General features: G+C 40.5%; 4 protein-coding genes across 12 annotated transcripts; 2 read left to right on the top strand and 2 right to left on the bottom strand.

The window, feature by feature from the left end:
* Positions 1–2,516: 2,516 nt before the first annotated feature.
* Positions 2,517–25,424, top strand: LOC122648869 (methyl-CpG-binding domain protein 4-like protein). 7 transcript variants are annotated; one of them, XM_043842156.1, is made up of 4 exons: positions 2,518–3,086; positions 3,150–3,641; positions 24,838–25,034; positions 25,196–25,424. In XM_043842156.1, exons 1-4 carry the CDS (start codon positions 2,730–2,732, stop codon positions 25,308–25,310), a joined length of 1,161 nt encoding a protein of 386 aa, XP_043698091.1. In that variant the 5' UTR covers positions 2,518–2,729; the 3' UTR covers positions 25,311–25,424. The 7 variants fall into 7 exon arrangements, with proteins under 7 accessions (XP_043698094.1, XP_043698090.1, XP_043698095.1 ...); XM_043842159.1 differs by having other exon boundaries at positions 2,517–3,641; positions 24,843–25,034; positions 25,231–25,424; XM_043842155.1 differs by having other exon boundaries at positions 2,517–3,641; positions 24,843–25,030.
* A 15,890-nt stretch (positions 25,425–41,314) lies between these two features.
* Positions 41,315–46,860, top strand: LOC122640391 (scarecrow-like protein 1). Of its 2 annotated transcripts, XM_043833571.1 has the most exons (3): positions 41,315–41,392; positions 44,744–45,167; positions 45,240–46,860. In XM_043833571.1, the coding sequence occupies exons 2-3, from the start codon at positions 44,894–44,896 to the stop codon at positions 46,703–46,705; spliced, it is 1,740 nt and encodes a 579-aa protein (XP_043689506.1). In that variant the 5' UTR covers positions 41,315–41,392; positions 44,744–44,893; the 3' UTR covers positions 46,706–46,860. The 2 variants fall into 2 exon arrangements, with proteins under 2 accessions (XP_043689506.1, XP_043689500.1); XM_043833565.1 differs by having other exon boundaries at positions 44,744–46,860.
* A 1,793-nt stretch (positions 46,861–48,653) lies between these two features.
* Positions 48,654–102,068, bottom strand: LOC122649124 (small RNA degrading nuclease 5-like). Of its 2 annotated transcripts, XM_043842489.1 has the most exons (15): positions 101,911–102,068; positions 99,818–99,874; positions 99,664–99,729; positions 97,881–98,014; positions 97,221–97,321; positions 89,446–89,544; positions 89,269–89,339; positions 85,982–86,041; positions 80,790–80,845; positions 53,243–53,303; positions 52,776–53,043; positions 50,850–51,031; positions 50,457–50,752; positions 49,347–49,473; positions 48,654–48,697 (listed from the first exon to the last, which is right to left on the bottom strand). In XM_043842489.1, exons 1-14 carry the CDS (start codon positions 102,013–102,015, stop codon positions 49,350–49,352), a joined length of 1,680 nt encoding a protein of 559 aa, XP_043698424.1. In that variant the 5' UTR covers positions 102,016–102,068; the 3' UTR covers positions 48,654–48,697; positions 49,347–49,349. The 2 variants fall into 2 exon arrangements, with proteins under 2 accessions (XP_043698424.1, XP_043698425.1); XM_043842490.1 differs by lacking the exons at positions 48,654–48,697; positions 85,982–86,041 and having other exon boundaries at positions 49,278–49,473.
* Positions 102,069–104,756: 2,688 nt separating this feature from the next.
* On the bottom strand, positions 104,757–114,764 carry LOC122663765 (probable gamma-secretase subunit PEN-2). The gene is made up of 2 exons (XM_043859410.1): positions 114,447–114,764; positions 104,757–105,151 (listed from the first exon to the last, which is right to left on the bottom strand). Exons 1-2 carry the CDS (start codon positions 114,712–114,714, stop codon positions 104,991–104,993), a joined length of 429 nt encoding a protein of 142 aa, XP_043715345.1. The 5' UTR covers positions 114,715–114,764; the 3' UTR covers positions 104,757–104,990.
* Between the last annotated feature and the right edge of the window lie 4,845 nt (positions 114,765–119,609).

A 119,609-nucleotide genomic window follows, 5' to 3' on the forward strand; every position in this document is an offset into this window, starting at 1 on the left:
CCAATACATCTCTTTCTACCTGCAACTTGGGAGATTAGAAGAAGCCAGGAAGTTGGCAGAAAAGCTTTGTGATGGAAAACTTTCTGGGGCAGTAAAATTGTGGGTTTTAAGGGTTTCAACAGAGATGAGATGGATTACAAGGAAATCTGCTGCTCCGAGTAATGATGACTTGCGCTGTATCTTTGAACTCCTGAGAAATGTTTTGACAAAAAATTCCATTTCAGAAGCTGAGAGCTTGTGGATAATGGTATTCTGTCAATGCTTTTCTTTCTTTTTCTTTTAACAAAACTCTGATTGCAGCGACTGGAAAGTTACCATTCTCCTTTTCCTGGTATTTGCTAACTGAATCTTCTCCAGTTATGCGTTTCTCAATCCAGCTTTTTTATCCCTCTTTATTATTGTTAATTATTAATTATTGGATGTGTTACTTTGTCTAATGTATAGACTTGATCAAATCTGTACATTTATGCAATATTTATTTATTTCCCATCTACTGGAGAGATGTGCAACATCTTCAGTCATTTGCTTGTCTGAGGAGGATAATGTGGTTCTAGGACACATAAATGATAGGTTTCAGAAACCAACAAGAAATCAGTATCGCAAGCATAAAGAAATTCCAGAATTCAAGAGAAACCCAAGAAAGCAAAATCAGAAACTAAGATAAGGGTGAAATCCTGGTCGAAGGCTTGTTTCACTAGGGAGAACAGGTTATTGAAAATTCAGAGTAATCTGATGATCAAATTTTAAGATCGGGATTTGATTAAGGAAACTGAAAATTTACCGCAGACCCAAAATTCGATAACCAGAAATTAAGCCAAGAAGATTAGATTTTGAAATTGAGATATCCGTAAGGTCTAACCAGAAAACAGAAGCATGAAATCAGAATTCGATTCAGTTTCAATCCTAATTGATTTGGGGAAGATGAGGGCATTTTGGTCATTTTATTTTTTAATTTTGATGGATTATTATCAGAAGGGCATTTTGGTCATTAGATTCCTTAAAACTAACATCTAACTTCTCAAATTAACGGCAGAGATCAAAGTACTATAATGTTTTGAAAATAGGGAGGAATTTGAAATTAAAAAAATTGTAGGAAGCATTTGGACATATGGGCATTTTTAGGGGGGCATTTGTCAAAAACCTCGAAATTTATTTCCCCAAATTGGTCAGGGTTTGAACCCATTTGGAAATCAAGAGATCATAACGGATGAAGTTGGCTCTGTTGGTTCAGTTCTTGCCTATGTGGATTCTGTGATGTACGTGGTGGATTCTGGGTGAAGCTTAGGTGGATTCCTGACCTGTCATCTGCGTTTCTTTTATCTATTTTCCCATATGTCTTGCTAACAAAGTAAGGTCAGATCTACTCAATTTTATACCTAGCGATTACCCTGTTTTCAATTATTTTCTGATCTGATTACTGGTTGCAAATCCCTTTGATATGCTGCTTAGTTTACTCTAAGATTGCACATAACAATTCTTGTTGAGTGAATCGTTGAGATTCTGATCTTGTTTCTAAAACTTTTTGATTGACTAACTCCGTTCTTGTGTTGCTATCATTAATCTTAGTGATAGTAGGATTCTTCAGAAAGTTGATCATTTTGATTACAGATTGAAACTATATCTTGGAGACTTGTTCTTCCTACAGAACAGGTTCGTCGGTTGCAATTTTAGGTCTATCTGATTTTTTGATTGAAGATATAAAATTTCTCTTTTTATTTGATCTTGTTTCTAACCTGCGATACTTTTATTACTATTCTTTTAGATTTATTCTGTTAGAAGTTTTGAATCTCATTACTGATTCTCTTTGATGGTCTTAATTTTAGGGTTTGGTTTTCCAAATTCAAGGAAAATTTTTTATCAGTCCGTACTGATCTCTTGCTTTTTAGAAGGGTTCAGACCCTATTCAATTTGAGAAAAAAAATTTAGGTTCAAACTCTAAACGATTTGAAGAAAATGAGGGCAATTTGATCATTTTATTCTTTAATTTTCATGGGATTTTATCAGAGAGGCGTATTTTGATCATTAGATTCCCTAAAACTAACATCTAACGTCCCAAAAAACGGATTGGACCAAAGTGCTACACAGTTTTGAAAGTAGGGGAAGTTTGCAACTAGAAAAGTTATAGGGGGCATTTTGGGAGGGGGGGGGGATTTGTAAAATATCCTACAATTTATTCACCAAAATGTTAAAAAAAAGTTATAAAACCAAATAAGCAGGACCCATTTCCTTTTTCTTCTCTACCAAAAAAGAAAAATTTCCTTCTTCTTCTACCTCTAAGCCTTGCCAAGACCCTGAACCTGCAGGAAAAGATTGTTTCCCTTCCCCACCTCATCCCCTCTAGTAATTTCTATTGTAAAGGAAACGGTTCCCACGAAATTCCCTCGTCTGACAAGTATAATAATGGAAATTCTGAATCTCGGAAAGCTGTGATTGAATTATCGACGCCTCAGCAGCACCCGTAGAAGGAGAAGAAGAAGAGGAGGACTTGGGCTTGTATGATGGTGGGATTAGAAGCAAGACTAATAAGAAGAAGAAGACTAAGGCCCAGCAAACGACGACATCTTTGTTGGGGCCCCTCGATTTTGTGACCTCCACACCTCAGAAAGGAGAGAAGAGGCGAAGAAGAGGTAAGCCATTGGGTTATTTCTCTGACAGAGACGGAGGATCCTTCCTTTTCTGAGCCCACCAACGAAGCGGGAGCGCACCCACAGAAGGATGAGGAGGCGGCCATGGCCGCAGCCTCAGCGAAAAGGAGGACGACGAGCAGCGATGATAAACCGCCGTCAACGAGTAGGAGGAAGAAGAAGAAGAAGTCAAGAAAAAATAAGAGCCTGCAATTGCAATTGGTGTCCCCCTTCTTCCATAATAATAAGGCGACCTCCTCAACGGAAAATTTGACGCAGAATCCACCTTCACTGTCCAATTCCTTAATTAAGAAGAAAATCAGTCGGATTCTATGCAATTCTCCTTTCTCCAGGTCGTCTTCTTTGGCCGGAGAAGATGGGATAACTATTGTAGAAGAGGCAGATAACGATCCGTCGAAGAGCAAAGAAGTTTGTAATGGGGTACCCAATGAGGCGGAGAAAGCATCCCTCGTCTCATCTTATTCTCAATCTTATTCTTATGGGACTGCGAAAATAGAGGAGAAGCCCGATGCGGAAGACGCGGGCATTGACGCTTCTCCATCCAACAAGAAGCGAAGCAGTGAGCGGCAGAAGCTGCCTAAGGAAGCGCCAGAAAAAGTTCGTTTGGTTTCCTCTTACTTCCAGACCCCAACACAAACAGTGCAGCAGCAACAACTAAGGAGAAAGGACGACGCCACATCGCTAAAACCCAACAGCAAGACCAAGACCCGCCGTCCCACCAAGAAGAAGGTGGTGGTCGTTTCCCCTTACTTCTGCAATGTTGCCACTAAGGAAGAAGAAGAAGAGGAAGGGGAGAGTTACTGCAAGCGACGGTCCACTAATGCCCCTTCCCTTTCGGTTGCTCAGAAGCTGGATGAAGCTTACCAAAGAGTGACTCCAGATAACCAGTGGAAGCCTCCACGCTCGCATTTCCCACTTCTTCAAGAAGACCATGTCCACGATCCTTGGAAGGTCTTGGTTATTTGCATGCTTCTTAACCGCACCTCCGGTGCACAGGTATGATAACTCCATTACTTAGATCATCCTTCCATGATATATTTCTCTTCTGCGATTATTTATCACTCAAGCACTTTCATGGAAACAATTACGCTTATATTAGTCGTTTTCTTTCATTTATATTTAATGAGCTTTTGTTATTTTGGCATGTAGACCACCCTACAGCCTAGGCTCCCATGGAAACTTAGCAGGCTTGAATACCCGTATATCTTTCCATGTTTAATTTCCACACCTATGCTAAGTATACCCCCAAATTGTTCATGTAATGTACATCTTTCCATACACATTATTATCTATGGTTGTAACATGCCATGATTAACTGGTACTGTATAACATGTACAACTTATTGACGGTGAAAAGAAGTCATGATTAAGTTTGCTGGGCATTACCTGTAACTTGAGGATAATAATGTATTTACACCCTGAGTTTATAGACATGATTAGTTGTTTCTTGGCCTTCATACCATTACCCAATATTGTGTTTCTTGTCATTTACTTTCAGTTATCTCCTAATCTTTCAATGCTGAATATTTGTTATGTGTGTCTCGAATTTTTGTACTCGTTTTGAAGATTGACCCGCTCCGACATATTTTGGTGGCGACCCAAATGGGACTTTTTTTGAGATTTGTGATGATAGCAGAGGGCCTGGGCCGATTCAACCGGATCCGATGGATCGACCCAATGGATGAGTATTTATATGCCTTACCCGTCTTGTTGTAAAGTGAGTGAGATTTGGGGTTTTTTGACTTATAGTTTCTGGGTGAGAGCTTGCAACGCCGTTTTGGGTGTTCTGGAGAGATCTCCACTTTGTAATTTTCTTTCATTGCATAGTGAAATATCTTCAGTTTCACCCCTGGACGTAGCACATCATATTGGTGTGTGAACCATGTTAAATCTCTGTAACATATTGCTCTGTTTTTGTTTTCTGTTCGTGTTTGTTGGGTTTGTTTTAACAATATTCATCATAGAACTTCATGTTCTCAAGATCGTTTTAGTTCTGCATTAGGAAATGAGGTTATTAAATTATTAAATGGTTCCAGACCCTTCCTTCTCGTACATGGTTCTGACTTCTTAAACTTAGAATGAAATGGTTCAGGATTGTAAATTTAAATCTTTTCAGTTTTTGGAGGGATTTGCAGTCAACATGGTAGCTATTGATAGATTTTGGACAAGTACCAAAAGGTGAATTTATATGATTGGTGGTGGTCTACTTTTCTTCAATACAAAGGATGCATCTATGAAGGCCTGCAGACAAGAATTTGTGAGCCAAAAGGGATAGTGGAGCAGTACTGCCATAGCTTTTTAGTTGGATACCATGGGGTACAACTGCAGCTATGGGTTTCATAAGGTGCAGTACTTGTTGAGGGTTGATATCTTGTATTCTGTAGTTTGGGTTGTGGGCTGCCTCCGAAGGGCTGAACCACGTAGATCCTTGCATTGTGTCTGTTTGATTGCTTTTTCCATTTGTTTCATTTTGTTTTCTGCATTGTGTATAGGTTTCCATTTCTACAGTACTGAACACTTCTATATTAAAAATCTCGAGTTTGAATTATTGTTTTAGTGGTTCTCCAAAGATTTCATGTATCTATGTGAGATCTTATGGCACTCTTCTGCCATCATAGTTAGTTCTAGAATCCTTGGCGTTGTTTTATTGTTAGTACACTGTATCCATAATAGCCTTTTGAGTTCTCATAGAGATGGACAGCTGTAGGAGATTGCTGTAGTCTATTATGAATCAAGGTTTGATCATGGAGTACTTGTAAGATTCAAGCTTTGGCAGTTTTAAGCTTGGGATATTCCTGTTTGTAGAGATAAGTTAGATGTGATAAAGTAAATAGAAAATATAAATTGATAGAAAAACAGAGCCAATTGAGTAAGTGTTTTCCTTTACATACGAGAGTGTGTAGGTCCAGTTGTTAAAGGAGGGAAGTCAAGAGCTCCTATAAATGAAGGATTTTATATTACAATAACAACGACAACTCAGCCTTATTCCAATTAAATGGGGTCAGCTACATGGGTGCTTGTCCTCCAATCAGCTCTATTCGATATACATGATAGAAGGCCTAAGCTATGCATGTCTTTCCTCACCACTTCTCCTAGGGTAATTTTAGGCCTGCCCCTGGCTCTTTTAGATTGATGTAGATCGATATATGAAGAAAAAAAAGACCAAAACGTTGTTCACGTGAACAGTATCACAGCCCATATTTGCCTTGTGTGGGGATGTTTTTTAGAGAACTTGTGGGCCCAATCAAGTGAAGAAAGATCCTATCCTAATGCTGCCAAAGTTTAGTTTCTATGTTCAGTTTTAGAAAGTTTATTTATTTCTTTTAGGTAGCTTCTAACTTTAGTTAGTTTCTATTTTTGTTTCCTTGTTTGTTTTGAAGGCTGGATCCTATAAAGCCTTAGTAGTTTCTATTTTCTTACTTTTTATTTTGTAAGCTTGCCTAAGCTATAAAATTGGCACCCATTGTAAGAGTCACCAATTGATTAATGAAATTTACAAGCAACGCTTGCCTCCAATTCTAAGAAAGAATTTGCCTTTCAACAGCTGAGATAACTATGGGTGAGAGACCCAAGGCTGAGATAGCCTACCCCTCCTCCTATCCCTATTCTCCTTTATCTATCCTTTTATTTTCTTTTTTTGTTCTTCCAATCGACCCTTACTGTTGCTGCCATCTTGTGACTGCAATAAACTGCTACTGGAGAATTCTTTGAAGACTTGAATCAATCCACAATCATAACCAAGTACTCCTGCTGCTGGTTACACAATCAAGTGGAGGACTGCTGCACCTGCAATCTCAGTTTTGCCCAGAATCTGCTGCAAATTTCAGACTTGGTATGTTGCTCAGGGGGAGAATGCGTCCAAAGTATGCCGTCTTCACTAGGCTATTTATGGGCTGAAGCAGTCTCCATGTGCCAAGTTCAATAAGTGTAGTAAATTTATTGGTAGTTGTGGATTTACTTAGTCTTTTTCTGATCACTCTGTGCTTATCCATCATTGGGAGGATAAGATTGTTATCCGAGTTGTGTATGTTGATGATATTATAATTTTAGAAAATAACTCTTTTGGTATTCAAAAGGTCAAGGGGTGTCTCCATCGGCACTTTTAAATGAAGGATTTGGAGGTTCTTTGATATTTTTTGGAGATTGAAGTCATTCGCTACAAGAAAGATGTTAGCTTATCTCTGAGGAAATATGTTCTTGATCTTCTATCTGAGATTGACATGCTCGGCTGTAAGCCTATTGATAACCCTATAGACCCGAAGCTAAAGCTTGGGATGAGTGATGGTGACGATTCTAAGGATAAACATCAGTACAGAAGATTAGTTGGAAGCTCATTTATTTGATTGTCACTCGTCCATATATTTCCTCTGCTGATATTGTGGGTTATTCTGATGCTGATTGGGTTAGAGCTGCCAAAGACCGTCGATCGACTACTAGATATTGTACCTTTGTTGGAGGTAATCTTGTGTCTTGGAAGAACAAGAAGCAAACTACTATGGCTTGATCGAGTGCAGAGGTTGAGTATAGAGCTATGGCTTATACTACAGTCTACAGCAGAGTTGATGTGGTTGAAGTCTCTCCTACAAGAATTGGGATTCTCAATTCCCAAACCAAAGAAGATGTATTGAGACAATCAAGCCGCCATTTATATTGCTAGAAATTCAGTTTTTCATGAATTGAGGTTGATTTTTGTGAGAAATACTGTTATGCAAAAACAATTTTTGCTTTGTTCGTCAACTTTGTTGTCAACTTGGTGATATGTTCACAAAGGCGTTGTTTCAACCTGCGTTTCTTGATGGTTGTTCCAAGCTGGGTATGGGTGACATATATACATGATGCAGCCAAGAAACGTTGGAGAGGCCTCCCTATTTTGAGTAACTTTTTGAAATAAGGAGTGATTGGGGGGAGGATTGGAGTATTTTGAGTAACCTTTTAAATAAAGAGTGATTGGGGGAGGGTTGGAAAGTGATTGATAATAAAGAGAGATTCGAGGGGATTGATTGAAATTATGTTCTCAATTAGTAATTACTTAAAATAAATTTTAATCTTGGCCATAGGATTATAGGGGAACCACGATTGGGTTGAGGGAAATCATTTATATAAGCAAAGTCTTTTGTTTGTAAGGAGTAGAATTTTTGAAATGAAATGAACGGTTGAGTCTTGGACTCCATTAATGCAATCTTGAAGAATTGCAACTCGTTTTGGTTTTTGTAGCCTAGAAGAACAACTGAACCCAAGCACCCCCTGCATTATCTGGTATCAGAGCCAATAGCGCTGCATGCCGCCCATGCGTAGAGGAGGCTTGACAGCTCCTGTGGATGTCATTCACACTAGAGGAGAGATCCGGGAACTCCAGCAGCAAGTTGTCGCTCTTATTGTGGAGATTAATCACCTAAAACTTCGGCGGCAAGTGGTTGATCTTACTTTGGAGATTAGACGTTTGAGGAGTGCTTCCCATCGTCTTCACCTGGATAAGGTAATAACTGAAGCATGTTCTTTTTCTTTTCCATCGTTTGAGCATCTACAAGTTGATACGGAAGATCGACTTGCAGCGATTGTTGATTTAGAGTCACCACCGGTATTTGATGAATACCCGGATGAGGAGATCCTACTCAACTTTGCTTCAGATTTCGGGCCACGTGATGGTATGCTAGCATCACCTAAATCTAAAGGTATGAGTTGTGGAATGTCGCAACCGATAGGCCCTTGTCCTGATGTGAAGAGCCCCTATTGGAGTCGTTGTAATGACGTTGCATCTTGGCCAGTTCTATGCTGGCCTCCGATGGATTCATGCATCAAGCAAGAGGGTCAAATTGAGAATGGTTTTCACCCAGTGGCTAGTTACCACGCTCCCCACAACACTGCCCAATTTGCCTAGCTGTTGACCAAGGGAGTACAGCCGGTTCGATTTATCATCACTGGTATGGAAGTTCAATGGACTGGTTCTCCAATCTTTACAGTACTCTTGGAGACCATGGCAGCTAGAGGTACCAGTTTGTTGTGGGTCACCACTGGATTTGGTAAGAGGATGATTGGTGACGAAGACACGTTCCCTTGTAAATCAAGGTCGAATTCTTCTAAACCGGGAGGGAATGATGCAGCCCAGAAACGTTGGAGAGGCCTCCCTATTTTGAGTAACTTTTTGAAATAAGGAGTGATTGGGGGGAGGATTGGAGTATTTTGAGTAACCTTTAAAATAAAGAGTGATTTGGGGAGGATTGGAAAGTGATTGATAATAAAGAGAGATCGGAGGGGATTGATTGAAATTATGTTCTCAATTAGTAACTACTTAAAATAAATTGTAATCTTGGCCATAGGATTATAGGGGAACCAAGATTGGGTTGAGGGAAATCATTTATATAAGCAAAGTCTTTTGTTTGTAAGGAGTAGAATTTTTGAAATGAAATGAATGGTTGAGTCTTGGACTCCATTAATGCAATCTTGAAGAATTGCAACTCGTTTTGGTTTTCAGTAGCCTAGAAGAGCAACTGAACCCAAGCACCCCCTGCATTAATACACCAGCTTGAGGGGGAGTGTTAGAATGTTGATCTTGGTTGGGGGTCTATTGGTGTCCATAGGCATCAATACCGTGGGACTTGTTTACTAAGTAGTTGGTTTTAGTTGTTTCTTTACTTTCCTATTGTAACTAGGTTGTTAGGAACAGCTGAGTTACATAGTTTCCTTTTCCTCTTGTGCTTAGACTTTAGAGTACTATTTTGATTATTGTAATGTTATTATAAATAAATTGCTGGGTGATAGATCTGTTTAGTCTATCTATCTATCGCACAGCTCCTTCTTTCTCCCATCGATTCTCTCTCTCATTCTCTCTATTCCTCTTACTCATTCTGTTGGTTCTCTAAGGTTCTAGTGCTGTTACAACTCTGATACATGATAAGCTACGAGAATGTCGTTTGAAGTGGCGTGGTCATGTGCAACGGAGGTCTTGGGATGCCCCAATACGGAGGAGTGATTGATTCATATTGAAGTATCTAAAAGAGGCAGGGGCAGACCTAAAAGCATAGGTGAAGTGGTAAGGAAAGACATGCATAGCTTAGGCCTCGTATCATGTATGACTTCGAATAGAGCTGATTGGAGAGCAAGGATCCGTGTAGCCGGCCCTATTTAATTGGGATAAAGCTATGTTTTTGTTGTTGTTGTTGTTGTTGTTTACCTTTCTTCTAGAGTCTTGTCTATCAAGTAAAGTGTCTTAAGAGTGGGAAGCCATTGATGATTTTTGTGTCATTTGAAAGGGTAGTTAGTTGATTTTCCAACAGGACCAAGATCTTATGAATCCCAATGACCAATTTTTTATAGGGCATCAGGATTTGGGGGGTTTCTGTTTTGGGAATTTGTAGTTTGATTAGGAATCCTAAGTTTCTACTTTCATTGGTTTGAGAAAGGAGTCAAGCACTTACGGAGTTTCTGAAATTATACATTGGTTCAAACTTAGAAAGTAATAGGCAAGTTTGGTTTCTAATAAGTTGTTAACAGATGCTTTCTAAATTACACCTTTTTTAAAGCATTGAAAGGACTAGGGAGTCTACATGTAATTAGGACTTGGGAGTTACCACATCCCAAAGTATTGTAACCTATATGTAAGCCGGGGACGCAAGAGGCCACTTTGTTTTGGTGTCTTGAGATTGCTTCAGTGGAATTGTTGCTCTTCTTTGCTGTTCCGGTGGATGGGGCCCTTGCTTTTCTGGTACTACTTGTTGCTTGACAAAACCTTAGGTGAGTTGTGGTTCATTTTGTTGTCCCTCTTTTATCATCTTCTTTCTCTTTACTTTCTAATTTATTACTTTTTTGCTGCATCAATTCCCCTTTCTCTCTTATTTTCTCCATTAAGTCAACTCCGGTTTGAAACCCTTTGCATTTCCTGTTTTATTCCAGCCTAAACAATAGAATACATACCCTAGGAAAGTCAAGGTACTAAAACTCGGGTCTCGGTACCAACTCGGCCCTTGGAAAAACCGAGTCGAGTTGAGATCTCGCCGAGTTGGTGCATTTTTTTTTCCCGACTCGAAGCCTCAACTCGGTGTGTTTTAGACCTAGTTTGGGTCTGAAACTTGGTATTCAGCCTATTTTAGGCCATTTAAATACAGTGACACTATTAGATTTTGCAAAAGCAAAGTCCAAACATGAGTTTCAATTCGGACCAAGGCAATGACGTACTAAAATACCCTACTCTACACATAATTTAGTAATAGAAAGCAAGCAAAACATTCAATTAATAGCTAAACAACTTAAATAAAAATTAGAAATGTTAAAGTGATACATCAAATTGTTTAACAATGTTACAGCTATCATCACATAAAATGACTTTGAACTAAGTATTCAGTCCCTGCTAGTGTCACATAGTCTTCCCATGACATAATGTTGCTGTAATGTTGCATATAGTGCTCCACAACAAGCATATAAGAGTTCTGTTGAGTTAGGTAAGTAAACACATAATAGATGGGTCATTTCCATGGGTCCACTCGAGATCCGAGATCTCACTGAGATATGTCGAGTTCTGTTGAGTTAGGTAAGTAAATACATAGTAGATGGGTCATTTCCATGGGTGAACCCAAGAACTGGACCCGAGATCCGAGATCTCGCGAGTTCTTGAACTATGAGGACAGTTAGTTCTTATGAATGGAAAGATTTAAGCACTAGAACAAGAGTTACAACAAGGGGAAGAGGAAGAAGAGAAGAGAAGAGAAGAGAAGAGAAGAGAAGAAGGAGAGAGTTTAGGGAGAATCGATTGTGTTAGGAGAGATTTCTCCTAACATCTATTTACTTCATTGCTAACATCTATTTACTTCATTGCTAATCACTTTAGGAAATTACAAAGGCCTCCCTAGGTAGGTAAAAGGTAAAAAGAAATAAAAGATAAAAGGGTTTTTGTCAAATGCCCCCTTGAAAATGCCCATTTGTCCAAATGCCCCCTTACAACTTTTCTAATCCTAAACTCCCCCCTATTTTCAACAAATTGTAGCATTTTGGTCCAGTCCGTTAGTTTGGGACGTTAGACGTTAGTTTTAGGGAGTGTAATGACCAAAATGCCCCTCTAATAAAAACCCTTCAAAATTAAAGAATAAATGGACCAAATTGCCCTCATCTTCCCCAAATGGGTTTGAAACTGAAAATTTTTTCCCCAAATCAGATAGGGTTTGAACCCATCTAGAAAGCAAGGGATCAGAAGAAGAAATTGGATACGATACTGGGCGCTCAACGAAAATGAAGACAAAGTTTCAAAGTTTGATAAATGCAAATATCACAAGAGAGTTGGGATTTATAATATCAACACATGAAATTGGATACGATACTGGGCGCTTAAAATTGGGAACTTTTAAATCCATGGAGGCAACCAAGTAACCAACAGATGTCATCTAACAAAATTTGTAAGCTTTGTAGGTTCTGGCTCTCCTCCCAAATGCATAAAGATAAACCGTGAAAAATGAACAAATTTCACTGTAAATGGAGAAAGCACTTTCGTTTATGAAGCATATTTCACTCGACATTTCCCATTCAACTATAGCATGCTCAGAACAGAGTCTATTTTCAGAATTAAACTTGGAATTAAATACCACAGTATCAGTCAATGGATTAGGGAGGAAGTTACCATCAAATGGAAAGAATGATATGGTGAATCAGCTCTTCAAAAATCAGGTTCAATTGATGGCTGGAACTGCAGTTGCAAAACTTCCCTAATTTAGATCACTAAAGGAGAAATCTGGCATCAGCCCTCGCAGTGATCCAAAGACAACCTACTTCAGGTAGAGTGTTGGTTTCTATGTGAAGGTCCTAGGCTCCAAATATCACCCAATTCCAATAGGTGATTGCTAAGATATAGCTCTTCAAAGTTGCAGCAGAGGAAAACTTGGGGACAAGTCAGCCGCAGGCAGTGATGGGAGATTTTAATATCTCCCAGATCTGAGGTCAGATCTCTTTCAAATGCTGGTCGAGTGTGACTCCTTAGGGGGATATTTCAATCCCAAAATATCAGCAGCAAAGGCCTTCAGTTTGCAGAGATCAGTACACTCGGACTAGCAGCAGGAACAGAGAAAATAACCAGCTGCAAGGTCTGGTTTGATCTTCAAATCAACAATAACTTACAAGCAGTGGTGTGGTCTCGGAATCCACCATTTTGTTCTTCTGATCCCTTGCTTTCCAGATGGGTTCAAACCCTAACCGTTTTGGGATTCATCTTCCCCAAATGGTTTAGGGTTTGATTTTCAGTTTCAAACCCTAAACCATTTGGGGAAGATGAGGGCAATTTGGTCACTTTACTTTTTAATTTTTGTTGGTTTTGGTCACAAGGGCATTTTGGCCATTACACTCCCTAAAACTAACGTCCAACGTCCCAAATTAACGGACTGGACCAAAATGCTACAATTTGTTGAAAATAGGGGGGAGTTTAGGATTAGAAAAGTTGTAAGGGGGCATTTGACAAAAACCCAAGATAAAATTACAACTCTAGTGACTTATAATAAAGACATGGACTAAAGTTGTCACGCCCCCATTCCGACAAGGAATAAACTACAAGTAAAGGGATGACTAAGACGACACACGTCATCCCAATAAGATACCAGGATCACAGATACAGTGTCCCAATCCACAGTGCTAAACCAATATTAAAATATAATAATATCGGAGTGCGGAAGACAAAGGAATATTACAAATATTACATTCCAAGATAGATCAGAGTTGCGGAAGCGTAAATTAAATAATTACAAGATGTTCTTTAGCTAATGATAATAAGTACTGTAGTTCACAAATTCCTATGACCATCAAGTAACTACCAAAAAGGTAGTACATAAAATTTTAGACAAAGCACAAGGCTCTCAAAATATCAAAACGGGATTGAATCCCAAGTATCAGTAAGGCCCGTAGGCACAATTATCAAGGGGTAACCATCACCATGATCCTCGTCACGGCTTCTGGCTCTATAGTTCCAATAACCACATAGCTCGAAGGTTGAACCTCGAGTCCAACACAATATTCACCATCTGCATTAAAATCTAAAAAGTTGTGCACAAGGGGGTTAGCTCCACTGAGCTAGTGAGAGAGAAAAGGGGATGCACAATCACAAATAGTCCATGATGCATGTACATGTTAATTCATTTTCCACCTAGCACACAAAATTAAGTCAATAGGCATATGCTACTATGACAACTCAGGAGACACTGTGGGTCACTTATGTTATCTCCACAATGAAACCTCAATTGTCACCAGAGGGCCTATACCGGTCGAAGCCACCAAAACCGCCTAATGGCAGACCCCGATGATCAATGGTCATCCCTTGGCCTCTCTCCCCCACAGGCAACCGGAGCCTTGATCACCCAATTAAGTGAATCGATATGATTCCCTAAGCTCTTTATTTATAATGATAAGAGACAGAATTACATGGACATATATGCCCTTACATAGCCGACATAGTATGAACTAGGAAAAAGAAAGGGAAAAAACACAAGTAGGAAAGGTCCAGAATACCCCTACGGTATTCTGGCCCATATATTCTAACAGTAGCAATTCTTGTTCAAAACACTCATTCGCACACAACAATGCCTATAGAAGTGTGTAAAGTATGTTAGAGACGGTAGGGAAGAACCCCAAAATGCCTCCGGCCTTGCCTATGATGTTTACAGCACTGCGGATACATCGGACTCAAGCCTGTATGCACGCCCAGGCTTGGGTCCGGCCTTGCCTCCGATGTACACAGACACGAAATTTCTAGGTTTTCTGGCACCCAACTCGCTCCACTTGGTTTCTAAGCTTCAAGGCTTAGGGAGGGGTGTCCTAGGGTCCAATAGGGTCTTAGAAACACTAAGCATTTAAGGGTTTGGTGATTCAATAGATCAATCACCAAGAATCCAAGATCTGGGGGTTTTTTGGGGGTTAAACCCAAAGATCAAAAGGGGGTTTTCAAAAATAGGTACATTGATGGATGAAATTAGAAGGCAAGGCTTCAAACAAGAAGTCTCGTAGTAGACTAGGGCCATACCTTTGGGTTATAAGTGAACCCTAGGTCAAAATCACCATTAATGCTCCAAAATCCAAAAGCTAGGGTTTCTTTTGTATGGTTGAAACCCTAAGATCAAAGGATTCATCAGGGAGTCTTTAATGGGTGTAAAGACATAGTGCAACACCCTAATAATGGGGTCTCATACATAGATTAGGCTAGACATTTGGGTTCCAAGAGGAACCCTAAGCTCAAAACTGAAATCAAGAGCCATCTAAGCTCAAACCGAAAAAGAAAAAAGAGAAAAGAGAAAGGGAGAAATGAGGAAAGAGTGTTCTTGGCCTACCTATTTGAGGTACACGAAGGCTGCACCAAGTAGATCCAAACACAAGCAACCAATCCCATCTCCTTCTCCTTCTTCTCCTCCTTGCCGCCTCCTCTCTTCAAAGCTCTCCTCTCCTTTCACGATTAGGTTAGGAAAGAAATGAGAAAAGGCTAAGGGATAGCCCTAGCTATCCTATTTATAGAAAATGCCCTACTAAGGCTTGTTTGGCTAGGGCCTCTTAGTTGTAAACCTAGGGCATGTTTGGGTAGGGTAGCTTAAATGTCTCTAACAAAGAAGCACATCCTAACTCATTTAAACTCCATTATAAACATAACTTGGATCTTGTGGGCTTCATTTTAGAATATAGCTTGGGCCTTGTTTGGCTAAGGTCTTTTAATGTCTAAAGTAAATTAACCTATTTCAAGCATGACTTGGGTCCAAGGGCCCACTTAATAGGCAATCACAACAAGGGGAGTTAGGGTAGGTGTTAGCCATACCCGGGGGCATAGACATCACCCGAGACATGGGCATGTGGCCCCACACACAAAATCAAACATAAAAGCTTGAAAGCAGCATCGGATGCAAGAACGGATGCAACCAGTTACCTTGCATCCGACCTTGCCTCCGATGCCAAGAAAGAGGCTAATTAACACTCCAAAAGGTCCGGGCTTTGACCCGCATTCCAAGGACTTAGAGAGGGTAATAACAAGCAACAAATAGGGTCAGTAACTTACCCCTCTTCCATTACGGTGTGTGCCCTGTGATCCCGAAGAGCTTCCTAACAGCGATGCTAACCTCATTAGCGAATGAATTGTCGATATGGCACGACACAGGGTGTGCCTTTTGGTACGCCTCACTGTCAGGGCTTGTACTAGGAGGAAAGTCCTTGAAGTCATCGTCGATGAATTTTCCCCACTCTTGGTTGAGGAATCTGTCCTCTACAGTCAACCCCACGAACTGGTCAATGATCTTACGGGTTGGCTTGATGACTAGGGAGAACTGTTCACCGGCATAGACCTCTGCTCCATCTATGTGGCATAGAATGAGATTTAATATTAGTATTTGGGGTGCGGGTAGAACAAAAGTACCCCTAATACATAAACTCTAACTCTCCCCCTTAAGCTAGAGAATAAATGTCATACATTCCCAACTTGCACAATAAGTTACTAAATAGACCACGAATGAGACCCTTGGTGAAGATATCTGCTACTTGATCACCTGTCTTCACAAAGGGAGAACAACTGCAACTAGAATCCAGTTACTCGTCAACCTCAATGTGTTTGGTTCAATCATGTTGAACCGGATTATGGGCAATGCTTATAGTAGATTTGTTGACAATAAAGTCTCATCGGCCCTTCAGTGTCAAAACTCAAGTCTTGAAGTAGTTTCTTCAGCCATATAAGTTCACACACTCCATGAGCCTTGGCTCTAAACTCTACCTCCGCATTGGATCTGGCTACAACTGGCTGTTTCTTGCTCCTCCAGGTAACTAGATTACCACCCACAAGTACAGTACACAGAAGTAGATCTCCTGTCAGAGATTGAACCAGCCCAATCAGCATCTGTGTAGCCTTCAATCTGCAAATGGTCATGCCTGGCAAATAGAAGACCTTTTCTTGGGCAGGATTTCAAGTACCTAATGATGCGATACTCCCATAGTTCTAAAACTCGTCTCGACTCGGCAAGATCTCGGCGAGTTTCTCGGTTTTTTGAGAAACCGAGACGAGATGGCATACGGTACATAAAAGTGCAATATCTTGGCAAGATCTCGGATCTCGGGTTGACCCATGGAAATGACCCTTCTACTATGTATTTACTTACCTAACTCAACAGAACTCGACATATCTCGGTAAGATCTCGGATCTCGAGTTGACCCATGGAAATGACCCATCTACTATGTATTTACTTACCTAACTCGACAGAACTCTTATATGCTTGTTGTGGAGCACTATTTGCAACATTGCAGCAACACTATGTCATGGGAAGACTATGTGACACTAGTGGGGACTAAATACTTGATTCAAAGTCATTTTATGTGATGATAGTTGTAACACTATTAAACAGTTTGATGTATCACTCTAACATTTCTAATTCTTATTTAAGTTGTTTAGCTATTAATTGAATATTTTGCTTGCTTTCTATTACTAAATTATGTGTAGAGTAGAGTATTTTAGTACGTCATCACCTACCCCCTATGGTCCGAATTGAAACTCATATTTGGACTTTGTTTTTGCAAAGTCTGATAGTGTCATTGTGTTTAAATGGTCTAAAATAGGCTGAATACCAAGTTTCAGACCCAAACTAGGTTTTACTAAAACCCACCGAGTTGAGGCTTCGAGTCGAAAAAAAAATGCACCAACTCAGCGAGATCTCGACTCGACTCAGTTTTTCCAAGGGCCGAGTTGGTACCGAGACCCGAGTTTTAGTACCTTGACCGCATCCAGATGACCACTCCTTGGATCATACATGAACTGACTCACCACTCTAACTGCATAAGAGATGTCTGGTCGAGTCAACAAGAGATAGATTAGCTTCCCAACTAATCTTTGATACTTGCCTGCATCTATGAGAGGAGAACACCATTCATCACCAAGCTTATGATTCGGATCAATGGGAGAGGTTGTTGGTTACACCCCAACATTCCCGTCTCTTTCAGAAGATCCAAGACAAATTTCCTCTGGCAGATATTGATTCCTTTCCTTGATCTAGATACTTCATTCCCCAAGAAGTATTTCAAGAGTCTAAGGTCTTTGATCTCAAACCGTTTAGCCAGATAAGACTTCAATTTGTTTATCTCAGCAACATCGTTCCCAATGACTACAATGTCATCAACATAGACAATGAGAGCTGTGACTATGCCATCTCCTCTCCTGATAAACAAGGTGCGGTCAGCTTGACTCTGGGAATACCCATTCTTCAGGATGGCTTGTCTAAATCTCTCATAACAGGCTTTAGGAGACTACTTGAGGCCATAGAGAGCTTTCTTCAAGAGATACACTTTCCCTTCAGTTGAGGGACACTTAAAGGCAGGTGGGGGCTGCATTTACACTTCTTCTGCTAAGTCTCCATGAAGAAATGCATTCTTCACATCTAATTGGTACATTGGCCAATCTTTATTGGTTGCTACTGAAAGGAGCACCCTAATTGAGTTATGCTTGGCTACAGGGGCAAAAGTCTCTTGGTAGTCAATGCCATACACTTGACTATACCCTTTTGCAACTAGTCGAGCTTTATATCTTTCCACTGTACCATTTGGTCTATATTTGATGGTATAAACCCATCTGCACCCAATTGGAGTTCTCCCCTTGGAGGATCAACAAGTGTCCAAGTGCCATTCTTCTCCAGAGCCATCATTTCCTCAGACATTGCTTGTATCCATTTTCGATAAGCTAAGGCTTCAGTGACATTTTTGGGAATGGAGGAAGACTCAAGAGCAGTGGAGAAGGCAATACCTGTAGTGATCCTAATCCTGCCACAGGCTGATAACAGTGTTGTAGTAGTCAGAGATGCTTCTATCACCCTGTTTCATATTGATGACCTTTTGGTGGATTTGGTACACCTTTGCATAATCACCAACTCGGTCAAAGGTCCTGGTGATACTATCCCACATCTCCTTTGCAGTCTCCTTGTTCATAAATCTCCTACTAATCTCAGGTTTCATGGAGAAAACCAACCAAGCCATAATTGTGGAGTTCTCAGTCTCCCACTTCAGGTATCCTGGATCAGTAGTGGCAGACTCCTTAATAGAGCCAGTAATATACCCCAACTTTCCCCTACTTCGCAGGGACATCTTCACAGAACGGGACCAATCCAAGTAGTTGGTATGGTCCAACTTCACAACAGAAATTTGGGTGTTAGGGTTATCAAAAGATGCCATATTGGGGAAACCACCACTCAAACTGCTAGCTGGAGCTGGTCCACTGACCTCAGAAACATTCCCGAATGAGGTAGACATAGTCCCAAACAACTCAATAAAAAAACAGAATAGTGCCTTGCACAGATGGGTAGTAAACTCTACCCAAATACAAGTAAGCAATCCACCAAACAAGGAGCAAATACTCTGCCCCAAACAGTTGCAGCAACACACAACAGGGATTAAATCCTTGATAACTACCTTGCACACAAATTCAGCCAACAAAAGAGTACAAACCGACAAACAATGGCCCAACCAACAAGTGATCCGAGAGCACATTCTTGATGGAAAAACACAACCAACACTCAACATGAACTCTGATTCCATTCCACAATAACCAAAGGCACTCAAATAGGTGACATTAGCAAACAATAGGGGCCATTCCACTCATTACGGCTAACAAAACACTCAACAAGGGGAAGAACCAGAATCTGCCGATACCTGGAGAGCACCACTGATTGGAGTTATACTCCTCGATCAGCTCCTCTTAGAAACTGAGCTGTTGGGGGTCTGAAAGAGGACCCTCAGGCGATTCAAAGGCTGCAGTCCTCATCCCAATAGATGAAGAGATGAGAGAGAGATGAGCAGAAGACGCCGGCGGTAATGTTCTGTCCAGCTCCTAGGGCTTCAAATGTACTTCGTGAGCTGGGAATCTTCCTCTATTGCTATTGGTTTGAAAAGAACAGCTCCAAAGAATGAGTTATGTGAGGTATTTTACATAGTATATCCTCTAATGGAACCCTCTACCTTTCTAGGGTTCCAAGAAGAGGTGAAAAGAACAGCCAAGACTTAGTCGACTCTCAAACCAGTGAAGGAATGGCTCTGATGCCAAGTCTAGAACAAGAGTTTTTTTTGGGTGAATAAAGAATTTCATTACCAAAGAGAAAGAAACGACAGAGACCCCAAAAGGGGGGGGGAGAGAAACAAAGGACAAGCTAACACAGCCTCAAATAGAGGTGGAGGTCGGCTGGAGGGAGGAGAGGGGGAGATCCCAGGAGACAACAATATGCCTGTTCCTTGGGGAGTCAATACAAAGGGAAGTTACATTTGCGAGTTTTCCCTTGATGTCGAAAGAGATGGAGTTCCAAATCTAGCCAACAGTCCTGGAGTTGGAAGTCCATTTCCTAATGTTACGCTCCATCCAAATCTGGTTGATGGTAGCACAAAAAGCTAGTTTACCAACTGTGTCGCATAACAAAGAGCCCGAGAAAGTCATATCAATCCACAACCATTCCCTCGAGAAGGGAAGGATTCTTCGACTGCGAGATCAGCATTTGCCTAGGATTCCCTTCCAAATAGCCGAGGAAAACGGGCAATCAAAAAGAGGTGGGCTGCATCTTCCGTGGCATTCCAGCAAAGGCTACACGAAGGGGAAACTAGGATCTGACGGTGGCGAAGGAAGGACTGCGTTGGGAGGCAGTTGGTGAAGACGTGCCACACAGTGAAGCTATGCTGGGGAATGTGGCCTTTGAACCAGATAAGCTTTCTCCAAGGAGCTAGATCATTTCTAATCTAAACCAGGTTCCAAGCATCTTTTAATTTAAACACACCCGAGGAAGGAGTCCAAGAAACACAATCACACCTCCCTGAAGGTCTTCTACGGATAGAGGGCAAAGCATCCCAGACTTCAATAAGACCCGAGTGGATGGTGGTGGGACGGCTCCAGTCGCCATTGGATAAAATATCAGCAACCCTAGGCTGCCTACTTAGGCCACAATTGTAAATAGCTTTGTTGCTGATCGAGTGAATGAGAATACCCTTAGGGTGCCAATGATCCAACCAAAGAGCGGTAGAGGAACCATCTCCAATCTTGGAATGAATTACTTTGAGAGCCATCGATTTTAGAGAGCATTTTGCGCCAAACCCAAGAAGCATCTGATGATTAAGAGACTGTCCAAATAGAATCGGACCGAAGAACTCCAGAGTAGATCTAGTCAACCCAAATGCTGTTTTCTTTAGAGGCTATCTTCCAAATCAGCTTAGTGATGCCTGCAGAATTCACATCTTTTATACGGCAGAGACCCAAGCCCCCCTCTTCCTTGGGGAGGCAAACAGAAGCCCAACTGGTGGGGTGAAGGAATCTAGTGGTTTCAGCCCCTTTCCAAAGGAAGGAAGCCATGAGAGATTCTAAAGCTTTGATAGTTGAGGATGGAAGACCATAAATACCTGTCCAATAGATGTAAATAGATTGAAGCACTGACTTGATGAGAACCAACCGACCCGCATAAGAGAGTAACTTGCCCTTCCAGAGTTGAAGCTTTTTCCTGATGAGATCCAGCATAGGCGAGCAGTGATGGGCTGTGAGCTTGGCTGGAATCAACGGGAGCCCCAAATATTTGACCGGAAACTGACCAAGAGAGAAACCCGAAAGCTCCAGCAAAGAAGCTTTTTCGATATCAGACATCCCGCTAGAAAAAGAAGAGACTTTGTGTGGTTTATCTTCAAACCAGAGAGCTCTTCAAAATGCTGCAAACAATACATAATGTGTTTGAAGGATTCTAAGGAAGCCTTGGAGAAAATCATGAGATCATTTGCAAAAGCCAAATGCGTTAGCTTGAGGGCTTTGCATTTGGGGATAGGGACGATGAGCTGGCGATCAGTGCAAGATTGGATGCTTATAGAAAGAACCTCCTTGGCTAGAGTAAAGATGTATGGCGATAAAGGGCAGCCCTGACGAATGCCCACTGAAGAAATGAGGAACCCCGCTGGACTGCCATTAACAAGGACTGAAAATTTTGCCGAAGAAATACACTGGTGGATCCAATGAGAGAACACAGGGAGGAAGCCCAACTTGGAAAACAGTCTGTCTATAAAATCCCATCTGAGAGAGTCAAAAGCCTTGTGAATGTCTATCTTCAATAGAGCTGCCGGAGGGTGGGATTTTCTGTCAAATCCTCTAACAACTTCATTGCAAAGAATGATATTATCAGCTATGCTATCAAAAGCTTTTTTCTCAATCCTAGTCAAGTTAAAGGAGTGAATCACACATTTCTCTGTCTCATTCCTAAGAAGGAAGGCGCCTCGTCAATGACAGATTTCTGGCCAATAGCTCTCTGTAACTTGCTTTACAAATTCATAGCAAAGATCCTTGCTTTCAGGCTAAAATCTGCTGTAACTCTAGAACAAGAGTTACAGCAAGGGGAAGAGGAAGAAGAGAAGAGAAGAGGAGAAGAAGGAGAGAGTTTAGGGAGAATCGATTGTGTTCGGATAGATTTCTCCTAACACCTATTTACTTCAGTACTAACCACTTTAGGAAATTACAAAGGCATTCCTAGGCAGGTAAAAGGTCAAAAGAAATAAAAGATAAAATTACAACTCTAGTGACTTATAATAAAGACATGGACTAAAGTACTTCTAATACATAAACTCTAACAAGGACATCCTGGCTGATTGGGTGTTTTTTCTCTGTACTTCCTACTTTTTGTTATTCCATAAAAGGACCATTACAGCCACTTGAGCCAGCATTGAGCTTCATAATTTTTCTCTTTCATGAAACCTAACCTGTTCCGTTCATCTACCCTCAACACATTCAAACCCAAACTTTATATTCACCATTAAAGGCTGGTTTTCTCTCTTCTCTATTTAGACTTAAACACCAGTGGTTGTCTCTTAAAATATGCTAGCAGATTGCAGTTCGTGGGCTGTTTAGAGTTTGAATTCGTTCTTTACAGGCTCGACTGGTTGAGAACCCTGCTCTTACATTTAGCACCACCCAATCAAGCTCGGTAATCAACTGAATTGTCATAGCCAATGTATCCCTAGATTACATGTAGTTGATAATCTTAAGGTCACTTTTGACTTGTTACTTGTTTGAGTTCAACTTTTATTGATTTTTTTAGAAGTTTCTGCTAGCCTAAACAGTACACTATGGGGCCATAACCTGCTGGTTTGTTGTATATCTTGGATTCATACCACATCAATTAGTCAATTGCATATTACCATACATAGGTTCATTTCATGAAGCAATCACTAAAAGAAAAAATGGGGGAACTAGTTTTGGAAAATCACCTGTAAAAAATGGTTTTTGGTTTCGTACTTTTCAAAACTTGATTAATGAATGAGTTCGGTTTGGTCGATCAATTGACTTTTACCCTTTCAACCTCATGTACCTGACAGAAGAGCTCACTAATGAACCCATCACCCATGCATAGAATGGACTTGCAAAAACCACGTTGTGCTTGGCATGTTGAATTTGATTAGTGAATGGCCAGATTTTGGTTTGGCTACTAGTTGTTACTTTTAGGTCAATCTGCACGACCTGCCCCGCTCCCATCCCTGGATATGATTTCATAGATATGGGTTTGAGATGCGAAAGCTTACATGTAAATTGCACTGTTACATGGATAAGAGATTCCAATGGATGAGTCATTGCACTAAACTGTGGAGGAGAAAACATTATTACCTATTAAAAGCAGTTACCTCGTTATGGATAGAGAGGTGTAGTAGCATAGTCATTGAAAACAATGTAAATAGGAAAGAATAACAGTTGCCAACGTATAGGGTAATTTACAATCTCATTCAATTATGTTTTCAGGAGCACCCATCTTCTGAAACATCAGAATAAGGGTGTACCCAGTGTTTAAGGCTCCCGCCACTGCGGGGTCTGGGGATGGTCATAATTTACACAGCCTTACCCCTGCTTTCACAGAGAGGCTGTTTCCTGACTCAAACCTGTGACCATTTGGTCACAATGGAGCAACCTTATCGTTGCACCAAGGCCTGCGCTCCCATCTTCTGAAACATCATGATGTAAAAATACCCTGTTGATAAATTAGCAGGTGAGAAGTAAAATTATGATGGCATGTGCGGAGGAACACAAAGTTGCTGCAGCCAGAAAAGGGGGAAAATGGAAGACTAGGAGTGTAGAAGAAGAAGAAGTGGGAGTGAGAAATGAGAAGTTATACTTCCCCAATTGTTCCAAGCTTCCCTGTGATGTGTAAGAACCTTTAGTCATTAAATAAAAATAAAACTTGGCTGCATCCCTTTGTACTTGATGCTTTTGACTGGGGGGGGGGGGTTATGCAATGCCACTAATCTTCACTTACTCATCTAATAGCTCATTGTGGGTACTCAGATTGATCTATTTCCTGTTGCTTGAGTTAGCTGGGTACTAGCTGTGGTTGGACTCACGATTTTTTCCACAGTTGTACTCAGTAACATATTCTTGCATTATTTGGATGTTCGGTTCTATATGGGTGCTGGTGTACGGGGCATCACTTTTACTTTTATTTTGTTAAAAAAAATATTCTGTCAAAGAAAAAGTATAATGTGAGTATGTATCCACATGGAAAAGTTAAATGTTATATGGAAAACTTTTGATGCTGGCATTGGTTTAGGAGATCCGAAATCTTACTAATTAGCACTATTTTCATTCCTCCCAACAATAGTAATAAAAAGAAGGAAAAGAAAAAGTTGAATAGGGACAGTGGAACTTGGAGGGAAGGGTGACAGTTCTGATGGGTCTGGGCCTTGTCATCCTTCAAATAGAATCTTAATCTGCACTTAGGTTGAGCTAGAGACCGTCTTATGAACTCAGAAGCTGTTATACTTAGCAGGTATAACCAATCAATCTGCAAATCAAATGTTTGCTTTGCTACTATTCATGGCTGTGCTGAGAAACTCAACCAGAATAATATTGATGTTCGTCTATCTGTCTGTTGACAGATAAAGATTTTGCAACAACAAAAACAATGGATAACAGGAAAAAGTGTTATTTATATGCAGAAAGTAACTATATTTTACCCCTTTTTTTTTTTTTGGATTATTTATATTTTACCCTTGTTCAAGTATATTCATGAACTTTTTGGAGCTTTTGAACTTATCGAGGAATGTACTATGGTGGCTGAGGTCAGAAACGATTAACTGTTGGATTTCTATAACTGGTAGTATATTCATGACCTCGTTTTTTTTATAACTGTGTACGCAAATCGTAGGAATGGAAGTTGATGTCAAACCATCTTTCTTTTGCCACTTTATTTAGCATATTAATGAACAGAAAAATTATCTGTTAGGCCAGCAAAGTCATATCAGACCTCTTCACACTTTGTCCGGATGCCAAGACTGCAACAGAGGCTGCAAGAGAAGAGATAGAAAAGCTGATTCAGACTCTTGGATTGCAAAGGAAAAGAGCCATGATGATTCAGCGCTTCTCGAAGGAGTATTTGGAAGGTGGCTGGACACATGTTACCCAGCTGCATGGGGTTGGCAAGTAATGTCATCCTTCTCATCCCCCGATTTAATTTTCTTGATGGGTTATAGTTGTCTTCCACTGAAGGATTTTCATCGAGTCCCATGGCTACATTAAATCTCTTTGTCGTTCTATTTCATGATAAACTAACAAGTATACTTGACTTTTTCTTGTAATTACAGGTACGCAGCTGATGCATACGCTATATTCTGCACAGGGAAGTGGGACAGGGTGAGACCAACTGATCACATGCTAACTAAATATTGGGAGTTTCTCTCTAAGATTCAGAACTCTTGAACTATATATTTTGAGTATTGGGGTTCGCTGCCCTCTGTACCTTGAATTACTGAATTGATGAAGAACACACATTGTTTACATTTGAAATTACTGAGCTATTTAATATTTCTTTGTGTTCTTGTAATTCTAGACAAAATTTAATGGTTTATCTATGATGGCTGCATTCTGGGAATACTTGAAAGTTTGTTAGAAATTTATCCTCTCTTCCTTCCTATGATATGCATATATGTGCTGCCTTAGGGTCAAACATCCAAAGGGTATATATGATTTATTTAAGCTCATAGTTTTTGTTAATTCTAACTTAGTTTTCTCCCTTCCTGTCTTTTGGGGTGGATAGATGACCAGAACCTTTATTGAACAAGAAAGGATAAAGCAAAGTATGCCCTGCTTAACAGCCGATCGTGATCATCTATGGTGTGCTTCCCATAGTGGCCATAGCGGCCATAGTGGCTCAGACACATTGCCTCGTGCAATGTCCATCTTACCCTTGCCTGAGCGCCTTGCCCAAGCAGGGGTAAGGTGGACATTCCATGTGGCAATGTGTCTAAGCCGCTATGACCGCTATGGGCAACGCGCCGTAGAGGATCTGAATTGCTCAGCAACATAGTGAGACGAACAAAAAGAAAGGCTGACAAGTAGAAAACATGTTGCAAAGTACTCATTTATAAAGAAATTACTTTAAAAAAAGGAAATCTCCATTACTAGAAACACCAATAAATACAAAATTTCAAAATCCAAATCACCAACGTCAGGAAAACATAACTTCAGCTTTCTTTCTTGTCGGTGAGGTTTTCCGTTGTTGCCTTGTTGGGGTTGGGATTTTATAACACTTTTTTTTTTTTTTTCTTTTTTGTCTTTTTGCGGGCTATTAAGAGAAGTCAGCCAAGGAGCTAAAATCCTGCCAACAGAAGATGAAGAAGAAGAAGGTGAGTGAGTGAGGCAAAATCTAAAGTAGATTGACTACCCAATTACTTGATTACCTGATCGAGATTACGGGTCTTTCCAAATCTAGCATGCTAAAATTTGCCCATGTATTGATGAATATGAAATTCAACATTATTTAATGTCCTGGGACATCATATCCTTGATGACAAGAGAACCAGTCCTTAAAGTGAGGCACCAAGAATTCCGTTTAAAAGAGTCGAATCCAAAAGGTGATGAAGCGCGTCAACATTCCACTGCAAAGGGGGCAATGGAAGATCATTTGAATAAGGGTTCTCTGTCTGCATGCTTTGTTGCATAATGAAGGACAAAATTTTCACTGGTTTCAAGTTTTGTATTTGATGGTTAATGTGAACTCAAATTTCGAATAGCTTGCTGATCTTTAAGAGAAGATGTTGCTACCCTTCTAATATGGGGGGAAAAAAGTGCACAAACATTTCCCTCTAGCTTTTCCACCCTTTGATCTATAATCGGCTCTAATACGAAGTTGTTATGCATGGATAAACTAAAGAGAAATAAGGTGGAAATAATAGGAAAAGAGAGAAAATAGGATAAAATTGGCGACGTCTGAACCTATTAGAAGATAGCTGACATCTTTTCAAGATAATTTCAAGAGATTCAAAAGTCTCTCTTCCATCTAGAATCATCCAAATTTAATAGATTACAAGTAGTTATGGACTCCTATAACTTTTCTACTAAAACACTTATCCGTTACTAATAAACTATTCACTTTTCACTATTAATAAATTACTCATATTAATTACCCACAACTTACATTAATCACAAATTTTACCAAAAAAAAAAAAAAATCACACTAATTACAAGTATATCATACAAAAGTAAAAAATCATTATTCTACCACTTAAGCATGAACCGTTTGTGTAAGCTCCTAACATATGTTTGTTTTTTTTTTGGGGGGGGAGGGGGAATGTAGATGCTTAATTTATTTAAGAAGCAAAAGAAGAAGAGATTTCTTGGACCATTTTGTCGGGTTATGACTTTTTTGTCCAAGCAAAGCACCATTTGTGTACTGTGTTAGAGGTGGAGGTGGGCTTATTATTTTTCAATCCGCCGACCTTGAAAATGTTAATAGAAAAGGATCGTAGTACATTATATCATTTATTTATATATATATATATATATAATTAATTAATTAACAGAAAAGGGCAAAAAAAAAAAAAAAGCAACTGCAGAGACATGCTAATAAGACTACACTAGCACAGTATTAATAAGTCTCAAGACCCGGACCATAGGATCAGAATATCAGATCCATGAGATTATAGACTTTATTGCTTTTTCTTCCTTAATCAAATAATCTATTCATGCACATGTAGAAGTATTGAAAACTATACATTGGAGAGGGTATCCAATGGTTTGTTAAACTCGTTTAGTTCTTAATTAGACAGAAACTCGATCAGGAGACAAACTCAGGAGAGATCGTAATAGTAGGAGCCGGAATATGCGGTCTTGCTAGTTGCTACCGCCTTTGCCCTTCATAGGTCCGGTCTGTACTCTTCTCTCTCTCTTTCTATTTTTTTTATTTTTCTTCCTCTTCCCTTGTTTTCTCTAATATTGATTACAATAAGGTAAGCCTTAGAATAGAGTTTCACATAATAAAAGCCGAAGAAGAATGGAAAGGGAAGAAGTAGCCGAAGCAAAACTAGTACTTCAATTCTTCTTCTACTACTAATGTAAGGGTATTTATGTAATATCCTTTCATATGTTCTAATATAATCCTACTTGTATTAATACTCAGGTTGTGGGGGATAATCTAGTAATTAGTCCATCTGACCTAAACCCTAGTTTCCTATAAATACTAGTTGGAGGCAGCAATCTGGGTATTCCAAACTAGAAACTCAGGGTGTAATGCTTTAAGCAACCTTGTGCTTAAACCCTAAACCCTAATAACTACTACTAGGAAGAAGCGGCTAGCAGCAAAGGGCATGCAAAGTCAATTTGGCGAACGAGAGAAGCACACCGTTCACTCGGATTTTTTTCCTCTAAGGTTCCCTCACCCATACGGTTGTGAGGTTCTCTTTAGGGATGTTCGACATGTGTCAGAGAGAAATCCAACGGTTGGCTTTTCATGACATGTTTACTTTGGTAGTTTCCATTGAACGTGTGACTCTCTCTATCTCTCTCTCTCCTCTCTCCACTCTTTTCTCAAAACCACTCTCGCTTCTCTCTCCTCTCTCCACTCTTTCCTCAAAACCACTCTCTCTTCTCTCTCCTCTCTCCACGTAAGCAGTTTCATTGTGAAACTGCAACTCTCACGTCTCCTCTCTCTCCTCTCTCTATACTCTCTGGATTCACTCTCGACGCTCCATAAACCTCCCGAGAAGAGTGACGATCGATCAGTCTCGCTCCACTACAGGTACTCCAATATGTGTTTGTGTTTTTTTTTTTTTTAAAAAAAAAACTTTTCTGGTTGTTGGTTTTACTTGTATGTTCCCTGGTGTGCAATTGAGAGAAATCACTTGATCCAACTCCTTTCAAAATGAAATTTCACGCACTGATTTGTAACACCTAAACCTGACGAGGAATAATCAATAGTCGACCCCGGTTATCGAATATTTACTTAAAAATAAATGAATGAAACTGTGAAACTCACTGGCAGAGGTTGGAAAGACCAGGTCTGGTCTCACGTTGCTATCTCAAGAATCAGGATAGAGGATAGCTTACTTTTGGGATGATATTCAAGAGATTTAATCACCCTAAGGAAGCAAACTGTTACCCAGAATTCAGACCAAATGGCTGAAGACCGAGAAGTTCCAACATAATAATCTTCCAAGTCCAGAATACCATTAAAACAGATGGGATTAGCAGTAAGACAAAAAAGCAGAGACGAGAAACTTAACTTTCCATATCCTTGTTGATTTTCAAAGTGTATGTCCAGTAAAATTCATGTCGATATGCTTTCCTTTCCACATCCTTGTTGATTTTCATTGCTTACTTTGTTTGCAGCTTGTTTATGACAAGGATACATTCACACCAGATGATCGCATGGGAGAGGCTGAGATTGACATCCAACCCTTGGTCACTGCTACCAAAGTTCATGAGAATTTCACCATCCCTGAGTACATTGAGCTCAGAAAATGTATAGCTAACAAACACAATGGCTTGGTAAAGGACAGCATTATCAGCCTAGTATATGGAAGGGTAAAGCAAGACATCACAATCAAGCTGCAGCACGTTGAGCGTGGAGTGTTAGAGATTGAGCTTGAATGTGTTCCTCTTAGTCAATGAGGCTAGATTTATTATTATGTAAATTCAAATGCACAAAGAGACAACACACTAGAATTTGCATCACTGGAGAAAGGAGAGAGAGAGAGAGAGTGGTTTTGAGGAAAGAGTGGACAGAGGAGAGAGAGAGAGTCGCACGTTCAATGGAAACTACCAAAGTAAACATGTCATGAAAAGCAAGTCGTTGGATTTCTCTCTGACACATGTCGAACATCCCTAAAGAGAACCTCACAACCGTATGGGTGAGGGAACCTTAGAGGGAAAAAATCCCCGTTCACTTTGGTCTGGTTTGGATTATGCTATTAATTTGTCAAATCTTTACTAGGAATTAGGGATAGATGTAACTTAGGCCAGAAAAAGGCCAAGCCCGCCTGATAATTTTCAGGGTTTGGCTGGTTTTTCAACCTGGTTCTTAATCGGAACAAGAAATAGAAATCCCAAGTCCCAAGTCCCAACTCCCAACCCAAGGTCGGGCTAGGATTGGGTTGAGGTAATCCTACATTCCTATCCGACATCAGATCATGATGGGCCCAATGGAACCCTGGGCTGGTCTGGGTTTTCCAAAGACCGGGGCCTAGCCTGGCCCAGTTGCACTACAACTATACACTATTATTGTTATTATTATTATTGATTGCTTTTATATAGTTTGGATCCCCAATTACCCTACATTATTATGTAACACACACACACACACACACATTTGTAGTTCAATTCATAGTTCCCTGGCCGGCCTCCCCCGGCTAGATGGATATCGAATGATCTTAACTTCACCATTAATTGATCTCTAGCCTAGCCTAGCTATGACGCTCTTTCAACCAACTGCACGTGAAATAATTATTTTTATTTTTATTTTATTTTATTTATTTATTTTTTTTTGTGGACTATCCTACTCAAGGGCTCATAGGCCAACTACAAGCTAAGGGGAAGGCTAAGACAAGCCCATAATCTACAACTAGGGGGGAGGGGGGAGGGGGAGAAAGGTGCATTTTTTTGGCACAATAGGCAATCCAGGAGAATCGATCCCTTGACCTCCTGGGGGGGCATGCACCAACTTGCAATACCACCAACCAACTGAGCTAGCAGTTGTTTGAAAAATAATAATTATTATGTTGCTTAATTGAATGCATAAAATATGTCGTCGAACTATCCATCCTTGTTAGTTTGTGTAAGCTCAATTATATTTGTTTGTGATGGGTTATTCTATCTCCAAAGGTTTTTTTTTTTTAATCATGAATTTGTCTCTCTCTCTCGAAGAGGCAAATGATACAGTATGCATGGTTCCCCTCGATCAGAGTACATTGTAACTTCTAACCATATATTTTTTATGGATTTGAAATCCCAAACAGGAAAGTTCATCACTCTTTTTCTATAACATCGACGTACAGGAACTAGTTTCACATCCAACATTATGTTAGTCATTAATCTTCCCTGCGGGGCAAGAAGTGAATCTATACCATTCAAACATTATGTGGCATGATCTAACCACAAATGATGGCCACGTGTCATGAGCACCAACAATTAAAAAAAAAAAAAAAAAAACACATGCGCTATGAAAGAACAGTGGGGGAGGGAAAACCGGGGATAGCAGATCCGATTCCTCTTTTTCCAAAGCGGGCTGTACTTTCATGCGCCCCACATTGCCCCACATACAAGGCGTGAGGAAGGAGTGGTAGGAGGATACTTGCTATAACTATAATCTGGGTGGCTGGGTGGGGGGGGATCCCAAGCCCAACTGTGAGAGAGAGAGAGACGTCTACTTAGAAGACTAGTAGATGAAGGATTGGATTTTGAACTTCTTTGCTGATATGTAGTCTAAACTACCTGCTTTGTTAAAGTATGGTGGGTGAGCGTGAAGATTATTAGATTTATTGGAATGGTAGATAGCAGGTGGAGTCCGGTAATAATAACCGTTATAAATTATGCTAGCGTGACCCAAGGGAGGACAGAATCTCATCATCCTCGCTCTCTGTGGCGCAAAACATAATTATTAGATATTGCAATTCTATATAGACTTGTTAGACTGCTGGGCAGTCGCAGTGCCGCAATGTCGGTGGTTGATTATTGGTACGTGCTCAGGAGTCGACCGTGTCACGCTATCTGGTTTTCCATGAGATGGGTAATAGATTATAATATATATACATAATACATATCTACCACATGTATCTGGTATATAATGTATTTAATAATTATCTATAAATCAGCTGTTAGAGAGGGTATCCAAAGGTTACTTTCATTCAGCCCGCAGATGGTTGTTGTGTTTCTGAAATACATACTCAGAGAGAGAGAAGAGAGAGAGAGAGAGAGAGATGAGTTTTTCATCGGAAGAAAAGCCTATCGTTATAGTTGGAGCTGGAATTTGCGGCCTTGCTACCGCCCTTGCCCTGCATAGGCACCCTTCTACTTTTTATTTTTGTTCTTCTATCTTTCTTTCTTTTTTTTTTTCTTTTTTTTTTTTTTTTTTTTTTACAATTTTGCTTAGAATAAGATATAAAAAAAAAAAATTTCTCTGTGCCTACAACATATCCTAGGTTCATAAATATTAAATTATTTATTTATTTATTTTAAAGAGAAAAAAATAAAATAATCAATGTGTCTAGAAGTAGATAAAGCTGTAGGCACTTAGACTCTTAGAACCCCTCCCTTCCTTTAGAATAAATGAACACGGATCATGTCCTTGTACAAGTACCGTTCAAGACCCTCCAGGGTCACTTACATTGTATCATGATCCAGTCTCAAAATAAAAAATCTTAAAATGTAGATTTACATAAATGGAAGTAAGTTCTCTAAAAGGGGGAGTGTATCGCCCACACCCAGACACAGAGATGGGCACAATGACCAGTACCCCACCCCCATGAAAAATAGAAATCCCGCCATCATGATGCCAATGCATGCACATAGTGGCGACACTCCTCCATGGAGAACACCAACCTTGCATAAATAAAAGTAGAAAAAGAAAAAGAATAAGAGGGACGAAGTAGCCTGAGGAATACAATAATATATCTACCACCTATTGTGGGAGTAGAGGTTTTTTCTCCCTGGTTATTATTAAGTATCCTTAGCCTCAGGTTGCCCTTTCCCTTTTCCTTCATATGGTCGGTAATTAATTAATGGGCAAGAGATCGCTATGTAATCGTGAAGCATTTGCACCAATATGGAGACCAATAAGAACGCATGTACGTGGAGGGATCTACGTTGGCCTTTTTTTTCCTTTGATTATTCTAAGCTCATGGAAATAACAAATGACCCACAGGAAACCCGGAGGACTGGGCTTGGCTGAGGTAATCCCAGCCTCACATCGGGCCAAGCCAAGCCCAGGCCGGCTTTGTTAAGGCTAAGGTACCGTGGGCTGGATTGGATTTTCAAAGACCGGGGCCTAGCCTGGCCCAGTTGCACCCCAACTATCATTTTGTATTGCTTTTATTATTTAGTATCCAATTAATGGACATTATTGAAATTAATTTATGATTTCAGGAAGGGGTTTAGTAGTATGGTCTTAGAGAGATCAGAAACCCTACGAGCTACAGGAGCTGCGATGGGTGTCTATGCAAATGGGTGGCGTGCGCTTGATCAACTTGGAGTGGGGCAAGAGCTTAGATCAAAAGCTGTTCCATTACAAGCGTATGTTCCCAAACTTTGTCAAACTAACACCCTCGATCTCCCTGCAACTCCAATGCACTCGATACATTTTGAAGCTTTTAAAAACTTGGATTGGAATATTGGGCGATTCGACTCGGATTCCACCGATCCTGATTTCGGTTAACCTGAATTACTTATCCCATGCCAAGTTTTAAAGCATTGAATACCTCACATCATGTTGCCTTTGACGTCTGTAGCATGTTAATCAAGGTATTCTGGTATTCTTGTGATTGATCACCTTCAACTTTTGTGTTTTTTAAGTGGTTAACTTGAACATGACCCGTGGTTAATATAGGAAAAGTGTTCTCTGTGGGGGTGGGGGACGAAATGATCACCCTGCCCCCCATGAAAGGTGGAAATCCTATCCCCGAAATGTCAGCACGTATTTTCATTGGCTGCTGCGCGCATGTGGCCCCTGCGCTCCCTCCTCAGGGCTTGCTAAGTCAAGTTTAACCCAAATCCTGGTCTGTCACATGTCAAATTTTAGTCCTAATAAAACAGAAGGCTATATATCCATTCTCGCCAGTAACATGATCAAAGGTATCATCACAAATAAAAATTGGATCGATAATCCATAATAATTAGTCATTTATAGTCATCATGGGACAATGCCACGTACCCACAGAATCATTATTAGAAGATAAAATAGAAGAAGTAAAGGTACGCAACTGAGCCACCCATACCAATATTAATTATGAAAAACAACATTAGGATTAAGGGGCCGGGAGACTTGAGAAAAGCAATTTGATTCATTTCTCACGAACCAAAGAAAGTAACACGCTATATTTGTGGGCAATTTTAGAACTTTGGGTGTACAATATTCAATTTCTATATATAACAAACACAAAAGTTTAGACTTTAATGGAGTTGGAATTGGAATCTCTGACTTGTATGTCGAACTATCTATCTTTATTCAACAATAAAAAATAAAATAAAAATTGGTCGCAAGTTTAGTACTAAAGAAGTCTTGCACATGATTTTGAAAACTTGAAAATTACCTATCTACCTAGGTAGGTTAATCTTGGATCGTGATCATCTACGGTCTGCTGCCCGTAACAGTCATAGCAGCGCATTAATGAGGTGCGGTATAATGACCAACTTACTCCTACTCAGATAAGACACTTGGGCAAGCAAGCCGTAGACGATCTGGATTCGTTAATCTTAATCAATAGTGCTAGCATCTGTAATATCTTATCACATGGCGGCAATTAATTGAGGGAATTATTAAGTCGTTGAGGAAGAAGCCCTAGCCCTTCCTTCCTCCCTCAATCCTAAAAGTATGAGTACGTGTCAAAAGCTGGCCTGCAACAGAGAAAACCCCGATCGATTGGAATCAACTGATAATTAAAGCCTTTACCCACCTAGGATCGACTGGTCATTTGAAGATCCGAGTGCAATGCTACTGCTGGAGCTACCTTTTCCCACGTGGCTACGAGTGAAGAAGTGTCATTGGACCAAATTCGAGAGTTTTACTAAATCCATCCCAATGTTCATCAGCGAGTTTTCTCTCAGACAGGTGACCCCAAAGGGGGAGGCGGAGTCAAACTCAGGACTTCCAGTTTCTTTAGGGCTCGTCCCTTGCCAACTGCGTTGCCTCTTGGGGTTTATCCACTAAATCTTTTATTTAACTAAAGGGCAAGAGATCTCTACTTGGTCGCATGATCTGTACTGGGCCAATAGGTGAACACGTCTGGGTGTTTACCCAGGGGGCATTTACCCAAGGGGCAAAGGTGTCATCTCACGGTGTCTTGTGAGAGGGCGTAGAAAACACCACCAAATAGAGATCTTTTTCCCTTAACTAAATTAACCAAAAATCAAGATTGATATTACAAAACTAACCAAAATAATGTTTCACCTTCAACTACACCTTTTTTTATTTTTTATTAACCCCCTCTTCTTGATTGTAAGGAATACATAAAACCATCATGCATCCTGCATCCAGTAGATGTGTCTGTAAAATTCTCTATTTTCTATGTGTATTTATGTATGTATGTATGCAATGCAACACTTAAATGGGTCTCTTTACCTGTTCTGCCCAAGCTATTTCAACCCATCGTTTGTTTTACTCATTTATTTCATTCCCCCCCCCCCCCCCCGGGTCCTTGTATATGGTGGGGTTGTTCCTGGTGCTGCCTTCATATAAATGTTGCTTAATTATTTATTATGGTCACATGGGACGTCGGACCAATCATCCAACACATGCATTGTCATCATGTAAAGTAACCCCCTAAGAAATAAGAATTACCTTCTTATTAATTGGCTCTTTCTTCTTATTCATTCCCTGCTTATTTGAACTAACACTAATTAATTCCAATTAAAATATTTAACTTTCAATATAAGGGTCAAGAACTGTTGCGTAAGTGATTCTCACATATATATAGCTTAATAATTGAATTGCTGCCACAAGAAGATGATGATGATGTCTTAGCTACTCCTAATTAATTAACGTTTTTAATTAATGAATCATCGGTTGTGGTGGTGGTGTCGATTGTTGACAATTGGAAATTATATATCCAGATTGCTCCCGAATTTGCTTACAAATTCATCAACAAATTAGCTGATCAGGGAGGGAGAGTAGCTAGCTAGCTATCCTTATTAATTCTCAATCACATTTCCCGGTATTGGTCTGTATTTAATTAATAAATCTCTAAGGTTTTTTTTTTTTTTTTTGTTTTTGATGAAAATAAATCTCTCAGTTTTGATGTGTTATATTAATGAGCATGTGGTTTTGTAATTTGTTTCAGCCCACCTTAACGTCCCAACGAACATTATCAGTTCAGATGGCAGCTGGACCGCATCGAGAAATATATGTATAAAGAAGGTTCTCTGTGTCGCAGTGCAGCCTACGCCCAAGCACTTGGGCAGCCTGTGCAACCCTATCTATCTGGAATATCATACTCATCATGCATTGTGATCAATATCCCAATTGGATGGCTGGAACAATTAATATATATATATATATATATACCTACATGTGCATGTTGGCCAGTGGGATTCACACACACACACAAGCATTGATCTGGGTGGAAATTCCATCATTCTATGAGGGTAGGGCGGTATTTTCTATAGTGCAGGGCAGAACTATGTATAGACGCAGAAGTCACACGATAAGGTAGTACGATCTACCTAAACCAGGGTGGTTGTAGAATATTGTCAAATAGGTGAGCATACTTATCTACACACATGACACATCTGGTCAATGGGCCAACCAAATGATCAAAGTCGTCGTCCCGGACCAGCTCTTGGCAGTTGTGTATATGCTGCAGGTTGGAGATGTGATGAGCTGGGCCATGGATGGGCCTGACCAAGCTGATCAGCGTTGATCGAGATCCAGCCTTGCCCAGCATTTGTGCAAAAAAACTACATACAAGCCCTAAACTGCAGATCCAATAGTGAGATACGCATCAGCAAGTGGTCGATGCTCTCTCTGTATATGCAAAGGATTTGTTACCATGATCGAGCTGACAAGATGTTATAAACATACAGTAACTTACATGCACATCTTATTATATATGAATGCATGCTTAATTTCATGGACGATGATGGATGGGCTGATAGATAAAATTCTGTTTGAAGAAGGAAATTATAAACTGTTTTGAACGCGTATTCCTTGTCTTAAAGGAGATATTTGCCTCTACACGGTTGAAGCAAATTCACTTTCAGGATTCAACAAAGCATTGAAGAACTAACTTAGAATTCTAAAGAGATTCTGGTTGTGTGTGTGAGAGAGAGAGAGAGAGAACGAAAAATGTTGTGTTGAATGGCTGAATTGCCTTGGTTTATATAGAGACCCACTGATACCCATTCACTGAAATCTATTCACTAGAAACCCATTCAATTAATGGAACCCATTCAGTACTGGAACTCCATTCAATGGAAACCCATTCACGATCATGACTATTCCAATAATCATGACCGTACAATCTCTCTTCTTTATGCCCCTTTATTACAATATATCTAACATGGGCCATTACATACATTTAAGTATATGCACATCCTCTTCTATGAATTTATGTAAATAAATGCATGCAACCATGGATTAATTATGGACCTTTACATTTATTTCATTATTATAACAATCACAATATAGATAGGAGTTTTTTTTTTTGGTTTTGTTTGTCACCCAGGATGAATTGATGAGAGAATCTCTTCATTCGATTCATAAGTTTTGGCTTTCGGATTATATATGGGACTTGGATCTGAAATAATGGGGCCGGGGAAGATGGCTAGTTTGGATATTATTCGAATACGGGGATGTATAGGTCAATATTTATGAGATCCTAGTGGTGGTGGGATTCCTTCTACTTATATTATGGATTCAGATCCTCTACTGTTGAGCTAACTGGCAGCAGAGTGCTGTCAAGACATGGTGAGGCGTGCAATGTCTATCTTATCTTTGTTCGAACGCTTTATCCGAATGAAAATAAGATGAATATTGCACATCTCATTGTGTCTTGACAGCACGATCCTGTCAGGCAACTCGGCAGTGAAGGATCCAAATTGCTATATTATGTTGAAACAAAACTTCCACCATTTTAAGAAATATATATAGAGAGAGGGGGTTTTTACTTTTTACTCAAATAATGCTCAGAATATTATTAACTTTTCAATAATTCGAATTTGTATATTGTGGTGTGCATGGGATCATCATTTTGTGTTGAAATTTACTGTCACTTACATTATGGTGTGGCATTAGGTATCTGACATTGGATCCGCCATATCGGGAAGAATTCCTCAACCTACAACACCCTTTTCTAGCTACCAAGGCCTCACATGATAACAGTTCCTAGTTTCTAGTTTCTATTCTTTTTTTTTGTTCTTTTTTTTTTTTTCTTTTTTTTTTTTGGATTCTTAAAAACTAAAATAAAAAAATTTTGTTATCGTGGGTTCATTTTTTTTTCTTCAGAGAATGAACCAGATATTGAAAAACACACACAAAATTTTAAAAAAAAAATAATTTTGATATCGTGGGTTCATCGGAGCTTTGGTTCACCACTTCACCTGCACGGTCGGTAGGTGTTTGTTTCTTCAAGTCTTGTGCAAGACAAAGAAAAAGACAACGGTATTTATGTCAATAAATAGATTAACCGTCAGGCACGCACACACCGTACAATGCATCGTGCATATACAAATGTCTGGAGTCCGGAGTCTACTTAATAATAAAGACACTTACTATTATTATTATTATTATTATACTATTATACATGTATTTTCATACTTCCAAATGTCATAGTGGGAATGGGATTCCCTCAGTCACTCACATTGGTAGTGTAAAAAGTTTTTTGGTACAAGAATTATTGTTAATTCTGCAGACTTAGGAGTTGTTCTTTTTGAGATTCGCAAAGGTTGTGAATGAGCGGTGGACTTGGGGTTGCAAATCAAGGAGATCTGGGTGGACAACGACCTGATTCCAGATACTCTCGCTATTCCAATCCGGGGGCCTGGCCGTTAGTTTGGTTTAAACAGCTTATGTATTTGTCAAATCGTACTCAAGATGTAAAGTTTAGAAGGATAGATGATGACATGTGTAGGGTCCTAATTTAGAATCTGGCTCGTAACGCCTATTTAGACTATGATGTAGATAGTGTAAGCTATATTTTTGTTTTATCATAAAAAAAAAAGTTGATGATACTATTTGTTTTTTTATTTTTTTAATTTAAAAAAAAAATGATAGTCACGCTACCAGTATCAAGTTCCTTTTCACACTCTCTCTTTTTTTACACTATTTTCTTCGATAATGGATAATGGAATATTGGAATGGATACCCTCTTATGTACGAATCACTACTCCCATGCTCTCATTTGCTTCACCTGAGAGATTGTATTCCACGCATGCAGCTTGGTTTTCCCATCTCTTTGTTTTATTATTATTATTTAATTGAACATTAATAAAACTTTATTTAAAATTAAAGGAGAATATATGTTCTCTATGCCGGGGGCGCAGGCTACGCTCAGACACATGGGATGGACGTGATGACCACCCTGTCCCCCTAAGTGGCAAGCCCATGTGTCTAGGTGCACCCTCCACTACGGCACAAAGAACATGAGCCTAAAAATAAAATAAGAAAAATATTTTTTCCTTCTCATAATAATGCCTATCCCACTACCATAACCATTCATGGTCCAAAACTCATGAAGTTAGGAAGACAATTTTAGTTTTATAAATAAAAATAAATAAATAAATAAAAAAAGATGAACAAATACAAGCTTAAGGGACACAAAACTCATGAAACCAAAAACTGAAACAATAGAAAACAATTGAGAGAAAGTTCTTTGTTAAAGAGTGTGGTCTATGCCAATACTTCCATGAGTCTACCTCTCTCTTTTCTATTTAAAAGAACACTTCGGCTCTCTTGTTTTGAGGCAGAGAGATAGATCACACTCTTGGACAAAAAACTAATTCCCTACACAATTTTACATGTTATTGATTTCGTGATCAAGGAACTATCAATGTTTACCTCCTTTGGAACATATGAGAAGGACCAATTCTTGGTTTCAAGAATCTACATCAAATCGAGGCTATTCTCGATTCCAGCTGATTTGCGGATCCATAAATTAAAAATAATATTAATAATAATAAATTAAAAATAAAAATAAAAAATAAAAACATAGGTGCCAAGAATCTATCATTCTGAAATCCATTCAGAGGTCAGACCGATCCGGATTCTAATTCTGTGTTCTGAATCTTGGAGCAATCCGAAAAATAAGAGGTTAATAAATGCATAATATTTTTTTTATATTTTATTTTATAGCTAAAAAGAATTATCTTTGAGACCTCAACTACTAGGGGCGGGTCCATTGAATGAGTGGAGATTTATTTATGCAACACAACGCGTTGTAAGGGGGGGGGGGGATTCTTGGTTCACTCATTACCCTGGTGGAAAACCTTTGACTTTCCTCTCCTCCTTTCCTCTAAAGCAAAAAATAAAAAATGATAATAAGGGCAAGATGCCGAGAATAAGAAGAAACAGTCAAACTCTCTCTGTATGTAAGCCATACACGTGTCCTTTTTAATAATGTACTAATGAAACACGTACACATTAATAAGTAGAGTTTCACAACTCCACAATTTAGTCAGAAATCGTAACCATCCCTTGCCCTACGTTGAGTTGGGGCCCTGAATGCCTGAGTATGATCCCACTGATTCAACGGTTTAGATTTATTGGTTAGTGGAGGGCCCACTTTATGCCCTATGTTTTCTCACAGGGAGGACATCCTAAATTAAAAACTCTTTATTAAGATCATGATATGATATGATCCGATAAGATACGATACATTTACAGTCAAGACTTTCATCAAAGTATTTAAGACAAGTGGGTCTCTGTAGACAGGAACGAACTTCTGGAGAAGAAAGGAGGAAAAGTAAAGATGTTGAGAGGAAGAAGAGAAGTGATCGAAAAATCAAAAAAAGAAACACATTTAATTTTACAGTAAAAAAAGACGAAGAAGAGGAAGAGTAGTTGAAAACTAGCTAGAAAATTCTCTGAATCCAGGGTATGTTTATGTTTATTTTGGGTGAGTTGTTCTCTTTCAAAAAACAAAAAATTTTCTTCCAGACTCCACAGTCCAGAAGCTTGGATTTTCTTGGTGCGGTATATAATTATTTATTAAATTGACTGTTTTTTAAGAAGAAATATGAACCGTTCAGACTTCAGACCCAGATTCCTAAGTTTGGCAGCTGGGAGTGGGACCCTCTGGGAAAGAAACTTTGCTTCCTATGTCCTCTTTACATCTTTTGGATATTATTGTTTTCTTATTACAAACTTAAGACTTTGGGTTCTTTGGGTTTCTTCAACCCTTCTTCCTTTCCTCATTTGATGTATGCTCTCATCAGCTCTTTCTTGCTTTTCTGCTAATTAAAAATTCTGCTATTTTCAATATAGGGTTGCCATAAAAGTATAACCTTTGGTTTGTTTCCTTTCATTCATTCTGTGGTCAACACCCAAATTCTCTCTTCCTTCAATGCAAAGTCTTAGGTTTTTCTCCTTTTGAGTATCCCTTAAATTTCAGGCTATGACTGATGATATGATCTCTTTAATTGGCTTCCTCCTGACGCCTTCCTTCTTTATTAGGTGATCTTTCTCAATATAATTTTCCCTTTTTGGGAGTTTCTTTGCTGTTTTGTTTGCTTAATTAATCTTGTGACCGTGTTATATTTACATTCTTTTCTATTTGTTCGTTTCCTTTTTCCCCAGTTCTTCCTTTGGCTTGAATCTGTTAGTTTAACTTGACGCTTCTGGGTATTCCAACCTCAATTTTAAGGTAACTTTACATATTCCCCTACATAAATATGTTTCTGTTCTTATGCCTATATCACTATGTTGCAAATCAGCATATTACTGAAAGTTTTGTTTTCTACCCATCTGATTTATTTCCTCATACCAAGAAAACCCAGGCTTTTGTTCCTCAGAACTTGGCTAGTTTGGCTTTGCTAGAAAAGCAGGATTTTCTTTAATCTTCTTGTTCTGCCATTTTAATTCCTGTGGGTCTCATTTGTTGATTAAGGTATCGTTTGATAGAGCTTGTCTGATTCTCCGATTTGTGCTTAGATGAATCAGACAATTTTTTCTACTAGCTACTGCTTTGACTCATTCTCAGTTTGTTTTCATTTTCTTAAGTTCTTATTGTTTAGTTACATGGTTATGTGTTAAAGAACCTAACTCTTGGTTGATGAAATCTTCAAGGGGAAAGAAGAACTTTGCTTACCTATTAACTGGGTTTCAACTCAACTCAGCCTTATCCCAACTATGTGGTGTCAGCCTTATCAACTAGGTTTACCCACCAAAAGATTAAAATAATAATAATAATAAACCTTGTTGTTTCTCCACATATTTATTGAAAAACAAGAATATTCTGATGTCTACTGAATGAGAATTAATAATTGTTCTGTGTTTCTTCACATTGAATGAGTTTCTTACCATATGAAAAATAATTTGTGCTTAGTGACAAAAGGTGAACTGTCTTATCTTTCATGAATGAAAAGAAGAATAGGTCGAACAGATTGTCAAAAAAGGGTACCCCTTCCCTTCCATCCCCAACTTGACTCTAATACCTTGTAACATGAGAGAAAAGTAAAGTTTCTTGCCATCACCGGTTAACTTATTTCTTCCCATTTGAAGAAGACAATCCTATTCTATGATTTTCGTATAAAATCTCAGATGTTTTTGTCAGGCATCTTGCTATTTTGATATTGAGTGATGCACAATTTTCAGTGTGTTGGATTCATCGATTGTAAATAGATATGGTGATCTATCAAAAGGGGTAATGAAGTAGAAAAGTCCCCTATGCTATGAGAAGTCTGGTTATTACTGCCCTTATACCCTGGTTTTCCGTGTCTCGAGATTTTGATTAGTTACATAATTAAATGTCTTGTTTAAATCTTCCTGAAGGTGTCTGAATGTGAGATTCTTCCCTGTATCTTGACATTTTTTCATGCACACCCTTGCTAGTCCAAGCATTGGCATAAACCCTATCGGTAGTCCTAGATTTTTTTAATGCTTTATTTTTCCACTTGGTCAACTTCATGGATGCTTGACACTTGACATGTGAGTAGGGACCTTGGGGGTCTACCTGTCCTGAGAATTTCAGATCCATCTGACCAGTCACATGGCAGATATTTGAGCCGGTCCAGAGACCCTCTGGACTGTGAAGACCTGGAAAGTTTTCCCCTATTTTAAGACTTCATCATTCATCTGTTCATGCAGCACACCTCTCATCTGTTCATGCAGCACACCTCTCATCTGTCGCCATTTATGGTGTAAGCCTTGAATTTGGACTTGAACTGATTGAAGCAAATCATTCTATGATTATATTGAAAGACCAAACTAGTCTGCCAGAGATGTGAATGTTCAAACTTTGTGGGCTGCTCATCAAGATGGTTGATCAAGTGCATAAGTAATCAGATCAATGAGCTTTTCAGCTACTATTATTGTTGCTCTTTGGCTAAATAGCATTATTAAGAGCTATTCCATTCCCATGTTTCATTTTTGTATTTGCTGTCATATCATATATCCAGTGATCTAAGGACGAAAGAAATACCAAATGAAGGTCATATTCACTTTTTGTATTTGCATCATATGTTATATCATATATATGGTGATCATAGGGACAAAAGAAACCCAAATGAAGGTCATAATGACTTAATGGTGTGATACTAACATCTGATTCTCATTCAGGTTGAATTACTCTATTACTCGGAGTAATATGCGGTTTAAAATGATCTATTTGCATGGGGTAATGGGCATGATTCTGTGGTCTGATAAAAGTTTGGTTTGTGAACATGTGCTACAAGAAAATCCAGTTTCCTCATGGAAGAGTTTTTAATGCTATCAGATGTAGTAGCTTGTGACCAATAATTAAAATTGTGCATGTTGTAATATATATATTCATTATCAAGAATCCATCTTGACCACATTTATTCAGATAATTTGTAGTTTCTTGGGGCAGTTGGAGGTGGTCACACATCATCTGGGAAAAATGGCTTAAAGTAGGGTAAATGCTATAGTTGTGAATTCTTTGTGCGCGTAAATAAGAGAGATCTGTTAAAAAATTGTGTTTTCCAACTAATGTACTAACCACACAATTGACATATCTGAGAAAATGGACCTGCAAGATGCACATCAACATCCATAAACACTTACATTAGTACCAGTCCTTCTGATGAGAAGCCCGACTTCTTGTGTGTTTTTGAATGTTTAATTCAGCTAGGGGGGATAGATTTGGTAATCTCCTTGCAGATGAGCGCTCCAAGCAGAGAATGGTTAGGGACTCTCTGCTTTTGGTTTTCACTAAGTGCAGCCTAAGCTGTTACTACATGGGTTTCAATGATACTCCTTACTGGGCTAGTGAGCTGTTTTGTAGCCTTCAACCTCACCTTCTCTATATCTCATCTTCTTCTAAATCCTAACAAATTTATCAAAGAATGAAAAGTAATCTACTTATGCTTTGAATTCTCATTAGGCACATTTTTGGGATTGTTGACAATTAGTGTGTAAACAAATCTCAGGCATCATCACTTGCTCAACATGGCTCCTGTTTGTATTGGCTGCAGATGGTCATATTCCAGTCTGTATGAGGACGGAAACGAGGGCGGGCATTGGCGCAACAGTAAGGTTGCTCCATTGTGACCTATAGGTCGCGGGTTCCAGTCTGGAAACAGCCTCTCCGCGAAGCGGGAGTAAGGCTGCATACATTATGACCCCCCCCAGACCCCGCAATGACGGGAGCCTCGTGCACTGGGTATGCCCTTTTTTGAGGAGGGAATCACTGGCTAATTCTGTCATAGCTGGTGGTTGCACATGGGAAGGTGACGGGAGTTAGAAATGGAGGGGGACAGGAGAAATATAAATGAGTGTTCTAAATGTTATGAGTTTTCTATGAATTCTGGTCACAACCCGAGTAGGAATAGTATCGTACACATCTTAGCTGGAAAATAATATATATATATATATATATGTATGTATTACTTTGACTGCAGAATAATTCCAGCACACAGAGGCTATGAAAGTTAAGGATTTTCATTCAGCTTTGGTTAAAGTAGGAGATAAAATCCTATATTGTTTCATCATAGCAGTCTGCTAACTATCACTTTGTCCACCCTTTGGCTAAATCCAGGCATTTTGGCAGCTTCAGTGGTGTTTTCATCATTTTTTACCGCTGCTCTACTTGCTGAGAATCTCTTACATGACAAGATACAGAGACCATTCCAGGGATTTTCATAGTTAATTCTTTTTGAAGCTACTTCTGAGTGCCTTCAAGGATAAAATGTCCTTAGTTAAGCCTGCAGATCCATCTTCCACTTCATATGGCAAATCCCAACTCTACATGCTTAAAGGCAGCAGTGACAGCACCCGATTATCTTCTCAAGCCTTGAGTTCAGATAAACAAAAGTTCAAGTATGGACCTGAATCTTACTGTTGTGAGAACTACAACCAGCAGTACTTCTCTGAATCCCCTGGTGAAGATTTTCTTGCTTCACAGGATGAGTTTCGTCATCCATCGAGCACTGATGTTTCAAGAAGCATGTTTTCTCCACAAGGTGTATCATCCTATCAGCTAATGACTGGCTCAGGTTCTGCTACTGTACAGAACTCATTTGACTCTTTTGCAGCCATTGGACACCCTGATGGCTATCAATCTCAATCGTCATCCGAATACTACGGACAGAGCCCTGAAAATATAGTATTAGACTATGATGATGATGATGATGAAGATATCACATTTAAACTTAAGGAACTGGAGAGGGAGCTCCTTAATGACAACGATGACGATGAACGATTTGTTCTGGACCATAGCATGGACATTGATGGTGAATGGGCTGGCCCCATCAAGGATCTACTACTGCCCAACTCACCAAAGGAATCATCATCCTCAGACTCTAATCTTAGTAGCATCAGTAGCAACAAAGAGACATCCCCATTGAATCATGTCTCAAGCCCAAACTCATCTAGAACCCCAACTGCTAAGCAGTTGCTTTTTGAATGTGCTGCTGCAATTTCAGAAGGCAACATGGAAGAAGCATTAGCCCTTATTGCTGAGCTGAGACAGATGGTTTCCATCCAAGGAGATCCTGCACAGAGGATAGCAGCCTACATGGTTGAAGGCCTTGCAGCCCGCATGGCTGCATCTGGCAAATTCCTATACAAGGCTCTGAAATGCAAGGAGCCACCCACTTTGGACCGTCTTGCAGCAATGCAGATCCTCTTTGAAATTTGCCCATGTTTCAAGTTTGGGTTCATGGCTGCCAATGGTGCAATAGCAGAGGCATTCAAAGATGAAGAAAGAGTCCATATTATAGACTTTGACATAAACCAGGGGAGCCAGTACATCACGCTGATACAAGCTTTTGCAGCTCGGCCAGGTAAGCTGCCCAATGTAAGGATAACTGGAGTGGATGACCCAGAGTCAGTGCAACGTACAGTCGGTGGCCTAAACATTATTGGTCAGCGACTCGAGAAGTTTGCTGAGGCATTTGGGGTGCCATTTAAGTTCCGAGCTGTACCAGCCAAGACTGAAGATGTCACCCCAGCAATGCTGGACTGCAGACCCAGTGAAGCACTTGTTGTCAACTTTGCCTTCCAGCTCCACCACATGCCTGATGAGAGTGTCTCAACATTAAACCAGAGGGACCAGCTCCTACGCATGGTGAAGAGCTTGAATCCAAAACTAGTGACAGTGGTCGAGCAAGATGTTAACACCAACACTGCCCCATTTTTCCCAAGGTTTGTTGAGGCCTACAATTATTATTCAGCTGTGTTTGAATCACTCGATGCAACACTACCGAGGGAGAGTCCAGACAGGATAAATGTGGAAAGGCAGTGCCTTGCACGAGACATTGTCAATATCGTGGCATGTGAAGGTGAAGAAAGGATAGAGAGGTATGAGGTCGCAGGGAAATGGAGGGCAAGGATGATGATGGCTGGATTCCAGTCGTATCCACTGAGTGCATATGTGAACGAGGCCATCCGAAAACTTCTGAAGCAATACTGTGACAGGTATAAGATTAAGGAGGAGGGCGGTGCCCTCCACTTTGGATGGGAGGAGAAAATACTGGTAGTATCTTCAGCATGGAAATGATGAGCTTCATTGGATCACTTCCCTTTTTATGTTCTTTGTGCTAGACATTGGCTTTTTATTATATCTTGTGTATATTTATGCATGGATCAGGATGATAGGATGATCTAATTCTGACTAGGTTGGAGGAAATAAGAGAGGGTTTTTAGTTCTTGAACTAAACTTTCAAGTTGTAGGGAAATAGAGTTCATTCTGTATGACTAGAGCTCTTGATGACAATTGTAGTACTATTCTTCCTTCTCAATCTCATCCATAAAATACCCTTTTGAACCTCTCTGCAATTTGCCTACGGGTTTTCCTAAAATGTTATAAGGCTAGGGTGGGCAGCAGAATCTTAACGTCTTAAAAGATGATGAGATACCTATATTAGTTCGATCTGCGCAGCCTATCATCAATCGTCAAAGAAATGAGCAATATCTGTCCTCACGTGGAGTGGCACCAGATTCAAATTCCAGCATCCTCTGTTGTCCATGGTCACAATAGTATACAACTGAGCCCTTTTCAGGACAATTGGCGCTAATCATCTAACATTGCGTCATTCTTTGTTAACCAGATCTCCTAATTAAGATTCAACATCTTAGCTTGTAGCATCAAAGAATCCCAATCTCTGCTGACTGCAATTGTTCATATGAAGAGGATACCCACACGCTCAGTGTTTACATCTTCTTCATCTACAGAATTAGCTGTATGGATTAACAGGACATGATTCTTTATGTATCTTCCGCCATTCTAGGTGCATACAGATTGTTAGGCACCATTGTCTCTTGTAAATAGCACAAAAATGGTGTGACGTGTTAATATTAGTTGGGGATTAAAATGCTGGGCAACTCCAAGAATGATAAGTTCTCGTGCCGTTTTGGTTGTGTTCCAAATTTCTTGAGCTCAAGTTCTGTTTGTCTTCCTGTTCTGGTGACTACTATGGTAAGAATTTGGAAAATCCTAGTTCCTCGAATCTTTTATAAGACCTAATAGCAAGAGTCTGATAGCAGTAGCCAATGAAACATAAATCATTGGATTAGGTTAGGTACAAAATTTTTAATTATTATAGCTCTTCAATTTTAATCGCCGCAATAATGAGGATTAAACTCAGATAGGCTGATCAATGAGATCTACAAACATCCTAATCTCAAAACAATATACATGAGCACATCACAGCCATGTCAATGACAGCATAGTGCATCTCAGGCTGCGAAGGGTTCTGCTAAGGTCACAAAAACCTAACCAAGCAAATCGTAATCCTGAGGGTTGAAGGTTATCCCACCCACCTTAAAAACAAATATTGACGGTTGCCCTACAAACAGCCTTTTTACAAGACGGCAGTGGCCCTGTGATTTCCTTAGCTACCAGATAGGTTTGTAATCGATTGTGCCTTCATGACTGTCTTAGCAGGGTTTACAACGGAAAATTGGACCAACCAGCAAGGAATAGAATCAGTTAAGATGATCTGTTTACGGAATACTTGCCACCCTCAATGACCCCCGCCATAAATGTTTGAAAAACACTTCCATCCCTTACAGAATTTATTTACTCAGCATGTTAATGGCAATAGCAAAATGAACCAAAGAATTCTAGCACACATCAGATCACCCGGATGATGCACAGATCGTCACACTTGGATATCCAGCTTTTTTGTAAGAAGTACAGAAATTTCTGAGATACTGAGAGTTGGAAGCTTAAGTCATGTACAAAAAATTCTGGCCTGAGTTCAGTGTCACTAAGAATTTCCCTTGCCCATCTAAACTTGTAATTTACTAATGATGGACCAGGAAAACTATTACATGCTTAAGGCTGCCCATATTCTTGGATCTTACCCAACTTCTCCCACCCAACAAAATAATAAAATAAGATAATAAACACCCGAAAGGTTAATACATTAGCAACCATTCAATCAATACAAAATTTTCCTCTCCATAATTCTTCACCCGAATGCTACAGAAGCTAAGAGGTTTCTCAGAAACAGCACATCACAAAGACCGATAATTAGAAATTGTCTAGCTACGTAGAGCTACTTCATCTCAACAAATCAAACTATGTATAATTGACGTCTTTTATTGGATTTATTCTCCAATTAACAAAAAGAACTATATATGATTAATATCCCATTAACCAAAGCACCTTATTTTATCTTTATAGATGATGTGGAAGGACAATTTATTTTTTATTTGATCCTTGTAAGAAACTGATTACAATTTTGTGTGAGAAGCAATACCTGCTCTTTGACTGAATGATATTTCCTGGGTGAAGCAGTACTATCATGCCATGCATTTCCTGTATCTTCAGATGATGAACCGCTTTCAAAGGCCAGAAAGGAGTTTGATTTTATAACCAAAAATTTATCAGAAATGTTACTTCTACTTCTGGGGGAAAAAAAACACTTGTGAACTCCAATGTTTCATTTCTATTTGTTACTTCAGGTGAAGAATGATGATGTACACTTTGTCTAGATCCAATTCTCGGAGTTGAATTCCTATTTCCAGAGACATGCAGAGGATGTTAACAAATTGAATGGTAAAGTTGCAGAAATGATACATTGCTTACATATCATAAGGCATTTAAAAAAGGTAAAGGCATTTGTTGAAATTTTGTTATATAGAGATATAATACAAAGAATGCTACAACGGCAAAGAACCTTCTTTGAAGCAGCAGATCAATGCTTCACAGCAACAAAACATAGAGCTACTTCAGCTTGGGCCTGGAGCTCTTCCAATACCCTTACAAGTTTCTCACGGCAAATTGTGGTCTCTTCCTGCTCTGTGATCATTTTCCTCAATCTTCACCCATTGCACAAATACAAGTATGCAAGAAAATGTGATAAGAAAATCATCAAACCATTGAACAAAGAAGATTGAAAAAGCATTAGTAGAAAACATCAAGTACCAAGCTTTAGATCAAGGGAAAATCTTCTTGTAACCAAAGTGGTGAAGTAAGAAGTTGTAACCTTATTGTTTTGCCATTTAAAAAAAACACATTTTTTAATCAACAAGGATAAATCCTGTCATTTCATATAAATAATGCGTTAAATAAATAACCTTTTAACTTTTTGAAAACCCTTTTTACACCTGCATTAAATAACTTCTGATAATAAGACAGCCCAATTAAAGGAATGTAAGAAATTCTTAATTCACCACTTAGGTGAGGAGAAGTTGCACGCTTAGATAACATAGATGGGACCCCTTTTATTCAATAAAAGATTGTGATCATGATGGAAAGTAACCAAAAAAGAGACCCATCGGGATGTGAGCTCAACCTCATAAAAAATTCCATTCTGTTTAGGTTTTTATCCCATTCAATCAATGTAATTGAATGTGATGCAAAATTAAAGAGTTGACTCAACTATGATTCCATTCATTGGATGTCTTAGAAGGAATTATATGGGTTTATGGACCATGACTCCCATTGAAAAAACTTCTTAACAAAAAAAAAATGAAAAAAAAGGGGAACAGAAAACCCTAAGCATATTAGACATTGGAACCACATCAAGGGTTTAAAATTTTAGCCAAGCTCATTGAGTTTATGTACAAGTACAATTTGGCAACACAGGAATTTTATTTTATGGGAAGGGGAGGGATTGAAAAGAGTGAAAATTATCAACTGTAGGAACTTTTGTCCTTTTCCCAAGTCTGAGCATTCCAGTTATTTGCAATATCAAATCATAATCCATGGCAAATATCTTTGTTGATATTGAAGATAGATTAATTGAAAAAGCATATAATCAGAACATGACTAGTTGCAATAAGGCAGAGTTATGGCATACCTTTGGACAACTGCTGTGTTTCCATGACCAGTACAAACAATAAGCATAGCATTTGTTGGCAACCTAGCATAGAGGCTTCGGATACGAGCATCCATACGAGTAAGTATGTCCTTCAATTCAGGGGTCACAGAGTATTTGATGTCTTTACATCTTTTAGATGTCTTGTGACATGTAAGCAATGATATCATTTCTGCAACTTTACTATTCAATTTGTCCACATCCTCTGCTTGTCTCCGGAAATAGGAATTCAACTCCGAGAATTGGGTCCAAACAAAGTGTACATTATCATTCTTCACCTAAAGCAACAAATAAAATTCAACATTAGAATTCAAAAGTGTTTTCATTCAGAAGTAGAAGTAACATTTCAGACAAATTTTTGGTTACAAAATCAACCTCCTTGCTGGCCTTTGCAAGTGCTTCATCATCTGAAGATATAGGAAATGCATGGCATGATCCAGCAGCATACCGCTTCACCAAGGAAATATCATCAATAAAAGAGCAGGTCTTGCCACTCTCGCTCAAAACAGTAACCAATTTCTTACGCATGAATGATGGTGGTGAACCAAATTCAGGCCCTAATACCAAACCAAATGAGCCATAGAGATAAAATAAGATGCTTTTTTTTTTGGTAAAGATAAAATAAGATGCTTTAGTTGTAGAGATATCAATTATACATAATTTTTGTTAACTGGAGAATAAATCCAATCAAAGAAGTTACAATGAGCAACAGACTAGATGAGAAGGTAAATTCAAGAAGAGCTGTCTTTGTTTTAAATGGCAGGGCAAAAGATTGTTTCACCACAGGCACACTCCAACATTTTTCCTGGGCCATTCTTAACCCAACCCCCAACCCGTCAGGCTGTGTTTGGTTGTCACGAGACTCACGACATGAATAGAAAAGAAAATAAAACCGTACAAAAATTATACTGTTTAATTGCCTTTCAACATTGTATCCATGTTTGGTTTGCAACAAAACGATGGAAGATTCTTTCTGCTAAATTTAAAATTTGCATCGATATTAACTTTATTTTCTATCACTGTCAATATACATTTCTCGTTGTGAGAACGAGAAAACTACAATTTTATGCAAGAAAAGTCCATTTTTAAGTTTCCAGATCCGGCAACTTCGCCGTCTCACAATCGGCGTCGTGCGCAGTTGGTAGCTAGTTGGGATGCAGACTTGGCTCCAGTATTTAACCCCAAATGGGCCTCACCACCATCAATGCAGATGGAAGGTATAAATTATGCCGCAGCTTGAATAGTGACTTGCAAATGCTTCTGTCCTCTGGGTTCAGTCACTCCGCCATTGAAAAACAGGGGTCTTGTGTTTGTTGTGTGCTAAAACCAGGACCTTCTTCTCTAGATTTTTCTCTTCACCAAAATATCACCCTCTCTGACTTAATGGAAACAGGAGATGAAGAAGAAGGTTGCAGCAGCAACGATTGGGCATCGTTGGTGCTCCAAGATCCGGCGATTGAAGAAGACAATTGGAGCTGATATCAACGCTTGCAGTAGAGGAAAAAGATTCAATGGCAAGCTTCACTCTTCTCCTTGTCTTCTTCCTCCCTCTCTGTTTTCCTCTAAGACTTCACCGGAGAACTTACCACCTAGCAGTTGCATAGCTTCCAGAGTTATCCGTTCTTTGAATCAAGTGTCCTTACTTCTGACCGGGACAGCAGAGAAGCCGATAATCGTCTGGGGAGTTTTGCTCTGACTGATTGATTTAAAACCTGTCTCTAAATTATTATTTTTTAATTGCAGTTGGGAAGAGCTTTGAGTTGTTGTGAGTTTGGCTTTTCAGTTCTCATCATTATTGACAAAGAAAGCTATTGCTGAGGTCCAAAATTGGTTCCTTTCAATTATTTAACACACAAAAAAACTTTTTTTTTTCTTTTCTATGGACAACCAAATGCATAGAAAACTTCTTTTTCCCTCTTCTTTTCATTTCTTTTCTTTTCTATCCATTTCTATCAAACCAAACACAGCCTCAAAGAAAAAGAAGAGAGATCTCCATAAACAGTTTCTATGGGGAAAAGAACTCCAAAAAACATTGAATCAGAAACAATGGTTTTTTAGGTAGACATTATATAAGAACATAATATATATTTAAACTCCTTGTACCATCAACAAGCATACAGTAGTATAATTAATTAGGATTCTGAATCAACAAGAAGTCCTAGATATGTCAATATATCACGGTTATATGTTGGTAGAAATGATAAAAGAAAATTTAGAAACAACAATTTGCATGATCCATCCTCATCAGCTTTCACAATTTCAGACAATAAAAGGTACAAAGAAATGCATCTGATTGCTTACCATGTCTAATCTTCAACAGTGCTAATTCCATTGTAGCTCTTGCATCTTCAATACTGTCGTGTCCATTTCCTGATGTCTGTATCTCCCTAGAAAGAAATCTCCGCGCAAGCACTCTTAAAGCAGTCTTGTAACGTACACCACGCGGGTTTTTGTACAATACCGCAGTATCAATCACCAAATTATGGGAGATCTTTAAAGCTATTAGGTCATTCTCCAAAGAGTGCCCCACTAGGATGGTCTCTTTGTAAACAAGCTTTAAAAACTCTTCCTGAATAGGAATAACTAGACATTATATTGATGCTAAATACACAGCATATAAAGAAAAAAGCGGATTACTCATACAACTTTAATCCATTTGTGTCACTTATTTATGCATGAAACTTGCATCCCCTTCCCCAACACCCCCACCCCTCAAAAAAAAAAGAAGTATCCATGGAACCGTAAAGGAATTAAACCAAGTAATGCACCTGAATATCTTTCAGGGTTGTAGTGACCCCACTTAGCATCTCACATGTTATTCCACTATACCTGCAGAAAGCAGTATAAAAATACTTCAAACATAGTAATGTGTAATTTCATTTTCAATAATAGAAAACTTCTCTATTCATCAACCCTACCATTTATGAACTCTCTCACAAGCAAAGGAAGATCCTACTTACAGAGCAATTGATGTAAGAATTTAGGTAAAAGAGTCAAGAATCTAGACTCCGGAAATTTTGGGCCTTGAACAAGGAAAGAAACTATTTTGATTTGTTATAGGTAGAAGAGTCAAGATGTGAGGGTTTTGAACACTTTGTACACATAGCCAAAAAAGAATGTAGTTATCTAAGTTGGTAAAGTATGTGAGAGTTGCACCACCAACCAGGGTCTGAAACATGTCATCTTCTGTTCCCTAACCACTTGCCCAACAAGGCAACAAATAAATTCAAAGGCAGATGTCAATGGAGAAACTGTATCAGATGGTCAAGGTTATATGTGAAGATAATGGACTCAAACAAATATCTTGGTTTCAGTAAGGAGTTAAATATCTGCCAAGGTCCAATAATCAAGATACCAGAAACATGACATAGAATCATGGCCACTACTCAATATATGACTAGTTGGGTCTTACCTTTTTACAGACCAGTAGTCAACATAACTCTATCCAACAAACATTTAGACAGAATCTGAAATAAAAAGACAACAACAAAATATTCAATAGTCTATTTACTAGTCTCACTAGCATAGCTTCCACCCAAATTTATGACTTAGTCAACAGTCTCTAGGTGTGGAGCCTGTAGACAATCTTTCGTTTCTAAGACCATACAAACAAAAGAACTTAACCTAGTAAACTACACTCTCTGGAACAGTTTTGGGATGACCAACATACTCCCTCCCTTCCTCTCTCCCACCTCACGCTCCCCAAAATCCAGAATCAACTTAGATGGTTGGAAGCAATATCTTTCCTCTTTAAAAATACACACCTTCGATGCCTTCTTTTTTTTTAATTAAAATAAAATTCTATTCAAACACAAAGAGGAGAAAACAACAGCATGTTATGCAACAACAAGACGGAAAGGGCACCAACCCCCAGAAGGAACTACACAGTGTTTTTGCCATTTGATTTCCTCTCACAATCATCCAGTGTTGTAGCACATGAAGGCATCCCCTTGAGTTTTGCCTCTTCCTGGTAATGGGGTTAGATTGTTTTGCTTCACTTGTCATCCACATCTACATCTATTTAGGAATTCTAAATAAAATCAACTTCACATCATAGTTGCCATGGCGTCTAGGCGAGACCCAAGGCGTTGGAGAGGGTCCAAATTAAGGCGATCAAGCCACCTGAACACACCTAGTATGCTTCACATATTTATTAAAATAAAATCTTAATAATGAATCTTATCATTGTCCTTTACAATGAACTAATTAAGTCTACATTAGTATACTTTTAGCAGCGAGGTTGCAAAGGAGCATTACAGTTGGCAATAATTGTATTAAAGCTCATGATGCGAAGAACAATGCCCTCAAGAGTGTGAAGGGCATACCCATTGCACGAGGCTCCCGCCACTGCGGGGTCTGGGGAGGGTCATAATGTACAAAGCCTTACCTCTGCTTTCGCAAAGAGGCTGTTTCGAGACTCAAACCCGTGACCACTTGGTCAGAATGGAGCAACCTTACCGTTGCACCAAGGCCTGCCCTCAAGGCTCTCAAGAGTGTAATTATTGCAATTCTAACATATGTCACAGACCATATTTTGTTCCTGATTTATGGATCAGTTTGCAAGTGATCCCATAAGAGGGCCCACCTGCGTGACAGTATTAGGATTTAGACACAATAAACTATCAAACTAGCGGACACAGAAAGAGAAAAGGAGAAAAAGCAGCTCTGCAGAAAAAGGCAGAGTCAATTGAGTAATAACTCACCCCTTGGTCATATATATATTCAGAAATTCGGTGCAACGGTTAGGTTGCTCTATTGTGACCAAGTGGTCACGGGTTCGAGTCTCTGGAAACAGCCTCTCTACAAAGCAGGGATAAGGCTGTGTACATTATGACCCTCCCCAGACCCCACAGTGACGGGAGCCTCGTGCACTAGGTACGCCCTTTATAGTCCAAGATATAAAAGGAAACTGAAACAGAAACTAGAAAATAAACAATCTAGAAACTACCAAATAAGAAACCACAAGAGAACATATACTGCCAGCAACATAAAGTGTGTACATGACACATATGTACCCTAGGGGTGTCAATTGGTCCGGTTCCTTAACGGTTCAGGCCCTAAGGGGTCAAGACCAAAACCGGACCAATAAGCTAATCGGTTCCAAACCTGAGATCCAAGACCATTAACTAATGGGTGGGCCGGTTCCGGTTCCTAAATTGTTTTGAGCAACCCAATTTTTTTTTAAAAAAAAAATCTCTAACACATGCTACATATATTCAATAATTTTACAATAAGATATTAACTTCATTCACATGAAATATGCAACCCACTATCATTTTTTTCTTCTCAAATCATGGAACTATTCCATATTACCTCTTGTTTTGAATTAAATTAATAAGTAGGAACACCACCACCCTCATAAGTTAGGATTATTTTAAGGTATGTTCTTAAGTTAGCATTCCCAAATGGACCTTTAAAATAACAACAGAATCTTTGGTAAAATAGCATACGAGACAAGTGGTACTAGTCAAAATGGACTAAAAAAAATAAGGGTTTTGACCTTAGCTCTCATGAGAATTATATAATATATAGGGTTATGATGTGAATTTATTCCGTTTCCACTGGTTCCGGTTCCTAATTGGTATACCGGTTTTGGAACCGTTGGGAGACAATTAACTTAATTGGTAGATCCGGAACCAGATCAATAACTTATCGGTAGATACAAAACCGGACCAATAAGCTATTGGGTGGGTGGGTACCAATTCCGGTTCGTAGCGGTTCTGGTCCAAAAAATGACATCCTTAATGTACCACCACGGTATATATGGGTCATGTAACCTTACAACTTAACTTGGTAGACTTTAACACTCCCGCTCAAGCTTATAGGTCACCCATGCCCAGCAGCCCAGCTGGAAACAATTCTTACAAAAGGCTGGCCCAAATAGAGGCTTAGTAAACATATCAACAAGCTGATCAACAGAAGAGAAAAAAGGAGTAATAATAAGCTTTTCCATGACAGCACTCTGCACAAAATGACAATCAACTTCGATGTGCTATGTCCTTTATAAAACGCCGAGTTGCTGGTGATGTAGATAGCAACGTGGTTGTCACAGAACATCTTCATAGAATAAGTGACTAGAAAACCCAACTCTTGAAGTAGAGACCTTAACCACATTAACTCAGCTGCAATATGAGCCATAGCTCTATACTCAATTTCAGCAATGGATCTAGCCACAATGGTCTGCTTCCTGCTATGCCATGTGACTAGATTTCCACCAACAAATGTACAAAGACTTGTAGACCTTCTGTCCTCATCAGCACTAGTCCAGTTAGCATCAAAGTACCCTACCAAATCAACACTCTAATTAGGACAATAAATGAGCCCCTTTCCTGGAGCATCCTTCAAATATTTCAAGATCCAACAAGCTGCCTCCCAATGCATCGCCTTTGGTGACTGCATAAACTGACTAATGACCCCAACTGCAAAGGATATGTCAGGGCGAGCAATAGTCAAATAAATCAATTTCGCCACAAACCTTTTGTATCGGTGTGGATCATCGAAGTCTTCTCCACTAGTAGCACGTCCAACTTCTGATGGGGATCCATAAGAGACTCAACTGATTTGGAAGCAAGCATACTAGTTTCAGATAGTGAATCTACAAACACATACTTCTAGTGCAACAAATTGATTCCTTTCTTACTTCTTAGTAGCTCAATATCCAGAAAATATCTAAAAGCAACCAAATCTTTCATCTAAAAATGTTGATGTAGATAACCTTTTACTTCTGCAATGCCAGATATATCATTTCTAGATATTATGATATCATCAACATAGACCACCAATACCACTACCTTAGACCCTCAGCATCGTACAAACACAAAATTATCAGAATAGCACTGTGAAAAACCACAATGAGTAACTATAGAGCTGAATTTGTTGAACCCGACTCTAGGTGACTGTTTTAAAACCTAGATGGCCTTATGTAACTTGCAAACTCTGGCAGAATTCTCCCACTGAGCAACATGGCTTTGGCTGCTGCCACAGTGGCTACTACTCCTCCCGGAAACCCACTCCCCCATCTCCCTGAAACCCTCATTTCCCTGCATTTTTTTTCCCTTTTTTTTCTTCTCATTCTTCTTCCCTTCTCTGTTCCATGTTTTTTCCCCCCTTCCTCTGCCTTCTTCTATGGCTGTGGCAGTAATGGTGGCACACTGCCTGGCTTCAGCTATTGTTGGCCAGTGGCTTTGGCTGCTGCTACTGTAATTCCATGATTCAAAAATTCTATGGTAGCTGGAAGTCTATGATTTAAGGGTGCTTCTATACATCACTACCGAGAGTGAAGGAGTTCACTTCACAATAACCTTTTTATCCTTTCCAATTAAGTTTTATGAGTTGGAATGGAGGGTAATTTTCGTAATTTCACCCTCCTCCCTCTCCTTCTCCCAATCTCCCCCTTCTTCTCAGTCTCAGTCCCCTCCACTCAGCCTTGTCCTCATTCCCCGCAGCACCGCGCCCAGCCCACTTCTCACAGTTATTAGAGACAACAATCCTACCGTTTCCATCTCCACACCATTTCAGTTAAATCAAATCTTTAAAGCCCTGAAAAAGAAACCACTAGACTTTAGGTACCCAGCCCAAACTCCTCACAAACCAAAAATATTTGCTCTGAAAATTAAAAGTTGCAGAGTCTGATCCAATGCTCACAAACTCTGAAGAATGAGCTTTCAAAGCACCAAAATCTCATGTACGAATTCAGAAATCTTTGTTTTGAAAATCAGACGCTTGTAGTCGGTGCTTAGGGTTTTACCGGTCCTTGCATATCTCATTAAGTGTAATCGTCCCTGAACCTTTCCGCTTATGTCTTCCTCAGCAACAAAGTCTTCTTCGTTGGAGGGTTTACAGCGGGGATGGAGTTGTCATAGCTATGGCTGAACTTGTTCATTGATTGCCATTTCTCCACCGCCTTAGCACCGTGACAGCTATGCCGCGGGTGGTGTAAACCATGAAAATAGTCTTCACAAGAAGCATTAGACCATTAGAGAGAAAAGAATAGGCCCTAGTTCATCTGTGAATCATCTCAAACTGAGGGCATTCAGTGGTAGTTAGGCTGCTGCAGGCAGAACCGTGAAGGAAGCTTCAAAACCAATCAAACCAAGGTTGAGAAGAATCGATCACTTAGTTTATTTAGTGCTCTGGTAACCATGTGACAGTATTAGTGTAATGCCCCAGAAATTAGAAACCTGGGGGTACCTTTCTTTTCTTTTCTTTTTTCCTTTCCTCCGGTTCTTTTATTCTCTATTTATATTTAATTGGTAGACACAAAAGAATAACTAAAGGGCTAGCCTAGTGGTTGTGGCCTTAGTTTGAAGTCTTGGGTTCAAGTCTTGGGGGTTGGACATCTTAAGTAAATCTTTTATTTTATTTTATTTCAGCCTTAGGCTGGTAGACCCCACCCTACCAAACAAACCGTGAGAAGGGAGGAAACTTCAGAATCGTGGAAGGATTAGAGGGTAGAGATAAAATAGGAGTAGGTCAAAAAATAATAATAATAACTATAATAAAAGAGGGACAGAAATATCGTGTGAGAGAGAGGGAGAGAAAAAGAGACCGAGAGAGATAGGGAGAGAGAGAATACAGTAAGAGAGGGAGAGAGAAACCGAGAGAGATAGGGAGAGAGTGAGAGACATTACAGGAGAGAGAGAGAGAGAAAGAGAGGGGGGGAAGTACAAAGTGAAAGAAAAAGAAAGAGATTGAGAGAGGAGAATAACAAAAAAAAAGAAGGGGAAAGAGAGGAATCGTAAGAGAGAAAGGGGGAGAAGAAGAAGATGAAGTCATGGAAGAAGAGGAGAGAGGGAAGAAGAACTGCTGCTGTCTTCTTTTCCATTCCACACTAGAGCCAAAACAGGTAAGGGAACCATTGTGTACTGTGATTTTTTTTCCTACCTAGGAACTCTTCGATTTTCTGCTCCCCAATCTACATTATTATTGGTGTTTCAGGCCATCAGTTATGACCAATGTTTAGAACGTAGATGGTTCTCACATGGAGTGAGACTCAATTCTGTTTACCCTCTTTTCTGGCCATAAAATTTCCTACTAGAACAAGTCACCTAGAAACAGTAATTCAATGGGGTTTTGACCTAAATAATTGAAATCTGCGACCAGTTCAGATTTATCTAATGTTTCCATGTTTACACCTATGTGAACTACACTATTTTTTCTTTTTTTTTTTACCTAATGCATCTGATGGTAACGAAACTTGGGTTAAATTCTGGTTTTCTCGGCATTGAAAACCTATAAGGTTGTAAGGATAAATTCTGGTTTTCGCTGCATTGAAAACCTTTACTGCTTTAGGGTTAAAATCTGATTTTCGCTGCATCGAAAGCTGTTAACAGATTTAGAATTAAAGTAAGGCTTGGATGATTAATGATCACCCCAAGCTCTTCATTTATATCATTGAGAATAGAGGACAGAATTACAAATAAGCAATGTGGGACTAAAACGAAAGTGTCCAGAATACCCCTATGGTTTTAACACTCCCCCTCAAGTTGGACTAAATATGTCTATCATGCCCAACTTGACTAGATTAGGATGGAACAACTTCCCAAATAATCCCTTGGTGAAAATATCAGCAACCTGATCAGTAGGCTTCACAAAGGGAATACAAATCAACCCTTCTTCCATCTTCTCCTTAATAAAATGCCTATCCACTTCAACATGCTTGGTGCGATCATGCTGTACTGGGTTGTGTGCAATGCTGATTGCAGCTTTGTTGCCGCAGTACAACATCATAGGAAGATGAACAGGAACACCAGGGTGTTGTAGCAAGCCTTTCAGCCAAAGTAACTCTCAAATGCCCTGTGCCATAGCATGAAACTCAGCTTCAGCACTAGAACGAGACACCACATTCTACTTCTTGCTACGCTAGGTTACAAGATTGCCTCCTACAAAAGAACAATACCCAGAGATAGACTTTCGATCTGCAGAACCAGCCAGTCAGCATCAGTATGTCTCTATCCGTAGGTGACCATGAGGAGACAAAAGAATGCCTTTTCCAAGAGCTGACTTCAAGTAGCGAAGAATCCGAATAACAACCTCCATATGAGAAGAATGGGTGTCATGCATGAACTGACTCACAGTACTCACAGCAACAGCAATATCTGGACGTGTGTGTGAGAGATAAATCAGCTTCCCCACTAGTCATTGGTACCAGCCTTTATCAATCCTCCTTTTCTTTGAGACGGATAGTAGCCTCCATAGGAGTATCTGAAGGGTGACACCCTAACAAACCAGTTTTAGCCAACAAGTCTAGGACATACTTCCTTTGGGAAAGAAAGATGCCTTTGGAAGATCTGGCAACCTAAATCCCAAGAAAGTACCATAACTTCCCTAGATCTTTATTCTCAAACTCCTACCCAAGAAACTTCTCCAACCGGCTGATCTCATCACCATCGTTGCCAGTAACCATAATGTCATCCACATAGACTATAAGAACAGTGAGTTTTTCACCAACCCTCTTTATAAAGAGAGTGTGATCAGCATTACTCTGTTTATAGCCCACAGAAATCATAGCCTTGTTAAACCGACCAAACCATGCTCGAGGTGACTGCTTTAGCCCATAAAGTGCTTGCTTCAACTTGCACACTGATGAGGCATAAAACACCCCACCAATCAGAAGCGGCCACATGGCCGAGCCGAGGTCATACCAAGAACCGAACTGAGCTAAGCGGAAGACCAAGCCGACCCGATCTGGATAAACCCTACTGCTTAGCCGAGCTCGTCAGACACATCCAAGTCAACCAGACGCTGAGCCAAACTTGGACGGGTCCGAAGAGGCCGACCTAGTAGGCCGAGCTCTTCTGCCGATCTCTGGCAGCACGGCACAGCAGATCAGTACTCACCCAAAGATCCCCATCACGGCTGAGCTGCACGCCCGCCGACCCCATGGTCTGGGCCTACGCAGAGGGGCCTCGATTGGAGCACCATAGCGCGGCAAAGCCCACACAACTAATGATGACCCTCAGGATCATACAGGCCGAGGCCGAGCTCTTAGGCCGAGCTCTCCACGAAGGGGACCATAGCGCCCCACCGGAGATCACGGCACCACGTAAGCACCACCCGAGAATCACGGGATAAGAATCGAGTCACAATCTCATTACGATACCGAATCACACTCCCATTAGGACTCTTACCTTAACAAGGGTCCAACCCCGAAGGAAACTCTCCACTCCACTCCGCTCCGCAGGGAAGAGCCTTACCAAACAAGGACTCTTACCATACTAGGACTCCTCCAACCGCCTCATCTCCCTCTATAAATACTAAGGTATGGAGCTCTATTGCTCATCTCACTTTTTTACTAGCTGTTACGCTGTTGCACTGGTGATCTAACTTGAGCATCGGAGAGTCCTAGGCCGGAGCCACACCGGCTCTCTTGTGCTCATCACTTGGTCTTTGCAGGCTCATCTGTAGGTGAACCAAGCATCGGAGATTTCCACACGCAATAGATTTGGCGCCGTCTGTGGGAACGACATCAGCAAGTCATCGTCATTTCTACCAACTTCAAGAGCAACAATAATGGTGCACACAAGATCAAGGCAGCATGGCTCGACTTCCCGTGGGGATGAGCTACAGCCCGTTGTGCAGGCGAGGCGATCACCGCCCCCTGAGACCTCGCGGCAGGGTGGGACCGGAAGACCCCCTCGGGCAGGGGGTGCGCAGCCCATCACGGGCGCCGCGGTCAATCCCATTCCCCCGCCAGAGGGTGGGAATGGCTGAAGTGTGCTAGACACAGCAGCGGCTGACCGGGTACAGGTCGAGCCAAACTTGAGCGGGCTGGGCTTACCAGCGCCGCCGCCCTTACCGGAGAATTTGGACCCCAAAGCCCCGGCAAATAATCGGCAAGTTATGGACTTGCAACTGCAGATGCTCCAAACCAACGAGATGCTGCGTACTTTCATGAACCAGATGACCCAGGGCGGGTTGATGGGCCAACCACTGGTCGCGCCCCCTCCAACCCCGATGCGCGTAGAAAGAAACTTGCAGCAGAATGGTGGCCAACGTAGGGCCGAGCCTAGCCGGGCCGCGTCATTGCACCCGTCTCGTCAGAAGACTCCTCCGCGCCTTATCAGAGGCGCTCGACAGGATGAACAGGAGCATCACCGAAGCCCGGAGACAGGGTAAGAAATCGAACCAGCAAGCTCGGTAGCAAGGAGGTCGGTATTTTTCGGACGGCTAGCCAAGGGGAGTCCGAGAACAGGAGAACGAGCTAAATGGGAGTGTTGCGAGACAAGGAGAAGGATCTCGTCATAGCCCCAGGCGTCAAAGCCCACCTCCTCGAGAAGAGCAACAGAGGAGCCCCCGTGGGTCCAATTTCCAGGTGGAAAGAAGAATAAGGGGGTGCTGATCGAGCCGACCAGATCTGCCGACCACAACGGGACAACCGAGCATACCGACCTCGGGCTGAAGAGCAAAATGGTCGACCTAGGCCAAGCGAGCAAAACAATTTGTACCGGGTGGATGAGCCGAATGGCCAAGCGCCTGAAACCGAGCTGGAGAGGCGGCTACGAGACTGAGCTGAGCAAGTGGAGGGATTGAAAAAACAGGCGACCTCGGACGCCTATTCGCTAGTCGGGCAACACCCTTATCCTCCTGAGATCATGACCGCGCTACTGCCGACCGGTTTCAAACCTCCTCCCTTCGGCCGCTATGACGGGACGACTGACCCGACGGATCACATCAACTACTTTAATGCGATGATGACCATGTACGGGGGAACCGAGATTGTTTTTTGTCGGGCTTTCCCTGCATCCCTCAAGGGCGCGACGACCTCATGGTTCTCCTGGTTGCCGCCGAACTCCATAACAAGCTTCGCTCAGCTCTGTCGAGCCTTCGTCACGCGCTTCCAGAGTAGTATGAAACACAAGACAACGGTCAACCTTCTCAGCGTGAAGCAAAGGTCTGACGAGTCGATCCGAGCATTCGTCTCCCGCTTCAATAAGGAATCCTTAGACATCAAGGATTTGGATGAGGCCACGGCCCATACTGCGATGAGCAACGGGCTCGCCGACATGGACCTCATCAAGGACTTGGCCCGGAAGCCGACCAGAAACCTGGCCGAGCTCTTGGAGCGATGTAATGAATTTGCAAATATGGCCGAGGTTCTCCAGGCCCGGAAGGGAAACGAAGGCCGAGCCGACAAGAAAAGGCCGACGACCGATGACCAAAAGGAGGACAAGCGGCCCAGGACGGATCGCCGAGCCGAGAGATCGGACCGAGCTCGAAGCCCCGATTACACCCCACTGAATACCTCGCGCAAGGAGATTTTGATGCAAATACAGGACGGCGGGTACATCCGCCGGCCCCGACCGATGCAAGCTGGGTCATCTCGGAATCCCAACAAGTATTGTCAGTTCCACAAGGACACCGGTCACTACACCGAGAATTGTTATCAGCTGAAGAGAGAAATCGAAGAGCTGATAAAAGCGGGCCACTTGAAGCGATAAGTCAAGGGAGGCCGTGAGGAGCGTGGGGGCCGGCGACCTGAAGATCGCGATCAAAGAAGAGCCGAGCCGAGGCCCGAAAATAGGCAAACCGAACAAGACGAAGATAAAGCCCGAGCTGAGAAGAAAGAGGACGGGTCCGGGCCGAGCAGTGACAAGGGAGCTCCCATATACACTATCCTCGGAGGGCCTGGACAAGAGACTACTCCAAAGGCCAAGGCAAACGCGCGGTTCGTCGGAGTCGCCGAGATGCCCACCAAGAAGTTCAAGCCAGCGGCGACGATCTCCTTCACCGAGGCCGACCTCGAAGGTATAAGTTTGCCTCATGACGATGCTTTAGTGGTGCAGGTAGAAATTGCAAAGAGACCCGTCTATAAAGTATTAGTCGATACCGGCGCATCCGTGGACCTTATGTCGCTAGACGCGTACCGACAATTTGGCTTCGGCGACGAAGCGCTCAAGCCGGAGGGCACCTCACTTCACAAGTTCTCGGGAGCTGCCACGACCATCAAGGGCTCAATCGACCTGCTGGTCACGATCGGACAAGCTCCATGCCAGGAGACGATCCAGGCCAAATTCATGGTAGTACGGTCGGTAGTGGCTTTCAACGCCATACTCAGCCACCCATCATTGACCGCTCTCCAAGCCATCATCTTACCGACGCACTTGAAGATGAAGTTTCCTACCGAGAACGGTATCGGCGAAGTCTGAGGTGACCAGAAGAAGGCACGGGAGTGCTATGCTACTTTTGTCAAGCAAAACAAAGGCAATGTCCGAGGAATGGTAATGTGCGTCGAGCACCTCCCCGAGGATCAGTGGGATGAGCTCATCGAAAGGAGAGGACGACCCATGGAAGACCTGACCCCATTCCCCCTCAGCGAGGAAGACCCAGCAAAGGTGGTCCAGCTCGGATCATTACTGAACGAAGATCAAAGGAATCAGCTCGGAATTTTCTTAAAGGCGAACGCCGATATCTTCGCCTGGTCAGCTGCCGACATGTCGGGCATACCAAGGCATATAGCTGAGCACCGACTCCACGTAGATCCGAGCCTAAAGCCAATCCAGCAGAAGAGAAGGAACTACGCCCTCGATCGGCAAACCGCGATCAAGGAAGAGGTGGAGAAGCTCCGCCGATTAGGGTTCATCCGAGAAGAAAAATTCCCGACCTGGTTGGTTAATGTCGTCATGGTCCCCAAGCCGAATGAGAAGTGGAGAATGTGTGTCAACTACACCGACCTCAACAAGGCTTGTCCAAAGGATGAATACCCGCTACCTCGGATCGACCTCTTGATCGACGCCACAGCAGGCCACGAGATGCTGAGCTTCATGGACGCATATTCCGACTACAACCAAATCATGATGCATGAGGATGAGCCATACACGGCCTTCCGAACTGACCAAGAAAATTTTTGCTACAAGGTCATGCCGTTCGGATTGAAAAACGCCGGAGCGACATACCAGCGGCTCGTGAACTATATATTCCACGAGCAGATCGGAAGAAACATGGAAGTCTACGTGGAAATGTTAGTGAAGAGCTTGAAGGCCGAACACCACTTGGCCGACCTGGAAGAAACCTTTGGCGTATTGCAGAAGAACCAAATGAAGCTGAACCCCGCCAAGTGTGCATTCGACGTGACCTCGGGAAAGTTCCTCGGCTTCATGGTCTCTGTCAGAGGCATCTAAGCCAATCCGGCAAAAATCAGGGCCATCCAAGAAATGAGCCCTCCGAGGACGATCCGAGAAGTACAAAGGCTAAACGGGCGAGTGGCGGCATTGGCACGATTCATGTCGAGGTCGGGCGACAAGTGTCTGCCGTTCTTTAAGGCCCTCAAGAACATCCGGAACCCGAAGGACTTTGTCTAGTCGAACGAATACCAGCAAGCTTTTGAAGAGCTAAAGAAATACTTGGAGAATCCGCCTCTTCTCAGCCGACCCGAGCCAAAAGAGGATCTTCAAGTTTACTTAGCCGCCACCCCGGTGGCGGTCAGCGCGGTGTTGGTTAGGGAAGAAAGCCGAGCTCAAAAACCCATATACTACATCAGCCACGTTTTTGTCGACGCCGAGACAAAATACTCCGGGTTCGAGAAAGTAGCATTCGCTCTGGTCACAGCCGCAAGAAAGCTAAAGCCGTACTTCTAAGCTCATCCAATCGCGGTACTTACCGACCAGCCACTCAAGAGGATATTGCACAAGCCCGACGTCTCGGGACAGCTGGTCACCTGGGCGGTCGAGCTGAGTGAGTACGACATAAGCTATCGTCCAAGGACGGCGATAAAAGGACAAGCCCTTGCCGACTTCATCGCCGAGTGCACAGGGCTCTACCTCGAAGTCGGGGAAGACAAGACTGCTGAAGAGGCTGGGGCTACGGCCGACCCGACCTGGACCATGAATGTCGACGGCTCGAGCAACTCCGGAGGAAGTGAAGTTGGCCTGATCCTGGTGAGCCCCGAGGGGTTTCGGATTCAATATGCCCTAAGGTTCAAGTTTCCCGCCTCGAACAATGAGGTCGAGTATGAAGCCCTCCTAGCCGGACTTCGAGTCAGCAAGGCAATGGGCATAAAGCGGTTGAAGGTGCGAGGAGACTCCCAACTCGTGGTCAACCAGGTCAACGGAGACTATGAGGCGAAAGACGAAAGGATGATAGCTTACCTGAGCCGAGCACGAGATCTGATCTCAAAACTCGAGCACTTTGAGATGACCCAAATACCGAGAAAAGAGAATGCCGCGGCTGACTCCCTGTCAAAGTTAGCCGAGGCCGACCTCCAATATCTGAGCCGATCAGTGTACATAGAGATCTTGGAGAAGCCATCCTTACAAGAAGAAAGCGTAAAGCACATTGAAGAAGACGGGCCGACCTGGTTGGACCCCAGTGTCAACTACTTGGAGAATGACCAGGTCCCGGAGAACCGAGACGAAGCAAGAAAGGTCAAGATCCGAGCTGCCAAGTACACCATGATTGACGGAGTGCTCTACAAAAGAGCAATCTCGGCACCTCTTCTCCGGTGCCTTGGATCGAAGGGAGCCGAGTACGCCTTGGCCGAGGTACATGAGGAAATATACGAGTCACATAGGTAGCCGAGCTCTTACATACAAGATACTTCGACTAGGATTCTATTGGCCAAGAATGCAAGAAGAGGTCATGAGGTATGTGAAGACGTGCGAGAAGTGCTAGCAGTTTGCACCAATTCGGAGCCGACCAGTAACAAAGCTGACCTCAATGCTGAGCCTAATCCCTTTCGCTATGTGGGGAATGGATATTCTCCGAGATTTCACCCCCGCATCGGGAAACAGGAAATACGTGGTGGTGGCGATCGATTACTTCACTATGTGGGTTGAGGCCAAGCCCCTGGCAACCATCACCGAGAAGAACATGGAGAAGTTCTTCCGAGATAAGGTCATCTACCGGCTCGGACTACCAAAAGTGCTCATCACAGATAATGGCACGCAATTCAATAACCCGGCCTTCTAAGAGTTCTATGAACACTTCTACATCGACTTCCGACCCGTCTCAGTAGCTCATCCACAAGCAAATGGACAAGTAGAAGTGTCCAACCGAACATTACTCGTCGACATCAAGAGAAGGTTAGATGAGGCTAAAGGAAAATGGGTGGAAGAGCTCCCAAGTGTCCTACGGGCATATAGGACGACGGTAAGAACACCAACCGGGGAGAGCCATTTTCGCCTCGCTTATGGGACCGAAGCCCTCGCCCCGGTCGAAATTATGGCATCATCATACCGAGTGCTCAACTTCGATGAGAAGACCTATGAAGATGGGCTGAGAGCCAACCTTGACTTCCTCGATGAAGTTCGAGAAAATGCCCTACTCCGGAACACGGCATACCAACAAAGGACGACAAAGTACTATGACTCAAGAGTAAAAGAGCGGCACTTCCGTCAAGGGGACCTCATCCTCAGAAAGCTCAGCGCATCCCAGCCAAGGCAGCAAGGAAAGTTAGCACCAAATTGGGAAGGCCCGTACATAGTCTCCAAGCAAATTCGCCCACGGACGTATCGCTTGCAGACTCCGGGGGGCAAGAAGGTACCAAGACCTTGGAACTCGAAAAATTTGAAGAAATTTTTTCAGTAACTTCATTAAGTATCCTGCTCGGCAAGGTTTATGACGAGCATATTTGTATTCGGCTTCAGCCCCGACGTTTGGTTCAATAAAACAAAATCTTTCTCCACCACTTAACGTATTTACAAGCTCCAAAATCAAAGTCATAAGACCGGTCCTCATAAACCTGGCCGACCTCAAAGACCGACCCTCATAGGTCGACAACCAAGTCATAAGACCGGTCCTCATAGACCTGGCCGACCTCAAAGACCGACCCTCATAGGTCGGCAATCAAGTCATAAGACCGGTCCTCATAGACCTGGCCGACCTCAAAGATCGACCCTCATAGGTCGACAATCAAGTCATAAGACCAACCCACAAAGACTGGCCGACGTCTGAACCAACAGGAGCAAACTCTCCCCTTAGCCTAGCTGAACAAAGTCTAAAACTAAGCTAAGGCATTACGCTCGGCCAGGGAGGTTGCTCGGCATCGCAGCCACTTATATGGTAGCCGATCTGATCTGACCGCTGGGAACAGCGAATTAATTAATCAAGGCGAAAGTCATCCTAACCTCGGACATAGCATGGCCGAACAGACGACCCAGTAAAGCACGGCTAAAAAATAGCCAAATCCTTGAGCTTGACTAACGGAACGGGTCGTCAGCTCGGCCACAGCATCAAGTGGAACAACATATATAAGAGAAATTAGGCTAAAATTGCCGAGCTCAAACACTTGGACAATTTTTGAGAAAAAGAGATTTTTCAGTCAGTATAGGCCGACTGCTCGGCATGGTTACAAGGTGGGCAGTTCGGCCCGCAAAAAAAAAAAAAAAAAAAAAAATTACATCTCAATCTCCTCGACTGTCGACTTGGAAGCAACCTCGGTGACATCCACGGTCGTATGCTCGGCAAGGAGGTCTTGGGGCTCAACGTCGAGGGCGAGGGGGTCGGCCTGCGTAGGGTCCTCAATTGGCAGAGCCTGTGTGACCTTGGCTCCCTCCTCATCTCCCAACTCCTCAGCAAAAGTAGTCGCATCATTGTCAAAACGTGAGACATTGAGATTGGGATAGGCTACCTTGATCTCGGCCAAGAGATTAGCTCGGCCTGCCTCAAAACCCTCGGCATAAGGAGGCTTCCTGATCTCATGGCACACGTCAGCGTACTCCTATGATTGGAGGTAGTCGTTGATCGCCTCGTCCCGAGCCAGGGCCAGGTCCTCCTTGGCCTTCTCCCTCACCTCGTCGAGCTGGGCCTACAGAGCCTTGACCTTCTCTTTCTGCCTGGTCACCTCGGCCCTAGAGCTCTTTACCTCGGCCTCGACGGCAGTAAGCTTCTCTTAAGTCTCCCGACGCCTCTGAACGGCATCCTGAGCATCCTGGTAGGCTTTTTTGCACTGGACGCCCAAGGAGTGGTTCTCGATCAAGAGTCGCTCAAAACGAAGCATGGTCTCCACTGCTTTGGCGAAGCCCTGCAAGAAAGCATTAGAACAAAAGTCAGGTCGGGTTACACAGGTCGGATCTAATCACAAGAGCCGAACAGGAAACTTACCATATTAAAGTCCTGAAACAGGGTGGAGAGGAGCTCGGGGTCGGACAACGCCTCGAGCTTCTCCCTGTCAGCCGGGAGCCGACCTGCGTCCAACCATTCCTTGGCATGCGCGGCCGACGTCAATGCCGAGTCCCCTGGGAAGAGGCACCAGGTCGCCCTCACCGGAACGTTGATGGCCGAGGCCCTCCCCAAGATATATCGGGAGATGTTGGGGGGTGAGGCCACGGGCGGAAGGCCACCACTCGTCAAATTGACCGAGAGCTTCTGACGCTTGGTATCTCTCGGAGGGATCCTCTCGCCTTTCCGGCCCTTCCCTTTCCTCGGAGATCCCACTGGGTCCGTACTCTTCTCGGCCTCAAGGCCGACCACGGCGGCTGGCGGGCTCGGCAACACCGCCTTGCCCTTGGGGGTCTTGGAGGACTCACCTCGGGACTTCTTCTCGTCGTTTTTCTTCCTCCGGTCCGCAATGGTCTCGGCCCTTAGCCGAGCTGTATCCATTGGGGGAATATGGCCGACCACTACAAGAAAAACAAAACGTTAGAAACAAACCAAAAAAGAAAAGAAGACTAAGTAAAGGGGTCAGCTCGGGCTCCTACCAAGGGTCATATGCCACCTTTGAAGGAACCCCTCGTCCTGAAGCTGGAGGACATCGAGGGGCGGACGCTGTGGGATTAAGTCGAGCGAGGTCAGCTCATTCTCGGTCAGGGCAGTACCCTGTTGACGTAGTTCAAGTAGATCTCCTTCCACTCGGCTCAGAGAGGGCTGTTTGGAAGGGAAGGAAAAAAGAAGCGAGGCTTCAAATGCTTATTGAAGCTCGGCGTACCGACCAAAAACCTATGGCCGCACTCTTCCCAGATCGGCGGCTGAAATAGTACCACCCCTTCTCACGAGACTTCTTCAAGAAAAAGAGCCGAGAGAAGAGCGCCACGCTTGCACCTTGGCCCATCTCGCAAAACAAGGCGTAGAAGCCGTACACGGCCATCCAAGAGTTCAGCACCAGCTGACCTGGGGACAGGTGGAAGTGGTCCAAGATCTGGTCCACCAAGCCGAGGACGGGGAGCCTGAACGCGTACTTGAAAGGCAGCTCGTACAAAGCCACCTCGCCGGGCCTGATGAAGCAGGCCATCTCCCCGGGGTTAGGATCTCGGAGCTGGATGTTCTCGGGGATGGCATAGGTCGTCCCAAGATAGTCGAGGTCGGCATTCGTGATCGTGCTCGGGACGGTGCCGACACTCCCTTCTTCGGGCTCAGGGGCGTCAGCGGACGAGCTGACCGAACCAACCCCCACTTATGAAGAATCGCCCTCACTTGACTCATCATCTGACGAGGACGATCTAGAGTTCTCGGCTCGGTCCCCGACAATTGGTTGGGCCACGAGGTCGGACTCCAGGGGCAACGGTGGCTCGGCAACCTCGGCCTGACGAGGCTCCACTACATCGGGCTCGTCCGAAGTCGAGCCCAACAAGTCTACGGTGGGAGAATGAGCGAGGAGCTCTCGGCTCGGACTCGCGCCCTCTGCCGCCCCGGCGAGCAGCTCGCCCATGTGACTACTACCAACTGACATACGGGGCGGAGAGGACTTACTAGTTGAAGAAGAGCTGAACACGAACGAAGCAGAAGCCGAGCTGATCACGAACCGGAAAGCACCGAGCGCTGCAAAGCTGAGAAATCCGAGCTTGCCGAGAAGTCAATAACTTGGAGCAGTGAAGAATGAACAGTTAGGAGTCGCCTATTTATAACTCTTGGGCTGAACTGATCCAACGGCCAAGGAGAGCTCAGCATAATTCAACGGTCCAGATCAAAAGACGATTCGAATTCCCGAACCTGCCATAATGACTCTGCTGACGTGGCACTGACGCCCAACCGTCAGACCGTACAATGTCAAATCCTCGGCAAAATGAGCTCGGCGCGGCCGTAAAAATCTTTTAGACAAGCAGACCAGGAAACTTCATTCATCAGTGCCGAGCCGACCCTTGATGAGTGGGGGGGCCTGTGATGAGGCATAAAACACCCCACCAATCAGAAGCAACCACATGGCCGAGCCGAGGTCATACCAAGAACCGAACCGAGCTAAGCAGAAGACCAGGGCGACCCGATCTGGATAAACCCTACTGCTTAGCCGAGCTCGTCAGACACATCCAAGTCAACCAGACGCTGAGCCGAACTTGTACGGGTCCGACCTAGTAGGCCGAGCTCTTCTGCCGATCTCTGGCCGCACGGCATGGCAAATCAGTACTCACCCAAAGATCCCCATCACGACTGAGTTGCACGCCCGCCGACCCCATGGTACGGGCCTACGTAGGTCGGCCTCGATTGGAGCACCATAGCGCGGCAATGCCCACAACTAATGATGGCCCTCAGGTCATACAGGCCGAGGCCGACCTCTGAGGCCGAGCTCTCCACAAAGGCTACCATAACGCCCCACCGGAGATCACGGCGCCACGTAAGCACCACCCGAGAATCACGGGATAAGAATCGAGTCACGATCTCATCACGATACCGAATCACACTCCCATTAGGATTCTTACCTTAACAAGAGTCCGACACCGAAGGAAACTCTCCACTCCACTCCGCTCCGCGGGGAAGAGCCTTACCAAACAAGGACTCTTACCATACTAGGACTCCTCCAACCGCCTCATCTCCCTCTATAAATACTAAGGTATGGAGCTCTATTACTCATCTCACTTTTTTACTAGCTGTTACGCTGTTGCATTGGTGATCTAACTTGAACATCGGAGAATCCTAGGCCGGAGCCACACCGGCTCTCTTGTGCTCATCACTTGGTCTTTGCAGGCTCATCCGTGGGTGAACCAAGCATCGGAGATTTCCACGCACAACACACACTTTATCTTGATTACTGTCAGAAGAAAACCTTGGTGGAATATCCATGTACACCTCCTCACCAAGCTCTCCATTTAAGAAGGCATTTTTCACATCCAGCTGCTGTAGATCCCATCCAAGATTGACTGCACAAGATAGCAAAACCCGAATTGTATTCAACTTTGCAACAGGGGCAAAGGTCTCCTGGTAGTCAATCCCATATGTCTAAGTGAAGCCCTTTACAACCAAACGTGCCTTATATCGATCCACAGTCCCATCAACCTTCTATTTGACCACAAACACCCACTTACATCCCACTGGTTTTTTCCCTGGAGGAAGGACTACAAGATCCCAAGTAATATTCCTTTTTAAAGCACTCATTTCTTCTAACATAGCGGCCTTCCACTTTCCATCTGTATAAGCTTCCTGCTAATTTCTAGGAATAGAAATAGAAGAAAGAGAAGACACAAATGCACGAAAAGACGGAGAAAGAGAACTATAAGAAACAAAACAAGAAATTGGATACAGGGTGCAAGTCCTAGTACCTTTGCGATGAGCAATAAGTAGGTCGGAAGGAGAGGTCTCACCAGGAGGAAAAGGAGCTGGATCCTGAGCCGGCAATTAGATAGGGATTGGTGCCACAGTGGAATGTTGTTGCCCTTTTTTAGAACATCTCTTTATGTAGGTGATGGTATTAGATTTGTCAATCCTGTTCTGAAAGTCACTGATAGTTCTCTAGACCGGAGTCAACTCCCCCTGACTAGGAATATCACCACCATTATTTCCTACAAGCTCCCCCTGTAAAGGAACCCCTTCAGATAAGGGGTAGCAGCCAAAGAAGATGGTGCAGCAGCCATAGGAGATGGGGCAGCAGCTATAAGAGAAACTTCAAGGGAAGGAAACACAAACACATCTTCACTAGAACTAGAACTCTCCCCCTGAAGATGTGGGGATTGATAATAGGGAAGACTCTCATGAAAAACAACATTCATACTGACCAGAGTACGACAGGAAGGGGGGTGGTAACACTTATAACCCTTCTGGGTGGAAGAGTAACCTAAAAAGATACACCGCAACCCATGAGGGTCAAGTTTGCCAGGAGATTTCGCATCCCTAGCATAGCACACACAACCAAACACCTTGGGAGGAACCACAAAGGTGGAACTCCCATGTTAAATGTTAGCCGGATTGCGGGAGTCAAGAACACGGGAAGGCAACCAAATAATGAGATAGGTTGCAGTGAGAACAGCATCCCCCCAATATTGGGAGGGAACATGGCGCGAAAACATCAACGCCCTGGCCATTTTCAACAAGTGGCAATTCTTCCTTTCAGCCACACCATTTTGGGCTAGGGTATCAACACAACTAGTCTGACGAATAATTCCATTATCAGCAAAATACTTTTGAAATTGAGTTTCCCGATACTCAGTGCTATTATCACATCTCAAAACCTTGAGAGTAGCATGGGACTGAGTTTGAACCATTTTATGAAAATGCTGAAAACAAGAAAAAACTTGAGTTTTGGTGTGCATAAGATAAACCCATGTGTGTCTAGAATGACAATCGATAAAAGAAACAAACCAACGATGACCAGAAAGGGAAGTCTTACGACTAGGACCCCGAATATCAGAATGTACCAATTGAAAAAGTGAAGAACTGCTTTTATTTGAAATGGAATAAGTTGAACGTGTCTATTTGGCCAGAACACAAGCCTTACAAAAAAAATCGGTCTTATCACATTTTTTGACCAAAGTAGGAAATAAAGATGCTAAAATCAAGGAATTAAGTATCGGAGTGTATCATATCGTCACGGCCGATATGTCTCGGTATCGGTCGTGGCCGAGACGAGACAGGTCGAGACGTATCTTTTTTTTTTAAATGTAAATGTCTCGAATGTATCGGTATGTATCGACCGATACATATCGATACGATACGATACGGTCGATACATATCGATACAGACGAGACATGATTTAAACCATTATTTTATTATTTTTGAAATAACGATACGTATCGGCAACTTAAAAACCACATGGGCCCAAGTCTTCTCAGAACAGAAAACTCGAGCAGGAGCAGGCTGGCGGAAAAAAAACAGTTCCAGCTTTGAGAAACCCATCAAAAAACATCTTTAAACTTGGTTTTTGCCAAAGATTTGTTGAGGGCTTTGATTCCTTTGCCAAAAACGATCCAAAAGGAGGTGAAATCTCATCATTTGCTGCATCTAACAGCCCACATTCGAAATCAAAAGGTGTTCTTGAAGGGAAAGGTAGGTTTTTTTTGCTGCATCTAACAGCCCACACAAATTGCTTGTTTATATTGTTTTTATTGTCCAAAAGTGTATTTCCATGTGTATTTTGATCATTTTCATGCGTTTCTGCACCGGTCGATACGTATCTCCGATACGCTACGATACGATACGATACGTCTCTTAAAATCGCCTGACCGATACGATACCCGATACCGATACTTAAATCCTTGGCTAAAATCCCTAATAGAGGATGACCTAATCTAGAATGCCACTTGTAAATTTCAGAAGAGACTAAGGAGTTCTGATGTGGAGATGGTAATGGGGGTGGAGTGAGACGACCATCTTCAAGTAGATACAAGCCTCCATGCACTTTACCCAGTCCAATCGTCTTCCCAGAGACCATATCCTAAAAAACACAATGTGAAGGAAAAAATGTTACGTTGCAATTAAGGCTAATAGTAAAATTAGGAATATGCAAAACAGAAGACAAAGAAAGAGAGGAAGTGCAGTTGATGATTCCTTTTCCAGAGATGGAAGAAAGGGAACCATCAGCTACTTTGACTTTGTCTTTCCCAGAAGTAGGAGAATAACGATGGAATAAACTAGAGGACTCAGTTATGTGATCTGTAGCTCCAGAATCAATGATCTAAGGATGGGAAGCTACAGAAGCACAGTGACCACCAAATGAAATACCTGACCGAGCAAAGATTGAACCTGAAGGAGAAGGTAAATTGGCAATAGCTGATGTAGTAGAGGCAACAGCAGCAGAAGACTTGAGCACACGTAGGAATACCTATAGATCCTCCTAAGATAGGTCAGTGTCAGTAGTAGGAGTTATAGCAACAGACTCAAAGTGATTGACCTTCTTGTTTGGTTTCTTCTTGGCAGCCCGTTTGGCTTCAAAGTCAGCTGGTTTCCCATGAAGTTTCCAACATTTGTCCTTGGTGTGGTAGGGCTTATTACAATGTTCACAAGTGACAATGCCCTTGGTAGAACCATCACCAGAAGGGGAGGAACCAGCAGTCGGAGGAATAGCCGTTGAAGCAGTCTGGAGAGCAGATCTCTCAGCAGGTGGAGGATGGAGCATAGCAACCCTATGGTTCTCTTCAGAGGAGACCAAAGCATAGGATTGTTCAAGTGTGGGAAAAGGAGAGTGGCCCAATACTTGAACTCTAATATGATCATAATCCACATCAACATGCCTCTTGTAAGAGGCAATATCACCAGGAGTAGAAGGACAGTAATCAGAAAAATGGTCAAACTGTTGCCAAAGGCTGTGAAGAGTAGCATAATACTTGGAGACAGCCAATTCCCCCTGAGTGGTATGAAGGACTTTCTTTCGGAGTTTATATACCTGGGCATCATTGCCAAGCTGTCCATATGTTTCCTTGCAGGCAGACCATATCTGGGTAGCATTATCAAGAAGAAGAAATCCACCAACAAGGTCTGATTGCATGGAGCCAATCAGATAAGACATGAGAATACCATTATTTGAGATCCACCTGGTCAGAGAAGGGCTAGCTTCAGTTGGCATGACAATAGTGCCATCAATATGGCCAGTAAGACTACGGCCAACAATGGCAAAGTAGGCAGAGCGAGACCATATCAGGTAATTGCTCCCATCCAGTTTGATAGGATTAGGAAGAAGATCACGGGTGTCATTCCTACTGTACCCATTATCAGTACAAGTACCAGTAGAGACTTCAGAGTCACCCATAAGTGCAGCAGAGAAACCCAAATCGCAGAGAGGGGCTGTTGTGAAGAGAACCCCAACAAATACTTCAAGAGAATGGCCAGAAATTGGTGGAGAGACCTTTGGTATGATAATAATAAGTGTCTCCAAAAATCAGCAGAAACAGATGCTCAAATCCCTAAGATCGATTTTTTCAGGTTTTTGAAAAAAAATCCTGATTGTGGTAACATCGATGTAGGGAGAGAAGCCTGCAAAAACACATTGGATTGAGCTGAAACTTGGCTTGAGTGTGGGTCTAGAAGGGCCTGAGCACTCCTCTAAATATTGGCACCAACAGAGGAAAGCAGCTCCTAGATCAAAATTTGCCAGGGTTTTGAAAAAAAAACCTTGTTTTTGGAGAAATCGATCTAAGAGATCTTCAAGGCAGATCTGAGGTAGGAACTTATTCAACAAAGGAGCCTGCTACAGTTCTTGATCTTCAATAAGGGAGATTGGTTCCTTATACTTGAGGTGGAATCAATCCAACTATGTGAAGCTTCAAATATCACAGTCAGGGTGTTGTAGATATCGAACAGATTTATTTAACCATGGAATGAGGTGAGAAAAGGCATCCCTGAGATCAATTTTTTCAGGGTTTTGAAAAAAACCCTGATTGTGGTGAGATCGATGTAGGGAGAGAAGCCTGCAAAAAAAACACTGGATTGAGCTGAAACTTGGCTCGAGTGTGAGTCTAGAAGGGCCTGAGCACTCCTCCAAATATCAGCACCAACAGAGGATAGCAGCTCCAAGATCGATATTTGTTAGGGTTTGGGGAAAAAAAAACTTCGTTTTTGGAGAAATCGATCTAAGAGGTCTTCAAGGCAGACCTGAGATAGGAACTAATTCAACAAAGGAGCCTGCTGCAGTTCTTGATCTTCAATAAGGGAGATTGGTTCCTTATACTTGAGGTGGAATCAATCCAAATATGTGAAGCTTCAAATATTGCAGCCAGGGTGTTGTAGATATCGAACAGATTTATTTAACCATGGAATGAGGTGAGAAAGGGCAGCAGCGGGATCTATGGCTCACCTCATCAGTGCTGCCCTATTGGAGAATAGAAAACAAAAGAAGAAAAGAGAGAAGAGAAGAGGAGATCGAGAGAGAGAGAGAAGAGACAGAAGAAGCTGAAATTAGAAGGTATGGGACCTTAATTCGAAACCTGCTCTGATACCATGTTAAAAGATTTTGAATTAGAGTAAGGCTTGGATGATTAATGATCACCCCAAGCTCTTTATTTATATAATTGAGAATAGAGGACAGAATTACAAATAAGCAATGTGGGACTAAAACCCACCTAATAGAAACATAATAGAAACAAGAAAAGTGCCCAGAATACCCCTACGGTTCTAACAAAAGCCTATACGGTTTTAGGGATAAATTCTGATTTTCTTTGCATCGAAAGCTTATACTGTTTTAGGGATAAATTCTGATTTTCTCTGCATCGAAAACCTATACTGTTTTAAGGTTAAATTATGATTTTCGCTGCATTGAAAACCTTTACTGTTTTAAGGATAAATTCAGGTTTTCGCTGCATCGAAAACCTATACTGTTTTAGGGTAAAATCTGATTTTCGCTGCATTGAAAATCTATACTGTTTTAGGGTTAAATTCTGATTTTCTCTGCATTATAAACCTCTTCTGTTTTAGGGTTTTGAGACTATAATTGGGACCCAAATCGTAGGACCTAATGTAGGTCAGATTAGGAAGAGATTTTGGTGTTTTGTTGGCCTACCTTGGTGTGAAACTCAATTATAGCATGGACCCATACTGAGGTCTTTTGCTGTTGGGATTGAGAAATCTCCCTACTCTTTTTTTTTTTTTTTGGGCCTTTTTGTGCCAAATTTGAATTTTTCCTTGATTACCTTAAGTTTGTCCAAAGTTTATGCATAGGATTTTGGGAGTTAGCACTACTTAGTGAGATTTTTTACCAAGGTTTCATCCTATTATTAATTATGGACCTTATGCTGAATTTTTGGGGAAGTAAGGTACCGTTTGGTTTGTGGATACGATGATTAATAGGAAACGCTTTATAATTGCAGATAGTGACTTCTCGAAAACTTGGAACTCAGAGGGTGGGGTAACACATTTGCAAACTAAGGTAAGTGGATTATAGTGGGTGTACACCACAGGTGTGTGGTATGTTTGACTTGTGTTATGTGGAATGTTTGTCAATGATGATATGCTGAATTATACTGATTTACATTGGATTTGTTGATGTATGGTGATTTAATAGTGATAAAGTGTGCCTTGTGATTGTGAAAATTCTAGTGATGGTGAAATATGTGTGTGGTGATCTAGAAAGTGGTTTTGGGATCTTATTTGTGGATTTTTACTTGTGTTTCACTTGGTGTAATTTTAAAGGTGTAATTGTTAAAGAGAGTATTTTAGAAGTGTGGGTGTCAAAGAGTGGTACGTGATGTAAGTGTTTGTCAAAGAGTGGTAAGTGATATAAAGAGTTTTGAGGGTAAATAGACTGCCCCGTGCCGGTGGAGTCATAGCCACCAAAGAGGGGTATTCGTGGAGCCGCGGAAATCATACCCACTGTGCACAAGTGAGTTGTCAATGGTGTATAATTAGTCACAGAGTGGGTGACAACCGTAAGTGACTGTAAGGGGGTCGTGTTTCTCTCGTGTTATGGGCGGTGGCAGCTTGTTTCCCTCAGTGCCGGCTAGAGTGATAAAGAGTGGTCGTAATTAAAAGTATTTTGAGAAAGTGTTATTTTGAGAAAAGTAAACGTGCTTTATCAAGTAGTGTTGTTTTGGGAAAATTTTTAAAAAAAAATGTTTGATTTAATTGTTGTGATTGTTTGGTTGTTGATAATGTGTTATACTCTTACTATCTATAATCTTACTGGACTATTGAGCTCATCCCATTAATTTTGACATTAAAGAGGAATAAAGTGGAGGTATTGGTTGCAGCGTAGTTCGAGGGCGACTCAAAGTTTTCTTTCAATTTGTTTTATTTCAGTAGATGGATGTAGTAGGGAGCCCCTTCATGTAAACTCTGATAGAGTGAGTTGAAGTTTAAATTAAGGACATAACTAAGATTTATGATTTTATTATTTTTGTTGAGACTTGAATTAGACGATTTTGTTTTATGCATGATATTGTGAATGTTTGTCGATCGTTGATCAGAGCCCGTGAGGGCTGTACCTTTACCTGTATCTGGGTTTGGGTTGTTACAATTAGGCACAATAAAATATCAAACCAGCAAACACAAAGAGAGAAATAACTCACCCCTTCATCATATATAGATTCAAATAGTACAGCCTATAGTCCAAGATATAAAAGGAAACTGAAACAGACATAAACTAGGAACCAAACTAGTCTAGAAACTATTAAATAAGAAACCACAAGAGAACATATACTGCCAGCAACATAAAGTGTGTACATGACACATGAACCCCCACAGTACATATGGGTCATGTACCCTTACAACTTAACTTGGTAGACTTAACACCTAAACTAGAGTAATTTCCAGGAAGAAATGCAAACAGGGACCGAAAAAAAACACGTTTTATTGATCTTCACACTCCTAATGTATTGAGGCAAAGGTGTCAAGGTCTCCAATACTCCATCTTTTAAGAGGGAAAAATAAGGATTTTGACAAACTCAACTCCACTCAAACAAGTCTTGTCCCAACTAAATAGATTGGCTACATGGATCCTGTTTCCCCACTCAACCCTGATTAAAGCCATGTTTTTTAGATACACCCAAAGCCATGCATACCTAACTTTAATTTTACCAGTGAAGCACTAAGGTTATGTGAATGGACAAGGCAGAAAGGTTTATGTCCATGGTTATCAAGTCCTTTAATTTTGTTTATTTCTGTAATTCTACGACTCAGGAGTACTTTGTAATTTCAGACAATTGAGTTTTAGAACTTCAAAAAATTAGTAGGCCTGGGGGAGTTCTTTAATATTCAATATAAAAGAGGCAATTAAGAACTTATTATATAAACCACTTCAAAATAATTAGTAGGCTTTAGGAATTCTTTTCTAGGAGATTTTAATTTTAACAAAGAGGTACATTTCTCTTTGTCTATCTACTTAGAATTAGAAATTTATTTTCTACTTCAACCACATTGTACCCACAATTTAGAATATTGGGAGTGCGATTGAATTTCTTTCAGAAGAGCTGCCACTCTCATATTGCTCTTGAAGTTCTGGAGATCCTTAAATGGATACCAGTTAAGCTATATAAGTCTAGAACAACAGATAAATACCAGTCAAGATTACAAGCCCTTTCTATGAGAGTAGACTACATTCATAGTAAGAACCTTATGACATATCAAATCTGCAGCTTAAAATCATAACAAGTGAGTAACGGAGCTTTGAACCTCAACAACAAGAAAGAATATAATAACAGATCAGAATAATTGTTCTTGAACCTGAGTTACATAAATTCTTGTAGATGTTCAATAAAGAAAAAGAACTTTTTCTTTAAAGTAGCTAGTCCAATTTTTTTTTTTTTAAAATACCTTGTATTATAGTCAAGAATAGCATCGGAAGGTTTAACCAATTTGTCGAATACAACCTGAGGAACAACTACGAGAAGGTTAGTTTCATATAAAAAATATAATAAATAGAAAGAAGCTACAATAAAATTATATGATTCTGACCAGAAAAGTTTCATTTCCCCAAATTGTATAATCTAAAATAAAAATAAATAAATGCTGCCTGACTAACATTGATTAGGTATGGAGCAAAAGCATCAACTCATAAAAAGAAAGCAGATTAAAAACATTAAAATGTGCAGATCCTATCACAATATGATAGGAGAAAGATTATGATGGAGCCAGATATGCATGCTAGCCTGTCTAAAAGCTTGCAAGGTTTTTGAAAGCTTCTGTAGTCAGGAATGAGCCCCTCCCCCCCCCCCCCCCACTCCAAGAGGGCCAACCATCAGTCAACAAGGCAATAAGAATCAATGAAGGAAAATCTCTATAATAGTCACTCTCTCTCCTAGTCTAGATTTCAAGAGACAAAGGCATATTCCCATCACTAATGATGACCCTTTAGAGTGACTTTGGGCCTTGGGAAATGCTTCCCAGTTCCCACTTTATACTTTGGTGGTATTTTCTATTCAAATCTTTGTAGTTCTCTGTCATCATCCATACTAATATACATATTCACTCAATCCCGCATAGACTGTCTGTTTTGTAGTTCCTCTATGTCCCATTTAAATTGTCCATGACAGTATTTAAAGGCTTTAAAATCTTGTTAGTTACCATATTACCCATGAATGTTTAATGCGTTATAGAGGAGGAGAGTATAGTGCATTAAAGAGGGAGAATTTTTTTTCGGTAAGAACTAAAGAGGGAGATTTAGGGAGGGAAAATCTGGAAGATTAATAGAAAATATTTAAGTAATTAATATAATAGTAAACCTACCTTACGAAGGGAGATTTGTCAAACTTAACAGCTTTTGTGGGACGGAGGTAGTATATGTGTGTCAGACAAACATATGAGCCAGAACCAAATGCTTAGTGCACATGAAATTTCAAAAGCATGCCAACACACAGCAAGGATGAGCTAACCATAGGGCAGTAACCAAGCTACATCTAAACCACCCAGAGTATATATATATATATATATATATATATATATATATATATATATATATATATATATATATATATATATATATAAGCATGCTAATATTGCATTCTAAGAAAATGTTGATGCTGGAGGATGCGCTAACCATAGGTCAGCAAAAAGCTCATTTTTGCACATTGCAGCTTACCAACAAATTAACAGTTCTGCAAAGCTCTAAAGCTCACCCATCTTGCTTTTGCTGATGACTTGATGATTTTCTCAAAGGCTTCCATTGCTTCTCTAGAGTGTATTATGCTTTGCCTGCAGCAATTCAGCTTTCAGGTCTGCGCATCAACCCCTCCAAGTCCCTTATCTTCTTTGCGGGTCTTCCAGAGCTTCACAAAGGGGACTTCCTTGTCAAATCAGGCTTCCAAGAGGGGCACTTTCCTATCAAGTACCTGGGCCTTCCTTTGATTCCGGCTAGATTGACTGCTCACCATTGCACCCCCATGCTGGACCTCATGAGAAAAAGACTGCAGTTGTGGAAAGGCAAGCTCCTATCTTATGCGGGTAGGCTGGTCCTTATCAGATCTGTCTTGGAAGCCTCCTATATCTATTGGTCTGGAATCTTTGGTCTCCCGCAAGCTACCATCAAGTCCATAGAATCTTTCCTTGCTTCTTTTCTTTGGAAGGGAGCTGAGACATCCAGGTTTCTCCACCCCACCTCTTGGGCTTCTGTGTGTCTCCCAAAAATGGAGGGAGGGCTGGGCATAAGAAGAATTAAAGAAGTCAACAAGGCTGGTATTATCAAGCTGATCTGGAGGATTGCTTCTAAACAGAAGAGCATTTGGGTTGATTGGATTTATTCGAGGATTCTTCGGCAAGACTCCATCTGGACTGCTTCCGTCTCTACTGGTGCTTCTTGGATTTGGCGCAAGATCCTGGAGTCCCGCCACCTTGCTCTCCCCTATATCCACTCCCGCATTGGAGATGGCCTCTCTACCTCCCTTTGGCTGGATCACTGGCACCCTAAAGGGATCCTTTTGCACCTTGTCACACCAAGGACGATCTATGCTTCAGGCCTTCACAGAATGGCTCTTGTTGCGAACATCCTTCATCTCAATGAGTGGGCTCCTCCCCCTTCCTCCTCCCAGTCTCTCTCTCCTCTTTGGAATGACCTTCTGTCAATCCAAAGAAGACTGCCTTCTAGAGGTGACTGTGTCTCCTGGACAGCTGATGGTTCGCTGAATTTCTCCTCCAAGGCAGCTTGGAATCTTATCCGATCCAAAGGCCCTTTGGTTGGTTGGAGGAAGCTCCTCTGGTTCAAGCATCATATTCCGCGCCATTCCTTCACTGCTTGGAGAGTCTTCAACAACTGTCTTCCTACCCTTGCTTTCCTCCGCAGGCGTCACATACAAGTTCCCAATGCTTGCTGCCTTTGTTGGAACAACTTGGAAGACTCGGATCATCTTTTCTTTGAATGCCCGACCTCCAAAACCATTTGGAAAGGTATTCTAGCTAAGTGCTAGCCCACCCAGAGAAAAATTCTCCCTTTCTCTAGAGAATGGATTTGGATAGATATGACTTTCGGAGAGGCTTCTATTTGTGACACTGTGGGGAAGATGGCTTTCTGTGCTGCGCTAAATCACATTTGGATGGAGCGAAATATTAGGAAATAGACCTCCAATTCTCGTTCTTATCAACAGATTTGGGACTCCATTTCCTTTGAAATCTCCTCCAAACTATTGTCAGCTCCTCCCTCCTTTTGTTCTGACACCCCAAGGAACAGGCTAATTGTTGTCTCTTGGGGTATCCCAAATGTTTCTTTCTCTTCTTCAGCTGGCCCTAGCTGATTTTCTTTAGCCGTTGGCTGTTGTTTTCCCCCTAAGGGGGCCCTTGTTTCTCTTTTCCTTGGTAATGAATTCTTTTATTCACCCAAAAAAAAAAAAACAAATTAACAGTTCTCTACAAGTAGTATTATGAATTTCCTTGCAGCAGATTTGATTTTACCAAGGATGATGTGAATGTGAACTCCCAACTCCCAAGTATAGTTGTCAAGGCGACCCAAGACGGTGGAAAGGTGCCTAAGTGCTTAGGCGACCAAGGGGCCCAATTGTTATTTTTTTATTTCCCCTCTTTTCTGATATTATTTAGTTTGCAACAATATAAACCTTATAACATCAAAAATCAACATTAAGCCACATCAAGTCATCAAAATTCAACATAGAACTAAAGAACAGCAGAACTGAAGAAGCAAGCTATTGAAAGTTTGAAACAATCAAAACATACATTTGGTTTATACTGTTCTTGGAAATGATCATTGTCCTAGTATACCAAGTCTCACATATAGTTTATATTGTTCTTGGAAAATATGATCTTATGATTCTTATCTACAAGTAATTAAATTGCTCTCGATTTAGAGAAATGTTCTTGTTTTCTAATAAGTTTGACTGGTAAAATTATTTATTTTTACAGGAGACTTTTTGCATTAGGTGGACCACAAAACAAGCTTTCCAACAAAACCAAGATTGTTTAAATCTAATTTATATTGAAGGAGTTACGTTCCAGTCAAACCTTAGGCCTGATTTGGTATGATTTCTATTTCAATTTCAGAGGGTGATTTCTATTTCTGAAATTGTTTGGTTTGATTTTTGTACCTTATTTCAGTGAAATGGAAATTCTGAAATAGCGGAGGAGCTGTTTTAGAATTTCTATTTCATTTGATTTAGCACTCTTGCTCTTGAATGAACACATGGTTAATTTTATGGGCAAAGTAGTAATTTCATGTTAAAAATATAACACCACCCTTCTTCTCGTAATGGTCTCACCATCACCACCCCACTCCCACCATTGCCACCGCCACCACCACCACTACTACCCTGTTACCACCACCAACACTACCCCGCTACCACCACCACTACTACCCTGCCATCACCACCACCGCCACCACTGCCGTTGCCACCGCTACCGCCGCCACCACCACCACCCCCACTGCTTCCACGTCACCACTACCCCGCCGCCACCGTTACCACCACCACTACCCCGCCACCACCACCACCACCATCCTTCCCAAAGAAATATAGAGAATCTATTCTTAGAATTTGAACTATCAAATGAATTTTTTTATTCTTAAAATATTTCATATTGATACAACCAAAACAATTTCCATTTTTTTACCAAAAATCTATTTGTTGACTATTTCAAGAAATCAATCCAAAATTGAAATAGAAATCATACCAAATCAGGCCTTACTTAGTGCACGTGAATGTTGTTTAAAATTGCCCCGAATGGAAATAAATTTTACTGCTCTTTGGTTTTTAGTGATGTTTTGGTATAATAAGATCTATAGAATTTTTAGATTTGAGGAGAACCCCAACATTTGAAAGTTGAAATTTCACCTACCGCCGAAAATCCAGTTTTTGTTCTTGAACTGGGGAGTGACTTTTTATCCTTTTTGGAATTTTATTTTTTAACTATTTTTTTATAGTATTTGCTTATTTATAAATAATATCTTAAGTAAATGAAATAACAAATATAAAAACATTTACTTAAAATATTTGGCATAAATAAGTGTCGGACCTTGTTCGATACCAATAAAAACAGCACCTTGCACTAAGCCGACAGTCGCCTAGACCCCAAAAAAACCGCCTGGACACTGATGCCTTGACAACTATGCTCCCAAGTCCCAACCATCAATGAATTGCAAAGACTATCTTGAAGTAAGGAAGGGACAAACTTTACAAGCTAAAAACAGCGAAAACAAAGGACCCTCCATATTACATATGTCAAAGTTTGCACAAAAAACCTTAAACTAAATAAATAAAAAAACAGAGCATCCCAGTGCACGAGGCTCCCGCTACTGCAGGGTCTAAGAGGGGCAAATGTACGCAGCCTTACCCCCTGCTTGGCAGGAGAGGCTGTCTCCAAGTTCTGAACCCACAACCAACAGCTTGCAATAGCACAACTTAACTGTAGTACCAAAGCTGGCCCAATAAACAATTCTTATGAAACCACTCAAAAATGTCCTTGGAACCGGTTTCAAGTCATAAGAACTAAATGCCAGAAAAATAAAACTGAAGCAAATTATGCAATCCTTCTGAAAGCAGGAATCAATTGAAAAGTAGATAAGTCTGTACCTGTCCTTCAACATCTACTAGTGTCACCCTTGTGAGTTCAAACCCATTGGCAGTGACACACTGACAAAGAAAAGAGAATGCCAACACACAGCAGTGAATTATTGGGCAGAAAGAAAATACTTTTCCAGTGACAAACTGACAAAGAAAGAAGAATGCCAACAGGCCCAACACACAGCAATAAATTATTGGCAAGAAAGAAAATACATTTCAAAGTGATGCAGTTTGAAGATGGATCAAATAGTGATTCTTTGCAATTTTTTTTATTTTATTAATGTTATTAGAATCGTAGGAAGGTAAGAGTCCAGGTTTCTTTGAGAATGCTTTCTGCTTTAGATTAGATAAGAGTTATGTATAAGTTATGATTTCAGTTTCAAGGTAGGATTAGGACTTTTAGTTTATAAAAAGGCATGTAACCCATCAAAGAATTGGGTGAAATTTACTTGGGTTAAGTCGATGGCTGTCATGAGCCTTGCGTGAATCTCTTCCCTCTTCTTCTTCTTATTTCTTTACTCATCTGCTTTTTTCCTGGGCAGCACTACCAGATTCAGGCAAAATCTCGTTGGATCATTAACAAAGGCCGACTGGTCCTGAGAATTGAGTCACAGGTTCTGTTCCTTAGGCCGATTTATCTCCTGGATCCCTGCTTCCAATCGGTTCATATGTTGTGAGTTACAACTCATATTCAGATCTAGTTCTTACCTTCTCCGCCAGGTTCTGGTTACGGAATTTTCTTGAAGTTATGGCTTGTTGATCTGATCTGATGCTGGCTGGAATCATAAGGGGTATGACTAGCGATCACTCTCCCAAAGTTGCACTTCGAATGGACAACCAGAGAGGGAGTTCGAAGGATCAGTAGAGCCCTGGGTTTTACCGTTTCATGTTTTGGTTTCTATTTTGTTGAAGGTTGAAGAAGAAGACAAGTTCTTTAATGTTGCAAGCAAGGGCCTATTACCTTAACCCCCCTTATTTTCTGATGTTTTCCAGTTTATCCCCACTTTAAGTGTTTCAGTTCCAAGAATACCCTTTCTATCCACACGTTGAATCCTGTAATCATGTTTTAGAGTTCTGATAATTTACAACTCTGCCACTCCTTCACAACTTCAGATTATTTACCATTCTGCTATTGTCCTTATAAAACCTCAAGTTATTTACTGTTTTGTCACTAGTGCTTGTGATTTGAGTGGACCCTTGAGCGATCCAATCATCCAATAAAGGTTCATCCGACCCGGATTGCATCACAAAGTTTCCTACTAAGGATAACCATAGGAATTGAGTGTAACTAGAAACATAACCATATTCCAGATTAAAACTAAGAATTAAGGGACCGAAATCATGAATTGGATTGGTCCTAACAGATCCTAACCTTGATCTGTCGGGATCAGCAAACCCCTGGCCGATGCTTACATAGAGAACTCACATTGGTCCTGGCTAATACTTATATCCTTGATTAAAATCCATTAGAAATTCAAATAGGACAAAAGAACTAAGTAGGAAAATGAAAAAATCATGCTTTTCCTTTTGCAAAAAGTTTCTCTACACTAGTGGGCCCAGAGGGTATTTCTACATCAGCACCAAATTTTTTGCCACTTACGTGATGTGGCAATTGCAACCATATTTTTGCCACTTAGAGATGTGTTACTTTGTTAAGTGTACCACAGGGATATTATTGTCCCTGCAGTAATGTGTTAGATGATGTCACAATTGGGGGTTTGTCCCAAACTCCCAATGTGATATAATTGGTTTATTTTATATCTTTAGTTCCTTTATGTTTTGCTTTCCTAATTCCTAGTTAGCAAGATATTTTTCCTAGTTAGAATAGGAGTTTACTTTCTATTTCAGCAAGGATTCCATGTGATGTAAAGGTTTTTGGTAGTTATAGATATAGGATGGAGGGAGCTAGTTAATTGAATCAGCTCCTCTCTTTGCAATCTTGTTTCACTCTTCTCTCCTCTCTTCTCCTCTCTCCTCTTTGGCAGCTACTGGTTCCAGATTCTGGGTTTGTCACAAGTCCAAATAGTATTTTCCACGTTAGTTTACTTATTTTAATCAGTTATATATTAAGAGGATTTTGTTTTTTGTCAGATCTTTAAATCCATGTAACACCCCTCACCGACATGTGGAACTGAACAAAGAATTTTGGATTTGAATTCTTCTTCTTTTTCTTCTTCTTTGGATAGCACCCTTTCTGTCTATATTTTCTTTCCCTTAGTTTCTACCTTATTCCCTTAGCTCCCCCATCTCAGGCTGCTGAAATCAGCAAACTAGCAAGCCATTTTAACCCTGGTTTATCAAAAAAATAATTCATATTTGGGCCTGATGCAGCCAGCCAATCTGGCTGCATCAATATCTCACTCCTCCTAGTCAGTCCTCTCTTAGAGATTCTTCAATCCTACCCTCTTCCTTCCACTTTCTCTTTAGCTTTGTTACAGGTTTGCCATAAAGCTTCTACATCATGAAGCCACAGTTTTTATTTCCTCTTAGTGGAGTGGGTAATGCCTGGTAGCTTGGTGGGTTAGTGTTTTGTGTGGCAGACAAGAAAAATTAGCAACAGGGTAAACGAATGCCATCCAGCCACTGAGGAGTATATGGTGGATTGGACACTATAGCCTCTTCGAAAACTACCCCCTTCCAGGTCACAAAGTAGCAGCAAAGGTGAAGTGATTTGTTTCCTTTGAGGAAACTAATTATAAAGAATTTAAGTCTTGGAATGCTAAATGTGTACACACCTTTGTTACCGGACATTCATGTACACCTGGAGTACCCGTGTTGATATAACAGGAGATAGATATGGCATAGCCAAATCTGTCCAACTGCACACAAAAATTTGGCACTTGGATATGGCTCTGAAGAATAAGAAGAGGAAGATTGAGTGTCCTACTTTTGACACATTATGATTATATACTTTTCTAGACACATTAAACCCCCTCCATCCCCTTTTTGTCATATTTAGCCGAGTCACTGTACCCATTCCCATCTTTGTACACATATCCCAGTAACCTAAGTCTTGGGGAAAAGGTGGATTAGACTTAAGTAACTTAACACATACCTGCACCTGATAAATGTACCCAAACCCATGTGACATGGTACACCCTCACTGGGTTACTTATCTTTTGTCTAGATAGAATTTGGTGTTATGAAATGCCTGGTAAATATCTAAATATGAGCTGGTAGCAGTAGCATTTTCTAGCATTTTTTTAGATGATCTCCTTTTCGTTCAGAAATTACATGGCCTTCAATGCAGTATTTCTTTTAATGCTAAAGAGAAAAAATAGGAATTATAGCCTCACCATCTCACAGTCAAGCGCCAACATTTCATAAGGGAGAGATCCCAATGGAGAAGGAAGAGTGGAGATAAAATCTGCACCAAATTGGTTGAGTTAAGATCTACCTAACAATCAAAAACAGATGAATTAATTAACAATCGTTCCCTACTGAAAAAATCCAAGATCAGAGACTTAATTTACCCGGTTGAGTTAAACAGTACCCATTATCTTCTAGCTCTTTTGCTGTAAGTGTGTAATAAGAAACTGGAAATGGCGGATCCTTCATTTGCTCTTTACTTACTGCATTATAAAGATCTTCATGAGCTACATTTGATGCAAGGTCAGAGGTCCTTCAACATAAATCATTCAATAAAATAATACAATCCCTGACAAGCCACCATTCCTTTAGAAAGAAAAACCCCAAGTTTTAATGGCAAGCAACCAGAATTAAGATCTTGAGAGAGGAAAGGTCTCCCAAATAAAGGAAAATTGAACCCAAAAGGTCAACCATAATATTTTTCGTTCAGCCAGACAACTATGGGATCAGTTTTCTGAAATAGAAGGCCCAAAAGAAACAATAGAAAGCTCATGGTTGTAAAACCAGATTTTTTTTACTCTAGCAAGAGAACCAAGTCAAATTAATTTTAAACAAAACCTGGTCAAGAGTGAAGTAAACTCAGGTAGCTTTAAAAAATTGCCAAGACATAGCCCAAGTCATACCAACTTCTCATGACAAGTTGACTCACCATAATCCAGATAAAACAGACCAAGTCACGGAAGAATATTGGTGCAGCCTTGCAATATGAAGTCCAGGTTACCAGCCAGGCCAAGCATACCAAAGCCATAAGGAGATCGGCTAGCCCATAACAAGGCCAAGAAGAACCGAGCACACCTGGCCAAGGTTAAGGGTCCAATCCCTTTGATTGACGCACCTACCATTCTTAGTTGATTGACAATCAATCAAGAATCTCTCCCATTTTGGTAGCACCACAATTTGGGAGGATTTAATTTAAATAAGGGTGATCCTATCTTTGCAAATAAGTCAATTGGAGGAGATCCACATTCCCAAAGAAGAAAGCCAAAACTGTGGAACAAAATCAGCCAAGCCTTCTCCGATTTGGAGCTCCCCTTGATTGCAGTCAGAATCCAATTAGCCATGTTGGGCTCTTATTCTCTCAGATCTTCTAAGGATCTTTGGGTGGTTGAGCTAGACTTCCACGTCCTCCACTACTGCCTCTATGCCTTCATCATTCCCTCCTGGTTTAGAATAATTCAACCTCGAATTTAAGTCACCATTTTCAGATGTTTGCCTTCTACGAGGATCAAATGGAAATCAGACAAAGGAGCTTGCGAGTTCCAGCCTTGTGATTGAGTGTTCTTCTTCCTCCTTGACCCTACTCGATCCTACCCTTGGCACAAGGCTGCTCCAGATATTTATGTCATTCTACCATTAAATCATATAATAAATCAGAGGTTCACTTTCTTTTCCCTTCTCATTTTTCATTCCTCTCCTGTCTTTTGCTTTACAGAGTTGACACTCGTCCTAAAATTGAAGCTGTCAAATGTTTTCTACTTGCTAAAACCTGATGTTCTGATCATTAAAAGATCAGAGATCTAAGTCGTTAAAACAGCTGATTTGGATTGACATGACATTCGGAGGGAAGTCGATCTGTGACTCGGTTGGCAAGATTGTCTTTTGTGCCACTATCTCTCACATTTGGATGGAGCGCAACCTTAGAAGATGGACATCCAACTCCCGCTCTTTCGGCATGATTTGGAAGGCCATCTTTTTTTATGTTTCATCTAAAGCAAGATCCCTCCCCCTCCGTGATGTGAAGGATTCCCCAAGAAACAGGCTCATTGTTGTCTCCTGGGGCCTCACTACATCCAATTTGCGCCCTAACTAGTCCCTAGTTTCGGCTTGCTGCCCTTGGGCTTGTATATTCCCTCATTTCTTCGTAATTAAATTTTTATTCATCCAAAAAAAAAAAAAACAGCTGATTTAGATACGAATTATGAAGCCACTTCCTCCATTATTTCATCATGAAATGAAAAACCTATAATTCTAGGACAACATGGAAAGACAACAGGTATGAAATGAGGGCTTTCATGAGAAAGATCTGAACACTGAAATGCAGAAAAGAAAGAACACACTTTCTTCTCTGAGTCATTTTTGTTTCTTTTCCTCTCTTTTTCTTTGGCTATCAAAGTTTGAACAGCCAGCCAATCTTCTAACTGGATCAAAAATCTGTAAATACAAAGAGGGTATTTTTTTAAGTTTTGAAGAAATTTCGCGAAATGTTTCGGTTTCGCAAGATGTTGAAATGAAACTCCATGCGACATGTAAAAGATGCAAGGTTTCGGTCAAAATTCTGCTGTTTCGGCGAAATTTCAACGATATGTGTGATTCGCCATTTCAATATCATTTCAACCAAAAAAATACATACATTTCATATAAAATGTATAATTTCAAACAAAATGGGTTGAAACGTTGATTTCTCTGGCTTCAAATCTAAGGCTTGCGGAATCTTTATTTTTTGTTATTTTAGGCCAAATCACTCACATTCAAGAGTGGAACAAGATATTGGGTAGTAGTGGAATGCATTGAAAGCGACGATTTGCTGCATTTGTGGAAGTTTTGTGCAAGATATAGAGTTGAGGGTATATCAATTTTCCCCAAAAAAAAATTTGCAAAAAATAGGGTAAATACTTGGTGTTGACCTTCACCATAGACCGATCTATGACTTCACAGAATCGAATTTAATTTTCTGGTTTTAAAATATTTTTTTAACTTTTTCTGAAAAATAAATAAATAAATTGATTTTCTTGCAACAAATTTTTGAAAAAATAGAGTTAATAGTTAGTGGTTGGAATTTGGAACTCAAGGTGGTATTAGGAATCTAGGACAGGCATAGGGGTGATTTGCTTGTATTCTTCACTCTCACATCTCTAACTTTGTATTGAACCATATATAAGATTTGATAATTATGAAATGGTTTATAATTTTATATCTATACATTCCTAATGCATAATTTAGTTATTTTAATTGAATTATGAGTGTTCTAGTATTAAATTTTGTGTGGAATAAGTCATATAAGAGGATTGTATAAGACAACGTACTATGTATACTACCAACCTAGGGTCCGAAGTCAAACTACCATTTTGTGTGTGTTTTTTTACAATCTAAGGTTTCCACTATGTTTAGAGGGCCTAAAATAGAGTTTCCAAGAAGTTTCGGGACCAAATTTGGCCATTTGGGCATCGAAACCATCCACAAAACCTTCCAAGTTTCAACCAAAACTTCGTGGATTCACAAAATATTTCGCGTTCATGCCTCGTCGAAAACAGAACCTGGATCCTTGCAGGAGAGACAAACATACAGAGACAGTCCCAGAGCTACAGAAAGTAAACAACTACAAGAAGAAGGTGAGATCACACAGTCACTTCCTATTGGAGATAGAAAGGGGTATTTTTAATGCTTCAGTAGATTGACAAAGGTAACCCAAGGTTTTTCTTCCATGACCAAAATTTGAAAAGAACATTCCTGTATTTTCTAAGGGAAGAAGGGCAAACCAAGAATCCTCTTATTTGGTTCTCTTTTGTACCCCACTTTGTAATGAAAGTACAAAACAAAAATAAGTCATGTCAGTTGTTGGTTGTAGTTGTTCTCATTTTATCGTACACAATGGAGCATGTCTCCCCTAAAGGACAGTTAGTTCAGATTTCTTATGTTCCTATCCAATGACCTAAAAATCATGACTTGGCTTTGACTTCCCAAAGAAAAAGTTTCAGGGATGGGTCATGGGTGAGGTGAGTCACATTTCCTGGTTTTCCATCCTTAAGAAAGCTCAATAAGAACAGTAGGAATGATGGAAAAGAGACCAAGAAAAACTCTTACAATGAAAGAAATAGCAGTTGACCATTCAGAGAACAAAGAATTAATATGACTTATCTTATCCACCATACAAAGAAGCCTTCCCCCACCTCATCTTATGAAGTTGAATGTGGATGGAAGCTCTTTCGGGAATCCTGGTCTAGTGGGCAGGATTAGGAATGCTGAAGGGCTTATTCAGCTGGCTTTTTCTGGCCCTATAGGTTGCACTAGCTCTTCCACAGTGAGCTTAGAGCTGTTATCAAAGGCCTTCAACTAACTATTTATAATGGTTGGCTAGATGCTATTATTGAAGGAGACTCCAAATCCATGATCACTTGGCTTCGTGATAGCTTCAGTGGGCCTCAGAGATATATCTACCTCATCAGCAAGGCAAGATCCTTACTGGTGCAAGGGAACTTCTTCTTTGTCTTGAAGGCTCCGTCACCTAATGCCTTGCTGACAAGCATGCTAGAAAAGGGATAACCAGGGACATCTTCTATGTGGGGAATTATCCCATAGTGTAACCCCTTCTAAACACCCCTCCTTCTCCCTCACTTGTATCTTCTGTGTTCCCCCCCCCCCCAGTCCTAGTCCCTTATGGATGGTTGTCATTGTAATATATCTCCGTTATATTCTTCTCTTTTATCAATAAATTTACATGGTTATCCATCCAAAAAAAAAAATGAACTAAAGCATTATCCATATAAAGTTGTAGGAGCCTTGTGCAATGGTATGCCCTTTTTCTACACATGGTGAACCATGGACTTACTGACACAACAAAAGGAAAAACTGTTGTAGCATTTTGACATATTTACACTTGTTTCTGTTTTTTTTTTTTTTTTGGCTGAATACAAATTCATTACCAAAGAGAAAGAATACAAGGAGCCCCCAGAATACAGGGGGAGAAGGGGGGAGAAGAGATCATCCTACAATACATAGGGCTAACCGACCCCCTAGGGGGAAGGGGAGAGAAGAGAAGAAGGGAGACCCCAGGAAGCAACAATGAGCCTGTTCCTTGGACATTACACTTGTTTCTGTTTATAAGCAGGAAAAACAGAAACAATGTTTTTGGTTTTTGGTTTTTGCTTTAAACAAAAAAACATTCGAGGATTTGATTCTCAGAATATACAAAACAGAAACATTATCTAATCCATAGCAATTTTTCGCAAAACAGAAAAATTGTTTGTCTAATTGATAGCAATTTTCTTTCCAATCAAGTTTAGATTAGAGATTCCAATCCAATAGTTGAGATAACTAATCCCAATACAACACGTTAACATTTCTATCCCATTTCAAAAATACTCATCCACGGCTTCTGCAACCAATGAATCTTTACCCATCTGCAGCAGTGGTCATGAACCAGGAGAGAAGAAAGAATGCTTGGAGAAAGATTGGCTCAAGCCAGCAAATCTAATAAGTTAGGTGTCTCAAAGGTAAGAGATCTGGGAGAAACAAGAGGAAGAGAAAGAAAGGAGAGAATAATAGAGAAGAGATAGAGTGTGCGTATAAAATCAGAGAGAGAGAGAGAGAGTAATGGGATCCTGGTTCAATTCTTGCAACAGAATCAGAACCCTCAATCGACAGAATCTTAGGGAGGCGAGAACACAACCAGAATTAAGCAATTTTAATAACAAAGGAAGAAGAAAGAGTAAAAGAGATAAGAGGGATATGACCAAGGATTCTCAACAAGGCCTAGGTTAGCATTTCACCAACCAAAACAAGACATCTCACCAAGCAACCCAGCTTCTCACTAGGCTTCACTGCATCTCCCATCTATTGGCACAAAACAAGAAATTTCATTCAATTTTTTTAATTTCTTCAAAATTCTTAGAAGCAGCTTTATGGAGTGGTTGGGAGGGCTTTAGACCCTCAATCAGACTTTATCCTAGACTCTTTAACCATTTGATGAACTGCACATTTTCCAGGAGTTACACAACCATCAATGGACTGACTTATTGACTAAAATAATATATTCTAAGACTTAGTTGTAACTAACTAGACGATGTTTCTCAAATTCTGCACATATGCATTAATTAATTTTGACCCTCCACCAACTAGATAATGCTTCTCAAATTCTCACACATGCATTATTACTTTTGATCCTTCTTTGACTAAGACTTGGACTGGGTTAATTAGGAATGGTTTTGGGTGAACCGAAAAATGCCCAGACCTGGTTGGTCTAGCCTGAACCCATTGAACCTGATTCAAATGAACCAGAACATGTTCATTCAAGGAACTACAGACCTGGTTTGAACTAGGGACCGACTCAATATTGAACCAGGCCAACCCAAATTACAGAAAAAGACTTTCCTCTTCTTTCTAGCTGAATACTGCATCAGAGAGAGACAGAGAGAGAGGAATCAAATAGGGGTGAACGGGGAAGGGAAGAAAAAGGGGGAGGGAGATGGTATGGAATCAAGAAGGGGGAAGGGGTAAGAAGAAAGAGAGGGGGGTAATCAGGATTGAACAAGGATGGGAAAAAGAGCCGAGGGAGAGAGAGAGGTTCGACCCTCTTATCCGAACTTCACTGGCATCGGCACTGCTGCAACTTCGCCCCTGAGTTCAGGGGGAAAAATTAGAGTGAAAGCAGCGGTTCTTTCCTCTCCTTTTAATTTGAAATGCTTTATAACTGTAAAATGACCACTCTCCCCCTTACTTATGCACGTGATAATTACAGCATACCTGCCAAAACAAAAATTGACTAGCTTCCAGTTATTTTTTCCCTTTGTTGCCCAAAAAAAATTTGAAAACAACTAATTGCATTTTCTTGAAAAAAACAAATTGCATATATAGTGGTATTGGACCCACTCCTCGTCTAAGGTATTGGCATTGTGAAACTACGGCCCAAAGAGCCCGCACAGCCGGTAAACCGCTAGCTAAGATCCATTCCAAGCTTGAGGACGAATCTGATATCACTAAAGCTTACTACCATATAGTATTCATCTCTACTTGGTGATAAATAAAGCATTCGTACCTCTTTGGATCTCTCAGATATTTCATAAAACGGGCTTTCTAGAGAGCCCCAATGACCAATCCTCGCATGAATCGCTAAGGATCCAATAAGTCCAAAGTTGATTCCTTCAGACGTGTCAATTGGGCAAATACGTCCATAGTGACTAGGATGGATACCTCGTATCCGAAAACTAGCAGTTCGCCCTGTTAATCCTCCAGGACCTAAATAACTCAATTTTCGCCCATGAACTATTTGTGTCAAGCCGTGAGACAAATACTGTTTTTCACCATAAAACGTTTTCATCCGATAAAAAAAATAAAACGTATCCAAACTCCCCCTGACTATACAGCCTACATTGGATCTCATATTCCCAAACAAAAAGGGCCATAGAATCCCCACCACAGAAGACCAGAAATCAGAGGATATTTCTTATTGAGACCACACAACTTCAACCAATATCACCCCATTAATCCTCTACATTAGCACATTGATTTCAACTTCCACCAAAAATCATTTTACTTTCATGTAGTGTTAAGAGGGCCTCAGCAATATCAAAGGGATTCCAGTCGTTTCCAATGATTACTGTACTGGTACACTTTCCATAATATAAACCATACAGCTAGTCTCATTACCCTTTACTCATTTGATGTGCAAGTATAAAATCTTATACATATGAATATAATCACATTAACAGTGGAATTTTATTTGTAGGTAAAATTAAGAACTGGAGAACTTTAAACTTTTTAAGACAACCGCATAAAATAAGGATTTATGACTCTCATTTCTAATTGCCACTATTTTCATCAAAATATTGCAACCATCTCTCTGACAGTTCTAAAACAAGCAGGAGACAAAATAATAATAATAATAATGAATAAAGTATTTCTTAACAGTACCCAAGCTTCAAGATGCATTCCTGAAATTCCTAAGTCTAGTTAATTATAGCTGAATTACTCTTAAATTAGTGAACAATGTAAGAATTAACAGCTTCAGTAAGGGGGGAAAGGAAAGTCTAAATTTGCATAATCAGGAGAAACATACAAAGCCATTAAGGACCTCAAGCTTCATAACTATATATAAAGTTTATATCAATCAATATAAAAGATCCAATGTTTTAGATGAGTTTGATCCTTTTGAAATATGTCAGACCTTGTTCAGTACTCTTGGAAAATGCATTGATCTCCTCACGCTTTCTTTTCAGTTTGCAAGTTAGAAGTTCATTAATTGTCAGCATTTCATCTGATACACAGCTAACATACCACACAAAGAAGGAAAGAATATCAGTGAAATATACATAACAGCAATGGCATGAGAAAATTGAAAGAAAAACATCTAGAAGTTCCAACAGAAAGAATCACTTCTATATCAATCCTTCTTGTTTGTATACTACAAATCATATCTGTAGAAGACAAGACCCTATCTATTATTCCCTTCTTACATTTTCACAGTCAAAGTAGCATCCAAACAACAAAAGCACTTCTAATAGTCACATTTTGAATGTTAGCTGTATCCCTGGGAAAGCCTATCTCTACCTTTTTAGCTTTTTGATTGCTAAGGAACTGAAATAACAAAAGAACCACTAAAAATTGTAATCAAGAATGATGTCGAAGATTTTTTTATAGCTTTGCATGCTCTGAAAATGATATACTTAAGAAGCGGAGAGTGAACCTCTTATCTGGACTTAATACATAGATAAATCAAATAATGGCTTCTATGGGAGTTATCTAGATATTAACCTAAAATTAAACTAAATATAAACATAAATAGCATCAGAAATACAAAGGAAACTACTAAGTTTTCGGGCCAAACCTAAGAGCTAAAACTGCCTTTGGATTGCCACAATTTTCTTTAAGACCAAGAAGTAGGCTTGACTGAGACATGTACAACGCAGCATCAAGGCCTGGGACATAAAGCATGACTACTTTCGGAATCAGTGGCTTGTTCTGCAAACAACAAGAATAGTAGCTCACTTAGAAGGACAGTAAGATGTTCTCCTGCAAATACACCAAGACTCAAAGAATGTACAGATAAAAAATCTTATGAATAGAACTTTCCAAAATAATGAGACTCAATTCACAAAAACAATGACCAGGTCGTGATAAAAGCTAATCTTGTATGGCCATGACAGAACTCATCCTTATAATGTGCATCCTCTCTCTGTTTTAGTAAACAGCCCAATATGTCTACTTCAAATTTGTTACCTCATCAGACTAGCAAAGAGTCTTTGTTTATCAAATTATTGACGCTTATTTTGGATATTATGGGACTATAATTTTCTCGCCAGAAAACATGGACACGATCACACATTGGCATATGGCAATGTAGTCATGCTCAACATCCCTCACTGAGGCAGTACAGTTTTGCACGTTATGCCAGTTATTTTTGGCCCATAGGAACCCCCTTGAATTCATTGATTTCATGTATATTACAACTCATGAATGGATAGTATTTTCATTCTTTTACTGTGTAGTAAACATAGTTTCAAAACTCATTTTGGTAGGCCATTTCAGTCAGGCCGAAATTAGCGAAGTGCATCGATATTGACAAATTTTCGCCAATCAGGGGCAAACAGCCGAAATGACCGAAATTTTTGCCAAAACAGAGCATTTTTGTCTAGAAGGTGGACATGACAGAAATTTCAAGCAAAATTTAGAGAAACAGTGTTGATTCTGGGTTTCACCTCCTGTTTCATCTCAGATATGTCGAAATTAGCGAAATTTCGGGGAGTTTTTGAACTAACGTAGTAAGCCAGTAAAAAATACCTCAACTTTGAAGGAGCAGCATTAGCACAGCCATGTGGTGAGCACAGATCGAACTAATGCTTATTGAAAAGAATTGAATGATCCAAGGTAAATACAAAAAAGATAGGACCCACAATAAATAAGCTAAATACAGATTGAATTTACAATCTGAAATGCATGAAGAACTTAGATAATCAATTTGATTTAATGATCCTAACATTCGATGAGTAGAATTTCGCTACATAACATTGTTAACATATTTATTCAACAATCTAAAGAGATCCAATGTGTTTGGAGGTTAGGATCATCATGGGTAGTATTTTTTTAGTCTTCTCAGGTCCTCTACTTGCGCGTCTGATTCCACCATGGCAGAGCTTCAAGCTTTTATTAAGGGTGTAGTGGAGCTATCCATCACCAATGGCTGGTTGAATACATTGTTGGAGGTAGAGTTTCGCAAAGTGGTTAGTTGGATGCAAATTTCAGCTGATGGTAATTGGCACTATATAACAAAACTCATCTCAAATCATTAGTAAATTATCTTAGAAGGGGAGTTTCAAATCTCAATGTCAAAATTGATGCTAACAGGAATTTCATTCAGATGTTAGTCTACTGTCTAGAAGATCAATAATTTCTCCACCAATTCTAATCAGCAGGGTAAGCATTTCTACAGCCTCTGGACCCAAAGTGTTCACTACATATTTTATCTCGTGATGACAGAAATAACTGCACTGGTGTTTAATATGTAGTTCCAGATATTTTCTGCGCTCGGACAATGTCTAAACCTTGTTGAAGATAAATTCTATATATATCAGAATCAACAATGATAAAGCAAGAGAATGAAGCTTCTTTACTTTGATAAAGACCCAGGATGGCATAAATCCTTCTCCAAGCACCCAGGTGACAAGTCCCTGAATGTCCTGTTTCACAATAGAAAATTCACTTTAGAGGTTTATACTTCAATTAGGAACTGATAAAAATTAAGAAATTAGAATGGTCGAAACATACTAATAGATTCAATGTTGAGTCAGATGCAGGAGTTTTGAAAATAACATCTGCTTTTTCCTGTGAAGACATGTCAGATTGTCAGGTCAAATATTCATTTCATCAATGTACATGATATAATATATTAAATAACAGTAAGAGTTCCATCAATGTGAAAAGAACCAGGAAATCAGACATAGAGAGACAGGAATTGTCTAGGGTATAAAGCTCAGAGAGAGACAGAGAGAAGAAGAAGAAGAATAAGAAACAGAAATAGCTATTTGGGGTGATGTTATGGAATTTCTTTTCCAGTTTTTTGAAAAAACTATCAATAAGTTAGAACATATTTAAAATAAAGGACTGTGATAGGCTGATAGCATGCCTACAGAACGGTATTCTCATCCTGTCTAGGCCTAAATCAACAAATGGCAGACCTAAAATGAATAAATAAGCTGTGAGAAAGTCGTTTGAGGTGGCATGGCCATTTTCAACGGAGGCCTTGGGAAGCTCCAGTCTGGAGGAGTGACTTGATTCAGATTGAATGTACTAAAAAGAGCTAGGGGCAGGCCTAAAATGACCTTAAAAGAAGTGGTGAGGAAAAACATGCATCGCTTAGGTAATTTGGTCCTGATGATACTGAGATATATTGGTGATTTCAATTTCAAGCACTCTAATTTTCATGCGAATTCTGTCACTTCAATGAAATCTCTGAACATTTTGGCTCCAACCCCTATTTAAACCAAAAGATTTCAGTGATTTAGACCCAAATTTTCCGAAATCCAATTGTATGTAACTGACTTCTTCAGGCAGTGGTGAGTGGTGACACTTCTGGATGGTAATGGTATAATGCATCCGTTTTCAACGTGGTACACAGTTGGCATAATGTAACATGAACACTTCATGACGACATGTAATCCACCTTGATTCAGGAACCATGGAATAGATGGTACCAATTACTTACATTATTTTATGAAGCTCCGGTAACAGCACTCAACTCACATAAACCTTCCTGTTATAAGCCAAACTATTCTACCATTTGATACCCCAAAATGACAAGTCCACTGCATTTTTCATTATATTTGAGCAAGCGTAAAAGCTCCTATAGGAGGTGAAAGATCATGTCTCAAGAAAAATGATCATAGAGGGAACAAAATGGCAGGAACTTCAGGCTGCAAAAATGTCATAGGTGCGCTTGTCCAGTCTACCTTAAGCATATCCCTACTCAATAATCTAGTTGGTTGTGAATTTACACAGACGATGGCTGTGAATTCATTACAACTGATTCTACAAACATATCAAAAAAGGGGACTAGAAGACACGAAACAACGCCCTTGCTCTGCTAATGTGAACACTGACCTCATCTGTACTACTAGGGGCATTAAGACTAACTCCCAAATTGTTCTTCGGGTTACTCCATTGATTAACCAAAACACAATAATTCACAACTTTGCCAAGTATTGCTTCACTTCCCCAGACAAGGCAACAAGAATGCTCAGATGATTTAGCTTTAGCAAAAGCTCCAGTTTGACAGTCAAGTTAAAGTTACGATTCACATAATAGCAGTAATTTAGCTTGCACAGGAAGCATCTTAGTCTTCAAATTCTCTCCTCTGCTTCCAGTTTCAACAGGGTAACCCGGAAGATAATAACATATAATGGGACATTTTAGCATGTCCTTCAAGGTACAAGCAAACTTAACTTGAAATCAATTCTTACCGAAAAAAAAAAGGAAAGAAAGATAGAGGAAGAGACAAGGTTATCCATTTTCCATGAAATGTTGGAGAAAAGGGGGGAAAAAAAAAAACAAAATCATACTATGGATCTCCTCCAACACTAATGCAGGGCAAGTCTTTGATGAGAGGCCTTCAAAAATACCATAAGTTTCGTCGTAATATGAACAATAATTTAGAAAACGAAGAAGTGCTGAAATTTTCTCACGCAAAACCACACTAGTTTTGATTTCATGATGATCATGAAAAAGAGGGAGAAGGGGGGGAAATGAAACAAATACCAACCGCCTTCAACTGAGCAAATACGAAAAGGGTAGAGCATCGTAGAAAGGAAAAAGGGCTTTTCTTTTCATAAAAACACAGGAGGAATGAGGTACGGGGAACGTACGTTAGGTCCGTACACGTCGAAGTAAGTTGTGGTGCCATTGCTCTTCCTAGTATGGTTCTCTTCATTGGTTGTCTGCTCTTCGCGCTTGAGACCCGCAGAAGCCATCCTCGGCCTTGGACTCGATAGAACCAAACCCCACTGTCTTTAGGCTTATTAAAGGAGAGAAAATAACAGGAACTCCATAGGCAGGCACACACGATGTTAAAAACAGGGTTTTACAGAACTCGGAATCGACCCGAATTGATATGTTCGAAAACCTTATAATTGGTTGATAGATCCAAAAACAAGGAATTTCTATAATTTTTTTGAATGTAAATCGACCGTGTCAAATTGATGGGAAACGGGATTAATCACGGCCGATTCACCGATCCGACTTCCAATGTTTAAAACCCTGAGTAAAAGGTATCCTATCCGATCACACCATCATCGCGATACCAGGCTCACAATGATATATTGAAAACTTTTACAAACTTAACTGGAGCACTTCTCTTACCTTTCTTCTCTGTTTTTTTTTTGCCCCCCTCTCTCTCTCTCTCTCTGTTTCTGTTGGGGGAGGGGTGGAGTCATTGGGGGATGTTGGCCGGTGCAATTGACAAAAGTATCTCGACCTTATTATTGAAAGGTAATCTCATCCATGTAACTTTTACCAAAAAATCTCATTTATGCAACAATACAAAAGGTGATATTTTCGAAGTAAATTAATAGGATTTCTTTATTTTATTTTTGTGAATGAAAAATAAAATTAAAAAAACAGAACATAATACAACCCAAAATCATTGGAGGCTAACCACTTGGAGATCCCCAACTAACCAAAAGAAAACAGGAAAGGAAAAACACAAGAATCAAAATGATGATAAAAAAAAAAAATAAAATTGGAGATGAAAACAAATATCCGAAAGATGATACATCAAAAGCTGAAGAAAAGATAAACAACTTATCAAAGGGATGATACATTAAAAATCGAAGGGAAGGGGAGAAATAAGCAGGAGATCCCAAGAAGTGGCAAGATGTCTATTTCTAGGAATATTTGGACTTGTAGTATGAATGAGAAAAAATCTAATTATGGACTCAAATAAAAGAAATGGCTTCCCAGATTTGCTCAATAGTACATTAGTACGTTTCGACAAGGTCCATTGTTTTTTATTTCTTTTCCATCAAAGACAATGAATCATAACACCAAAGGCAAGTTCACCTATGGAATTAGAGGTAGTTTTGCCACTAAAATTTTTCAAAATCCAGTTTCATTTGTCTCTGAAAAGGAGAATATATCTCAAAATCTACAACATTTATGTTTTAGCATTATATCTATATTTTTTGTATTTCATCTAGATTCATAGGAACCAGTTAGCTTTTCATAAGGTCACCCTTAATCCTGTTATTGTTTTACAAATATCACCCGATGGATCTCACACCTTCATTTTTCGCCCTTGCATCCCCCTCCCCCTTATTAGTATTGATTCTATTTTAGACCATGTAGACTTGGCTGCCACAGATTCTCCCCTTATTATTTTTGCTAGTAGTTTTAATTTGTAGTAGTTTTGTTTCAATCCAATTTGGCTGTTATGTTATTCACTAATTGTTCCTTTAATATATTATTCATTCATCAGAAAAATCCTGCAACCAACAAGGAGGCAGGAATTAGGCTTGATTTGAGTATGGCAAGAAGTGCGAATGAGGCAAAAGCCAGGGGACTTCCTCAAGGGATCGAAGGAACATTGTAAGTGGGTTGAGAACCCATAGAAGTGTAGACCGACTTTGATCTATTAACCCACCTGTCCCAAAGTCTGATTAGTGTATATGGCCATGAAATGTTTTCATATTTTCATTTATTTGATATGAACTATCTTATTAAGAAGTATGGTGTGTTTGTAATTAAAAAACCAATTGGGATCTGTTGTTAACCTAGTCCATTATCTCTCTAGAAAGGCTAGATTGAAAAGTTGAGGCTGATGGCCACTATTAGTGACTAAACTAATAGTGGCTTTGGTCCCATCTTAAAAATTTGTTGGTGCTGATGCTCCTTGGTTAGTTTTAGGTTACTTCGGCCTAACAAATAGGCTTCGCTCATGCTCATTAGACCACTAATTATACTGCTCTAAAATGACACTTAGCAAATATTGAAACAACTTAGCATGATGTGCCAATTGTAATTTTTTTTCTTTTTTCATTACGATCAGAACCTGTCGGGATTCATGAGTAAGATGTGTGCCAAAGTGTTTGATAATCCATGACGCACAGTGGATATTTGGTGTTGGTCCCTTTTAGCAACCTCGCCATTCTCAGTCTGGTAAAGAGAATGTCATGCATACATTTCCAAGTGAAGTAAAGGGACTTTAGTCTTAGCTATTATCTCCAGAAGGTTTTTTATGGGAAATCGTCTCTCTTTAATGAATGCATTTACATTCTTTGCTTGATCAGACAATTGTATTCACATTTTTGGTGAGATTCCCTGATTTGGAAAGAGTGTAGATTCTTGAATGGTAAAACAGAAATCATGGTTTTGGTGATGGATTATACAACCTCACTTGGAAAGATTATGATTTGTTCACAAGTCACAGAAAACTGGGTCAGTAAACCAAACTTGATGGTTTCACTTAAAAAAAAAAAAAACCAAACTTGATGGAAATTGAAACTTTTAATTAGGGTGTTTGGTTGTAAATAGAGTTGATGTAAAATAATAGATAAATATTTCAGATCAACTACATTGAAGAAAAATATTTCTGATACTATTTTATTGAAAGTGAAGTAAACATACTTCAGTTGCCATTTCAAGGAAGTATGTTACACTGTTAATGGTTCAATACGTGCGGATTTTTGCTGAAGCCTCCATCCATTTGGAGGCCATCATTCAATTTAGCACGTCAAACACTTACTGGAGTGTAATCTGAAATCACCAAAACCTAAAAATGATTATGAATACCGCTCACTGATTGTTTATACAACTGATTTTACAAATATGAATGGCATTCTTTCAAAAAAACAAAACCCAAAAAACAGCAAATTAATACCAAAATGTTCAGTATCTCAGAAAAGAAATACACTAAAATTTCTGTAAGCTATTATGTGCGAGAAGTTCGTAATTAGTTCCAACCTGTCAGGCCTAATCTGTCAGCAACATTGTACATGACAAGACGTTCCCAAACAGGGCCAAAAAGACGCTCCCCTCCAATGGCAAATGTGAGGGCCCAAGACGATAGCATCACTGTGAAACCTACAAACCCAATTGCTGATCCAACAACATCTGTAGAAGAAAGCCCATATAAAACCATCAAGGTAGGATTCTATAGGTGCAAGCATAAGAAGGCCCCTCCTCCCGGGCGACAGGGTACAAAGAGAGGATTAAGAATCTTTTTCCAAATCAGATTAAACATTACCATGAATATTGAATTGGCATTGAAATAGAAAACACTCAAATATGGGAAAATCTTAGATCTAGGGCTCCAGGACATCTAGGAGTTTAGGACCCTGTAACACATATGTCTAATCATCCCAGTTTTACTTGCCATTTAATAGGTTCATCTAATAGACTAACTAGGACACAATAAGCTTGAATAGATTATCCCAACTCTATATCTATCAGATGGTAAGAACTCACCTAATTACTCTCTCTGGCATAAGCACCCTCTTAGAAGGGACTCGTTCAGTGATGAACATGATCTTCCGAGCAAGAAACACGATTAATATCTCCAAACCCAAGACTGCCCTAATGAGAACCTAATCTACTTAACAAAATAAACATAAAGAAAACAGTTGTAAGAGGAGATTTTATTCCCCCCCCCCCCACCACCACCTAAGAGTCCCACCAAAAGAAGGTCTCCCTTTCACCACTACTTAGTCCCTTAAATCCCATAAACTAAGCCAAAAGTTTCACTATCTAAATGTCCTTCTGAATTAGATTATAACTTTTTTAAATTTGCTTTTCATTAACTGGAACACTGGATGGTAGCAAGAACTTTATGCCACCCACCCACACAAAGAAAAGATGGTAGCAAGAATTGGTTATGAAATGTCAAACCATGCTTCTTTTTCTCTCTTTTTTTTTGCTTTTGTTTTTGTTATTTTTTTTTTTTTGGGGGGGGGGGGGGATTGGAGGATATCTTATCATGTTTATAAGATGCTTTATTGATGAATGAAATATGAATCATAGAATTGATGTTTTACCCATAAAGGGAAAACATCCGATTAAATTGGAAGAGAAATGCAATCATTTACCAACCCAAAACTCCTTTTACATCCTAAAACACAACAATGCACGCTAGCCATGTTCTTAAGAAACTTCACACAAAATTGGTACATGCAGCAAGAGATGCTTTAACATGTAAAGTGAACATCTCAGCAATACAGTGACAACACATGACTTCTCAATAGAGTTACCCCCGACACCCACCCAAACACAATCCCCCCCCCCCCCAAAAAAAAAAAAAAAAAGAAGAGGTGTCACTTCCTTTAGATGATAGCAGAATTCCAGCAAGAAGAGAAGAGTTTGTTGTTTTGGGTTTGGTTCAGCCTTTTGGGTCCAACTGAACTTGTGGTTCAAGATTGGTTCAAGTTAGACTTAATTTTAAGTCCCCTATGGGTTACATGGGTCATGGGCTTGGCATTTTTGGATATTCAATTGTAAAGGGCCAATTCTATAAGCCCAAATGTGAGGTATTTGAAGCCTTTGTGGGATAACTAAGTGGTTAGTTTCTATTTTGTGGTAGTCTAGAAGCAACACTCTCTTGTTTGTGCATGGATTATATAAAACAACCCAAGGGGCTGAATAGCCCATGATTTTGGCTTCAACTCTTGCTGCTGTTTGCATGCTTGCTCCTATGGAGTTTCCTTATTGTTTGATCTAAGGTGGAAGGGGCTGGTGTTTGATCCAGTCGACTCCTTTCGGTGGGAAACCTGGGAGGCTGATACAAGCTTGGTTCTTCATCCCAACACTGTTCTACTGCGATTAGAAGTTGCCTTGAACCTTCAAACCTCTCTGGTGCAAGTCTCAGATCAGATCAGTGGTTATTTTCTAATTTTGACCCTACCTTCTAATTCTGTCCCCTCATTTTTCTGCCCAATCCAGCCATCAAGTCACTCCCAGCTATTGATCAAGTTCTTCCCCCTGCTAGAGGACCACTCGATCCAAGTTCCAGCCCATTCGTGTGACTTATTCTCTGGTTTAAGATCCTATTTTGGGACTGAGTGAAGCTCTCAAATCTGTCCTACATTAGGCCTACTCTGTGGGCTGACTTGAAAATTGTGGCAGCTTCTGACAGTTGCACACCATAGGGTATGGCAGGAGACTTCAATGTTGTTAGGAATGCCAATGAGAAGGTGGGTGATGGCCAAGTTGAAGATGTATTGGAGCGTTTAATTCTTGTTTGGAGGATAATGGGATGACTGATCTTCGTTGGTCACACCCATTTCTCACTTGGTCCAACAAGCAACAAGGGGACAGAAGAGTTGCCTACAAATTGGGCAGAGTGTTAGTTAATGATACATGGTTGTCTGACTTTGGTGCCTCTGAGGCAGCCTTTGAGCCCCCAGGAACGTCAGACCATAGCCCTATGTTTCTTTTGGCCCGAAGCCTTTTCGGTTCTTTGACATGTGGACTACTAACTCAGATTTAATTCGGTTGGTAGTTTGGGAGAGACCAGTTAGGGGGCATTGTCCTTATTTATCTCTCTTTGCCCATAAACCCAGAGAGGTAAAGCATGCTCTGAAGTCCTGGAACTGCTCTGTGTTGGTTATATTACCTCAGATGTTCTTTCCTGCAAAAGGGAGCTCCAGAATGTTCAAGACTACAGGGGGATGTGGGGAATAGCTCTTTGGCGGAGGACCGGAGGAGGAGAAGGTGTTGAGAAGGAGAGTGGAGTTTCTACTTCAGAGGGAAGAGAGTTTTCTGGGGCAGAAGTCCTGGGTTTCCTGGCTACAGCTAGGCAACTCCAATTCTAGTTACTCCACCATAATATGAAGGCAAATTTCAACAAATCTAGCACGACCAAGTTATCTGTTAGAAGAGGGGCTGTTGTCACCAAAGTGGAGGATATTAAGGAGGAGGTCAGCTTGTTTTACAGAGGCATCTTTATCCTGGATTACCTTCAGTTAGGTAGCATATTCCAGATGGAGTCAACAGATTTCTCTCTGAAGATATGATCCTGAAGTTGCAGACTTTGCCATCAGAAGAGGAGATTTTGCAGGCAATCAAAGCAAACAAAGCGAACAAAGCACCTGGTCCAGATGATTTTAGTATGGAGTTCTTTTATTTCTGCTTGGGGTATTTTAAAGAGGACTTGATTCGTGCAGTTCCAAGTTTTTTCAGCAATCCAGCCCAAATAAAGGAGGTACCAGATTTTCCTTAGTTTAATGTCAAAGAATGAGGAAGCTAATTATCTTCATGAGTATAGACCTATTGCCTTGTGCAATTTGCTTTATAAGTTCATATCAAAATTGTCGGCAAATAGGCTCAAATCAATTGTGGATGAGTTGGTCAGTAATAACCAAGGGGCCTTCATTGAGGGTAGGAATATCAAAGATAATATATTATTGTGCCATGAACTTGTGAGAGGTTATGATAGGAAATCTCATCCTCCAGCTGATTTGTTGAATGTTAATTTGCACAAAGCTTATGACTCATTGAGGTGGGGGTTTGTGAAGGAAATGATGGAGAAGATGTTGTTTCCTTCTGTCTTTGTGGACTGGGTATTCCATTGCATCTCATCAGTTCAATTATCTGTTCTCATCAATTTTACTACTGTGGACTTTTTCGCAAGCAGAATTGGCATTAGGCACGGATGCCCTATGTCCCCTTACATTTTCACTTCGGTGTTGGAAGTGCTTTCTCACAGTATTCAGATCAGTATGGATCAGAAGCACATTGGACTGCATCCAAGGCGTACAATAAATGAGATCTCCTGCAGATGATGTTATGATTTACACCAAAGAGGATCAACAGCCAGTTTCTACAGTGCTTGATATTCTCCACTCTTACGAAGTCATGTTTGGCTTTAAGGTGAACAAGGAGAAATCCTCCTTGTTCTTGGGGGGGGATTTCTAATGACATCAAAGACAGTTTGCAGAGATCATCAGATTTTCAGATTGGTAGGTTTCCAGTGAGATATTTAGGGTTGCAACTCATTGTTTCAAAGTTGGTGACTCACCACTGTAATCCTATTTTGGACAAGCTCAGGAAACGACTGCAACTATGGAAAGCAAGATTATTATCCTTTGCAGGAAGATTGGAGCTAGTTTGAAGTGTTAAGCACCGTACATAGATTTTCTGGACTGATGCTTTTGGGATTCCAAGTTCAGTCATTCAGAAATCTAACATGAGTTCCTTTTTGTGGAAGGGGTCGGAAGATAATAATTTTGTGCATACTATCAGTTGGGCTTCCATCTATTTGCCTAAGAAAGAAGGGGGTATGGAGCTGAGAAGAAGGAAGTCAACACAGTGGGATTTCTTAGACTCCTTTGGCAAGTGGTTAGTCATCACAAGAGTATTTGGGTGGATTGGATTTATTCCAAATTTCTCCAGAATGATTCCATTTAAATAGCTTCTTGTCCAACGGATTGCTCTTGGACATGGAACAAGATTTTGAAGTGTAGACCCCTAGTACAGGAAGTTATAAAGGGTAGAGTTGACATTGTGTTCTCAACACTTTTATGGTTGGATAATTGGCTCATGGAGTTATTCTTCAAGTTTATGGGGATAGAATCCATTATGATTTTGGTATGGAGAGGCTTGCTTTGGTGTCTGATATTATCACAGTTGAAGGATGGGACCCAGGGCCTGCAATTTCTCCAAGCTTAATTGATGTGTGTGGGGTTCTCTAGACCAAGTTGTCAGAACACATAGCGGGAGTGGAGAGTGTGTTGTCTGGACTGAGTCTTCCTCAAGCGTTTTCTCGTCAGCATCTACATGGAACTTGATCAGAGTCTGGGGTACTGTTTTCCCATGGTACAGTGTGGTCAGGTTTGCTGGACACATTCATTGTCATTCTTTTATCCATAGTTCTCAAGGCATCGCCTAGGCATCCAGGCACCTTGGGTGCCTAAACAGGCGCCTTGGACGCCTTGTTGGTGTTGCCTAGCATTTAGGCCCCCTTCACCGCCTTAGGTCGCCTGGACACTTTGACAACTATAATTTGATCACATGGAGGGCACTTATTTACTCTCTGCCGACTCTTGATTTGCTTAATCAAAGAGGCATTTCTGCAGGCTCGAGTTGTTGCTTGTGCTGGGCTAGTCACGAAGATGTTCATCACTTGTTTTTTGGTTGTTCTTTTCAAGGCTCTCTATGGAATAGAATTATTATGAAATGTTGGCCAGTAAATAGAAGCATTTCTCAGACTTGGCAAAGAATGGAAGTGGGTGGGTGAGGGATTCATTTAGAGGCACGGGCTACTATGACTGGCGGGAAAGATGGTTTTTGTGCAACTACATATCATTTATGGATGGAAAGGAATAGAAGGAAATGGACTGGTAAGGCCAGATCGTATGCCCAGCTTCGGAATTCAATATCCTTTGAGATAGGAAGGAAGCTGGGTGAACCAACTAGGTTGTGTGAGGATACCCCTAGGAATAGCATGGTTGTAGGTTTCAGTCAAAACTAACCAAAATCTCCGAGTTATATTTGTTTCGGGCCTGGCCGAAACGAAACCCATGGTCGAAACCCAAGTTTTGACCCTGGAAGGCCTAGAGTTGAAACCTAGTGTCGAAACCTCGAAAAACGATCCAGCACGTCACGGGTTTGGGCCTGACCGAAACCGAGATCTTGATCCTTGAGGAATAGGGTGATTATGGCCTCTTGATCTTGATCCTATTTAGTTCTCTTGAACATGCAGATCTTAGGTGTACCGGCTGTTTTCCAGTCATGCTCAAACTTCTGATCTGCTTGTATTTTTTGTGCTTATTTGAATATATTACCATATCCATCCAATATATATATGCTGATGTGGAAGGAAGGGCATAGTGGTTTGGAAGTCAGTGGAAAATCAATTTAATGTTGAATTATAGGAGTCCCAGAAGAATGCATTACCCATCAAGAAACCGCATCGTAGATATATACAAAAAATTAGGGCGTCTAAAGTAGAAGCTTTAAGGAAGATGAAAGTAGGCAAGGCACGAAGCCCAAATGAGGTCCCAATAGAAGTGTGGAAGAGCTTAGGAATATGTAGTCTATCTTGGCTAATCAAGCTGTTTAATAAGATTACGCGGAAAACGTTAGATGAATCATGAATGTAGGAAAAACATTGTGGTTTCAATTTACAAAAATAAAGGTGATATTCAGAGTTGCAATAACTATATTATGGGAGAGGGATATTGAAACCCACCTGAGATAAGAAACTACTATTATGGAGAACCTATTTGGTTTTTATGCCAGTAAGATCCACGACAGAAGCTATTTACTTACTTAGGAGACTCATGGAAAGATTTAGAGATTGCAAAAAGGATCTCAATATGGTCTTTATTGACCTAGAAAAAGCTGATGATAGAGTCCCTAGAGAATTAACCTAGCAATACTAAAGAAGTGTTCCAAGTAAATATTTGGACATAATTAAAGATATGTATGATGGTTTAGTGATTAGTTTAAGAACTGTGGGGGGTCAAGGTAGTGAATTCCCAAGTACAATTGGGTTACATCAAGAATCAACTTTAAGCCTTTATTTGTTTGCACTTATCATGGATGATTTAAACATGCATTCAAGATGAAGTTCCTTGGTGTATGCTTTTTGTTGATGATATTGTTTTTGTGGACAAGACAAAACCAGAGATTAGCACCAAGTTGAAGTTATGGAGATCAACCTTGGAATCAAAAGGTTTTAAGATAAGTATAACGAATACGGAGTATATGGTGTGTAACTTTAGTTACACTAGGACAAATAATGAGGTGGTGAAAATTGATGAAAGTGAGATTCCGCAAAGTAATTATTTTAGGTTTTTGGGCTCAATCATAAATAAAGAAGGCGACATAAAGGATGATGTTTCACAGAGAATTAAAATAGGATGGATAAAGTGGAGAGTTGCGTCTGAAGTGTTGTGTGATCGACGTATTCCTTTAAAACTTAAAAGGAAAATTTTATAGAACAGTCATACGACCGGCTATGATGTTTGGTGTAAAATGTAGAGCAGTTAAGAAGCATCATATAAATAAACTCAGTGTAGCAGAGATGAGGATGTTGAGATGGATGAGTGGCAAAACTAGGAAGGATAGAGTAAGTATTATCATATATTAGAGCTAATTTGGAAGTAGCTCCAATACATTATAAGCTATAAGAAAGTCATTTTGAGGTGGCATGGCCATGTTCAATAAAGGCCTTTGGATGCTCCAAAATGGAGGAGTGATTTGATTCAGATTGAAGGAACTAAAAGAGCCAGGGCAGACCTAAAATAATCCTAGGAGAAGTGGTAAGGAAAGTGATGCAGATCCTAGCCTCCTCGAATTGAAGAAGCCACCCTAAGCCTAGGGTTTTAGTAGGAGCCTTAGTTTAGTTTATTTTAGTTCTATACTTAGTTTTTATTTTGTGTTTTTAATTGAACCGGTTTAAATTGGTTGCATCCAATTGGTTCAATTGGTCTAATTTAACTGAAGTTATCCTATTGGCTAAGAGGTTCTTATATCCTATTGGCTAGTAGGGAATCTTCTTTTATTTTAAGTAGTTTAAGTTGTTTTTAAGTCATTAGGGTCAATTGAGTCTTATTATACTTTTTGAATTGTTTTAAAACACTTAATTGTACCTCTCCACGATTTTGGATGGAGATTAGAGTTGTATTGGTCCTAGGAATTAGGCCTTCGGCCTTTTATTTAATAAGAGATCATGGGAGAGGCTCCCCCACCTAATTATGTTTTAAAAAAAAATCGATTTGCTGCTGACCATGACTGTTGCTGCTTCTCTTTTCTGAGAATTGCCTTGTGAGTAATATCAAGGTTCCCTTGTGAGTCATATCAAGGGTGAGGGCTGGTGGACTCCGGCGACTCCTTGCATCTTGTAGATCGGGAGGTCCTTTTTCTTCAATCAAGCTTCTTCAAGTTACTGTTGTTGCACATATGCAATCCAGTAAGTGTTTACAGTTTCTGCAAGTTATCCTTCTCTTCTTTCCCCCCCCCCCCCATCTAACCTAATCGATCCCATAAACCCTAGCTTCTTCTATAATCAGTCCAGCCCTATTCCCTCCACTGTTTGCTTTCAAATTTTAATCACAGCATCATTGAGTCAACCCTTCCACTCGACTGTAGTCTCAAACCCATCTCCTCAATCAAAACCCTAATCCCCTTCCTTCTCCATTAAAACCTAAAACCTCTAACATCTATCCAGACTTAAACTATCATCCAAACCACACCAAACTTCAACCGAACCACCCTCTCCATACCAATGACACTCGACCAAAACCCCTTGACCTAATTCCAGCTCTAAACCCTAAATCTCATCTTCTCCTTCATTCCCAAAACCCGAAACTCTAAACCTAAAATTTCTGAAATTTAAAAAACTTATCCAAACCTAACCAAACCTAGTTCATTAAGACCTTTAAAACCTGCATATTAAAACCCTATAAACCCCATTACTATTAGTTAGCCCTAACCCTAATTTCTGTCCTGTGTAGCCTAAGCTGCCCCAATCGGCCAGCCTTGTTAGGTGAACCCATTACCCTGGCTCCTAGTGGGATTACTCCTACCTAGGACTACATCAGAAAGACATGCATAGCTTAGGCCTTGTATCAAGTGTGACTTCGAATAGAATTGATTGGAGGGCAAGGATCCATGTAGCCGACCCCATTTAGTTGGGATAAGGCTGAGTTGCTCTTGTTGTTGCTGTTGTTGTTATAAGTGTGAATTGTTGATGCCATATTTTCAATTGAATTAGACATGGTATTTTCCTGATGCTAAATAAAATAAATGTTACCAAAAGAAAAATGAAAATGCAGGAGCTAACTACATATAGAATCAAAGTGAAACTAAAAGAAAAAGGAAAGGAAACCCAGACGCACACAAATAACATGACACCAGCGTGGATATTGAGTCGATTGACACTTAGTCGCGTAGACTTTTATGAAGAAAAAAAAAGAAAAAAAAAGAGGGAAAATCATCAAATAAAGGTTCCCACCACAACAAGAGATTAGGGAGGAAGGAGGAAACATATGCATCAAACCGTAGACACCATCGGATAAAAGGATGGACAAGTGGAACACATTTAGATCTATTAAAGAAGGCAGACACGAAATAGAATAAACTCAACAAGAAAATCTACACAAGGGTCTTTTACAATTTGAAAAAGTTTTCCTTATAGCCATATAGAAGTAAAATATAATAACAACATATGCCAAACGGAATTTCAAATTGACAGTCCAAAAAACTTTTACATCGTTCCAATTTTTTTCGAAATAGAAATAACAAAGTTCAGATTAGGGATTCTTCAATCAAGTCTACATGCACTAATTCCGCATCTGGGTAGGGGGTTAAAACAAACAAAAAAATAATACATCCAGTTCCTAAATATGTACCAAACAGAAACAGAAGACTTGAGCTACAACAATCGAAGATTCGGAGATGAAACGCTTACAGCGACGGATGCGAGGGAAGGAAGGGGAATGGCGAAGAACCGGCCAGAAGTAGAAGCAATTAACAGCCCACAGCCAAGGAAGCAAGAGAAATCCGAACTTGAAGAACTTACGGGCATAGCTCACTGAATCTTCTTCGGAGAGGCCGAGAGGGCCATCGATTGTGGGCCAAAGAGGTTCCGGGTTGTTATGGCTCCGCATAATAAGTCCCGCTGTCTCCCCTAAATGCCTCCTATCGGCTTCTCCTACTGAGCTCTCCGCCCTCTCCATCGCCACTTCCTCTCTCTCCCTCTCTCCTCGTCTTCCACCAGAGTTCGAAAAGAACAGCGAGTCAGCAAAAGACACGAAGTTTTTTTGGTAGGATGGTTACAAGTTACAACCCCTACACCTGACTACCTAACGTTTGGAGAAATGACGTATACATACCTCAAGTTTGATATATTATGTTTGAGGTCACATTTCATAAATGCTAAGTTTGTAATGCCTACGGTGTCAATTGGTCTGGTTCTTTAACGGTCCTAGTCCTAAGGAGTCAGGCAAACAATCGGACCAATAAGCTAATTGGTTCCAAATATGAAATTCAGGACCATCAACTAAAGGGTGGACTACTTTCGATTCCTAGTCGGTTCCAAACAGTCCAAAATTTATAATAAAAAAAATATATTATTTCGAAACATTGCAGGGCAAACGGCGGAGGCACATAAGCTGCTAGAGTGGTGATTGTGGTAGCAATATGCAACATCCCAGCCACTAACCCCCCTTCCTTCTCTTGTGAGTTGTGACCACAACCCCACCACGACCGAGCACCTTTGCGCATCATCCTTTGCTCCACCCCTCAATTACCCTCTGAAACCCCAATCATCATCTCCATCACTTCTGTAACTCTTACAACTCACCATAACCCTCTGCAACCCGTATAACTCATCATAACCTTCTGCAACCCCTACAATTCCCTTCTGCGTCTTCTTCCATTGCAATGTTGAGTTCTAACAAGTGTTTTTTAAGTGAAATTACATGGGTACCCATGTGTTGGAGCTGTTGTAAAACACGTGTTCTTTAAAGTCTTGCGCGAAATAGTTTAGGAGAAATTTCAATTTCAAAATTGAAAAAACTCTTTACCTATTTCGCAATTTCACGTTATTTTGATTTCAATTTCCTGTAAATAAGGTAAAAAACATATCAAACACCTAAATTTCAATTTATAACCCCAAGAAATCAAAGCAGAAATCATACCAAACTAGCCCCTAGTTGTTTTATATTCAATTAATAAGAAGTTAAGAACCCTACCATCCTCATAAATTATGATTATTTTAAGGCATATTCTTGACTTATAATTCTCAAATGGGCTTTTAAATTATCAACCGAATCTTTAGTAAAATAGTATATGAGACAAGAGGTATCGGTCAAATTTGAAAAAATAATAAATAAGATTTTTACTTTTTTTGGTAAACATAAAATAAAGGGATTGATCTTAGCTTTCATGACTTAAGTCTTAAGAATTATATAATATCTATAGTTAGGATGTGAATTTGTTCCAATTCTACCCATTCTTAGTTGGTCTATTGATTTTGCATCATTGCAAGACCAATAACTTATCAATAGATTCAAAATCGACCCAATCAACTATTGGGTGGATTGGTTCCGGTTTTTGTAGGATGATTTCGATTTGGTTTTGCTGACTAATTGACACGCTTAGTAGTGCCTCAAGTAGGGGTGTCAAACGGTCGGTTTGGCTCGATTTCAGTGTCCGAATGAGTGAGACCAAAGTCAAACCATTAAGAAACTTTGATTTTGTGGTTTTGGATTTTCAATGTCGGTTTAATATTGATTTTCATTTTCAAAGTTGAAGCATAATGAATTCTTGTATTCATAACTTAGAGTGAGGAAGGATTCAATAAAAATACTTTAATTCATCTTTCCCAAATCAAACAAAACAATCATGAATAGAAAAATTGATCTGATGTTAAATTGTGCGAGGAAGATAACTAAAATTGAAATAATTGAATAAATAGAATTTGGAGCGAAATCATTGTTACAAATCATTTCATTATTTATTATTGAAAAAATGACTTGGATACCCCCTGTATTATGGCCATTTTGCTTATGATTACCAATGTTTTAAATAATTATTTGACACCCCCTAAAACCTGACGGTGGTAGTCTGCTATTAGTGTTTAATTGGAAATATCCATTTTACCCTTATCACCTATTCAATAGAAAACAGTGAAATTGACAGATTTACCCCTTTCTCCTTCTCCTTCTTCTTCTTGTTCCTCCTGCATTCCCACCGCCCCTACCCCCACTGATTTCAAAGCCTAATTGATTTCAAAAAATTTCTCTTTTCTTAAACAAATTAATCAAAATAACCCAAAATCCTTAATCGATTTTCAGATTAAGGATTTGAATCTGAAAATCGATTAAGGGAAGGAAATATTAATAAGATTGAATATAGGGATGGAGGAGAGAAGGAGAGAATACCTGAAGAAGGGTTTCAGAATGGCAGAAGGAGGAGATATCCAGTTAAGCAACAAAAGCATATCAAACCTAGAACGTATATTGCACCTGTTGATAGGATTTCTCGTTTTGTTAGGATTCACTCCTTGTCTTCTGAATGTTTGGATGACCTTGTAAAAATTATGTTTGATAAGTGAAAAAAAAAGCATATCAAACCCAAAAACTTCATTCAAAAAGAGTTTGGAGAAGAACTGGTGCAGTTAATTCTAAGTTCGTGCAAATAATCTGTCCATGTTTACACTTTACACCACTGTTCAAAATCACGGGCTTTGAATGATTTCTATGTCGATTTGGGGATTCTGGAGGTCGATTTTTTAGTGCGTTTTGTTCCGCTAGAGGCTCACATTATATCCCATTAAGTTGATTCGTGGGGGGTATTGTTTGTTTTAATTTTTTTTTCCCGCTTGGAGAGCCTTGGTTTGGGTTTTTACTCTATGATCGAAGACCTTGCTTGCAATTTCTTATCTGGATCAGTAGAATATCACCTACTGTCCTCACTCATTCTCCTTATAGAAGGAAAACCAACAGGACGAGATTAAGGGTTTGTAACATGAGTTTTGTTTGGGTTTTGTTCGTTCTCTGTTTTACCTCTAAAAATATGTCTTTAATCTCTGAACAAGATTTTGGAGAAGAACAGGGCTACTCCATGACCTACACCTCAACTTTTTATTATCAAAGTTGAAAACTGATTTTGAAGAAATTTTAATCGACATTCAGGGCTCATCTCTTTGACGTTCAGAGTTGACAGCATCCTCCAAGTAATTAGTGTTCACAGACAAATTCGTAGAATAACGAAAATGTGTTGTGATTCTTGAGATCTCTAAAAACACCTAATTTATCTTTTAGATTTAATCTGAAAATCTGGAATTCGTTTTTCCAAACCCTAACCTCCGTCTCTGCAAATATCGCCGGGAAACTAGAATCAAAGCTCCCATTCATCAGAGAACAGAGAAAATAGGTGCAGCAGGATTCTTCTTCGTTTAATTCTTTCTTGAATCCCAAAAACCCTCTGTAGGGGTTGGGCGTTGGAGTTACAGGAGGAGGAAGAAGAAGAGGAGGAAGAGGAAGAAGAAGGGGGTAAATATGTCACTTCACTACACCTGAAGGATAGTTTAGGTATTTATAAAATATTTAACCCATGGTAATGGTGATTGACTAATGGACAAGGCTACTTGAAATAAATGATAAATTGTAAGGGGTGTTCAATTAATTGTTTCAAACATTGGAGAAACTAAATAATTAGACCATAATATAAGGGGTATCCAAGTAATTTTTTCTTTATTATTTATTGTAAATAGAAGATAACTAACATTGAAATCACAAAATGAATATTACTATCAAATCATTCATTTGACTATCCTATTAATTTTGTGCAATGAAGAAGGAGATCAATGAAAACATTGTTACAAATCCATTTCTTTATTTATAACCTCATACTAATTGATTTGTAACAATTTTCTTTATAATAAAAAATTTTCTCACTAATATTGAAATCAATGGATAATCAATTCACAACTCTGTTTCGTTTGGTTTGGATATCGATTGGTTCGGTTCAATTTGATTTTCAATCGATCCTATCATAACCCAGTCCAAAACCAATTTGATAAGGATCGATCTGAGTTTTTTGATCGGTCTTATCGGTTCTGGCAAAGCTTTGACACTCTTAGCCTAAGTATGCCTAATTATTATTATTATTACTGTGATGATAATCATACTAATGGGTCCTTAATTTGGGCGTTTCGCGAATGTTTCTGACCTTGGGGAAAAACAGAAGAAGATTTCTGACCTCAATGAAAGCAACCAAACAATGGAACACATCTCTGGATCCTGTAGTACTTCTTTATTATTTTATTATTTCATTATTCAGCCCCAAATTAATTGTTTTCTAACTTATCTTCAAGGGACTGTTCCACTTACGCAATTGAATCTTCATTTTTTTTTTTGGTAAAAAATATTTATTAGCACTGAAACGATGTTTTAGACCGGTCAAAGTACCAAGGAAGGGAGACACAATTACTAGGGAGAAAAACCAAGAAACATCCTGTTGAACAGAAGTTCCGAAAGATGCTAATCAGTCGGCAACAAAATTTACTTCTCTCAGAATGTAGGAAGAAGATGCTCTCGAACGCCTGGGAGATGATGTGGCAGTCTTCAATAATGGAAGCTATTCTCCAGAGAGAGCTTTCCTTACATTCAAGAGCAAGTTAACAACCAGCATGTTATCACTTTCAATTATCAATTTATTAATATCCAAGGTGACAGCAAATTGTGCGACGAATAGCTAAAGCCTCCGCAGCTAATGCATAGTTCCACCCTATTCCTTGAGCAAAGCCACATAAAAAGCCCCCCCCCCCCCCCTCCACCCACCGATGCCAGCAATGCCTGGGTTACCGTGACTGATGCTTTCCACATTGAATTTCACATAGCCAAGAGGACGGGCAGTCCAGTCCAGTTGACGAGTCTTGTCTGAACGGTTGAAATATAAATAAAGATACTGCCCAGCAGTTTTTGTTGACTTTATTTACAAATTTCTATTTTTGGTAAATACCCTATTTACAAATTCCAATGCAAATAAGAGTAGAGGGAAAAACGGGCTTGATGGAGGGATCTTTACGGATCAAGGATGGTTTAAGTCGACTTCGAGATAATGT

The sequence above is a fragment of the Telopea speciosissima genome, chromosome 1 (genome assembly GCF_018873765.1).
Source record: "Telopea speciosissima isolate NSW1024214 ecotype Mountain lineage chromosome 1, Tspe_v1, whole genome shotgun sequence".
Lineage (NCBI taxonomy): Eukaryota > Viridiplantae > Streptophyta > Magnoliopsida > Proteales > Proteaceae > Telopea > Telopea speciosissima.

Excerpts from the sequence above, each read along its gene's own strand:
- LOC122649124 (XM_043842489.1), bottom strand. The coding sequence starts at position 102,015 with ATGGCTTCTGCGGGTCTCAAGCGCGAAGAGCAGACAACCAATGAAGAG. Across the intron at positions 98,015-99,663 it reads CATCCTGGGTCTTTATCAAA|AACAAGCCACTGATTCCGAA; the intron begins GTAAAGAAGCTT and ends TGTTGTTTGCAG. Across the intron at positions 53,304-80,789 it reads ATTCTTGACTATAATACAAG|GTATAGTGGAATAACATGTG; the intron begins GTATTTTAAAAA and ends TGCTTTCTGCAG.
- LOC122640391 (XM_043833565.1), top strand. The coding sequence starts at position 44,894 with ATGTCCTTAGTTAAGCCTGCAGATCCATCTTCCACTTCATATGGCAAA.
- LOC122663765 (XM_043859410.1), bottom strand. The coding sequence starts at position 114,714 with ATGGAGAGGGCGGAGAGCTCAGTAGGAGAAGCCGATAGGAGGCATTTA. Across the intron at positions 105,152-114,446 it reads CTTCCCTCGCATCCGTCGCT|ATGTTGTTGGATCAGCAATT; the intron begins GTAAGCGTTTCA and ends TTTCTTCTACAG.
- LOC122648869 (XM_043842153.1), top strand. The coding sequence starts at position 2,730 with ATGGCCGCAGCCTCAGCGAAAAGGAGGACGACGAGCAGCGATGATAAA. Across the intron at positions 3,642-24,837 it reads ACCGCACCTCCGGTGCACAG|GCCAGCAAAGTCATATCAGA; the intron begins GTATGATAACTC and ends ATTATCTGTTAG. Across the intron at positions 25,035-25,195 it reads CAGCTGCATGGGGTTGGCAA|GTACGCAGCTGATGCATACG; the intron begins GTAATGTCATCC and ends TTGTAATTACAG.